Source organism: Amborella trichopoda, chromosome 11, assembly GCF_054954075.1.
Source record: "Amborella trichopoda isolate Santa Cruz 75 chromosome 11, AtrichopodaSantaCruz75HAP2 v2.0, whole genome shotgun sequence".
NCBI lineage: Eukaryota > Viridiplantae > Streptophyta > Magnoliopsida > Amborellales > Amborellaceae > Amborella > Amborella trichopoda.
This window is the reverse complement of record NC_142346.1, coordinates 6,983,894-7,119,085: the sequence shown is the minus strand read 5'-3', so window position 1 is coordinate 7,119,085 and position 135,192 is coordinate 6,983,894. Positions and strand designations below refer to the sequence as shown.

The 135,192-nt window shown below is 35.1% G+C and overlaps 4 protein-coding genes and 2 long non-coding RNA genes across 14 annotated transcripts; 3 read left to right on the top strand and 3 right to left on the bottom strand.

The window, feature by feature from the left end:
- The first annotated feature begins 16,238 nt into the window (after positions 1-16,238).
- ABCI8 (ATP binding cassette protein 1) lies at positions 16,239-26,487 on the top strand. Its single transcript, XM_006854531.4, has 2 exons — positions 16,239-17,953; positions 26,018-26,487. Exons 1-2 carry the CDS (start codon positions 16,505-16,507, stop codon positions 26,234-26,236), a joined length of 1,668 nt encoding a protein of 555 aa, XP_006854593.1. The 5' UTR covers positions 16,239-16,504; the 3' UTR covers positions 26,237-26,487.
- Positions 26,488-38,185: 11,698 nt separating this feature from the next.
- On the bottom strand, positions 38,186-43,845 carry WNK6 (WNK family serine/threonine-protein kinase 6). 4 transcript variants are annotated; one of them, XM_020673765.2, is made up of 8 exons: positions 43,292-43,845; positions 41,620-41,657; positions 41,289-41,516; positions 40,864-41,084; positions 40,594-40,751; positions 40,043-40,499; positions 39,654-39,695; positions 38,186-39,468 (listed from the first exon to the last, which is right to left on the bottom strand). In XM_020673765.2, exons 1-8 carry the CDS (start codon positions 43,391-43,393, stop codon positions 38,489-38,491), a joined length of 2,226 nt encoding a protein of 741 aa, XP_020529424.1. In that variant the 5' UTR covers positions 43,394-43,845; the 3' UTR covers positions 38,186-38,488. The 4 variants fall into 4 exon arrangements, with proteins under 4 accessions (XP_020529424.1, XP_006854592.1, XP_020529425.1 ...); XM_006854530.4 differs by lacking the exon at positions 39,654-39,695; XM_020673766.2 differs by lacking the exon at positions 41,620-41,657.
- Positions 43,846-58,084: 14,239 nt separating this feature from the next.
- On the top strand, positions 58,085-62,578 carry LOC148779713 (uncharacterized). The gene is made up of 2 exons (XR_016044081.1): positions 58,085-58,627; positions 62,362-62,578. It is a non-coding gene; the product is annotated as an uncharacterized LOC148779713 (long non-coding RNA).
- A 486-nt stretch (positions 62,579-63,064) lies between these two features.
- On the bottom strand, positions 63,065-65,149 carry LOC110008134 (uncharacterized). 2 transcript variants are annotated; one of them, XR_016044084.1, is made up of 2 exons: positions 64,669-65,149; positions 63,065-63,764 (listed from the first exon to the last, which is right to left on the bottom strand). It is a non-coding gene; the product is annotated as an uncharacterized LOC110008134 (long non-coding RNA). The 2 variants fall into 2 exon arrangements; XR_016044083.1 differs by lacking the exon at positions 63,065-63,764 and adding an exon at positions 63,786-64,351.
- Positions 65,150-73,035: 7,886 nt separating this feature from the next.
- On the top strand, positions 73,036-82,455 carry LOC18444355 (uncharacterized). Of its 5 annotated transcripts, XR_016044080.1 has the most exons (4): positions 73,036-73,789; positions 74,204-74,389; positions 76,986-77,181; positions 81,132-82,455. XR_016044080.1 is itself a non-coding variant. In XM_088851508.1 (3 exons), exons 1-3 carry the CDS (start codon positions 73,412-73,414, stop codon positions 81,201-81,203), a joined length of 636 nt encoding a protein of 211 aa, XP_088707634.1. In that variant the 5' UTR covers positions 73,036-73,411; the 3' UTR covers positions 81,204-82,455. The 5 variants fall into 5 exon arrangements, 4 of the variants coding, with proteins under 4 accessions (XP_088707634.1, XP_088707632.1, XP_020529329.1 ...); XM_088851508.1 differs by lacking the exon at positions 76,986-77,181; XM_088851506.1 differs by lacking the exons at positions 76,986-77,181; positions 81,132-82,455 and adding an exon at positions 74,921-75,637.
- A 5,579-nt stretch (positions 82,456-88,034) lies between these two features.
- On the bottom strand, positions 88,035-99,913 carry LOC18444353 (PH, RCC1 and FYVE domains-containing protein 1). The gene is made up of 9 exons (XM_006854526.4): positions 99,014-99,913; positions 97,398-97,484; positions 95,664-95,753; positions 95,466-95,552; positions 95,249-95,368; positions 91,663-93,777; positions 91,178-91,324; positions 89,427-89,959; positions 88,035-89,188 (listed from the first exon to the last, which is right to left on the bottom strand). The coding sequence occupies exons 1-9, from the start codon at positions 99,059-99,061 to the stop codon at positions 89,071-89,073; spliced, it is 3,345 nt and encodes a 1,114-aa protein (XP_006854588.1). The 5' UTR covers positions 99,062-99,913; the 3' UTR covers positions 88,035-89,070.
- Positions 99,914-135,192: the final 35,279 nt, after the last annotated feature.

The following is a 135,192-nucleotide window of genomic DNA, read 5'->3' as shown; positions in this document are numbered from 1 at the left end:
TAAACGTGTGACTATACCATAGTTTAAACTTAAAAGTATTTTAATGAATAAATTTATATAGTATATTTGTTTTTTATATAATAGGTACGTGTGATGTTTTTTAAAGTATTTAACGGGTAAATTTATGGGAAAGCTTTTTATGTTCTTTTTACAACATGGAAGTTTTATCCTCCCCCTATCATCCAGCCGTCTATTTTTTATCAAGAGAGTTATTCACCGTTTGATCTTAAATCCGACGTCCCAAATTATTTTATTTTTAATCTTTTTAATACAAATTTTTTGAATATGAAATTTGATAGGTACCATCTTCTCATTGAGGCGCACCGATAAAAAGTATTAACAATAATTTTTGTAATAAAAAGTAATGACCAAAATACCCCTTAAAATTTTCAAGGGTATTTTGGTCATTACATTTTATTGAAAATATTTTTCGTTAGTACCAGTTTAATAGAGGAATGGACGTCCATAATTTAGTGTCAAAATAGTTTATAAAAAAAATTTAAAAATAAAACAGTGTAAAGACATGACATTGTGATTGGAGCAATCTAAACCCTCCATTCAAAAATGGACGGTTGGACAAGGGGGAGGATAGAACTTCTATGTTGTAAGGGGAACATATAAAGCTTTCCCTAAATTTATATGGTACATTTTTTTTGGTATATACTAGTTAATTATGTATTTAATATTGGATGATTGAATGAGAGTCACAATGTATCTAAATTAATTGACTTAATTATATTAGTCGAGTAAAGTTTTTATAGATGAATTAGTAATTGATGGCTTTGACATAATTTTTATTTTTTAAAATTTTTAATATTATAAATTTATCCTACTTTTTTAGCCTAATCCGATATATTAGCTATATTTTTATATGAAGTATTTTTGCCGATCTATATTTTTTATCTGATTTTTTAAAATAAAAACTATTTGTTTCCGATTTTATGGTGAGCCAATTATTGATAGTCATCGATTTGCTAACTATGGGGGAGAGAGAGAGAGGAATTGTTTGGCGGTGGCAGGGAAGTGATGAGGCTAATTGGAATTTCCGACTTGAAAAGTGGATTCCCGCCAAATGTTTTGGTTTTAAACTTCTAGAAACATAGCGGTGAAAAGAAAACCACTTGCTTATGGATCCCCTTTTTCTTGGCATTTAAAAATACATCAAATCTTTTTAATTTTACTATGAATGAAGTCTCTCTTTGTTAGTTTTTTTTTTTAAGAAAATGTATATAATGAGACCATATACGTTAGTATAAGGTGGATACAATTAATCACCATTTCATGTGAAATTGGGCCGCTACATTTCTTTTATGGGAAAATATCTCTATATCCCATATTTTTAAGTTTTATTTCTTAATAAACCCAATGTTTCAAAAGATAACTTCTAACCCCCTTACCACTTTAAACCTATTTTTTAACCTAAACAAATGTGAGCAATACGTGCTCTTTCTAAACTTCTATCTTTTTCTCTCTTCCTACTTCTCTCACTCTCTCTCTCCTCCGGTGTTTCTCCAAACGCCTCTTTCTCTCCTCTCGGTAACCTCTCACCTCCATGAAGCCCTTCCCTCTCTCCAGAAGTTTGGGACGATGGCTTCTAGAAAAGGCATATCTTTAAAAATTTGTTTGGCCTAAAAACCCAGGTTTAAATTAGTACAGGGGTTAAAAGAAATCAAATCTATAATTTTTATGCCCCAATATATCTATTAAAATATTGGGTTTATTGTGAAATGAAACCTAATAATAAGGGGTATGGAGATATTTTCCTTTCTTTTATTAACCAAACTCAAAGCTCAAAATAAATTTTCTTGAACTTTGTGACACACTGAAGCTATTAGATTTCACATTGTATAGTTATAAGTAATTGTAACCTCCTTGTACTATAAGTTTATATACAATCTTTTTTTTTTAATAAAAAAAATTATATGAGATTGCATTATTAAATTTTGTTTATGAATGTTAATAGCTTATATTAGATAAATACTTAAAAAGCGTGAAGTTACAAAGAAGGTATCAAAGCACTAGAAATAGCAAAGTAGGAATATGAACTCCATGCTTACCAGGACCATATGTTGTATCATTAGTCTCATGATAGGTATGCAGAAGGAAACTCACAAACTTGGTGAAGCGCAAAGATTATGTATTTTAACCCAGCAAATGTGTAAGGTTCAAGGGATCCTCTACTCATGCTTGAGCCATTTAACAACATTCAAAGAGTCTCCTTCAATAATAATATATCCTGAGATGCCCCTATCATCAGTGATTTCCCAACCTTGTAGAAAGGAACACATTTCAGCTTGATTAGCCATGGTGGTGCCCATTGAAAAAAGTTGTTTTGATGTTGAAAAATCTTCCAATTAATCATTTCGACATCAAGATGTATGGATATGAAAAAGAAAAATATTTCGGGTCTCAAAAATAATGCATCTTGCAACACATTATCTCGACCGTCCATTTTCAAAATTTTCATGTATTTATAGATCTGCTTGATTATATCTATTTTTAGATTTTAAATTTTTTATTACATATGAAAATAGATTATTAAGCCATCCTAAGAATGTTTTACACTAAAAATTACATGTTTATGATAAACTTTGGAGATACGCCTTATTTTGTTTATTTAATGTTGCAACCTTATACAAACATTGCCAAAATTATCCCTAGTTCAACCTTAAACCATTTTATATTTGTTGTTGAGATAAACCTTTCAAGGGTCCAACTTGCTTCTTCTGGAAAATTCAAAACCCAGTTTGACCCTTCAAGAGTTGAACACTCCTTATGGCTAGCTTGAGTTCAACCAAGGAACAAACTCACTTAAGTTCGACTCTTAAAGGGTCAAACGTTTTTCAAGTTCGATCCTTGAGCTAGCCCCAAATTCATTATTTTTGGGCAAATGCATGAAGTGGAAAAAAAGGTTGGCGCGGTCTTGTCATGAGAACAAAATCCAAATTTTCAAAGGGTTTGTAAATTGTAAGTGATGCCCCATTTGCAAACCGATGTCCCTATTAGGGGTGGCAACGGGTCAGGTACAGGTCAAGTCCGGTTGGACCTGAACCTGGACCTGGACCTGGACCCGAATAGTATTTGGGTCCAAATTTTGGACACGTATACAGAATCATTGGGTCTCGAGTCTATACAGATCCATTGCCACCCTGCGATTATGAGCTTCCTTTTTTTTTGTCTTTTTTTTTACCAACGTATACCCTATGACTATGAGCTTCTTCTTTTTTTTGCCAATAATACTGTAAATGTTGCGAATACTGTGACAATATGAACACCTAAGGCGTGCTAGAAGACACATGATTGCCATCATATATTTATTACTACAGGTACAGGTTGAGTCTAGCTAACCTGAACTCAAACCCGAACAATATTTGAGTCCAAAATTGGGACTCATATCCTGACCCGAGGTCGAGTATACCTATCGGGTCCCTGGGTCTAGTCAGGTCCATTGCCACCCCTAGCCCCTACTATCACTAGACCAAATAAAAAAGCCTATGCATTAAATCGAACGAAACAAGGGTGGGTGGGCTTCTTTCGTTTCCTCAACAAACTTCGATCTCCTTTGGGGAAATGCCATGTCTTGCCACTAGATAAATGACAATAGCACAATCTCTATAAGTTCAACCCTGAAGGATTGAACTCAAGCAAAGGGAGGAAGGGGCATTGGGCTTGAGTGGTTAACAGTTGGCGTCAAACAACACTACATCTCAAGTTCGGTTCCTGCCACTGAGCTATCCAAGATTTATATACATATAAAGCAAAAGGGTCAAAATTAAGCAAGGTCTACCCTTTTCCAAACTTAAGCTGGGCCTAAGAGCTTCTTTTGAAAATTCCAAGAGGGTCAAACTAGAGCTGAATTTGAAAATTTTAAAAAATAGTGAAACTGGGAATTCAATGTAAAATTGAAAATATTAAGACCATTTTTAAATTTCCAAAAATAAAAGGATCCTCGTGACAATGCCCCCAAAGTACCATTGGGGAGCAAACATAGTGACACACTTTGGGTGTTAGAACGAAAAACTAGAATGAAGATTAAAATAAATTGAACTACAAAATGTGCTCCATACCTCCAAATAAACTTTTGATTTCTCATTAGATCTGCTTACAATCACTAAAACTTAAAGAAGACAATGTTTATACAAAGTTGTATTTCTCTTTCCAAATACCCATCTTAGAGATGGATTTAGGATCCTGTATACATCCTAGGTCACTCTAGATGTATTTCTGCTTTAGTTCAGCCCAAAATCTAGTTAGGATTAGTTTAAATAAAGAAAAAGTTTATATAAGGTTGCAACTTTGAAATGTATAATTAAAGATGCACCTCAAAAATTCATCAGAAAAAGTTGTTTTAATGCTGAAAAATCCTCTAATTGATCATCTCAACATCGAGATGTATAAATATGAAAAAAAAAAAAAGATTTTGAGTCCCATAAATAGTGCATCTTGCAACACATTATCTAGACCGTCCATTTTCAAGATTTTCGTATATTTATAAATCTACTTGATTTTAACCATTTTAGGAGTTTAAAATTTTATAATTAGATGTAAAAATAGATTTCAAATAATACTAAAGAAAAATATACCAAAATTATATATTATGATAAACTTTGGAGGTACATCTTAATTGGATTGTTTAAGGTTGCATCCTTATACAAACCACACCCTTTAAATAACTAATTGTGAATGATCAAGAATAGAGTTGTAAAATAGTCTATTTTTAAGGTTTCAAACATACTTGGTCGGGCCAGGATCTACCTTGCTCGGGCTCCATCGGGGACCAAGATTCGATTGACCCCCTCTCGAACAATCTCCTGACCTCACAAGCGCATGTGTGAATCATGTGTCATGTGCGGATAGGTATGTCCAACTATGAGAGGATTTTAAAGCGATGAAAGAATGGACTTGAGCACCTACATCATCACGGTTTGAGTTTGTGGGATAAGCCCAGGCTATTGCCTTCTTAGATCAATGAACGAAAACCCTTCGGCTGTCCAACAACGCGGTTTGAATTCGACCATCTTTCTAAACTCAACAGCTCACCTCAACTCTTACTGAAAGTTGCTAATGAAATCCAAATACAATGTACTCCTATTTAATGTGCTTTTATGTGTTAGTGGTTCTAGTTTTAGGGGTAGAGAGACAAGAGAAAAAAGCAAGTGGAAGGAGAAAGAAGAGAAAGAGAATAAGAAATTGACGATAACTTAGTTTAGAAGTGAGAAGAAGATGAAGAAGACAAAGTAAAAAGAAATGAAGGGATGATCCAAGGAAAATTGGGCAGCCTCCTGACATAACCTCTCCTAAGAGGTATTACCGAAGACAAAGAGAAGCACCAAGCTCGAAGCCTTGGTACTCGGAGGGTTTGGAAAGTGGAGTTATAAGACCGAGCCTATAATTATATCATTAAACCAAAGAGACCCCCAAAAGTGATCAAGGGTTAGAAAAAAATAAAAGAGAAAGAGAGAGATGAAAGTCTCTCACAACCCAAACACTCTGTGACTTGGTGGTTAGAGTAGTGAAATGGTTACATCTCTAAAGAAAGCTAACTCGGGATGACCTCAACCCGATTGACCGAGTGTAAGAAAATCAGTATCTCTTATGACCCGACTGCATTATACGAGTTGATGGTTAGAGTAGCAATCTGAGAGTTAGAACCCTAGGTTACTATCTCAAGACGACCTTGAATCAAGTGCTCAAGAGGTGAAAAAAGTGATGAGTAAAGAGAGAAACAAAAACAAAAGAATGATGAAGTAAAAACGAAGTGAAACAAATGAAAAGTTGAAATATAGTTTAGAGATAGAAGAGAGTATTTAAGGTGAAAGAAAATGGGATAAATGAGGTCAAAGAATGATGGACCCACCTTTGGTGCGGGTCCAAACTCTAAAGGGAGATGAGAAAGTAATAGGGCCGATGGAGGAATGAGATGGAAGTAGGGTGGATAGGGCGTTAGATGAAAGTAGGGTGGATAGGGTGTTAGATGAAAGTAGGGTGGATAGGGGAAGAGAGATGAGAGGGGTGGATAAAATGTGAGATGAGAGAGGGGCGGATAGGATGTTAAAGGAGAGAGGGGCAGATAGGTGTGATGAGATGAGAGGAGCAGGTAGATAGAGAGAAGAGAGAGGGGCGGATGGAGTAGAGGGAGATGAAGGGTGGATAGAGAGAGAGGAGAAAATGGACGAATGGATAAGAGAGAAGGAGAGAGGGGCATATGGAGCAGAGGGAGATTAGGGCGGATGTAGTAGAGGGAGATGAGGGGCGGATGGAGAGTGGAGAGAAGGGGGGGATTGAGAAGAGAGAAATAGAGAGGGGCAGATGGAGAATAGAGAAGGAGGGCAGATGGAGAGATAGAAGGAGAGAGGGGCGGATGGAGAGACTGAAAAGATGATGGGTGGATAAAGAAAAGAGAAGAGGCGGATGGAGAGAGTGGAGAGATAAGACACGGATAAAAAAGAGAGAAGGGCGGATGGAGAAGAGAGAAGGAGAGAGCGATGAATGGAGAGAGTGGAAAGAAGAGGGAGAGAGGGTAAGGGAGAGAAAAGAAAATAGGGAGGGGAGAGAGTGTCGAGCCCACCCTAGGTGCGGGTAGGGAAGTTTGTGGATGAGAGAGAGAGAGAGGAGAAGGCTCGGACCCGCCCTGGGTCCGATTAAAGGAAGGGAAAGAGAAAAGAGAGAGGCAAGGAGAGAGGGAGGAGAGCGAAATAAGAAAAGAGAAAGTAAGAGGAGAGAGAGTGAGAGGAAGGATAGAGAAATAGGAGAGAGAATGAGAAAGATAGAGAGAGGATAGAAAGGAGAGAGAGGAGAGAGAGTGGATATAGAATGAGCTTGAAACTAAGTGCACCTTCATTGGTCCCTTTGCATACACATGAGAGAGAAAAGTCTTAGTTTTAATGGGTTAAGGATAGGGTCCAAGGCTTAGGTGTATGGATTAGGGTTGGAAGCTAGGGGTCCTAAGGTGTATGGAAGCTAGGAGTTCTAGAGAGTATGGGATTGAGAATTGAGAATCCTAAGGGAGCTAGAACTTTGGAGTTATAAGGAGTGTAGGGTTCTTAAGGGTATTTTCTCTCTCTAGGAAATGTGTCTCCCACCTCTTATATTGAGTTTTGAACTTAAAAGCATAGTAAAAGAACAAGCCCCAAATGCTCAAGTGTTCAAGAGTTTTATTACCAAATGACTAAGAATCTAAGAGAGAGAATTACAAATGACTTGGGTTCCTTATATAGAGCAGCCACAAAACAATGGTGGAATGCTAAAAAACCACTAAACTTATAAAAAAAATGCACATTTTATTAATTAAAATATTAATCCCTTTTTTTGACCAAATGACCAAAATGCCCCTAGACACTTTTCAACAAATGACAAAACCATCACACCATGGTGACCTCTTGCCATTGCTGGGTCTCAGGAGCTTTTTCGAATGTTTATGGTGCTGATTTGGGTGATCAACCTTCGTGGAATCGATGCTTTAACTATTGCGCACGTTTTGATACCCTTTCATTGTCTTGAAACGAATTCATTGTCTTGAAACGAATTTTGAAGGAGGAACCCAAACTCTGGCCAAGTTCCATAAATTTGTGATTCTTTGACTAGCAATCTGGCACGATCTAATGACGTTCCAAACCTTCATTTTGATCACAAATCGAAGGGGATACTATCACGATCACTTTGTGATAAATTTCATCTATTTTGGTATCCATTTGGGCACGTTCCAATTTTAGGAAGTTGCCGAAAATGGGACTCTGGGGACCGAAAAAATATCATTTTCAACCTCAAAATTCGTGTCATCCAGCTTCCGACCCTATATAAAAATTATATCAAAATGTAGCTCTTCGAAGCACAGTCGCAAAGAATCCATACTTGCGATGATCCGACGGCGGGATCTTGAGCTTTGGCCTCTCAAAGAATTGGATGTTCTTATTTATAAAATTTGAATTTTCATGTTTCAAGCCCATATTATCTCTAGAAATTCTCTATTTTTGGGTGATGCCATAACGTGTGACATACGTCAAAATGAGCAGGTCGTCGAGATCTAGCTCGTGCCTGAATTTGAGCGTAATTGGACTTAAAATGAGAGATTTATGAGCATTTGAAAATTATGTCGAAATAAGAAACAAAGTTTCCATAAATGGAATCTGATTCACCGCGGCTGCATCGCAATAGTATAAAACTCACCATGTTATGGTTGGTCCCGGAAGATCCGATTGTCCTAAAATTTGGTACCTAGTGGTTTTTCAATGTTGTAGATCCAATGGAGGTTGGTACTATTTTGAGACCCCAGACAATAGGGATATGGTTATATGGTCTATTTTCAGCATGACAAGAACTTAATTTGAAAATCAAATTTCATCCTGATCATATCAAAACTTGTCAGAACGCGACAAAAATTTACGAGTGTCCGTAGGATATCCAAAACTACTCATTCATGCAATTTGAGGCCATTCTGTCACTTTTTCAAAGGTCGCCTAATTTTAGGCTTATTGCTACAATATTCCCTTGGTCTAGCGATATCTTGGGCACACCGGTAGAACCAGGTTACTACCAACTTTCTCCTTATTCGCCCCGAGGATACAAGTACGTCAAAAATGATGTGCAACAATACTTTTTATTTAGATTCATAATCATGGTGGTTGCGATTATCGACCTCCAATATTTAGGTCCAAAATCTCTCTGACTTTGTAGGAGATGAATAGGCACATTAGTTATTTTCATGCCACTGCCAATTCGAGGCTTAGATCTAACTGTCTGACTAGCTTTACTTATTTAGGATTCTGACATAGAAAATCCTACAGCTGTTAATGAAGTCATTGTGAATCACTTCAAACACGCCTTTTCCTCTAAATAGAGACTACAATTTGACTTTCGGAATGTTCCTTTAAAGGCTCTGTCTTAGGAATTGGTGTTGAGCTGCGAAAGTGAGTTCACTATTGAAGAAGTCAGAAAAGTTGTCTTTGGTATGCTTAGTGATAAGGCCCTTGACCCGAATGGCTTCCCTCTGGCTTTTTTCCAAGAATTCTGGGATTTGATTAAGTTCGATATTATGTGCTGGGCTAATCAGTTTTATTTTGACGGGATTGTGTGCAATGTTATTAACTTTACTTTTATTTCTCTGATTCCCAAAAAGAGTTCCATTAATTCACTCCGAGATATTTGGCTCATTAGCTTGCTTTCAGGCCTATACCAAACATTGACCAAGGTGATTGCTAATCACCTACGCTTGGTAATTAATGAGGTGATTGAAGGCCCTCAAACAACCTTCATTAAAGACCAGTTTATTATGGATGGTATTTTGTTGGCGTAAGAAACTATCCATACCGCTGATTTGCTGTGCTATAAAGGTCTATTGCTTAAGTTAGATTTTGAAAAGGCCTATGATAAGGTGGAGTGGGATTACTTCAATAAGATTATGGATCTTATGTGTTTTAGTGTGAGATGGAGGAAGTGGATTATGGATTGTCTTTCCTTTGCACATTTCTATGTGTTGATTAATGGGAAAGCGAATGGCTACTTCAGAGCCACCAGAGGTCTTAAACAAGGTGACCCCTTATCTCCTTTGCTGTTTACCTTAGTTGTTGAGGCTTTTAGCAAAATGCTACAAGGGTTGGTAGACATGAAGATGATTAAGGGCCTTCGAGCTTGGCCCAATGACATTATGATTAGTCATTTGCAGTATGTAGATGACACACCGATTCTTATAGAAGGGACATATACAAATGTGCAGAATATTTGGTTGTTTCTTAAGCTTTATGAGTTCATTTTAGGGGCTCATATCAACATGGATAAATCAAACATTATTGAGATTAGTTGTTCTTCCTCTGAGGTTGCAAACTGGGCCAGCTGGCTTGATTATGGGGTTGAATGCTTTCCCACCAAGTACTTAGGTCCGCCATTTCTTAATGGTAGAACTCCAAGGTCACTTTGGGATCCTCTCATTCAGAGGGCTCGAATGAAACTAGATGGCTGGAAGGCAAGGTTGTTGTTTTTTGGAGGTAGAACTTTTCTAATTGATGTCATTTGTCTGACCTTCTTATATATTATCTCTCTCTTTTTCAGGCACCAGCTGCAGTAATTGCAAAAATTGAAGCATTAATAGATAACTTCCTATGGAGTGGATCCCAAAATAAGAAGAAGTTTCAATTGGTAAAATGGGATTCAATATGCCTATAAAAGAGTGAAGAGGCACTAGGTATACGCACTCAGGGCAATCAATGAGTCTTTACTTACAAAGTGGTGGTGGAGACTCTCTATGCATGGAGATCAGCTCTGGACTAAGGTTGTTCTTGGTAAATATGGCCAAGATCTTGACAATCCTTTCGTGAGACGACGCCTGAGATCTATTAACATGTCTGTTGTTTGGCAAGGTATCCAAGGTATGAGGCCTCTCTTTCTCACCTACAATAGGGCGCTCATCAGTGATGAATGCATGACCATGTTTTGGCATACTAAATGGCTTGAGGAGTACCTTTTGAAACTAGTTTATCCAGATGTATATAGAAGATCGACCAGAAAACAAGAGATTGTAACCAACATGATCTCCTTTGTGGATAGTCAGCTAATGTTGAATGTCATCCTTTCCATGAGAAGGGTAGATTTCTCGGTAGCTAAGCAATAGGCTACTTTGCTCACGACTTTGTATAGTAGTTGCTTCTATCCGAGGAAACCAGAAAGACTCATTTGGAGTTTAGAACTGAATGGTTTATTCTCTACTTGCTCGTTATATGATGTGGTGAGAAGGGACAAGTACATTGAGGACAAATATCATTTGCCCAAATTATAGAATTATAAAGTGCCTCTTCGAGTTAAGTCTTTCCTTTGACTTCTCGCTTATAGGAGACTATTTACAATGGACCAGCTCCAGAGGAGGGGCATGATTAACACTAATGTTTGCCTTTTCTGCAAAGAGGATGAAGAGACGGTGGATCGTATCTTCCTCAAGTGCACATTTGCGGCAGACTTGGGGATTGGCTTGCTGGTCTGTCCAACTGGCATGGACCTTGGCCACATGATATCCATATTTTATTACAACAGATGTGGAGCCATCCTTTTGCGTCCTTGAGTATCAATCTCTAGAGAATTACTATTGCGATCTCTCTCTATAATCTTTGGAAAGAGAGAAATCTAAGAACCTTTGAAGGTCGAGCTAGAGACTTCCCCACTCTGCCTACTATTATTCAGAGAACCATGTGACTTGGGCCTATGCATATTTCATGCTGACTGCGGTACCTAGCCTACTATTCTTTTCACATTTCAAACATTTTTATTTCTAAAGAAGAGTCACTTTATGTTTTGTTGGGTTTGGACGAAGACTCCTGGGGGCTGGTTCAAACTTAACTTTGATGGTAGTATTAGGGGGCGGTGATCTGGTTATGGTGGCCTCCTTCGAGACCATTTTGGCTGTACGATATGGTCTTACTCCGATATGCTTCATCTTTGCGAGATCAATGAAGCTAAAGCTTTGGGACCTGAAGATGGGTGTGTCCAGACTCGACCAGATGCACTAGAAGGTTATTATTAATATATCCCATATCATACACTAACTTTAAGAAACCTTACCATATCTTCTCTATCACTATAACGTCCTCATTTATTTCAATATCATGTGTCTTAACCTTATTCCTTACTTAATGGAAAAAGTTTATTTAAGTGCGAGGCTCTAAAAAATCAAATTAAGGTGCACCTCAAAAATTTCACTAGAAAAAAATCCTCAAATTGACCATCTCGACCTCATAATGCATGGGCATGAGAAAAAAAATGGATTTCAAGTTTTGAAAATAATGTATTTTGTAATATATTTTTGGACCATCAATTTCAAGTTTTCATAGATTCGCTCAATCTACACTATTTTTTAAGCTTTAAATTTTATAATTAGAGATAAAAATAAATTTTAAAGCTATCACAAAGATTTCAGTATGAAAACTACATTTCTCGATACTATTTGAAGGTGCCCTTTGCTTTGATTGTTTGGAGCCTCGGCCCTATACAATCCGCACCCTAACTTATATTAGCTAATGCTTCTTACTCCCTTTATTGTGAGGTTTTGTATGAGAAAAAACACGCGATAGCTATTTCCAGATAATGGCTATTAATTATTATAGTTAAGATATCCATACTTCCACTAAACGTGTTAAGATTGGCAATTGAGAGTATTTTTGCAAGTCAAAACCATCTCATTGTCCAAAAAATATTATATACTTTTCATATTGAGGATGTTTTGGATGTCAAATTTCATTTTATGATGCCTTTACATACGATATTTAATTTGTTATTCATAACATTTATTTGCCATCCTTAATGCTTTGGCTTAGAGGTAGACATATAAGTTTGGGTCAGGGATTCAAATCCTTGAAGTTTGTCCCAATAAAATCAAATGAAGTTGGTTAATCCTTTTAGAAATCGAGTTTGGGCTCGAACGGTTAGCAACTGACGATCAATAGTATTGCATCTCAAGTTCGATTCCTATAGTTGAACTGCCCAATAATAATAACAATAAATCCATTGACAGAATCATTTATAAAGTTTATTTTGCCTTCATTCCACATTAGAATAAAGGCGCGAGTTAAATTCATTTTTCAATGACGCCCTTCCGCTACTTAATTTAACGAAGAATATGAGCATTGAATAAGTCCGCTTAAGCTTCTTTTTTTTTTTTTTTTTTTTTTGACAAGAGTACAAAATTTTATTAAGAACAAATGGAAAATGTCATCCACTAATTGTTAGATATAATGGTATCATTCACCATTGAAGTTTGTCTCAAAAACGTTAAACCGGCTAAACTAGACTTATGTAGTGAAAGGCAAAGTACTTTGGGTGAGGGAGATCAAGGATTCAAAGCCTTAAATTTATCCCACCTAAAAAGCCCAAACAATATAACTTGCATTTTTTAATAGGAGCGTTGAATGGTGAAACTAATAAAAGATAAACTTTATGTGTGCATTTTCTCCTTTCAAATCAAGATGCATGATGTATTTCCCAAAGAATTATCTTTCAAAATAAGAGGAATGCCCACCTCCAAAAACCAATTCCCTTTTTTTTTATTACAAAGAAAATTCCTCAATTGTTTTGTATTTGCAGCACCTAAATGATACACAATGTTCTTCAACCAATTCCCTTTTTTTTTATTACAAAGAAAATTCCTCAATTGTTTTGTATTTGCAGCACCTAAATGATACACAATGTTCTTCATGACGCATCGAAGATCCAAACGTTAACTTCTAGCTATGATTATGTTGTTTTGAAGGGTATTTGGGCAAATAATGAATATAAAAAAAAAAAAAAAAACCAAAATTAATTGGGGTGATGTGCTCAAAGCCTAAGCATTCACACACAAAATTATTATTACCCCGAAGCAAATGATAAAAAAAAAAAATGTAGAAGATAAACAATGGGAAAGAACAATACATAGGAAGCAAGGCCCTTGGGCCCGACACCCAGAGTTGGGGTTTGGATTAGACAGGAAGGGTGAATTGTTGATCTGGAAGTCTTCTTGGACTTTAAGAAGAGTGATGCCTAGGAATATTAGGATAGGGCTCTAAGGCTAGAAGGATGTTTTCTTCTAGCTTTGGATGAGTTTAGTTTTTCTAATGTTTTACTGGACTGTGACATAGGGTCTGGGATTAGGGTTTCGTGTGCCAAAAGGTCAATGGAATAATCCAGAAGTGGCCTATAGACAAGAAAAAATCCCCTAAATTAGGAGTTTAGTTATTGAGGCTTTTAACTGCCAACACTTTGAGGTGATGGTAAACCATTGCTGATTCACCTGACCCTTAAATTGCCCATGTTTAGAGGTGATGGTTAGCCATTGCCGATTCACTTTAGCCCACGTCTTTTACTTGAATTAAAAAGTTTAAAAAATAGTTTTAGATGGTATGGAAAAAAAAAAAAGGCTAATTAACTTTCCATTATACCCATGGTTTTTATAGCTTTCTATAGTTATAAGCTAAGGGGGGGATTTATCTGGGATGATCTAGGAAATATTTTTCTTTGGTTTTCCTATACCTCTCTCTCCACGATTCATTTTTGATTGACTTTTGTTCAAGCATTCGGAGGATTCCGAAATGGTTTGGAACTTAAAATTGACATTGAAAATTATGAAAACTTTATTTTTTAAAATTTGTGAAAAATGAGTGTTTTGATGTATTTTTTAGAAGGGTTTGGTAATGTTTTGTAAAACCACTTATGCTAAATTTGGTGGATATTTTTTTAAAAAAATTATTTTTATTTTACTTTTCTTTTTATATATTTGGGAACCTTTTTTATCTATCCAAGGCCTAATTCTAAAGTTAAATTTAGGAAAAACAATTTGCTCCTTATCTTGCCCTTTTGATTTTATTAATTGATTTTCATGAGTTGAGCAAGCAAGAGCTGGGATCTTGGGACGGGGAATCATTAAGTAATTTCTTATTTTAAGATCCCATTCATCATGTTGAAATCCAAAAGAAATGTTCCTCGGGGTTTCAAATAAACCATACATTGAAAAATATTAGAAAGTGCCTTAGTATTTGGGATGATCTTTTTAGACTTCCAATTTTGTTCATCCGCTATTAACTTTGAAGTCTACATGGTTGAGGTCTTTCGTATTTGCATACAGAAAATCCGTCTCATGACCCCTTGGGCTAAATGCCTCTTGATAGCTTTGCACTAGGCCGATTTGGAGAAGAGAGTGAGAGTATATCTTAGATGAAAGAGAGATTGTAAAGAGCAAGAAGTGCAGAGAGAGACACCTATTTTATTTTATTTTTTTTTCTTTTATTATCTTTTTATCTCTCTTTCTTTCTTTTTGGCCTAGTGTCCCTTTCGGATATTTATTGGGTGAAATTTTTAATTTTTTATTTCTCTTGTTTTCCCTGCTACACAGAGTTCATTTAGGATGTTGAGCCTAACGATTTTTTTACTTTTTTTTGCTAAGGGTGCGGTTTGTATAGAACCTAGGCTCTAAACAATCAAATTAGAGCCTACCTTCAAATGGTGTTGAGAAATGTAGTTTCAATACTGAAAATATTTGTTATACCCTTAAAATATATTTTTATGTTTATTTATAAAGTTTAAAGCTTCAAAAATAGTGTAGATCGAAAGATCTATGAAAACTTGAAAATCTTGAAAATTGACAGTCCAAAAATGCGTTACAAAATACACTATTTCTAAAACTTGGAATTTATTTTTTTCTCATGTCCATACATCGTGATGTCAAGATGATCAATTTGAAGATATTTGGGCATCAAAACAACCTCTTCTAGTAAAATTTTTTAGGTAAGCTCAAATTTGATTGTTTAGAGCCTTGGCTCTATATAAACTTTTTCCTTTTGCTAGTAGTATATGCATGTGGCATGTTGCCCTAGGATCAAGTAAAGGCTCCTTCACATTCATTTGGTAATGTGACAATCTTGCCTGCTCCCTAGGTGGTAGGGAGTCCTTAATTTAAGTTGCCTTCGGATCACCCTTGCTCTTAGGTTAGTATCCAACATCTTTTCGTAGATAATTGATGAAGGCTTGTCGGACCTACTTTATTTGTTTTGAACTTTTTACCTTCCCAACCCAAGACCATTCTCGATTTCTCAATCCTTTGGTCCCTTTTCATAGAATTGTTTTTGGACTTTGAGCTCAATTAGTGACACGTTACTATCCATCAAATTTTACATCCACCGGTTGACAATGGTTGCCTTCTTAGATAAAAATAAATAATCTCATCATATAAATTTCTCATAAAATTCATCCTTAGGGGATGGTGAACAGGTTCATGCACCACCACATATACAGTTCCCGGCTTTTTCAAGTTGTAAATTTTCAGTTTTAACTGTTAACCGACTTATTCGCCATTACATGTAGGCAAATTGTTTCATGCAAGCTAGACAACATTTCTACATATGCGGTCCAAAAAGTGTAAAGTACCTATCTTAAAGATGTATGCAAGCAGGTGTTCGATCTAAAAATAATGGAGCCTAATGGTCCAAATATTTTCTTACGAGAATTATGATTTTTAGTTTTAAAAATTTATTTATTTTTTTCATATTTATGATTAGATATTACATATCAAATTAAGTCTTAAAATCTATCTACAAAATAGATTTATTTTCTACATATAAAGGCTTCGCCTTATAGAAACCGGGTCCGTACATGTATTAGTATTACTGTAGGCTACAGTATTACCAGTAAGTTGAGGAAAATCCAAATGCCGGAATCTCGAGAACCAAATTCCCACCAAATATATTTTCATTTATTTTCTCAGCGGCTTAAATGAAAGGCCGAATATCCACAACAATTTTTTTTTTTTTAACTTTCTCTCGGCTTCCCATCTCATGCACGAAACCTTCTCCATTTCTCTCTTCAATCCACATCTAAACAGCGAAGGGATCTCAACTCTCTCTCTCCACCATATCAGAGCGGTGCACCCTCTGCAATTACTCTCTCTCTCTCTCTCTCTCTCTCTCTCTCTCTACCATATAAGAGCGGTACAGCTCTGCAATTGCTCCGTTCTCTCTTTTTCTCTCTGTAAGCAGTTCGCTTATGGTTGAAACCCATGGCTTCTGTTGTGACAGGCAATTCAGCTAATTTCTCTCTCCAAAACCACTCAGAAAGAACCAGTCTATGGCTTCATCCCAGCAATTCTCTCTCAAGGACGACGTATCTCTGCAAGTTGTTCCCTACCAGACGGTGGAAAGCCCCTCGCCTTCTCAAGCTGAGAGCTGAAGCTGCAGAGGTCTCTGAAACCACTGTTCTAGAGAGGGATGCGTCCAAAGGTAACCCTAGTTCTAAAGATGCAATTCAGAAGTTATTACAAAGGGAATACAAATGGGGCTTTAGATCTGATATCGAATCTTTTTCGATCCCAAAGGGCCTCTCTGAAGAGACAATAAGGTTAATCTCAGCCCGAAAGAACGAGCCGGATTGGATGCTTGCATTCAGACTAAATGCCTTTAATCAATGGTTAAAGATGACTGAACCCAAATGGTCAGATAACCAGTACCCTCCAATAAATTTCCAAGATATGTGCTACTATTCAGAGCCAAAACAGCAGGCAAAGAAGAAGAGTTTAGATGAGGTTGATCCCCAGCTTTTAGAAACCTTTCAAAAATTAGGGATTCCTTTAACTGAGCAAAAACGATTGGCAAATGTTGCAGTTGATGCAGTTTTTGACAGTGTATCCATCGCTACCACTCATAGAAAGACCTTAGAGGCAGCAGGGGTCATCTTTTGCTCAATTTCAGAGGCCATTAGAGAGTACCCAGATTTAGTTAGGAAATATTTAGGCAAAGTTGTCCCTCCTTCTGATAACTTTTACTCAGCTCTAAATTCAGCTGTTTTTAGTGATGGGTCTTTTTGTTACATCCCAAAAGATACCGTTTCACCCATGGATATATCAACCTATTTTCGAATTAACGCATTAGAAACTGGACAATTTGAAAGAACCCTAATTGTGGCTGATGAGAGAAGCTTTGTTGGGTACTTAGAGGGGTGCACTGCTCCTTCTTATGATAAAAATCAGTTACATGCAGCTGTTGTTGAGCTTTTTTGTGCAGAGGGTGCTGAGATTAAGTATTCAACTGTACAAAATTGGTATGCTGGTGATGAAGAAGGAAGGGGAGGGATATATAATTTTGTTACAAAGAGGGGTTTATGCGATGGCGATAATTCAAAAATTTCGTGGACTCAAGTGGAGACTGGATCAGCAATTACTTGGAAATACCCAAGTGTTGTTTTGAGGGGAAAGAATTCGGTTGGTGAGTTTTACTCGGTTGCTTTAACAAACAATTGTCAACAGGCTGATACTGGAACTAAAATGATTCATCTTGGGACAAATACAAGGAGTAGGATTGTTTCAAAAGGTATATCAGCAGGAAAGTCAAGGAATTGTTATAGGGGTTTGGTTGAGGTTCGGCCGCATGCTCAGAATGCAAGGAATTTCTCTCAGTGTGATTCTATGTTGATTGGTGATAATGCGGCAGCGAATACTTATCCTTACATGCAGGTAAGACTTCATTTGTTGTCCGTACTTTATCATGTGGTGTTTTAAGTCATTGCTTTTGCTATGCGTTGCTTTATCTTGCTCTGGTGCATATTTTCTTGGATGCTATGCTTGTTTGTGATGCTTTCATCCTGTTTATTGGTGTTGTTTAATGCATCTTGTTTTCTTAATCATATATTGTGTGAGATTATTTTGTTTTTGATGGTTGTAGTATGTGATAAAATGAAAATTCATGGCATATTGCTGGTAACTCTGAAATTTGAAAAAAATTGTGCGTAAGCATCTTTAGAAAAGGTATGGGCTGCCATAAATCAGCTAGGAGCCTACAATTTTGATGCTTTCCTTCTAACATAACAATTTTTTGTCTTGGGCACACATTCACTTGCAACTAACATATCATATTGACCAATTTTTTACTCTATGGGATATATGCTGCTTTTAGGTGCATGAGTTCTCTTACATAACTTGAGCCTTATTCTTTAATGTTTGTTGTCCATGAATTAGAATTTGAAGTTGAATATGATTGAAAGTAAGAGCTGAGCCTCAAGTTTGGCAAATTGGGAATGCTTTCATGTGATGCATTTCTCATCCTTTGTCGTATATAGGATTCAATTATGAATATTGATTGCTCTACTCAATCTCTTAGGCCCGACCTTGTCATAATTTATTGACATCACCATCTTTTGGCATTTCTCAGGTATACCTCCATGTTACAATGATCTATGAATCCAGATACCACTTCTTGTGTAAATGGAATGTCCTTTGCTTTTTGTATTTGTTCTTTCTTTTCCCCCCAAGTTTATAATAATCTCCATTCTGGTGGGATTTCCATTGAACAGTTCACAAGTCATTACTTGATGAAATGTTGATTTTTTTCTTGCTGAACTTGCCATGGGTTCATGAGCACATTAGTTACTTGTGATACAGAAATTTCTTTATCTTAGGAAAATTACATTAAAAATTAATTGACAGATATTGCTGCAAGATATTCAAAGTTTCCAAACTCAGGTTAGTACTTGTTGAGGATCCGATCAATTGTCAAGTAAAATCAGTTAATATTTTGGCGTAAATCATCTATGAATGATATATTGACCTTGAGGAGCTTGACTAAAGCAATGTGGGAGAAAACTTGCCCTAGGAAAAAAAGTTGCTTAGAAATGATTTAAGGGACAAATAGCTAGAGGGTTCTTTTTAGTAGAAATTTTGCATATCTTTGATTTGAAAAAATTGGTTTTTAGTTCTTGAAGGCCTAGATCTGCTGTCGACCAAATCAACAGCCTATGTTCAATGGAGATGGTCCACTCCTTTTCCCTCATTTTCCTGTGCGAATTGAACTTTTTTTTGATGAACTAGATGAGATCTAAATGTGTGCAAATTTTTTGTCAATATGACCTCCACTTTTCAAAGTGGCTTATGGTACAAACCGACTGGCTTACATAATCTTTTTTTAAATTAATTTACTATCTATAGGCTTTTTGTATCGTATACTGTTGTTATGCTTAGTTTATTAAAAATTTAAAATTGAGAGATGCCTTTTCTCAATGAGTAACCAACAAAAAATGTGGACTTCCTTGTTTCTATGGAATATGACCTTTTTGCCCAAAAAAAAGGCATGGTGACATATGTGTTCCAATGGCTAAAATAACTCAAAAAAATGTAACAGGAATAATTCAAGAATAATAATGATCAAAATACCCCTGCAATATTCAGGGGTATTTTGGTAGTTATATTTCTTTCAACATTTTGTTTGGAATTTTTTACATATGTGTGATGGTGAGAGGTATGTATATACCAAATTTGAGCTTAATCCAACAGATAGAGAAAGAGATAAAATTCAAATACACCATATGCTCTAGAAAAGTGGGACTCGAGTGTAAAATATGAAATAAAGGGGAGTATTTTTAAGTAATGAAAGAAAACAGAATTTTCTATAAACTTCCCAAAATAAAAGACTATTGTTGTTTGTGTTGTGAATCTGACAGCTAATGTGCCCGTGCCCTTGAGTTTCATGTATGTGAAGGGCCATTGTCTCTTTCTCTATGCAACTTCCCATTTTAACTTGATTACTTTGTCCTCTGCTTAAATGGTTCCATTTCTTGAACTCAATTATCGTTTCTTATGTTTGTATAGTGTAGACAGATGTCCTCCTTGTGGGGCCATCTACAAGATGGCAAACGCTTTTAAAACAACTGTTTAAAATTGCATCTCTTATGTCCTTTTGTCGAGTATTGTAATGCTTAGGATTTGTTTGTTGTTAGGTCTTACTCTATCCAGTAATTTGCCAAAAAGAAAACAAGAGATGAAGCACCTTATCAAAATCCAAAAAGAAAATAACACGCAAAGGTTCTTGACCACGCTACATTTTTTTTATTTTTACTTCTTGGCTTTCTAGGATCACATGTTTTCAGCGGGACTGGAGCCAATGGTTATGGAATTATTCTTTTGTGTGAATTATTCGATAGGTGGCAATTCAGCCATCACCTTTCCAATAATCTGCTCGGCATTGTCTGGCCAAACCGTTAACCTATTCTGTTCTTATGGCCAAACCGTTAACCTATTCTGTTTTTATGGCCACCGTGATTTACATGGCAGAGTTGGGTGGATTTCTAAAAAATGAGGGGTCCATATCTAGTTTCTAGGGTCACATGTGTTTCTCCAGTCCATGAGAATAAGATGATTTACCAAGCCTATGTGTATGTTACTCTTATGAGAATTGATTGGCACATGAAACCATCTTATTGGTGATGGTGGATAGAGTTCTTATGGGAAAGGAATAAGTAACAACTTGAAAAGGCCATCTTTATAGGGATCCTAATTGTGATATATTACTATATTTGGTGAGTTTTATTGGGTGTAGTTTTTTCTGTCATTGTGAGACTCTTCACAATATCCTCTTTAGAATTCTCTGGTGTTCTTAGACTTGCTGATGCATCTTTGATTATGTTTAAGGGTGGCAATTGGTTCTGGTTGACCTAGTGGGTCTAGCGTTGGCCCCAACAGGTTGGGTCCAGGTCCAAGTGGCCCGACCCGACCAAGGTCGGGCCGGATCCTGGTCCGGCTTGGACTCCATCGGGTTGGGACCGGGTCCTAGTTGAGTATAAAATATATGAAATATATATTATATAAAATATATTTTTTATATCTGGATTGGACAACCCACTGGTGGGTTAGGCCGGGTCAAAATGTCTTGGACTTGACCTGGGTCCGGGTCCATGTTATACCTAGTTGGGTCGGGTCGGGTTTGGTTTGGGGTCGACCTGGAGCCAACCCAACCTATTGCCACCCCTGGTTATGTTTTTAATTTGTGTTGTTAAAGCTTAACTCATTTTATAACCTTGAACTTGACCAAGTGAATCTCTTATGTTTTTTTCTCACTAGTGGCATCCTTTGTATTTGGGTTTGAGAAGATGTTTCCATTCATGGTAGTGATGTTTATGCTGGCTGCCAACCTATTACAACCCTCCTCCTTTCTCATCCGGGCTTGAGACCGGCCATGGCGGGGTTGAGATGAGGATGTTGAGATGGATGAGTGGCAAAACAAGAAAGTGATAGAAATCGGAATGGGTACATATGAGGAAACTTAGGGGCAGCTCCAATAGGCAATAAGATGAGGGAAAGTAGACTTAGGTGATCTGGCCATGTGCAACAACGACCTAGAACAATACTGGTTAGGAGGGATGATTTGGTTCAAGTGGAAGGGGTTCTAAAAAGGCAAAGGGAAGGCCCAAAAAGATATGGATAAAAGTTGTGAGAAGAGATATAGTCAGTTATGGTTTGACTAAGGGCATGGGCTTTGATAAAGTGGAATGACGGAACAAGATTCATTAGCTGATCCCAAATAGTTGGGATAAGGCTCAGATAATGATGATGATGGTGATAATGAAGATGTTTCTATTCGAGTCTAGGTTTGAGCCATAGCCCAATTGGAAGGGCACTTGTAGTTGCAATTTTGAGTTGTATGCTCAAATCCCCATTACCTATTAAAGAAGTAACCGCCTGTTATTTAACTATTTACATTTCCTTTCCCTGTTTTTGTTATGATTGTCAACTTTCCTCAATTGATTAGTCTCCTCTAAAGAAGTGAGTGTCTTTTATTTAACTATCATTTCCTTTCCCTATTAATTGTTATGATTATCAACTTTCCTCTCTCTCTCTCTCTCTCTCTCTCTCTCTCTCTCTCTCGACACGTGCACATGTAACAGTGATTAAACTTGACATAACTATGATCTTTTTTATGTTGCTTTGAGAGGACTTGCTATTTGTGAACTATCGGCTTAATTTGATGCCGCCTTTATCTGAAAATGATGTGGGATATGCAGGTATTGGTGTATCTCCTGTTTCATCATTTAAATGTTCTGGCATTTCTACTTTATAATCTTCATAAATCACTCAAGTTCATAAGATCAAATTGAATCTGATTTATTCTTTATTCTTCTTTTCTTACTGTAGTGTGATTGGTGGATTTGAGCTATTAAAGACTTGTACGAGGCAAATATCCTTATTGTTAGTCTTAGTTGCATGACTTTTAAAAACCAGAAATAGAAATCCATAGTTATTGAAAAATGCATTCCAAATAACCATGGAGCAATTTTACTTTCAATTTCAAGTAATATTGCCATGCTTATGGGTTTGGCTGACTGTCGGACCAGACCAGAAAAGTTGCCTGAGAAATTTGTGTGGTTTTCTTGAAGAATAATTGAACCAGCTCATCTTCTTGGATGCATTGAGAGCAGCTTCTTGTTTCTGTTGAAATTCTAAATGTTTGTTCTCTAATTCTTTTCTATTATTACTGTTCGAGAGCCTGGCAATGCACATGCACAACCAATCAAATAACAAATTAATCTCCAAAATTTTTACATTCAATATTTTTTCTAAAATAGAGTAAAAAATTAGAAATAAAATCATATTGTTCTTTAATTTTATGGAAATATAGAAAATTAAGGGAGGGAAGGTCAAAAGGACATGTATGGAAATGTAATTATGGGAACCTTGGGGATAAGGCCACATCTCACCTTAGGAACTCGATCTCTCATTTCCTCAAGGAATCTTAGAGGGGGCTGGGTTTATAGAAATAGGAATCTATCTCCCTATAAACTGTGATCTTGGTTTGCATGCTTGTAGGTTCCCTCCAAGCAGAGGAGCTATACTATTCATTGGATTGCTGCGTCTGTACTTGGTATTATAGATTTATTTCTTTAGAATATGTTAAACTGTATACTAGAAATATGGTATTAAAAGCCTATAGTTTAGTATCATAGTAAGCCAATTTCATTACCATCATCATCCAAGCCTTATCCGAATTATTTGGGGTCGGATATATGAATCTTGTTATGAGATGTGGCAAAGTTTTACACTGGCTGCATACCTAACACAACCCACCTCCTTTACCCGGGCTAGGGACAAATTAAGGGAAAGTTTAAGGTCCTCACCCTTATTAGACCATAGTTAGCCAATTGATGATATTATTAAATTGTGTTATTGTAGTAAATTGGAGTATTATAACTATAGCATTGGTAATAAGGGAAGATGTATGACAATGGATCAAGCAGGCATTGGCTCGATCCTAATTTTGTCATATACTAATAATTGATCTCGTTTTATGTGCGGTGAAGCTTAGATCCCTCCAAGTCGAAACCTCAATTCCATTGACATGGCATCTAGTTCCCAGGTATCCTAGGATTAGACTCCTTAATTTATTGATGTATGGATGTTGATCCTAACTCTAGGAGCTTCCTCCTTATGGCAGTTCGGTGTTTCCCCAACTGCTCCCGCTCTTGAACCCTCTCTCACCTCAAACAACTATGGATGGAAGTAGTGAAAGGAGATGGTGACCTATGGTCTAATTGAGGGTATAGTCCTTGATAAGGTAGAATAGCGGAATAGGATTCGTGTAAAGGCGGGTGCCTAAGCAGGTGTGGGCGCCTATTGTTGTCTCTCTTATGTGGATTCTCATTCTATATAATTCATGCATCTTTAAGTTGGAAGTTGGAATCATATCTGGGGAAATTTCATCATACAGCAATATTTTATGGTTACATTACTATAAAATAAGCTTGGCAATGGGCTGGGCTTAAATTGGCTACAATTGGCTAGGGACCGTAGAGACTTGCCCTAGGTACAGATTTTGTAATAGAATAAAAACTTTAAAGAATGGATGAGGTGGGATTTGAACCTGATAATGATGATTAGCATACATACCCACTAAACATTAAAGTCCATTAGTTGTATATTATTTACATCAATAGATGTAATCAGTGTTTTAAAGCTGTTAGCCGGCTTGAAACCGGTGGGATACCGCTCCAGTTCTAAAGACTTCCTGGACTCCTCACGTTCTCACCCCCCTTTCAATGCAAATTTGCCTTCGAGAACTGGCCCTAATGGGTGACCTGTTCTTTACTCTGGTCTTAGTTTTTAAAACACTTTGTTGTTACATATATGTATGTATTACAATCTCTGTCTCTCTCTCACTCGTTCTCTTTTACACATTAAACCCCATTTCCCTCTCTCTCTCTCCCCTGTGCCACAAGCCTAGCTCTCTTTCTTTCTCTCTCAAACCTAAAAGTTTTCTCTCTCAAACCTAAAAGTCTTGCTCTTCGCTCGTCCTCTCTGCTGACCCAGAAACCTCATCTCTCTCTCTCTCTCTCACATTGCTCAAAGCCAAGGTTGCTACTGTCTATCCCTCTCTCCCCCCCCCCACAGTCAATTCTGTTAGTCTCTCTCTCTCTCTTTTTTCTGCACAAAGCCAAACTCTCTCATTTCTACACAAAGCCAAACTCTCTCTCTCTCATTTCTACACAAAGCCAAACTCTCTCTCTCTCTCTCTCTCTCTCAATGCTCCCTATCTCTTGCCGCCTATTAATCTAGCTCTCTTCACAAAGCCAGATCTACTCGTTTTTCTCTTACTATTTCTCCCACTAAAGTCTTAATATCTCATTATCTCTCACAACCCCCTCTCATTGGATTAGTAGAATCTATGCCGATGAATCATGGAGAGAGAGGCCATGGTTTTTGCGCTTAGGTACAGGGAGATGTTATCTTATTTCTCTCCATCCAAAGCCCTACTCTCTCTTTCTACCCACACACAAATATGTGGCCATCAGACGGCCAGGCCTGTCCATACCTACCCTATTTGTGTGTGTGTGTGTTTTTTGGGGGTGGCTCGGGGGCGGTGGGGGAGGGAGAGAGTGTAGGGTTGGCTTCGTGTAAAAAAAGGAGAGCTAGGTTTGTGGTTTAGGGTGAGAGAGAGAGAGAGCTTGGTTTGTGGGTTAGAAAGAGAGCTAGTTTACGATTGGAAGAGAGACATTGTTTTTTTTTTGTGTGTGTGTGTGTGAGAGAGAGAGAGAGAGAGAGAGAGAGAGAGAGAGAGAGAGAGATTGTGTTTTATATGCAAGGAAGAGAAATCGAGTTTTGTGTTTATTATTTTTGTGATAGTTTTTGTAATATATACACACACACACACATACATACATACATACATATATATTATAAAAAAACTACCACAAAAATAATATGTATTTATATATAGAAAGCATTTGAATAGTATATCTAGTATACATTTTGCAGGTAAAATAATATACGACTAGTGGATTGGGGTTATAATATATGTTAGTCACCATTCTAAAGGTTTGAATCCCATCCACTCCGCTCTTTAAACATTTAAAATGTATGTTAAAAGTGCCTTCAGAGCAAAAAGATAAAAAGAATAAAGGGAGAACAAAGAAAAAAATAAACTTGGGCCAGGCCATTGACCCTTGGCCCTAGGTTGGCCAAGCTTGGACCAACCAGCTGGCCTGGAGTTTAGGCCCAGGCCCAGTGTGCATATCAGATTCAGGGGCCTGAATGTGGGTTTTGTCAAACCAGACCTAACTAAAAAGGGTCACTACCATCCCTTCCCCATGATGGATATTCACCAGGTACACTTAATTTCATCTCTCCATAATTGATGACAAATTGTTTATGTCACTTTGGAGTGCTATATACCTTTGTCTATTTGGTTGGGGTGTACTTTCAAATCCATATGGAATTTACTGATTTGTCAGTTCAATTTGCTTTAATGTTATATGTCAGGTTATGAATCCCACTGCTCGTGTGGAACATGAAGCTAGCACCTCCAAAATTGGGGAGGACCAACTATTTTACTTTCAGCAGAGAGGCATCGACCATGAGAAGGCCGTTGCCGCCATAATTGGGGGCTTTTGTAGGGATGTCTTCAACGAGCTTCCGCTAGAATTTTCAGCTGAAGTGAACCAACTAATGAGTTTGAAGCTTGAAGGCTCAGTTGGTTGAGGTATGATGAGTTTACAAGCTGAAATGTAAGGCTTTGTTTCTTTATCCCTTTTAGAGTGGATGGATTTTCACTTAATGTTGAGATTGTTAAGTTGTGAAGTCTCTACTTGGATATTTGTAGACATAAAAAAGCTATTGTAATTTGTATGAGTAAATATCTTGCTCTTTATGACAAACTGTCAATGTACAACTGTTTCCCTGATATCTCATTGAGGTATATGATCAATGTATATATTATGAATGTACTGCCATTGAATGTGACCTGTGCGACTTTTTATTCTATTAAGCCTTGCATGGCCATGTTTCCCCGTCTTGGTCACTGGATCAGTATGCAATGAATAGGTGCTTCAATAGGAAATTACATCATACACCAGCATAGTGCAGTGTATGGTACACCGCCATAGCTTCTCCATAATGGATGGTTGCGATTAACAGTACATTGTTTGTTATTGGGAACTACAGTTAATCCATGACGGTAGCGAATGGTGGTGCCCTCGTGGTGCAACTTATACCATACATCACTGGTGTGCGTGGTCACTGGATCAGTATGCAATGAATAGGTGTTTCGATAGGAAATATCATACATCATATAGTGCAGTGTATGGTACACTGCCATCAGTTTCTCCTTAATGGATGGTTGAGATTCACACTACATTGTTTGTCATTGGGAACTACAGTGAATCCATGACAGGGTAGCGAATGGTAGTGCCCCCATGGTGCAACTTATGCTATATATCACTGGTGTGCTTATACTTTGCGGTGAATCCATGACAGGGTAGCGAATGGTAGTGCCCCCATGGTGCAACTTATGCCATACATCACTGGTGTGCTTATACTTTGCGGTGTATGCTATATTCTCTCATTCTAATATTAGGAATACTGAAAATAGAATGATGACACCAATTGAGTTTTGGGGGTTTGTGGAAAATTGGGGTAGTCACCTAGATGCTTGAGTTGGATGACATTAGCATCTGATGCAAAATGGGTTAATATGAGTGATTTATCTGCCTTGTTAGATAATGATTCCGCCAACCTTTAAGTTGACTAGAAAATTTAGCTATCATAATCTTTACTATGATCACTTTTGCCTTTTATTATCCTAGCATTTGAGCTGATACTCATATTATGGCTGACATCGAGTATTTGATATTCAGATAGTCCATCAATATTTTACTCTAATATAAATCTATATCATAATATAGATAGTGTAAAAATGTTTATATAACGGGATTGTATCTTATGAGACCATTTATTTTTGTTACGAAGAGTTTGCAATGGTTACTAGCTGTTAGATGTCAATTGGGTGGGCTTGAGGTGTATTACCAAGTTCGAAATTTTTTTTTTATTTATTTAAAAAACCTTTTAGTCTAATCAATAACACACTCATAACCAACCATCTGATTTAAAATCTAATGGATAAAAATAATTGTGATCTCCTTGTGTTAAAAGTAAATGGTCTCTTTGTAGATTTTTCTTTATATAACTAGAGTTTTACAATTAGAAGATTGTAGATCAAGATTCGTGTCTGGACTTCCTAAATCTTTTGTTGAAAAGGTGAGATTTTATCTTCACGAAGAAAGAGCAAACATACGCGGACTTGAAATATGGAGAATATTACACAAAGAATCGATATAGAGTTAATGTTATGCAATGAAATCAAGATAGACAAATTAAAAGGAATGCATACATAAAAGAGAAATGGGTTATTTCTACTATCGATTTGGGATGGATACTAACCTACTCTAAGATAGAAATCGCAAAAAAATATAAGCATGAAAATTACTTTAAAAAATCCCATAAGAAGAAAAATAAAGAATCTAGATCTAAGAAGTCTTCATCAAAACTCGAAAATAAAAAGAAGACTCTTAGGTGCTGTAAATGTAAAAAAGGACATTATGCTAATAGATACAACCAAAGTAAAAGATAAAATAATAATATTCAAAATGATTTGACAAATGAAGAGCCAAGTAGAGGAATCCGATACCACAGAGTTGAGTTCATCAGAATATGAAAGTGAAAAGGTAGCAGGATCTCCTGTCATGTGATTCGAAGCGCCAGAATCAAGAAACCACTTAAAGAGTGAAGTATACTGTCATCGATGTTCAATGTTCTTGTATAAATGTTTTAACCACCGAACAAAGCTCTTCAAAAACTGAGGAGACTTTGAAGAAAATGAAAAATTAAAATCTTTAAAAAAATATTTTAGAAATTGAAAAAATATAGAATGAAACTATGTACTTTTGATATAAGGTGGTCACAATTAACCTTGACAATTGGATGTGATTTTGAATGGTTGAATTTATTCTATTGATCAAGCTCAAACTTCAAAATTTTTTTTTTCGAACTTTATGACACATTAAAGCTATCAAATTTCACATTAGATGATTGTAAATAATTGTGGCCACTTTGTATTAAAGGTAAATGATCTCATTGTATACAATCCTTTAAAATTTAAACCCACCAAATGAAGACAAACAATTTTATGATTTATAAGAAATCTTGAAAACAACAACTATAAAAGGAAAGAAGAAAAAGAACTTTCCCCAAGTGAATTAAAATAAGAAATAAATGGAACTAAACCAGAGATTAGAGAGATAAAGAATGGAACTCTTGAAAACAACAAATATAAAAGGAAAGAAGAAAAAGAGAAACCTTATGCTTGGAACGTAGAAGAAGACGATTTACTTAATCAATACAACAATTTAAAGTACAAAGATGGCGTTCATCAGTAATTATTAAATAGGCGATTTTATTTCTCAATCTACTGCTCTAATAGATTTTGATGCAGATTTAAGTTGTATTAGAAAAAAGTGATTAAAAACTATATAGTACAAATTTGAACAAAATAAATACTAAATACAAATGATCAAATGTCCATTTATGAAATGAATGTCTATGTATTATGTCATTTCTAACTATGATATTAGACAGTGGATGAAAAAGATAGGAGAATCTCAAGTAACCTTTTAACTTCTATGAAAAACCCAGAATATAAAAAATTAATGAACTTCAAGACATATATTCAAAAGGCTGCCCACCTAGCGCCTAGGCGACAGCCTCGGTGGGCCATGGGGGCCGGGGCGAATCACTCAAGCCTAGGTGACGCTTCTGTGAACGAGGTCATTGGGCGCCCAGTGCCTAGCCCTGGGAGGGCGCCTTTTTTTTACATTTTAGAGTGATAAAAACAAGAAAAAATGCATATTTTTTGCATTTTTGTTAGATCGATCAGGTAATTCTTTCTTTTTTTCTTTTTCCTCCGCTGATGTGTGTGGACTCTATAGAGTATGGACAATGAAATGGGATGGTAATCTTGATAATGGTATGGACTATTGAGTTTATGGGCGGAGTTATGGACTGTGTTATGTCTAGTACAGAGTTTGTATGTTGAATTATATTTTCTTATTTTTCTTAATGTGTTATTAACTAATTGTTCATATTTCATATGCTTTAGTTTGTGTTTTGTCTTTGGAGTTCGGATTGATTAAGCATAAAAGCAATATTTAAAATACCTCAATTTGTATTTTTTATACATAATTTGGACCTAAAACTACTTTTTGGACACCTCCCACCCTTGTTATTCAACCTAGGCCACCCAGAAACCTGGGCAGGCTCCCAGACGTTGGGCAACCCCCCTATGCGGCCACCTAGGCGCCATTTGGCCTTTTTTTGGTTCCAAAAAAGCTTATTCACAAGATGTATCTCTACAAATCTTCTTTAACGCACCTTATTACGAGCAGTCCTGAAAAGGCTAAAGAGAATCAATCACAAGAATTGGTTTAACTCCTTATTTAACTCCTTCGTGCACTCCTTGCCTAAACCTAATTCACAAATATCATGAACCACAGAATTGAGTGAGCGGCGCCAAATCTTTCTATGGATTGCTTCTTTCGCTCCTTTCTCCATCAAAGTGCCTATGGTACCGGTTTATATTTGGCCACCCGAAGCTCATGTAGAGGCACCTACGACTGGATCCGCCATCTTGGTAGGAATTCCTTTAAAATTCAATTAACACTAAAACAAAATTTATAAATGAATTACGAATGACAATCGACCGAAAGCGAATAAATTAGTGACTGGGGAAAGTTGATAATTTAAAGAAGATAGAAGAATTTAAAGAATTATTACTAAAAGACATGTTCAAATCTCCCAAGTGCTTTTTGGCAGAAGGTTGTTTTTGAATAAAAAATTTCTACTAAAGCCGGACCTCTACAAATGAACCAACGATATCTAGAAATTTGTCGAAAAGAAATTGAAGATTTTTCGAAGAAAAATTAATAAGGAAAATTAAATCTCCTTGGATATGTGCAATATTCTATGTGGAGAAAGCAACTGAACTTGGGCGAGGAGTACCAAGACTAGTTATAAACTATCAACCCCTAAATAAAATGGATGTAATGAAGTCCGATTGCCAGAAAAAAAGAAAAAAAGAAAAAAAAAAAGGCAATCGAATACTAGCTACTATATATATTAAAGAAAAACAGTCACAAAAATTTGAAATATAATTTATTAAACAATTACAAGGACGCCATTGTCGAAATCTCTTTTAGAAAAAATCCCCTAAGGCTTGAACCTTCAAGAAAATATATTTTAGAATAATGTTCACGCAGTAACATAACTCAAAGTCCTATAGGAGTAGGTTATGCTGTATACATATTATTAATGTTATGATGGAAGAATTCGAAAAGCAAGAATTTGAAACACAAAATAATATATTTTGAAATTTTTTTATTCAAAACCTAATAAATAAAAAATACATATTTTTTCAGCCTTTTATAAAGATGAAAAAACAAATTACTTATTTGTTAAAGAAAATTTAGAGTCATATGTATTTCTTTGACTGGTTTGAAAATAGACACTTAGAATGTTTATATTTAAAGATTAATACTGTTCATAAATATCTAAAGGAAAATTGTTTCATGTGGGCTGGACTGCATGAAACCGTAGAAATGCGGTCCAGAGGTATAAAGCATCCATCTTAAAGATGGATGCAAATAGGCGGTCTATCCAAAAACAAATGTAACTATTGGTCCAAATATTTTTTAATATAATTATTATTTCTAATTTTCAATTTTCTTTTTGTTTATTCATATTCATGATCTCCTTGTTAAGTATTATATATTCTCTAAAAATTAGAGTCAAATTCTATTTAAAATATATATTTATTATCAAGCCCGCATTTTTACAAAATGCAGGCTGGGCGCATAGAAACCGGGTCCATATCTAAAAGCTTACATGACTAATACATTCATAGAAGTGGTACATCCGACTGTAGAAACATTAGTTATAAATTAAGAAAATAATGTTCTAGCAGTACCAGTTGGAAATATTACTAAAAGATTAAGATTAAATGAAATAGCTGAACAACAAAACTATACTAATATTATTGAAGGACCCGGTTTGTATGCGGCCGAGCCCACATTTGTAGAAATGCGGGCCTCTTAATAAATCTATTTTTGAGATGGATTTTAATACTTAATTTTTAAGGACATGTAATCTTTAACATGGAGATCATGAATATGAAAAAATAAATAAATTTTAAAAACTAAAAATAATAATTTTAGTAAGAAAACATTTAGACCGTTACTTTTCATTATTTTTAGATGGAACACCTACTTGAATCCATCTTTAAGATGGATGCTTTACATTGTCTAGACCGCATATATAGACTGGACCGCATATGTAGAAATGCGGTCCAGCCCGCATGAAACAATTTTCCTTTACTGGAAGGAGAAGAGTTATTCTAAAAACTAGCTCCAAAATCTCAAATATATTTTCTTTAACCTCTAGCTACTATTACACCCTCAATACCTATACAAAGGTAGATAAAGAATCTCACAAGAAGTTGATTTTTAATAAATAAACAATCAAAATGATGACTTTAATTGTGCATATGGGGTTCATGGAAAATGGAGTTAGTTGCGGATGACATTTTTGAGTGATTGTCTTGAAGTCGCGCAACAAAAGAGGTGAAACGATTCCCTACGGGTGTACACTGTCCACTTGGTACTTTGGGTAAAACACCCTAAGCTCGAGTATTTTTAGTTGAATATTTCCGACCCAAACATTGATATCTCTTTAGCAGGTATCTCTTTCGCCTAGTAGCCAACTTCAAAATAAATAAATAAATAAGTAAATCAGAATGTGAATGCTTGAAAAAATCAAGATCAGAACATCAAATATGGGCTATTGAATTTTTCGATTGTTTGTTCTAAGTGTTTGGAAACTCAAAATCTATTTTTGTATTTTTTTGCAACTAATCATCTAGTGATTCTCAAGTAGATATCTAAATTTTAAATCAAAAAGATATTCCTAAGTACATCCTTGACCCAAGGGAATCATGAACAGTATGTTCCCTGCGGACCATGGTATGTGATATTGAGAATTCTCGTGCATTTTTGTGGAAGTGCGACGGTAGTGGCACATTTAAGAAACTGTCGAATGGTAGGTTTGAGGCCAGCTTGCCTTTCTTGCAATCCTACAATGTCATGGATCCAAGGTGATGGGTGGTTCAATGGAAATTGAAGTACTGATAAGTGGATCATTGAGCTATCCATTGATAGAGAGAGAGATCGAGATCTATAGTGAGAGTCTTGAACTCTTTACTCAAGACGTCATATTGTAGCACTCGTCACTTTCAGCAGCCGTGTGCCATGAGTCCATTCATATATCTATTCATAGGGCTCTTGCATAGATTAGCGCGTAATTCTGTAACAATCCTAAAATTAAAAAAAAAAAAAAAAAAAGGAGAAAATATGCTTATAAATAGGTGATGTTCCGTTTGAGTATGATGGTCCTTGGGGACCATCACTGTTTTTAAAAACTTTTGCTTTGAATTAACTTTTGCTTTGCCTTTACTTTTTCCTTTGCCCGCTTTTGCCTCCTGCTGCTTGCAGCTGGCAGCGTCCTTTAGCGGACGTGGTTTTCGTACGATAAAAGTCTGCTTTTAACGCGACACCTCAGGTATGAGGTAGAGCGTAAGAAAACAATATAATAATACGTTATAAGAATTTAAATAGGGGATGTGAGCACTCCCACCCTAAAACAAAATTTTGAGATCTCTCTCTCTGGTCGAAACACAGTGAACTTCTCTCTCGAATCGAAATTTTTTATTGGAAGCTCCCTCTCAAATAATTGTGGGTAAGTGACATCGTTTTCCTGAAAAATAGTCTGTTTTTAATAAATAGTGATATTTCCGTCCAGGATCTTTATTTTATAAGTTTTGTGTGTAAGTGATATCGTCTTCCTGAAAAATAGTCTATTTTTAATAAATAGTGATATTTTCGTCCAGGATCTTTATTTTATAAGTTTTGTGTGTAAGTGACATCGTCTTCCTGAAAAATAGTCTGTTTTTAATAAATAGTGATATTTCCGTCCAGGATCTTTATTTTATAAGTTTTGTGTGTAAGTGACATCGTCTTTCTGAAAAATAGTCTGTTTTTAATAAATAGTGATATTTTCGTTCAGGATATTTATTTTATAAGTTTTGTGTGTAAGTGACATCGTCTTTCTGAAAAATAGTCTGTTTTTAATAAATAGTGATATTTTCGTTCATTATATTTATTTTATAAGTTTTGTGTGTAAGTGACATCGTCTTTCTGAAAAATAGTCTGTTTTTAATAAATAGTGATATTTTCGTTCAGGATATTTATTTTATAAGTTTTGTGTGTAAGTGACATCGTCTTCCTGAAAAATAGTCTATTTTTAATAAATAGTGATATTTCCGTCTAGGATCTTTATTTTATCAGTTTTATGTATAAGTGACCTCATTGTCTCGAAAAATAATCCATTCTCTTTAAAAATGAAATGAAATAATTATTTCTGCTTATTATCATGAATTTTAGGCGCGATAAATTTTATGCGCACGTGACCTCATTATCTTGAAAAATAATCTTTTTAATAAAAATTGTGATATTTTATCTATGTTATAAATTTTGAATGCTGTAAATTAGAAAAATAAATTTATTTATTTTTCTTGTCTATTGTTAGAAATAAATGTGATATTTCTGCTTTTAGTAAAATTGTGATATTTCTTTCTACTGTTTTGAATATTTAGACATTGTAAAATTCATGTGCAAATGACTGCCGTATTATTTAAAAATTGACATTTTTGCAATTGATTATAGTATTATTGTGAAATGTTTATTTGTGAATTGATATCCCATAAATTGTGATAATTCCGTATTCTTGAATTTCTATAAGAGTTTTCCTATACATATTAGATTGGCAATTATGCTAGAATGTCTTTACGATTTGCTACCTTTCTAAATTTGAGCCCAAAATATTTGATTGATTGAAATGTTATTGAAAGTGACTGTTATTAATGGTTTAAGTGAAATTCATATTAGTGATTTCAGTGATATGTTGAGTACATGATATTTGCTGCTTTCGAATGTTTAAAGAGATTTAGAAATAATTTAAGTATGCAAGTGGACTCTCCGGTTCGCCGGTGAGGTATAAGTGGACCTACCCGGGACGCCGGTAGGGATTAAGTGGACTCATCCGGTACGCCGGTGAGGTATAAGTGGACCTACAGGGATTAAGTGGACCTATCTGGGACGCCGATAGGGATTAAGTGGACCTATCAGGACGCTGATGGGGTATATAGGTGTCCTACTTGGGACGCCAGTAGGGTATTTTGTGAAATTCTTTGAATTATGCATTGACGCGTTAAAGTGTTATGTGCATTTCAATTATTCGGATTATACTTAATTATGCATTTTTTTTAAAGTGAACCTGTTAATGTATTTCTGTTAATAGATCTCATTTTGGAAAATATTGATATCTTTCAACCATGATTATTTTTAGGATTATGATGATCACTTACTGAGTAGCCAAACTCATCAAACTATGGTAAACATTTTTCAGGATAACTGCGGTTTCATTTGTGTCCTTGTCAAGATCAACTTTGGGAAGATATTGTAGTTTTATTTAAACTTTCTTTTATTTACTTTGTAAGACCTCGCCACTGTAAATTTGTTCTATCAATAGATATATATATATGTCTTGTCTGCCACATTTCAGGAATAACAGTACTGTAAATTCTTGGGGTGTGACAAATTCCTTCTGCATAGAGCCTCCCACATGATCGTTTCCCTTGTGATAAATGTATATTTTGATGTAAAACGTCATTTTTTGAAATGATAAATTGAGACCTAACGCATCAAGGGCGCTCTACAAATACAAATAAAAGATAGTTGTTGAAGGGCATCCTAAATGCTAGCCAGAGAGAATTTACACTGATATTTTGAGTAATGGGAAAAGATTATGTTAGCCCACTAGCTGATAGCTACAATATTTTGTTCAATGATCTAGATGGAATATGGGTCGATATGACGGTCACGACCTCATTTCTTAATATAACTTTAATATTTTTAATATATATCTAAATCACATAAAATTTTAGACGTTCATTTCTCTCATCAAGGAGCACCTAATAAAAATGTTAAAAAAATAATTCAAAAACAATAAAATGATCAAAATGCCCTTGAAATTTTTGAGGTATTTTGGTCAATATAATTTTTACATATGTTTTGATATTTTTTAATAAATTTTCTTTTTTTAAAGAACACTCAAAATTTCAAGTGATTTGGATTTGTAGAAAAAAATAAAAATAAAATACGAAACGTAATTGTGACCATTAGATTGGTCCAGATTCAATCTGGGCCATTGAGCTTACACTGCAGCTATTAGCTAATAGGGTAACCTCATATTCTGAATTCACTTATTAGGGCTCATTTTGAAAATGGGGTTGAAATGAGATTATAAATTATAGGTGGTTTGTTTGTGATACAAATATCAGATGTGAAATCTGCTAGTTTATGTTTCACAAAGATCCGATGTGAAATCTGCTAGCTTGGGGTCTTTAACAAAGCTCAAAATATTTTTGGAGTTTGAACACAATCAACGACACACCTTCAACCATTCAGTTTAACATGATCCTTATTGTATATTTTTCCTATGAAAATTTGGGGTTTCCAATGGAGAATCTTCCTCTCTCTTTTTGGTAGGCAAGCTTATTTTTTTAAACATTGACCAAATATTCTATAAAAAAGAATATATAAATCTCTCTCATGCACATGCACACGCACACGAATATATATGGTCATTCATGTATGAACTAAGATCTCTTTGTGAAATGTGCATACGTTTGGTTTGGGCCGTTTATTCAGAAAACACAGAGTGATGATATCCATTAAAAAGCTGGGTTCAGTTGCATTTCTCATGCTATTTGTCGCACAAACATGTAATAGCATAAAAATCGAGTCGATCATGGTACTTGGGCCCTCACCAAGGGCGAGTCGAGCCCGAGTAACTCACTACGGTCCAACTCACTTGTTTTAAAAGAAAATGAAACTCATTTGTTTAATAAAGAAAAAAAACAGTTATATATAATTTGAAGGCCACTTTTATGAACCAAGTAATTGATTGGTGTACTGGTTAGTACCCTCATCATAAACATTGTTCTTAATACTTTTTACCATATAAAAAAGTGACGATTCTAGTGGGAGCTGCGTTTTTGCTATATAAAAAAAGTGACGGTTATTAAAAAAAGTTGTGTACACTTTTTTTAAAATTAAAAAAAAAGAAAAAAAAAAAGCGACAGACTTTAAAAAAAGAGTTATATTAAGGTTAAGTAATTTATTATCATACTCAACAAAATTTAGACATTTATATACACCTATTTTATAGATGGAGTTTTTTTAGTAAGGGTATACTTAATCATTAATTTGGACAGATATATTTGGTCATTAATTTGGACATTTAATAAAGGTATATTTGGTTATTAAGAGAGTGTGATGTCCTCCATGTGGATGATGTCACATATGACATTATAAAACAAAGATAGAGAAATGTCCAATTTAAAAGCGATACTTCTATCTTATAAAAAAAAGTGCCGGACATTTAAAAATTTTTTTACTCTAGTAGGATTCGAATATCGACGGCATCAAAACTAATGCGTTAAAGCTAAAATTTACTCTAGTAGGATTCGAATCTCGACGGCATCAAAACCAATGCGTTAAAGCTAACCGGTAAGGCATTCCAGCACGACTTAAAATTGAGTTAGTAACATGATTAAACTTTAAAAAACCCGTAAGTTGGCTACATTTTTTTTAGAACTCCAAAAAAGTTATATTCTTATCATATAAAAAAAGGTGACGGACATTAAAAATGTTGTGTACTCTAGTGGGATTCAGACATTAACTGCACCAAAAGTTATACGCTAGGGTTTAAAGGCAGTAAATACAATTAAACTCTAGAAATATATCGTACAACCTGCTCATCCAAACTCGAGTTCCCACTCATCCAAAACTCGAGTTGCTGGGACGAGTCTCATAACACTGTTTCACTTTCTGGCAGGAAATGAAATGTTAACCTCCATTTGCTATGAACTCACTAATAGCCGCATCGGGCTTAGTAATTATCTAAAAATTACTTTGAGAAAAAATATGGGCAACTGAAAATATTCCATAATAGTTGAGTATTTGAAAGCTATACTAAAAAAAACCAGTTAATTGCATTGAACAGGAAGGGAGGAGAATGCAATAGAAGATGATCCATGTCAAGAGTGATTTATAGACAACGAATTTTGATAGAGTACAATTGAGACTGGAAGAGGAGAATTCAATAGAAGATGATCCATGTCCAGAGTGATTTATAGACAATGAATTTTGATGAGTACATTTGAGACTTCTCTTCCACTAAAGTAACCCATATCTAGCCTCTTCAACTGCAGATTGAGTTAATAATCACCTATTAATTGCATTTAACAAGAAGAGAGGATAATGCAGTAGAAGATGATCCATGCTAAGAGTGATTTATAGACAATGAATTTTGATAAGAGTACATTTGAGACTTCTCTTCCAGTAAAGCAACCCATATCTGGCCTCTTCAAATGCAAATTGAGTTAATAATCACCAATTAATTGCATTTAACAGGAAGGGAGGAGAATGCAGTAGAAGATGATCCATGTTAAGAATGATTTATAGACACTGAATTTTGATGAGTACATTTGAGACTTCTCTTCCAGTAAAGTAACCCAATCTGGCCTCTTCAAATGCCAATTGAGCTAATAATCACCAATTAATTGCATTTAACAGAATGGGAGGAGAATGCAATAGAATATGATCCATGTTAAGAGTGATTTATAGACAATGAATTTTGATTAGTAATTTTGAGTCTTCTCTTCCAGTAAATAACCCATATCTGGCCTCTTCAAATGCACACTGAGTTAATAATCAAATAAGTGAATGGTTAGTGAGCTGAAATCTTCTTTTGATTCAACCTCTTCTTCGCTGCCTCTATTGCTTGATGCTTCTTACTCAAGAGCTCCTCGATAACACGATGGAACTCCAAGTTTATCATCTCCAACTCTGCTCTCAACTCCTTGTCCTCATTCAAACCAGCAGAAACCACAGAGGAAGCATTGCTCAGCATGCTAAATGATGTTGACAAATCATTGGATGTCATTGAGTTAGTGGAGGCTTCTTTTTCACCATTGGTATTCTCCCTAGATACCCCGCGAACATCGTTTCTCTTACTTGGTTCTCTCTTTTGTGTCATATCATGGTTTGATTCTCTCTTTTGTGTCATATCATGGTGACTAAATGCTTCACAACCCGAATCTAAACAGATACATGTGATGGATAACTTCTTCTCGCCCTCTTCGGTGGAAACTGCAGAAACAAATGAAACATCGGACGTCCTCTCTTCTATACCAACCATACTTTGAGATTCACATGTAGGCTTAACATCGGACGTCCTCTCTTCTATACTAACCATATTTTGAGATTCACATGTAGGCTTAATATTGGACGTCCTCTCTTCTATACTAACCATATTTTGAGATTCACATGTAGGCTTAACAGAGCCTTCTTCCAAGCTTGCGTAACAGACAGGTGGAGGGCTCAAAATGTCGACGGTTTGTATCATGTTTTGGATGGAGCAGCTGGTTTTAATTGAATCTCCAGTGAAGTGATTGGGATTTTCAAGCAATTCAGAGCTTTTGCTTGGTGGGCTTTGAGAAATTTTAATCCCATCTAAAGTGACCAATTTGTCGATTGGCATGCAAGGTTTCCAGTTGGGCACAAGATTGAATACTAACAAATCAATCAACTCAGCTATGAGGGTTACATTCTGATCAGAGAGTTCAAGTTGCTCAACCATTTCACTTGCGACTGAGAGTGCTGTATCACTGTCGAGGTAAAACAGAAAGTGGATGTTCCTTACTCGACCTGCAAGTATAGATCAAAGATTATTCAAACAACCCCGTCAATACAAATAAATTTTGTTTTATTAAGGAAAGTCTTTGCTTCTTAAGCTTCAGCTTATATTTCTTATATTAAATTGCCTAACTGAGGGTTGAGGGTTGAATTTCTATAAGAAGTGCCTATTCTTTTTAATGAAATGGGCACCGAACCTTTTCCTGCTGACTTCCCAAGCAGAAGCAGTATTTTTGGCTCTGTGTGATAAAAAAAAGGCACAAGTTCAAGGTAAAGGTCAAATGTCATCCTGACCTAGCAAAAAAAAAAAAAAGTGCAAACAAATTTTAATATTGTCCAATGGGTTATCCAATGAAAAAATTGGTGGTGATAAAGATAGAGTCGGACCCACAAATAGAAGACATGAACTCAATGGGGATCTCCCTGTCTCCATCACCTTCCACCATTACAATATACAGTCGGTATTGACATTGATGAACCCATATGGATATTGTTTTCCATAGATCATTTGACTACAGTATACGTTGCCTTTCTTTAAACTAAACTAGGGAAAAAGATGGGTCCAAGAAGGAAATCAGTCAGTTACCGCTTAGGTCAGCTATCCGCAATATCAGTGATATGGTATTCTGGTCATTTCTCTCCCCCTTTAGCCTGAAGTCATGGTCTTTCCTTGACATTTGCACCTCCAGGCTCGGAGATGGAGGGCCATCAACTATGCCATTCTCAACTATGGTGACTATGGGGAGCCCATACTCCTCATCTTCATCATCATCTATGTCCATGGTGGTGCCCACTGGATGTACATTAGTGGTATCCTCTGATAAGACACACCGGTCTCCAAATGCACCGGTTTTGGGGAATATAATATCGGGTAAGGGAAGGGAATCATGCCCAAAAGACTCTCGAAGACCATCCAATTTAAGAAAAGGATCCTTCAAAAGTTCCTTAGCTGGCAATCTTTTAGCCGCTGGAACGAGGCATTTCTCTATGAAGCACTTCATGTCGGGGTCCTTTACTTTGTTAAGAGAAGCTGGCATTATCCCCTACAGAAAGAATAAAATATTGAATCTGATCACTTCTCTATTGGCATATAATTCATGGAACGAGCTACGATAATAAATGGTCAAAATGACTTACAGATGAAACCTTCTTATAAATTTGGGCAGAATTCCAACATTCGCTGTACGGATAGTCGAATGTGACCATTTCAAGCAAGCACATGCCAAATGAATAAATATCAGCCAGCTCATTGTAATCCTCCTCATAGAGCTCAGGCGCCATAAACTCAGGAGTGCCTATAAAAATGCAGAGTGTAAGTACTTATTTTTTAGAAATTATACAGAACAAATATCAGTCACAACATATGGAAAGACATGGGACTAACACACTCCAATAAAAGATATCTACCAATAACACTATGAGCATTGGCCTGCTGCATAACTGTAGCCAACCCAAGATCCCCAATCTTCACTTCGCCATGGTTTCCATTGATAAATATGTTATCGCACTTGAGGTCCCTATGTATTATGGGCGGGTTATGGCTATGAAGATAAACTAAGCCTTGCAAAATCTGTCTCGCCCAACTCTTGACAGCCTTCATGTCTATCTTCCTATGCTTCTTCCGATATCTGAAGTGCAAACGTATTTTACAAATTCAGAGTTTGTTCTTAAAGTAATAGAAATACAGAATCAGTACTTCCAAAAAAATACAAAAAGTAGCAAATTTACAGTTTGTTATCTGTAGAGTCGACCAAAATGAAATCCAACAATAGTGGTGGTGTCTTATTTTGGGTGGCCATAATTGTTAGAATGCATGGATGAAAAGAACTTACTGGCGCAGGCTTCCTGAAGTGAACAGCTCAGTGATAATATTCACTGTCTTGTTTTGATCATCGATCCAAGAATTGTAGAATTTGATTATGTTTTCATGTTTCAATGACTTCAAAAGATGCACTTCCGAGTAAAGCCTTTCTAAGTCCTCGGGGGACTGCAACACTTCGTCAATCTTCACTTGGTTCCATGCTACTTCTATTCCATCGAATTCGTCGAATGCCTTGTAACTATAACAAGGAGAAAGGAATCATGGGAATAAGGATTTGCAAAACAGAATTCCCAAAATCATGAAATGAAAAGGTAAATAAAGGGAGAGGAGATGAAGAATACACTGTCTTGAATGCCCCTCTGCCCAATACATCTTTGAACTGTTCAAGACCCAAACCAATCAGACAATGATAACCTTTCAACATGGTCAACTACCACAGAAAAGGAGAATTAAAAAAAAAAAAAAAAAATCATGCTCTGATAATGCCCTTTTTCTCATAGTCAGAAAACTCATCATGGGTAATAGAATGTTCTTGGTAAAGAAATGCTTCCATTTTTTTGACACCCAAGAAGAACTCATCATATGTTGCACCTTAATGACAAACCAATCATCATTACATAATTGGAATATAAGCACTCTGTAGCAAACCAGAAATGTTTTTAAGCCTTGGCTTGGGCATGAGACTCGACCCTAGCCCGAGCCTAGTACCTAGACTGGGTCCAAGCGAGTGATGTACAAGGCCAAAAAAGCCCTAAATTTTTTTAAAAATAATATAAAAACTTGAAAAGTGAAACAAAACATAAGCCAACATAAGGAATCCAAAAAACTGGATTTAGCAAAATTGATTTACGGTTGGAGACATTTCAAGAAAATTCACAAAAAAGGAAAATACTAAAATGCGGCATTTGACAATAGAAACTCACAAAATCATTGTAAAACGAATCCAAAATAACACATGATTTGTATACATTGATTCACAAATTTACATAATTTTTATTCTTCTATTTTTTAAAATAGCAGACAATGTACCGGGACTCGCAACCTGGCCGAGGTGAGTCACTTGGCAGAGTGCTCTCAGTCCAGCCAAAAGCCAAATGACCCAAAAATATATAAAAAATAAAGGAAAAATAAAAAACATGTATTAAAAGTAAATTCAAACCTCAAACAACTTTAAAAGGTTAAAACAAGGCAAAAAAAAGGTCTAGAAAACATGGATTTTAAAAAAATCCAAAAAAGAAAAATATAAAAATGTGATTATGGAAAAAACCACTCATCAATCTTTGGCAAATGCATCTAAATCATGTAAGAAAAAATGTAAAGCATAATTTATTTTTTTTTACAATTTTTTTATTTTTTTTAAATGCCCCGAATCGTCACACCACTCGGGGGTATTCGACTTCGCCGAGGCCGAGTAACTCGACGGAGTCCGAGTAGACTCATCCAAGTCCCAGTACACTGATATCAGAGTTGTACTTGGGTACTTGGTTGGGCTTGGAGCCGAGTTAGCCGAGTCTGAGTAACTCTGTTGAGTGGCTATGGCCGAGTAGTTAAATACTGCAAAGCAGTATGTAGGAATCCTTTCTCATTGAAAATCATCGCGAGTTCATTGACAAGAAAGACTTCATTAGGACATCTAAGAAATTTTCACTTCTGTTGGGAAATTTACTTTAAATAGGTTAAAAAGAAATTGGAGGTCAAAGTTTAAACTGCATCAGTCCTTTTCAACTAAAAGTCATTCCCTTTTCCAACATCCAGCGAAAATTCAAGCATTTTAGAAGGCATGATAGACTTTCTACTAAACCAACATTCATAATAGGCCAATTACAATGAAAAAACAAATACACATAGCCCCTACTAAATAAAATATATTAGGACTCATCAGAACAGATTCCAATTGTTTTTAACTATAATTTGTTGTGTTTCCTGCCAATCAAACCAGGAAATTTAAAAAAAATTATGAACCCAACAACAAATTAAAAAAATGAACTGACTGAATTTATCCATAAAATTTACCCGAACATATCGGCGGGTGGGATCCAGTTCAAGAACATCAGGGTCTGGTGGCTCAGCCTGGCCAGAGCAAACCTCACCCTCCTGCCCGCATCCGCAATTCATCGTCTCCACTTTCTTTACTTCTTATTCTTCTTCTACCAAGATTTTTCAATAACCAGAGAGAAGAGTCTGATAGAGCGAAAAATCAATGGCTTTCTTCAGCTCCTCTTTTCACAAAAAGAACCAAAACAATGGATTTCTTCGAACCTTATTTTCATAAAAAGAACCAAGAAACCAGAACAATCGCTGTTGCATAAAGTTGCAGAGACATTGCGCACAGAGAAGCTCCGATGGTGAAACCCTAAAGCAGGCACCTGAAAGGAAAATCCGTCGGAATAATGGTCCATCCAAGTGGAGAGAGAGAGTAAAAGAAAGCCGCAGAGGGAATGCGAAACCCTATCCAGATAGAGGGGAGGGGAGGGGAGGGGAGGGGAGGGGCGAGGGGAAGAAGAGGAGAGCGAATGAGAGATTTGCTCAAGAAAACGAGAGAGAAATTGGAAGAAAGAGAGAGATGTAACGAGAGGAAGAAAGAGATGGGCTATAAAAAGGGCTGTGAAAAAGCGACGCTGGACACGTGGCAACGAGAGAGGGCACATTGGGTCTCACAGCAGCTATCTATGTATTTATCCTCGTTTTCGCGCGTCAACGAACCTAACGCCTCTCTCTCTCTATCTCTATCTCTCTCTTCTTACGAGGACCTCTCTCTATCTCTATCTCTCTCTCTTCTAACGCTCTCTATCTCTCTCTTCTTACGAGGACCTCTCTCTCTATCTCTATCTCTCTCTCTCTTCTAACTCTCACTATCTCTATCTCTATCTCTCTCTTCTTACGAGGACCTTTTCTATCTCTACCTCTCTCTTCTTACGAGGACCTTTTTCTATCTCTATCTCTGTCTCTATCTCTCTCTCTTCTTACGAGGACCTGTCTCTATCTCTCTCTTTCGTTACGGGGACCTCTCTCTCCCCTCGTAATGACTGAAGCGCCGACATATATTTTCTCCTTATTAAATGGAGGGTTAAGAATGCTTAAATCACATTCTCATGTCTCTATATTATTTTATTTTTAAGTTATATAAAAAATATATAAATTATTTTAACATCAATTTTATTATATATATAAATTATTTTATTTTATAATTTTTTCAACAAACTATTTTAACACCAATTTTTGTACATCCAGTCCTCTATTAAACTCAAATTAGCAAAATATGTATAAAAAAAATTTCCATTATATAAAATATCCATGAAAGTTTCAAGAGGTATTTTGATAATTCTATTTTATCGAAAAAAAATTTTTAATATTTTTTTTATAGGTGCATCCCAATGAGAAGATGACACGTACCAAATTTTCATATTTATAAAATTTGTTTAAAAAAACTTAAAAATAAAATTCTTTGAGTAGCTTTCTTGATCAAAATTGAATGGTTGGATGGTAGGGGAAACATAAATCTTCTATGATATAGGAGAAGTATAGAAACCTTTCCCTTTTATTATGCTTTTTTGGTTATATTGTGGATAGATGTTTTTTAAATTTCTAATTTACTTTCTTGATTTGCAATTTTAAATTTATAATATATTTATCATCTTATAAATCTCTCTCCCAATTATTGTGCATCTCATTACATGTTATATCTATTAATCTCTCTATATCCCTCAATTAATATCGAATTTCTAATTTGCTTTCTTGATTTTAACTTTTACTATATTTATCTTATGGAAAATATTTTCATGCGGGCTGGACTGCATTTCTACATATGCGATCCATAAAGTGTAAAGCATCTATCTTTAAGATGGATGCAAGTAGGTGTTCTGCGTAAAAAACAATGGAAACTAACTGTCCAAATGTTTTCTTACTAGAATTATTATTCCTAATGTTTAAAATTTATTTATTTATTCATATTTATGATCTCCATATTAGAAATTGCATATCCTTAAAAATTAAACCCAAAAAGCCTTTCAAAAAATATATCTATTAATAGATCCGCATTTCTACATTTGCATGGCCGCATAGAAGCCGAGTCCTTATGTTCTAATCTCTTATAAACCTGCCGCATAGAAACCGAGTCCTTATCTTCTAATGTCTTATAAATCTCCCTCCCTACATGTCATTAAATGTTATATAATCCATATCTCTATCCCTCAATTAATGTCCTAATACATTTGGCCCAAACAGATATGGTCATAAAGTTAACATTTGAAAAAAATGATAATCATACATTAAATGGTATAAATAAAATCATGTAATAAAAACATAAATAACAGGAATTAAATATGCATAAATAAAATAATAATTTATGCATAGAATAGGGAGAGATTTGTTTCTCTTATTTTATCAAATTATCGTAAGCATAAATAGAAACATCCTTTATGTCCTACTGTCATTTTAGAATTTACAGCTTATATATAATAATTTTCACGCCCAAGTAATGCCTCATAATCAAAATTTAAATATTTTACAAAAAATTTTAAATTTAAGTTTTGATCAGTAAAAAATTATTATAATTTACCAATATTTAGTGTTAATTAATTATTAGCTATTATAATTAAATACTATTTACTTTATTCTAATTATAATAGAAATTTAGACATAAATAATAGAAATTTTGTAATTTTTATAATTTATATTAATTAGTGTTGTTTATCAATAATAATTACTATTATTATAACTAATAATTTTGATTCTGTTAATTATTATTATTCATATTGAAAAAAATATAATTGTAATGGTATTAAATAATATGACTTACACAAATAATTGGAATTACATTTGAATATAATAAAAAAATTACAAACCTGTAAGTATAATTATATATTATATTAATATGAGTATAAATATGTATTCATAATAAAAATATAATTATACATTCGATATATATTCTCTTATTTTTTTTTATGTATTTTTGGTTGATATTATAAATGTGGCGAGTATGCGTATATGAACAAAAATAACTATACTGGATCATTTAACAAAAAACGGTGAGACCTCACATTTTTGTTACAAATTTATCGTAATTAAAATTAGAATAGTCATTCATTTATTATAAAAATATTAATTATATATTATGAAGCACACTCAAGGTTTAACCTAATATTATTAATTTATTCTAATGACTAATGGAAAAGTCTTCCCAACGCCAATAGGCGAAAATGATAAGTGATTTCGTCTATACTCATCACCATCCAAAGTTCATCGTACGGTCACGATTGTCTGATAATGTTTAAATTTTTATTTTTATTTTTTATAATTCGAAATAATCTGAAATTTGGAACGTGCGTACATCTTAGTGAGGAGCACCCAATAAAAATATGGAAAAAATATTTCGTAAAATATAAATTAATAAAATACCCCCGTAAATTTTCAGGGGTAATTTGATCAATTTAAATTTTTTCGAATTATTTTTTTTATATTTTTATTAGATTATTCAATTTTTGTTGAACATGCGCTCCAAATTTCAAATCATTCCGATTTATATAAAAACAATGAAAAATAAAATACTACCAGACAACTATGACCGTATGGTGAATTTTGGACGATAATGAACATAGACGAAATCACGGTTCATTTTCGCATAAGCCTTAAGTAGTGTTTTCCTATTTTCGCATAGGCATTACGTAGTGTTTTCCTATACTGATGGTTATATCCATATGTACATGTGCAAATAATTATTCCATATTTTATAACGCTATTAAATATTCTTGATTATCTATCTACTCTATTTTATGCGAGAAGGTGACTTTTGCAATATTTTTATGACACAAGTGTTAATCTCTCTATTTTTTCTCTTTCTAAAACAGAGTTCTCATTAAATATTCTTGATTATTTATCTCCTCTATTTTAAGGGAGAAGGAGACTTGTACTATTTTTATGACATGTGATATTCTCCTTATTTTTTCTCTTTCTAAAAAACATTTCACCAAAGATTCCCACCTCCTTAAATCTCTCTAACAATCTGTCATTAAATTAAACACCAACGATAATTTATTGGGAAAATTGGATAAGCCCCCTAAAATGGACTTTCTACGCACTTTACCTCCACCCAACTTTTCCTAACAACTTCTTAAAAAAAAAAAAATCTTTTCTAACGAATACCCCTTATAAAAAAAAATATTTTTTTACGAAAATACCCTTCCTACATATAATAAATCATTTTCGGATCTCAATAAAAGGAAATGCTGGACCGCTATTTAAAAATACCACACTGCCCCTTCAAAATACCGACCGCCATATCAAAACGCCGGACTGCCCTATACCTACTGCCATATCAAATTTAGATGCTATCAAATTTGGAACACCCTACTAAATATTTTAAGTAATAAAGTGAGTTTCTTTGATTTATTATAGCTTGGTACTATATTTATTTGTGTAATTTTCTATTAAATATCATTATATTTTATTTATTAAATATATAAATTTAATTTATTGTGTGAATCATAAATAAAGAAAAATATCATTTGGCTTAAGTAATTGTGGTTGAGTAATTTGAATAATGATACTAATATTTTATAGGAGAAATATCTTCGTACCTCATATTTTTGGTTTACATATCTGAATAGACTCAAGGATTTAAAATATATCTTCTAACCCCCTGACTAATTTTACTCACTTTTAATTATTTTTTTAGCCCTAACAAATATAAAAAAAGACATGCTTATTTTAAACCCTTTATCTTGTTACGTGATATATTCCTCCCAAATTTCTCTCTTTCTCTCTCTTCCTTGAGATTCGCCCAAACCCCTTCTCTCTCTGTATTTTTGTGACTTTCTCTCTCTAGATCTCTCGCTCTCTCTCTACTCCGTGTTTCCCAAAACCCCTCTCTCTCATTTTGGGTTCCAAAAGCAGGCACAATCTACATACAGTTAATTATCCATGTGAATAATATCCAACCAATCAATAGAAATCAAGCAAATATATAAAGAAAAACAAACCATGGAGAGAGAAACTGGGAAAATAGGGAGAGAGAGAGGGTTTGGGAAAAGTCATGGAGAGAGAAATTTAAGGAAAAATCATGTAAAGAGAGAGAAACGATGGTGTTTAGAAATGATATGTCTTTATTATATTTGTTTAGGGCAAAAAAATTAGTTTAAAGGGGATAAAATTAGTTTAGGTGGTTAGAATATACAAGACTTAGAATTTCTATGACTCAAGATATGTTTTGAAACCTTGGGTCTAATGAGATATAAAACTTAAAAATTGGAGGTATGGAGATATTTTCCTTATTTTCTAATTGTTGTAGTTTTATACGAGTTAATCATAGATCTCTAGACGCTGTTAAATTTTAAATACCCTTTTAACATGCTAAATAACAAATTGAGTTTCATTTATTTATTGTAGTTTAATATTTGAATTTATGAAAGAAAGACTAATGCGATCTTGCCAGGGAATATGCATTTTTCTTTTCTTTTTTTCTCTCATTTTCTTTTTTTTCCTTTTTCTTTTTCTTTTGACAAAAATCACAACAAATAGTCTTACTACAATAATTCTTGCTTCACATAAAATAAAACTAACAAATCCAAGGTCCTAAAAACCTTGATGCCATTTCTTATGCTTGAGAAAATAAAGATTAAATTGTAAAAAATAAAATGAAGAATGCCGGAGGTTACCTCAATCGGATTTATTACACCTCACATCAAGTTACCACCATCCCATTGCTTGGGATCGACGATCTAGTTTCAATCTTAACCAAGAAAACAAATTTAGTCCAAACTAATTCTATAAAACTTTTTTAGAATTTAACAGACCCAAATCTTAACCTCAAGACTTATTTTGGCATATCCCATATGACCCAACCCTTACGCTATTCAAGATGAGAGAGAGAGACTTAGGAGGTGACCTAGAGTTGGGGCGTGCCCCTCTAGAGATAGGCTACGAGCGAGAGGTCTAGGGAGAGCGACTTCAGAGGGAGGAGAGAGAAAGTCTTGAGAGGGAGGATAGAGAGTGCGGCATGCCTCTTAGAGACAAGATAGAGAGAAGAGAGATGTGTAGAGAATAGGGGGAACACCTCTATTTATAGTGTAAACTTGGGTTTAGGGTTTTCCATAGTTTGCGTCTTAATTGAGATTGAATGTGGACCGTCGATCAATGATGATTTGTGGGGTGAAAGATCTGAGCCATCCATTCTGTATATGAACCATCAACATTATGGAAGGTGCATGAACCATCATCCCCATTTCTTAAACTCTTTTCCCATAAATAGAAATTAAATCAAATTAAATCCAATCAAAATATTATGCATACCATAAAATAGCATAATCCTTTTCATACTTTCACAAAATCTTTCAAATGTATATCAAATCAATATTTAGTCAATATATTTCCAAGTCACGTTTGGCCACATGTCGCAATTGACTATTACCATAACATATGGTCACATGGACCACAAAACAAAATCTTTGCATAAAAGAGAAAGTGGCAAGAGGTGGGGTATGCTACCTTAAGGACGGCATGTATGGGCCCCACCTTCTAGAACATGACGGGCCCATGTGCACAATAGGCCCCCATGAAATTTTATTTTATATAAAAATAATTTTAGAATATTTATTTGAATATTTAAACCATTGTAAATTCAATATCTTTAATTTTACAAATCCAAATTTCTTAAATAAATATCCAAACATTCATAAAAATTTAAATAATAATTCTAAAATAATTTGTACCATAAAACAAATATAATTAAATTAATTTGATGGGAAATTGATCTATACGGCTTAGGAATTAAATCAACAATCATGGGGCACTCCACGTTCAACAGTGGGCTAGATACCACACTTGCTTTATCGAACCGACCCACTGTTTCCCATGACCTACAGTCCAAGCAGGGGCCATTAGCGGGTCACCAAAGTTTGGCCGATGAGCCAAGGTGTCGCAATCCTAGTTTGGATTTCAGGTCCTCCCCTAGAGACAAGTCAAGGTCACCTAGACTTGATGCGACCACAGCTCATATGGTGCATAGAGGTATCTCTCGCACATGCATACGCTTCACCTTGAAAGGTGGATTGCCTTATCGAAATTGTCTATCAATATGCATGTCGTGTGATGGTACATGGATGAGGCTTTCGCCCCCGTTTTGTAGGCTACTATTACACACAAGGATCACGTAGTCCCTCGACTCACTCATCCGAGCATTCTCCGACCTAATCAAGGGGTGACCCATTAGAACTCTTATCGGTTGATATTCTATGCCCAGGTAACATGGGTTTTTCCCTACCGACTGGGCTAGACTGTCAAGCACAGTTCGGTATCAGTAAACATTGTTTGCTTAGTATGGTCCATGAGGGACCACACTCTCAATGAGTTCATGTTCTACTATATCATTTCAATTTACAAGCACTCATAAGGCATTTAAAAGGCCACATAAGCCCAATAATTTATTTGTGATGTTTGCTATTTAACCTAATTATATTTTATTTATTAAATTTAGAAATCTAATTTATTGTGTGGATCAGAAATAAAGAAGAATACCATTTCACTTGATTAATTGTGGCTAAGTAATTTGATTAATGATATAATTGTTGTGTTTATTTTCATAATTATATTGTTGCATACGATTATAAAAATTATGTATTTGAATTAATTGAATAACAAAATATCATTTGGCTTGAGTAATTGTAGTTAAGTACTTTGAATAATGATAATAGTATTTTCTAATTGTTGTGTTTATTTTCATAACTATAGTGTTGCATACAATAATCACAATTATATATTTTACTTAATTTATTAGCATAATATTAATTTGACAATAATAATTAATTACAATAATATAATAACACTTACATAAATAATGTATTATCATCGTTTATTAGTAATAACAATAAATAAATAAATAAATAAATAAATAAATATATATATATATATATATATATATTAAAAAAATGCTTTATAATTAATATAAGGTATTAATGAACATAATATATTATAATAAAAACTTATATTCGTAATAATTATCTTGATTTTAGATATTGATATGCATAAATTTAACGTTATTGAGACTTTATAATATTTTTTTTATTCAAAAATTTATTATTAAATAATTATTTACTATAATTCCATTAGTGGAATTAATGAAATTATAATTTTATTTAAAAAATTTACAATTTCTATACACTTTATATCAATTAATAATAATTGTCAAGTGTAATTAACATGGTGATAATTAATTAATTTGATTGTATTAATTAGAAGTCATAACTATTATAATAAATGTGATTAGTATGTGATAATAATAATTATAATTAATTAAAAAATACTATAATTTATTTAGTATAATGAAATTAAATACAATTTGATTAATCCTCATATTAATCTATTTTAATTTTTTTTTTCTAGAAGTAAGCAATTTTCATTAAAAAAATTTTCGTTAAAAAAACATATATATAAAAGATATAGAGGGTAGCTTACATTACAATTGAGTAGTGGAAAACAAAATTCCTGATATTATCGCCTACGGCATGGCCAGTAGCGTTGAGGACTGAAGTCATGACAAAAAATCCAAACTCACTCCCATGATCAATCTAAATGGCAAATTTATAACCCTGATACTTCATCCCATAATCTATTACTTAAATCTGTATCTCGGTCTTCCAGCTGCATCCCATAAGATATGATATTCAACATAATTTGGGTACATATCCCACTCTTGATATGAAGTCATATGGCAACTAATGTTCGCCATTTTGTCTGCTGCGGTGTTTGCTTCCCTATACACGTGTGAGATTTTCTATGAGATTTTGTTCAGGGAAGCAATTACATTTTTCTATCTGGTTTGAATACACTAAGGTACCAAACTGGATATTAATCTATTTTTTAATAATAGATGAATATTATATAATATAAATTTATTTTTATAAGTAATAAATATTGCTATAATTGAATTAATAATCATAATAATATCCTTTCTATGTTATTTAATTTGATATATTAAAATTTTAATTTATTCATTTCTCTATATTTATGTCTATTCAATTAAATAGTATTTCAATCATTTTTTTTTTTCATGACAAGTATTTCATCTTTGTTTCACTATGAAAAATATTTTGTCTCTTTCACCTTCTCACTACATGTGTAAGAAATTATTACTTTGATTTTATTGTGGAATTTAGTTTAATTTTTGTTTTATTCTATGATTTTATTTTAGATTTAGTAAATTTGTTTTTCTTATGAAATATTATTAAAAAAATATTACATGATAACATTGTAATAACACCTACAACGCAGGTGCATGCTATTAGTTTACAAATGAGTTATATTTTTAATTGAATTATAACAATAATAATATCATCTCTAAGTTACTTAATTTGTTACGGTAATTTTTATATGTTATTTTAAATATCTCATAAATAATTTGCTCAATTTGCTCAATTTGCTAAGCTTATGTTTAATATTCAATTACAATATAAAGAGAGAGAAACAATCATATTTTTTTAATTTATTATATTATCTCACAATATTTATATCGATTAACATATATTCAGGAAACATTTTGATGAGACCTGTGAAACATGTGCATCTTACTAGTATAAGATAAGGGGTTTGCCATTCCTATGATGTAAGGTCACTATATTTGTAATTCAAAATATTAAATTAGTTTTATATTGAAGTAGAAAGCTTGCCAAATTACTCACAAGAGATAAATAAATAAACACTTTATCTATATATTTTGGTTTAATTTTAAAATACTAAGAAAAAACACATGACCTTGAGTTGGAATAGCCGTCATTGTGTAGAGTGTTAAATAATTAATCTCTTGCAGTTATTTTGATAAATTTTTTTATTTTATTTTGATGGGATTTCTATGAGCCAATCGACTAATTTGTACACGTGCTCCCACCCTTTAAAGTACATCTTAAAGATGGATTTTAGTCTTGAGATTTTAGATATCCATGATCTAGGCCATGGTGATCATGAATATAAAAAATAAAATAAAATTTTAAATTTCAAAATATATATCTATATAATATTTTTTTTTACACCATATATTTGATTTTTTTTAGTCATGTGCACTTTTAATAATGTTGATCTTACAGATGGATAGAAAACCTTTCGTTCTGTTTTCTTATAAAATCCAATTAATACTATTTTGAATTACAAATAGAGAGATTTATCAAAATACATCTCACTTTTCAAATATTTAACATTTTAACAATTTTCCAACTATTCAACTTCAAAATCATGTATATTTTGATGGGCATTTTGAAATTAAATCAATACAAATGAGTAAAATATTAAATAATTGGTGTATTAGCTGCATTTTGATAAATTTTTCACTGAAATAATATAACATGACATCTGCTAACACTGTAGCTTTTGCATCATCTATATTTATCTATCGTTATCTTCTCATGCCTTAAGAGCAGTAAAATAGAAGGTACTCATATGGATTTAAGTAAAGAAAAAATTTAGGGCTGGCAATGGGTTCGTTTTCTTAGCCCGGCCTAAAACAATTAGGGTTTGAGCCACAAAAAGTGGCTCGAGGGCTAGGGTAGGGCCCAGCCACCATAGCTCAAAGACTGGGCTAAGACCAAGGCCACAAACCTTGCCCGAACCTCTTTTTTCTTTTTTTTCCTTTTTATTTTTTTATTTATTTTCGGCCCATCGCAGCCTTGACAGGACTAGGGCTGGGCCTGAACCGATTTTATGGGGCCAAAGGCCAAGCTAGGGACGTGGCAAGCTTGATATGTTGATAGGCCTAAAGTTTACACCGCACCTTGAATTTTGGCTAAGAAAATTCCTAATAACTCATAATATGTTCTAGGGCCGCATTGGTATACCCAATGCATCATAACCACAGTCCATAATACCTAGGAAATCTTGAGGATACATGCATTAAACTTAAGGGAAAATATCTTCATATCTTATATTTTTAGGTTTCATATCTTGAGAAACCCAAAGTTTCAAAAGATATATTCTAACTCCTTGATCACTTTAAACCTATCTTTTAACCTAAATAAATATGAGAAAGACATGCTATTTTTAAACTCAATCCTTTCTCTCTCTTCATTTATATACCCCAAACTTGTCTCTTTCTCTCTCTCTTCCTGTGTCTCTCTCACTCTTTCTGTCTTCCTGTTTTTCTCCAAGCACCTCTCTCTCTCATCCCGGAAACCTCTTACCTCCGTGAAGCCTTTCTCTCTTTCTAGAAGTTTGGGAGGATGGTTTTTGGAAAAGACATGTCTTTTTAGATTTGTTTGGCTTAAAAAACAAGTTTAATTAACTCAAGGAGCTACAAGAAATAAAATCTATACTTTTTATGCTTTAAGATATCTTTTAAAACATTAGGTCTATTGTGAAATTAAATCTAAAAATAAAAAGTACGGAGATATTTTCCCTAAATTTAATTTAAAAAACATAATATCAAAATAGAGACATTTCAATTCAAGTAGGGGGATCACTGAAGGGAACCCCTAAAACATGTGCAGATATGATTGGGTGACCACAAAATGGAAGCCATGGATTTTTGCATGGTCCGGAGCTACAAAGGGCTCAGTGACACGGACCGTGTCGCTAAAGGCACTAAGATAAGTGACGCACGCCATCGACTTTCCGGCAGTTTCAAAAAATCTACGATAGTTTCTAGAAACCTTTAACCTATAAATAACTCGGATGCAATTTTAAGGGGGCATTCTAACGGAAACCTAAGGAAACTTAGGAATCTTACAATCCTTGAATCTATTAATCCCTGATCCCCTGGCCTTAAAAATCCTAGAAAGCCTAGGCCATTGAACTCTAATTTCCTGTAACTACACCGGCCGTTAAACCTTTTGTTTATATGTGAAATTTCGATAGAGAATTTGCCTTGTTTTATCATGGACAGATTAAGAGCTCCGTCAAATTACGGGCCACAAAAGAAAAACAACCTTAAGGCACCTTCTTTGGTAGCCGCCGGCCACACCGGCTAAGAATCACTTAAAACTAAAAAGAGAAAATTTTAGAAAAATTAGGAAAACTAGGCTTGTTTTTAGGAAATGTTTTGGTGTTGGGGTGATTTTGAGTTGAAATGTGTGAAGAACACATAACAAACTTGAAAGAACTTCAACAATCACTCTGCCAGGCTATATCCATGACCAGAGCTTTATTTTATTTCTAGGGAACAAGCAGTGCCAAGGTATCCAAAGACACCTTGTTAATTATATTGATTATTTCATACAATGGAGATGTGAAATACCTCTATTTATTCATTCACAAATGAATCCATAAAAAAAGAGAAATATAGAAGGAAGGACTAGCAAGTAAATCTTACTGTTGTACTTTTATACAAATACCGTATAAAACATATATAAAAATTTTAATTTGCCTACTATCTGTTTGTGACCGTGATTCTTAGTCTATCTCTCTTCTTTTGCTTGTCTTGATCTATGTCTTTAATGGGGCTATTTATAGCTGTCAAACACTTTGATTACTAGCTCTCGATCGTATGCGGTAGTTGCGATGTAGTGTGTATAGTGGTTCTCGTGTTTTGCTTTGATGATGACACGTAATCTTGCACGATTGTTTATGGATTTTGGAGTGTTCATCTTATCTTGAACGTATTCCATGTCATCTTTATGAGGCACATCATTCTAGAAGGATGTAGTATACTTCTTCAGGATAATGGAAGGTTTTATTCTTTCGACAAGTTTAGTGTATATAGTCTTTTGGAATGTGTTCACAAATCTTCGGACCTCTCGGCTTTAGAAGATGCGAGTAATAATTAGGGGTATTTTGTAAATAATAATATTTGAGGGTAGATGGTTACGTATTTGAATGTTTGAAAAGGAGTAGTAGGAGTTATTTATGATATCACTCGAGCATTGGTGGTATAAGCACTAGATTCAACGAAGAGTCTCATAATGGGCAAATTCACTGGATAGTCTCGTATTAGGAAAATCAAGGTTAATGCATATTTTAGAACTATATTCAGACTAGGGGTCATAGATGCCATCCCCTGTACTTCATGAGTTTACAGAAATATCAACTCAAATTTATGGGAGTCTAATAATTTAGTATGGATGTAGTATTTATCGTGTGTAACCTAGTAAGTTAATAAGAGTCATCATCATCAATATCATCATATCTTTTTTCCAATTAATTGGGGTTGGATGCATGAATCCTGAGTCGTTATTCTGCTCTATTAAAGACATACCCTCAGTGAGGAAAGCCCCTTTTTCTTTTCGGACAAGTAAGGAAATACGAGTATGTTAAAGAATATAGTTTTATCAAAGATGTAGGGTAGGTCAAAATTTAGGGTAGGTCATAATTAATACCCAAACACTTGAAAATATAAAAGCAAAGTAAATTGAATAAAATAAATAAATAAGAAAATAGAGAAAAAAGAGGGTGTAGGCCTACTTGAAGTGAAGCAGGTCCCACAAGTCCGACACACGGAGTTGGCAGCTTGAATCAAAGTTGTTTGTGTGAGAGGACCGTTCCCATGTGCTTTCGGAGAGTTGAGTTAGAGACATGTGAAATTCACTGAGTTTGATTAGAGATTGGTGAGCCTTCGAGGTGAGTGTGAATGTACCGTCTGTGCTGGTATTTGAAGCGGTTTTAGCACTTTTGATGTCTTTATAAAAGTTGGATAGGTCTGAGTTCTCTATGGTTATTAGGGGATCTGAGGGGCCTAGGGATAGGTTTAGGTCGAAACTAGGGTTTCTAAAGTATATGGATAAATTGGTATTTTTGGTAGAATTAGGACTCGGAGTCAAATAGAAGCCTTTCATACTCTCAAATGGTTTGAAATTGAGGTATATATATATAGGAAAACACCATGATAATAGTTGGCAGCTCAATTTGAGTCATCAATCTCACGTGAAAAAACCTAACTCATATGTGACAAAAGGTATTTCGGAGAACGTGGGGTATGTACTTAGTAAAAATGGGCATTTTTGGAACGTTTTGGGCGAGTTTGGAGTAGTGAGAAAAAGTTACTCGCATGCGAAAAAGGCTAGGTCGCACACAGTGCTACTTATTGGAAAATTTCGTCAAAAATAAGCTTTTTGAGTGAACTTTTTTTGCTTGTGCAGTGAAATAGAATTTATGCAAACAAACTTGTTCGAGTTATAATATCCAAACTGGATTTCAACGATTTTTGGACTATTGGAAAGCTTATGACCTTCTATACAATTTAAAATATATTTTGGACCAATGTAATCGAGTTTTCAGGGATCCATAAGGCTTGGAATTTAGTGTTAGTTTTCAGGGTTCTTGGTCTCAGAATTGCTTATAGGTTAGTTTCCAATTTTTTATTAGGCTTATGGTTGTTTAGGACAACTAATTTAAGGCATTTAGGTGAATCTACAGTCTTATTTTTAAGTTTGAGAAAGTGAGTGGTTAAGATCCGTATAGTTTCATGGTTTTTGGTTTCTTGGAATTCCCTCAACTGGGAAAGGGGTATCTACACATCTAAAACCCTAGAATTTATTTAAAAAACAAAAATAAAACCTTCAAGATATAACCATCAGCAAAGCCTAGGTCACAATCTACATTCAATATTTAATTTTAAAAAGTTATTTGGTTCAAGATAAATGTAAAAGGTCGAAGAGAAAGAAGCCTTTGCCGCATAAGTCTGATCTAAGCCCTAACTCTAGGCACTAGGTTTGTGGGGCTGACTAAAATATTTTAAAAGCTTTATTTTGGTTTTTTTACAGGGAAAACTTTTTATGTTCTCCCTACATCATAGAAGTTCTATGTTCCCTTACTTTTTTAGCCATTGATTTAAAATGGAGGGCTGACATTCATTCACTCAAGCTGTCACAAAAGGGGGGCACGGGGTCAACCGGTAACGCATTTTGAAATAAGTCCGTACTAAAGAGAGAAACCCATTTTTAGGGAGAGAGAGAGAATGCTAGAGAAGAAGGGAACAAAGGGTTTCTTGGAGGAGAGAGAGAGCATGCAGATCAGAGGAAGAGAGGGTTTCTTGGAGAAGAGAGAGAGCACACAGATCAGAGGGACTAAAACCCACCTCCAAAACGTCGTTATCTCCATTACCAGCACCCCAGGACCTCATTTTCTCTCTCTTGATAAGATGCTTGAAAACACCCAACCGAAGGTTTTTTTGGAGGAGAGAGAGAGCACACAGATTTGAGGAAGAGAGGGCTTCTTGGAGAGGAGAGAGAGCACGCACCATTAAAAGAGGGAGAAAGAGGTTCTTGGAGAGAGATTTTGTTTGTCAGAGGATTAGGGCAGGAAGATCCTAGAGAGATATAGTCCAAAGGCGGGCAAGAGGCAACACGGTCATCTCGAAAACAGGGTATGCTCTTCATTGTGCCCAGGCCTCTAGGTCAGCATCCAAGGCTCTCATTTTCGCCGTTAATTTGCAAATCTCAGGTTTAATATTTTCTAATTTTCTTTTTTATTTAATTTTAGATGTGTGTTTGCCTGTGTGTATGTGTTACAGTAATCTCTGTAGCATCATTTGTGAAATTTATAGCTTTTTGCTCTCTCTCTTTAGCATTATTTGTAAAATTTGGAGTTGTTTATTATCACTCTCTCTATCTTTGTTTCTTGAATGATACTAATTTTGTGAATTTTGTGAAATAGGGTTTGAATTCTAAGGTCTTTGTTGGAATTGCGCTCATCGATTTGTACTCAAATTGTAGCGAGATTGGAAATGCTCGTAAGGTGTTTGATGAAATGGAGGGGGAACATAGAGAGCTTTCCCCTCATAAAGGGAAAGCTTTTTATGTTTCCCATACATCATAGAACTTCTATGTTCCCCCACTTTATTATCACTCTTTCTATCTTTGTTTTTTGAATGATACTAATTTTGTGAAATTTAGAGCTATGAAGGTTTGATAGCTGTTTTTTTATGTGAAATTTGTAAAAAGTGGTGTCTTTTTTATTTTTAAGATGTCTTGGAGTTTAGTAGTTCATGCCATTTTATGGAAATTTGGAGTTGAGTATTGTTTTCTATGTTACTTTTTTTAATCCATTTTTGGAGGGCTTGTTGCTTTTTGGTGAAATCTTTGGATTACTATTTTTTTTGTGATATTTGGAGATTAGTAGTGTTTCTATGCAATTTTTAGAATCCATTAGGCATAGGATTGCTTCCATTTTTTCTTGAATATGAAAGTTGAGGTAATGGTTTCATGATTGTTTTTCGGACCCATTGAGGGGAAAATTCATTTTACGAATTTTGAACTGGTTATCTTTGCCATTTTTTGTGAATATCAGGGCCAAGCAATATTTTTTAGTTAATTTGTGGATCATTGGAAACTTTTTTTTGGTTGAAGCTTTGAACTAATAGTATTTCTTTTGTCATTTTAAGGATCCATGTTGATAGGAGATTCTTTTGTCATTTTCAATTGGTTATTGAGCTAATGTATATCCTAAATTTTTAATGACTATATTAGTTTGAATGACAATACAAGAAGTCAAAGCAGATGCCATAACTTTAAGAACAAGACCTTTGAACTAATATTATTTATTTTTTCATTTTAAGGATCCATGTTGATCGGGGATTCTTTTGTCATTTCAATTGGTTTCCATTTTCAATTGGTTACCGAGCGAATGTATATCTTAAATCTTCGATGACTATATCAGTTTGGATGACAATGCAAGAAGTCAATGCAGAGGCCATAACTTTACAAACAAGACTGGAGTTTTTTGTACAAGCGCAATGGTCAACCCTCAAGCTCATCATCTCATAAATTTTTTGCAAGCCCGATGCTTAATAATTACGCTCATTATCTTAGAAATTTTTTGCAAGCCCAATGCTCAACAATCAAGCTCATCATCTTAGAAAGTTTTTGCAACCCCAATGCTAGTGGGGGAGACTTTATCTTGGAATAGAGCTTCGAAATGGAATTTTTGTATAGCTTCCATATATTGCAAATCCATATTGCAAGTAAAATTTTGCATAGTTTCAAAGTGCATGTTGAATATCTTCAAATGGAATTTTTGTATAGCTTAATTCGTCACACTTCTTAGACCATGGCATCCTATCCACCCATTCAAGAAATTTGATCTGGGTGATATTTTTTAGGCTTGACGTCTTTTGCTGTTTTTTAAATTGAAATTAATGAAGACATTGTGAAATTGATTAATGAAATCAATATTTTTTTTCTATGCTTTCCAATACTCAGATTATAGTTTTGGTGGGAACTTTGTGGTGGAATGGTTGATGGGAAAGGATACTTTTGATAGCCAATTGAACCAAAGCTTTCTTCTCTCTAATCTCTCGTCTCTCTATGAACTAGCAGGGAAGTCCCAGTAATCTTTCCTAACCCAACTCCCTTATTGCAACTTGAGGCCAATTCATAGGCCTGTCCTCCATAACCATGATAATATGATTTCTAAAAGCCTTTAACCATGCTGATACTATGATCCAAGTACTGGGTGACCATGTTCATCATTGCCCCTATCAGGGACACCCTCTTTGCCAAATACAAACTAAAGTTCACAGTAGGATTGATGTGCCCACCTATTTAGAGAGTGTGAGACAATCCTAAACTTAAAAAAAAAAAAACAAAAAAAAAAAAAGAAAACGTTTTACCTTTGATGGTCCATACAAATAATTTGGTCCTTAAGACCATCATTTTTTTTTACTCTTTTTACCTTGACCTTTTGTTTCTTGTGCCACGTCCTATAGGGTCCTCTAGGGACGTGGGCTTCAAGTGTTAATGTAACACCTATTAAACACCTCATGTACTCATGTATGATGTGGGTTAATAATATATTATATAATATTTTTTTTATGTTTTAAAAGAGGAGAACGAGTTGGATTCTCTCTCTACAAAAATACTCTCTCTTACGCCCCTCTCTCTCAGTAACGTTGAGCCCTCTTTGTGAATTAAATAACGCAGTGAACTCCTTCTCTCTAGCCGAATTTTACCGAAAGTTTCCTCTCAAATATTATAGGTAAATGATCTCATTATCTTGAAAAAATAGTATGTTCACCATTTTTATACTGTAATTTTATGCCCATATGGTATCATTTTATTTCTGTTAAAATTATTATTATTAGAAATTTAGACATTGTAAATTATTAAACATAAAATTTCTGCCTATTATTATGACTTTTAGACAATGTAAAATTTATGTGTAAGTGATGTCATTTATGGTAAAATCATTATGTGAAAAATCGATATTTCAACAATTAATTATAATACTGCCAATACTGTGAGATTTACGTAATTTTGTATTTAATTGTATTTTTGTTTGTCTATGAATTTTAGATATCATAAGTTTTACCTATTCCTGTAAAATAATTAAGTACGAAATTACATTCCATAAAATTGTGATATTTATGTGTTCAACCTTGGATTTCTATAATTGATAATCGATTGCCTATTGGATTTCATTTCAAATATACATGTTGATCTGCTACCTTTCTGCAATTTTTATCCAAATTGTTTAATTTGTTATTTACAAATATTTCAATGAAAGTAATTGTTTAAATTGCTTCAAGTGAATTCTTGTTAATGATTTCATTGATACTTTGAATATACGATGTTGATGCTTTCTGATGTTAAAAAGTTTCTGAGATAATTTAAGTATGTGTGGACCTATCCGGGACGCCGATAGGGACTATTTGGACTCATCAGGTACGCCGGTGAGATACGTTCAGCTCTGCAGGGATTGTTTGGACCTATCCGGTTATGCCGCTAGGGACTATCTGGACTCATCGGGATGCCGGTGAGGTATGTTTGGACATGCAGGAATTGTTTGGACCTATCTGGTTACTTCGGTAGGGATTATTTGGACTCATCTGGGACACCAGTGAGGTATGTTTGGACCTGCAAGGATTGTTTGGACCCATCCAAGATGCTGGTGGGGTATATAGGTGACATATTTGGGACGCTAGTAGAGTATTTTGTGAAATCCTTTGAGTTATGCATTGCTGTTAAAATATTTATATGCATTTCAATCATTTGGATTATATTTAATTGTGCAATTCTGAAAGTGAAATTGTTATCCATAAATGCTTTTTGCTCCCATTGTTTCTAATAGACCTTCCTTTTTGAAAATGCTTACATCTCCCGACTATGATTATTTTTTAGGACTATAATGATAATTTACTGAGTAGCCAAACTCATCAAACTATGGTAAAAAATTTTCAGGGTAATTGCAGCTTCCCTAGTTGAAGGCACAACATGGCCAACTTTGGGAGAAGTCATCGTTATGATGAAATTTTCTCTTTGTGACTTTTGTTCAAATTCACTATTGTAAATTTTGTCCTATCAATAGATGTATATCTAAACTTTCATGTTAATACTAGTTATGAGTAGACTTTGTACAAACTCTTAGAAATGGAAAAATCTGTTTTAGTGCAATAAATAGTGAAGTAGAAAAATTTCGTTTTGTTAAAGATAGACTGTTATATCTCAGGGATTCCAGTATTATAAATCTTGGGTTGTGACAGAGCGAAAATGCAGAAATTTAGAAAGAGAGATGATTACACCCAATAGGTCATTCAAAAGAGAGAGAGAGAGAGAGAGAGTGCAATTTATTTAGACATGAAGGTCAGAAAAAATGGATTTCCCAACTACATCTCGTGAAGAAGTCATGTGATGAGAGAGCAAACTAGACGGTAAAAAATTTAGATAGAGAAAAATACAATTATGCAAGAGACAGATGGAGACATAGAGAGATTTTCTGAAATTTGAATAAGGAATGCTGAGATTTTCAACCACTGCCATGGTAGAGAGAAACAGAATAAAGGTGCTACAGGTCAAAAAGTCAATCTGTAGTGTCTCTTCCAGCTGGTTTTAGAGATACAAAGAGCAATTTTAGAGAGAAAAAAGAAAAATGAGTCTGCAACAATTGACTATTAATTTCCTCGATTACAAAAGAGGAAGCTACTCCACAGGTCTCTTCTTTCCTTAAATTACAAAGAAGAGGCATTATTGACACACTACAAGTCCCTTCCCCAAATTAAAAAAAAAAAAAAATGTGTTCCCCAAATCAAAACAGACTGATCACTCTTCAAAATAAAATTATGAAGACTCCCATCTTAATCATATAAAGTACAACAATGAAAAGCGTCTTCAAAACAAATTTCCCTCCACCCTCAAAACAGAGCCCCTGGTTCAAGAAGAAAATACAATGGGCGAGACCCAAGGGTCATCAAGGCCCTTCAAAGCGGCAATTTGATTGTTGATCTTTTGGTATGAATGTCACAAGGCAATGTACATGAGCCACTTAGCCTCTCACAAGAGGCACTGCTACCACCAGCATCACCAAAGCTTCCGTTTATGTAGGGAAGAGAGTATAGAGAGAGAAGAAAAAATAAACAAGAAGGAAGAGAAAAGAAATATTTTAATTATTTCTAATCGTTGTTTGAGGAGGGGCATTTTTGTGTTAAATTCCAATTCTTAAGTGACTTGGAGGTTGATGAAATCGAAAGCAGCCCTAGGATGCGTTCCAGATGCATCGTCACCATGTACAAATTTATAGAGCAATGAGTCAGGATGTAAGGGATCGTCTGATGCAAAGTAGAATACTACCCTATGGTGCTTCCACCCTGATGTTTCAAGAGATTAAAAGTAAGAAAACTATTATTGTTGTATTACGATCACAAGAAAGTAAAAAAAAACTAACATTGTAGACAATGAGATACAATGCTTAGGCCTGAGAATGTTTTGCATACATATCTATCAAAGATGATCCTCTAAAGACATCAAGATTGAAACCATTTAGGCTAACATATTTATGTATCTCGCTCCCTAAATCAAAGCTCTCTAGGTGTGCTCAAGCTGAGATCACTGTAGCTATGGTTACTGCATTAGGGTTCACAACTTTGACCCCCATCTCTTTGAACACATATGCCTCTTTAAACCTTCCCTTTTTGAAAATCTAGAGGTCATGGTGGTCCAAAAAACCAAATCCTTATGACTCATTTCATCAAAGAGTGAAGCTGCTTTTTCTATATCACCACCCTTTGAGTAGCCACCAATCAAAGCTTCATGGTTTATCTCAGGCATGGCATCAAAGAGTTCTTGAGCAAAACTCAATTCACCAATCCTGCAATGACTTGAAATCATTGCGGTAAAAGTGATTGCATCCCTAGCCTCCATTTCATTAAACACCTTATGAGCATTTCCAATCTCGCTACAATTTGAGTACAAATCGTTCAGCACAGTTTTAACAAAGGCCTTAGAATTCAAACACCATTTCACAAAATTCACAAAATTAGTAGCATTCAAGAAACAAAGATAGAGAGAGTTATAATAAACAGCTCTAAATTTTACAAATAATGCTAGAGAAAGAGAGTAAAGAGCTATAAATTTCACAAATGATGCTACAGAGATTACTTTAAAACATATACACAAGCAAACACACATCTAAAATTAAATTAAAAAAAATTGAAAAATATCAAAACTGGGATATGCAAATTAACGACGAAGATGAGAGCCTTGGGTGCTGACCTAGAGGCCTGGGCACGACGAAGAGTAGATCCTGTTTTCGGGATGACCATGTTGCCTCTTGCCCGCCTTTGGACTCTCTCTTTCTAGGATCTTCCTGCCCTAATTCTCTGAAAAACAAAATCTCTCTCCAACAACCTCTCTCTCCCTCTTTTAATGGTGCATGCTCTCTCTCTCCTCTCCAATAAGTCCTCTCTCCCTCTAATCTGCGTGCTCTCTCTTTCTTCCAGAAAACCCTTCGGTTGGGATGTTTTCATGCATTTCTTCAAGAGAGAGAAAATGAGGTCACGGGGTGTTGGTAATGGAGAACGGATAATGGAGATAACAGATTTTTGAAAGTGGGTTTTAGTCCCTCTGATCTGCATGCTCTCTCTCCTACAAGAAACCCTCTCTCCTTCTGATCTGCATGCTCTTTCTCTCCTCCAAGAAACCCTATTTCCCCTTCTTCTCTGGTGCGCTCTCTCTCCCTAAAAATGGGTTTCTCTCTCTCGCCCTAGTATGGACTTATTTCAAAATGGGTTACCGGTTGACTTGTGACCCCATCTTGTGACAACTCGAGGGAATGAATGTCAGCCCTCCATTTTAAATCAACACCTAAACGGGTGAGAGAACATAGAACTTCTATGATGTAGGGGGAACATGGAAAGCTTTCCTTTCTACACAACCCTTTCTTATTCACTTTTATGTGATTTTAAGCCAACATGGCCGACAATGTGTAGGAAGGAGGCCACAAATTTAGATCGGTTTGTTTTTTAAGCATTGTACAAAGGAATCCACATCTCAATCAAATTTTGGTTGATTAAATTCAAAGCATAAATAAAAGATTTCATCAAAAGACTCGCGTTTGACTATAAACAACAATGCATCAACCTTAAACCATAAAGTAATATGCAAGTCAAAAATCCGTTTGTAAATGTTGCTATGATATCAAAAAATCCTATAATTAATCATATCGACTTTAAGATGTATGAGTATTTTAAAAGAAAAAAAATGATTTTATGACCTAAAATTAGTGCATCTTGTAACATATTATCTAAACCATCTATTTAAAAAAAATTTAGTGTTTATAGATCTACTTGATCTACATCATTTTGCCTTAAATTTCATATTTAGAGGTAAAACTAGGCTTTTAGGAATCATAAGATTTTCGAGCTCCAGAACTACATGTTTTCGTTTAAGTTTGATAGCTTATAGAAATTGCACCCTTTTAAAAATAGATTTGAATGTAGATAACATCATTTACATGTCCATTTTGGTAGCTTAATGTCTTTTCATACAAATCAATATGGGGAAAAGATTTGTCGCTCCTGCACGAGTGTATTGTGCATTTATTCCCTTGGGGTAAAACTCATGTTAGGAAAAAATTTTGAACCCTAAGTTTTTGGGACGTAGACTATATAACCTAATAACCAACCTCAAAGAAATATAAAATTGAATAAGACTATTTGTGTGACTCAAAAAATTAAGTTCTCAAGATTGAACAAGAACCTACAATTTTCGAAGGGCGGATCTAGGTGTTTAGGAACGGTAGATGTAATTTTTCCTTGAAAATAATCATCTGATGATAGGTATGTTTATAGCCAAATCCTAATAAGATTTATGCATGAAATTCTTTATGATTTATGCTTTGAATTAGTTAATTTAATAAATGTAGAGACGGTTTAATTACAATTCGGAAACGAGTTAGTCTTGAGAGACCAATTTCTCTTCAGATCATCGATAGTGCCATCTCATATTTTGAGGCAAAACATATATTTCTAAGATAATTAAAAGAAATAAAAAAAAGTAAAATATTCTTACTAGAGCCGGGCCTATTCACCCTATAAACCTGAAACACATAGTTGGGAGCTTTTTGTAGACCGAGGTTTAGGTTTATACCCTTGTCTTCTCATTCTTGAAAGAATTTGTTGAAATTATTGTCGGAGTGAAATTGATAAGGTGAATTAATCTTCCGGGGCTTAGGTGCCAAGACCTAGGGTTTAAGCTTACTCAAGGTTTTAGGGTTTGATTCTCCTAAGGCTAGGGTTTCTCTTCGATCTAATTTCTCCAAGATTTTGTGAACTCTCTTGAATTCCTATGAATTGTCCTGAATTTCTGAACTTTCTGATATGAACTTATAACCCAAAAAAAGGCCCTTTTATATGTTGATTTAAACAGTTTCAAACGTATTTGGATCATTCGTGAACGTAATTACTTTAGACCGTTGGATATATCATGACATGATTTGCGTCACAGTCTTCATGGCACCAAGCATCTCTAACTCTTCACGCCTTGTTTTTGGGGCTACTTCGATCTTATATTGATTTGAGCCTATTTGGAAGATATCTAACATGATTAGAACTCGAGACAGTTTTAATATCATTTGAATTCTAATTTTACTATCGTAAATTGATTTTGTATAATTTTAGGAAAAAAAAAGAAAAAAGTAAACGCCTATTTCTAATATTATAATTCCAAATAACCTCCCTCACTCTCTAGCAGCTTTCCCTAAATACTTATCCCTCTCTCATCTCGTGAACCTCAAAGTAAGTTAAAGGGGCATCATAAACTCGATATTTATGAGGAGGTTATTAGAAAATAAAAAGTAAATTTTGTAATTTGGACGATACAAAAGATAAAGAGGGGGTTAAACGTTTTTTTTGTTTAACTTTCGGGGTTTCATATGATATTTATAGGACTAGGAGGTTCTTTGAAATTATAATTTTATAGAGGGGGTTTATGCGATTATTTCATAATTTTAATATATTTAAGAGTCCTAATAGATTTCATTTCAGGGTTTTATAAGGAATATGTGCCATGGTTAGGGCATATAGACTGCAGGTACAGGTACAGGTACACTAAGGCTTAGTATGCCCAATAGCTTATTAGATTATTTTGGTCTATTTTTTTTACGGTTTTAGGAAATTATTGGTTTACACTCAAGATTTAAGGTTTTACTATATTTTAGGTTTTCAAGCTAAGGAACTTAGAAATACAACCAATTCAAAATGGGTGTATAGAGAGATGGATCCCAAAACTCTAGTTCAAAAAAATTCTGCCTTGCACTTTTTGCCTGAGTGAGTTGTTGCATATGCTCCCGCAGGAGCATCTTATACGTGTGCATTAATGTATTGCACAAATGTAAGAAGAGATTAAAGATTAAATAAATATTCAATTAATTATCTAGAATATATTTTACGTATAGTCACTATTCCAAGGTAGTCGAAAGTTATGTCGAAGTAACAAAGTCTGTAAACATTGAAAAGGATAACATAATAGGTATAAGTTTGAAAACATTGGAATGAGATAACAAAAGGGACATAACTTGTTAAAAATATTAAAATTTTTATAATTAATTCAAGTAAATTTCATCATCTTATATAAATAATTCTTTAATATATGGTTTTGTGCTCCCTATTCTCTTAAAAAAAGAAAAAAAGAGAGTAAAATGTTCAAGTATTTAAAAATTCTCATCCTATATAAATAATTCTTCACTATATGGTTTTGTACTCCCTATTCTCTTAAAAAAAAAGAGAGTAAAATGTTCAAGTATTTAAAAATTCAATAAAAAAATATTAAACTTACTTGTAAATTTTCTTTAAAAGATGAATTAAATGGAATGACATCACGAAATTTTAAAAACTTTTAAAAATTCTTAAATATAGAGAAATTAGCCATAAATGCTATTAAAATATTAAAAATAGAATTAAATGTATAAAAGGTTTTAAACGGGTATTCCTTATATAAATGCAACTTTTTTTATTTTAGTTATGCAATAAATCATATTACAAAATTCTAGAACATTGTTAGAAAAGTAGGCATAATTTATGAGAAGTGTTTCGAAATGCAAAATGAAATTTTTTGAAATTATTTACAAACTATCACATTTTTATGGAAAATAGCATTAATTTTTATATTTTAATTTTTTTTAAGATAGATGATGAGTCAATTAAGAAAGTGTTTTGAAAATAGTTATCCGTGTTTTGAAAATAGTTATCCCTAAATAATTATTGGAAAGGGGCTATCATTTAGGTTGATTTAAGAAAAAAGCTTTTGCTAAAAATCTAATTCCAATAAAATCTTATTGGCAACAATAGTCCCCTATTTATTTAATTTAACAACAGTCATTTATGACATGAGATTTCAACCCAAGTGAATTAGGTCTTAAGAGGACGTTCATTTAGTGTCACTTTTATTAAATAGTTTTTATATTTTCTCATTATTTATGAAGTAGGAAAAGAATGTCATAAGGTTTCATTCCATAGTGGATCAAGACAAAGAAAAGTCTAATTTTATGAATTCATTAATAAAATTCATTAACAAGGTTCATATTGACCCAACCCTTTCTTTGTCTTGGGCGCATCATCATCGTCTTCATCATAGCTTTTTTTCAACTATTTAGGGTCGGCTATGCGAATCTTGGCCCACCATTCTACTCTATCAAGTGTTATACCCTCTGTGAGGTCATAAGTCTCCATATCTTCTATAACTAATTCAAACAATGTCCTTTTGGGCATGCTCCTTGCCTTTTTAGAGCCTTCCACCTGAACTAACTCGTAGATGTTGGGCCCCCACATGCCAGAGCCCTGGGTGGAGCAAATAAATATATTAACTAACTTGGTCAAGACCACTAAGAAAACTATGAAAAATGCAATGTCTAAATGGATTTTCCATAGTGGTATCCCCTTCCACGAAGCATTGTTAATGAGTTGGGACCGTACAGGCCCGATCCTAGTTTGGCCCAACAAATTTGTTTCAAGCATGGCTTGGAGCCTCGCCTGAATATATAGTAGCAAGGCCCAAACCCAGCTCGGGCTTGAAAATCAGGCTGGGCCGGGGGGAAACCTTATATAAATACAAAAATAATAAATATTAGCACATGCACACATGTGTGTATATGTGTATAGACACACATAGACATGCATATATGTGTGTGTGTGTGTTTGTACTTCGAAAAGTTTAAACTGGGCTTGGGCCATGCCAGTGCAGGCTAGCCAGAAAGTATATTGGGCCTCCCATAGCGCGGTCAAGAACATGAGGCTTGAAACCCACCCAAGTAAGGTCCAGCGTGAATGCATGCGGGCTGGCCCGATCTGCTAACAACCCTATTTCCACGTAGTCGATAGCCGCAATTACGCATCAATGGTCGATGTGATTGCAAAAGCAGGGCCTGGAGTCAAACCCCATTAAGACAAAAAGCTTAAAGAAAATAGCAATTAAGATGCTACGTTAAACTTACTTTGCTAACGTGTGAGAGAAGCTTCAATACATTCCAATGGTTGCATACCTTTAAGAGAAGTGGGCTGAATTCCTTCTTGCTTCAGAAGCTAGTGAACATCCATTATAATTTGAATATTAGAAAGTAGTAGTTGGAGAGGGTAATTGAGGACTATAATCTGATTAATCTAGATTACATATTGATTTGGACTCCAACTGAAGAGTGGTTAGTAGAAGTCGAGCAAGTAGTGCTCAATAAGAGGGCTTTTCTTGAAACAATGGGTGAGGAGGATGATGAAGATGAACCATGGGACTAGCCACACGAGAAACCATAATTTTAGTAATTGGAAGGAGATGTATGTCGGGAATATGTAAAGGATCTCATGGCATGGGAACGGTCATGATGATGATTATGAAGTCATCCAATTCCAACTTATAATGTACATACTAACATATGGGGTCATGAGCCCGAGCCCAGTCAACAAGAAGGTGGGAGCGAGCATGAGGTGAGAGGACCAACCTTAGGGACTTTAGTACGTAGCTGAATATATTTGGCCTGATCCCTAAAGTCCCCAAACCCCTTGTTCCTCGATGAGCTACATGATGTTCGGGTTCATGACCGTCAAGATTTTGATTACCCACCATGTTATTCTGATTAGTTTTTAGATTGTATGTTTTGACTTATTTGAATAAATTGTTGATATTTAATTAAGGGTCGTGTTAGGGTACTCCTACATATGGACTATTTCTTTATATTTTCGATATTTATTACTCTCATTTTGTAATACATTTTATTTAACACGAGCATTTTTTATCATTATGAGAGGTAGGATAAATATTTTTATAAGAAGCTAGTGGTAATTAATATTACATGTAGGTGATATCATACCTCATGTGGATGATATCATTCTCCACTATAATTAATAAATATTTTTTATTTAGAATTTTTATTTTATCCTTGATTAATTACCTAAAAATACCTATAAACAAAAAAGTTACTACAGTGTAGAGTAAGAGTATCAAGTGTCCAAAAATATTGAGTATATTAAACAAATACTCTATATGTAAGAGTGCCCTAACATAACTCTTTAATTAACTTATGAATGTCATTATTGAAATTTAAACTCTGAAATTACCATGTCACATTTAAAGGAGAAATATACATCTATTATTCATACATCTTTCCTAATTTCATTTAAACGCATAACCCTATTAAGCAATATTTTTTTTACAAATAAACTCATTTTGATTTTTAATCCGCATTTTCAATTTTAACATGTTCAATATTTTTCGATTATTTTTGTCAGCACAGTGTGGCTGATCAAGTCAAACCAAATCCTAATATGCCAATTCATTGAGTGGGAACCACATGATGGCTCATTTAGGCACCTCGCCCACCTTATAAAGGTTTTTTAAATACTGAGAGCCAAAATAATATATATTTTTTTATATTAACTAATAATCTTATTAAATAAATGAGAATACTACATATGCTCCCCTAGCACATACCCTGTCTTAATAGGTCACATGAAAAGTGCAAAGAGCGCCTAACTTTTCAAAGAAAATAAACACATCATCTTCATCATTACATTACATGCACAAAGCGTGCCCAAACATTCTCCCAAAAAATGGAAGTTCACAAAAATCGATGAAAAAATAAAATAAAATAAAAGTGTCCATATTTTCCTATCCCATTATTAAATGCGTAACAGCCAACGCGCTGGACATCAACGGCCCAGATGCTCCATATTTTTAACTGTCCATTGGGCGTGTCGAATCCCAGCCGTTCAATCACATCCTCGAACAATTCAAACTTTAAAAAGCCTTTTATTTCCAGCTCTTCCGCCAAGATACTGGGCACCAGGCACCCAAAAAACATCCGTTTTTATTTTCACTTTCGCAACGATCGTTGTAACGGAAATTAGATAGTAGAGAATAATAAACAAAGGAAAATTATTTCATGCTGGCTGGACGGTAATTCATATTCATAATTTTCATGTTAGAGATTATATATAATTGGAAATTAAGTCTTAAAATCCATCTCAAAAATAGATTTACTAAGAGGCCAGCATTTCTACATATGCGGGTTTGGCCACATAGATAGAAACCGGTCTATAAACAGATAACCAACTTGCCAAAACTTTTCCATTTATTAATTAGTGGTTTATGTACGGATCTTAAAATTTTTGGTAAAGTACAAGATGCTTCGCTTATAAGTGGAAATTATAAAGAAGGTTGGTCAACCTAGTTTCTTTTTAATTTTTTCAAGATTGCCCATTATTCAACTTGAATTTTGATTTTTTTTAATAGTTTTTTTGTTAGTAGGGCAGTGCCACAAGTTTTAAGGCACTGCCCTACTAACAAAAAAACATAAAAAATAAAAACTAAACAAAATCAACATTTGGGTTGATCGCAGGACAATTTTGAAAAAAATAAAAAAAAGTGGATTTCCGGATCTTCTTTGTAGTTTCTACATACAAGTGAACCTGAAATTTTAGGGTCTTTACATACAGGATTAGGTATCTATAGAGCCGAGGCTGTAAACAATCAAATTAGAGCCTATTTTTAAATAGGGTCAAGAAATGTGGTTTCAATACTGGGAATCTTTGTGATAGCCTTAAAATATATTTCCATCTTTAATTATAAAATTTAAGTATTAAAAAATAGTGTAGATCGATGAGATCTATAAAAACTTGAAAAACTTGAAAATTGACGATCAAAAAATGCCTTACAGGATGTACTATTTTCAAAAGTTGAAATCTGTTTTTTTTTCATGTCCATGCATTTTGATATTGAGATGATCAATTTGAAGATATTTGAGCATCAAAACAACCTCTTCTATTGAAAATTTTGAGGTAGGCTCCAATTTGATTATTGAATTTTTTGAGGTAGGCTCCAATTTGATTATTGAAATTTTTAAGGTAGGCTCCAATTTGATTATTGAAATTTTTGAGGTAGGCTCCAATTTGATTGTTTAGAACCTTGGTTCTATATAAACTTTTTCCTGTACATAAATCACTCTTTATTACTTGCTAGTTTGCGGCATTGAGCAACCAGCTTTTTAAGCAGTAATCCAAAATTTCTCCACTTTCTTAGTGGAGACCTATTGGCTTGCTTGTTTATTTAATGAAAATAATACTTAAAACGTAATCCAGCAGAAATGTCAAAATTTATAAGTCAATTAATTTTCAGCTTTATTACCGACCATTTGGGTGTCAGAAACTCATAATACGAAACTTAGGGTGGAATACGAGATGCTTTATAACGGTTATCACGTCTGTACTGTATGATAACCGTTATCACGGTAGCTGACAAACTATTATAACGGAGTAATCCCTTTTCAGAAAACCCGCCCAAAATTAGCAAACACGCTTAACACACCATTAAAAACCAGCCCCTCTTTCCTTAAAACCGCCTGCATCTCTGTCTCCCCCACGAAAACCACCCACCCCACCTTCAGAATCACCTCTCTATTTCTCTGCACCGAAACCACCACGCCATCTCCAAAACCACCTCTCTCTCTCTCTCTCTCTAGACGTAGGTTGTAGCCATGCACGCGAAGTCGGACTCGGAGGTGACGAGCCTGGCACCGAGCTCACCTCGTCGGCCGCTTTACTACGTTCAGAGCCCATCGCGCCACGATGGTTCCATCGAGTCGACCCCCATGGCTTCCCCCCACCACTCTCGTGAGCCCTCCGCTGCAACCACCACCGCCCGATTCTCCGGCATCCTCCACCACCATCGCCTTCCTGGCGCACCCTGGAAATCCTACCACGCTATCGAAGACGAGGACGAGGAGGAGAGAGAGCCCTTGCCATTTGCTTGCTATGTTATTCTATTTATCCTGTCTTTCTCTCTGCTCTTCTCTCTCTTCTCCCTCATCTTGTGGGGTTCTAGCCTGCCCTACTCTCCTGATATTAAAATGCAGGTTGATTTAACATCTCTCTCTAAATCCCTTCATGGCCCTTGATGTAATGCATGGTTTTGCTTTATCTGTCTTGGATTCCTTGTTGTTTTTTTCTCCTGGTGTTTCTTTTGCTTTTTCCTCTCGTTGTTTGGGTGGTTTTCTCTCTCTAAATCTTAGGTGTTTTCCCCTTTTCTCTCATGGCGGTTTTATACCCTTCTCCGGGTGTTTAGGTGTTTTTCCCTTTCTCTCTCTTGACTGTATTCTTCTCATTATCTCCCGCGAGTGGTACGGCGTTTTCTTGGTTTCGTTCTTTTTCTCACAGGTCATTTTAGGCTTTTTCCTCCTCGCTCATGGCGCTTTCTTCTCTTCCATGTTTATAGTGTTATTTTTCTTTTTCTCTCACACTCTGTTTTTCGTTTCGTTCTTTTTCTGTAGAGCGTGAGGTTCAGGAGTTTCAATGTCCATGCTGGTTCAGACCCGTCAGGGGTGCCAACCAAGATCCTCTCCATTAACGGTACCGTGAAGCTCTCTTTCAGGAACCCTGCAACTTTCTTCGGTGTTCATGTCACCTCCACTCCTATCATCCTACACTATGACAGCCTCAAGATCGCTTCTGGTGATGTAAGCAAAACTTCTTTCTCAAAATCATCTTTCTCATTTCCATTCATTCTTTCTGTTCCGTTTGTCAAACTTCTAATCTATTGTTCTTTGAATTCAGTTTATTTCCCCTGATTTTTTTTCCATAATTTGATTTGGTATATTTGTAGATGAATAAGTTGCCCCATTTCTCAGAGCTCATTTTCTCTCAATTTTCAGTGATTTCTCCCCTTCACCTTGGTGTTAACCCTCTAAACCATCTTTCTTTGAACTTTGTTTTATTTCCCCTATCTCCACCATTATTAAAGCTGCAATCTTTCTTTCTCTGAATTGGGTGTTTGGGGTCTATTTCCCTCCTTTCCATCAATTTCAAAGATCCAATTTTTCTTTCTTTTGATTTGGGTTTTTGGATGTATTCCCCTTTCTCTACCATTTTTGCAGCTCCAATCTTTATTTCTTTGAATTGGCTTTTATGGCTTTATTTCCCCCTTTTCCACCATTGTTAATGTTGTAAGATACCTTTCTTTGAATTGGTTTGTTTTTTAGATGATAAAGTTTTATCAGTCAAGGAAGAGCCAGAGGCTTGTTCAAACAGTGGTTCAAGGAGATGAGATTCCTCTTTATGGAGGGGGCTCAAACTTGAGCAGCTCAGACCAAGACAATATGAAAGTGAAACTTAACCTAAGCTTTGTGATCAGATCAAGGGCTTATGTTTTGGGGAAACTGGTGAAACCCAAGTTCTATAAAAGGATTCAATGCTCTGTGGTATTGGACAAGAGGAAGCTTGAAAAACCCATCTCTCTCAAGAATTCCTGCACTTACAGGTAGAGAGAGAAACATTAGGCCGTTTGATTTTGGACTTGGGGGAAATCGAATACCCTTCTTTCTCTCAACGATTTAGGCCAGACTCCCCTCACGATTTTGTAGAAAGATAAACATGGTGCTAGTTGATAATGGATTCAGGGGAGTCTTCTTTCTCTCTCTAGACTGTCCTGTTCATAGATTATCCTTTCTCTCTCTAGACTATACTGTTCATAGTTTATCCTATCTCTCTCTAGACTATCATGTTTATAATTCATAAACTAGAGAGAGACAAGATGTCTGGTAATTTTAAAATTCGGACTTTTGAGTGCCCTCCATTTGTGTACCCTGCGTCGCTTGATGGAGAAAGAAACGACATGCTGATCGTGTGCGTCCTCTATCAGTGGACGGTGCAGATATGGGATGAGATGTCGTTACGTCATGATATAAAATCTTGATCGTTTAATCTCACAATGATGGTTTTGCACTTTTTTTTGTTGTTTTCTTTTTTGAATTTTTGTCTTTTTCTTGTTCCCTTGTTTGAAAATTTTGCCGGTTACATTGATGGGGGAATTAAAATGGGGCGGCCCCCGTGCATTTCTAACGTGGTCTCGTTTCATCTTCCCATGAAGAATCAAAGTAAACGCTCTTCACTTCACTTCACTTTTTTAAATGCTTCATGTCATCTTTTTATATGACTTTTTTTTTTTTTATATGGAAAAGTTTTATATGGGGGCGCATCCCTACATTTTGTGGCCTCGAGGCATAAATCATCAATTAGAGATGGATGTAATTATGTAAAGGGTGTGGTTTCCATGCGGTTGCAACTGTAAACGATCCCACTACGGAGCACCTTCCAATTTTATCATAATATATAATTTTGATGTAAAATGTTCTTGAGATTATCTCAAAATCTATTTTTATATCTAATTATAAAATTTTAAATTTAAAAAATAGTTAAAATCATGTCAATCTTAAACATATGAAAATCTTGAAAATAGACGGTGTAGATAATATGTTGTAAGATGCACTATTTTTGAAACTCAAAATCTTTTAAATTTTCATAGTCATACTTCTCGATGTGGAGATGATCAATCACAGGGTTTTTCAACATTAAAATAACTTTTTCCCATGGATTTTTGAGGTACATCTGTAGTTTTACATTATAAGATTGCAACCTTATATAAACTTTTTCAATATGAAAATGATGGTGCCACAAAAAAAATAAAAAATAAAATAAAAGATTGAATATATCCTCCAAAAAAATTATTTTTAGTTTTGAAAATATATATGACGAGACTATTTATTTTTTGATACAAAAAGGTTAGAATCATCATTAACCTTTAATTTATAGGATATAATTCTTATAAGGCCTAAGCCTTATGAAAAAAGTAAAGCCTCCATTTAAAACTTGGTCCGGATAACACTTGGGGCATGAGAAACCTTTAGACGGATCTCAAATCCATTTCTAACCCTTAGAAATGAAATTTGTAGCTCATAGAGTAATGCTGATCTCATGGATATGTAAATTCTTGAAAATGGGTGGCAAATAATGTTTTACAATATCTATTTATTTTAGGGCCTGAAATTATATATATATATAGTCAGATGATCGATTTAAAAGGATTCGAAAGTTTTTTGATATTAGTACTATTTTTTATGAGATTTAAGACGTGGCTTTGTTTTTTTTTTAAGGCCTAAGCCTTTTGTAGATCTTTCGGTGTGAGGCCTGGCGTGGCATATTAATTTATAGATGGATGGATGGATGGCTGAGAGGTATTGGTGCATGTGTATTGAATTTTGTTTGTTTTTGTTATAGGATTGTATACAGCGGGATCATTTACCTTTGATAGAAGGTCGTCACAATTCCTTACAATCATTTGAAGTGAAATTTGATAGCTTGGATGTGTTACAAAGTTGAAAAAATTTCTTTTGAAGTTTGATCTTGGTCAATAGAATAATTGCAACCACTCAATTGCACAGCCAATGTTCATGATTAATGTGAGATATCAAAGGTATATGGTCTTATTCTATATTCTCCTTTTGTTATAAAAAAAAGTTTACATACGGTTGCAACCTTAAATGTAGAATTACATATGCACTAAAAAATCCATTGGAAAAGGTTGTTTTAATGTTGAAAAACCCTCTAATCAATCATCTCAACAATGATGGGTATGAATATATGAAAAAAAGTTTTTGAATCCCAAAAATAGTACATCTTGTAACACATCATTTAGACCTTCCATTTTCAAGATTTTCACATGTTTATAGATCTTCTTGATTTTAAGTATTTTTGGAGTTTAAAATTTTATAATTAAATATAAAAATAGATTTTGAGATAATCCTAAATAATTTTGTACATCAAAATTACATGTTGTGACAAAATTTGGAGGTACGCTTTAATTGGATTGTTTAAGGTTGCAACCTTATAGAAACCACACCCTTTGTTATATAGTATAATATAATGGTGATCTTTGAATTTAATATTCCAGTAAAAAAATATTTGTAGTTATGAAACAAAAGAGGAATTTAATAAGGAGAGATATTGAAACGTCGGACATCTCAATATTCCGGTCTAAATTTGGCTTCAAGAACCCCGGACATCTCAATATTCCGCTTTAAATTTGGCTTGAATGAAGGGAACGTTACAAATAACCTAGAGACTTTCTATGCAAATTACCCCTAATCAAAAAAAAATTTACACTTTTTTCTTTAAAATACATTTTCTAACAAATACCTCTCAAGTTAAATAGTTTATTTTTCTAGACAAAAATGCCTTTCCCGTACACCAGAAATCATTTTGGCCAGATTTGACGTGGACTATCACACCCGAGTAGCAATTGTCAGATTGCACCATTGAATTGCTAGACCCCTACATTTTTGCCGGACCGAACTTTGAATTGCCGGACCCCTTACTCCAGAAAAATGAGTAGCGGACCACGCTTTTCAACCGTTGGACCCCTTGTTGCAAATGCCGGAATGCCTCTCTGATCATCGGACCCCTTCTTGTTCCATTAACTTGTACTGTAGGACCGCCAATGTTATTTACCAAACCAATATTACACTTTTGGACAGCCTTAAGAATTAACTAGACCGCTTTTTCATGGAAAAGAGGAGAGAGAAGCATGGTAAATATAAGAGAGGGTAGTTTAGATTTTTATTTTTTATTTTTTTTGGTTGCTAGATAAATGTATTTTGTAAAAAAATGTGCGAAAAAAATTTGGTTGGGGATAACTTGCATAGAAAGTCTAGTCTTGAGAGTTATTTGTAATTTCCCTTAATAAATTGGTACAGGAATGGTATATGAATGTGTTGTACGGCATACAAATTAGGCTTTATTTTATGGTGTAGATTACCTTGTTTTTGGCTTCTAATTTTCCGAAGGCCTACCCGTACATGAAGCTGGCAATGGCCCGGGCTACCCTGGTCCTAGCCCTATCCTTGACCGCCTAACGGATCGTCCTTATCATGGCCTTGGCTCAGGCCCGGCCCATCTATACCCTTGGGCTATGATGGCCTGGTTCTTAGGCCACATTTGATAGTTCAAGCCCTAAATTTTTAGGAGGGGGCCAACGAAACTGGGTTGTACCACCCGGTTCATTGCTACCCCCTAGTACATGGAACCAAGAAAACATTCAACCTTCCCCGTACAAGAAAGTTGCCATTTGACTGAGGTAAAAATTTATATGCCTCTTGGAGATTAGTAGAGATATAGAAAAGCATACAATAAAACAATTTACCTTTGGTGTAAGGTGGTCACAATTAATCTTACCTATTGGATAATAAATTGGATGGTTTCATTTATTCTATTGACCAAGCTCAAACTTCAAAAGAAATTTTTTTGAACTTTGTGATACACTCAAGCTATGAGATTTCACATCGAATGGTTTTAAATAATTGTGACATCCTTGTATCAATAATAAATAGTATTATTGGATACAATACCATTATATATTCACTCACACATATAAACTTTATTTAGGAGTATTTTTGGACCTGAGTTTCGGCATAGAACCTTCTCAGCCTAGTGACTAAGTTTTATAAAGAAAAAAAGTCTTATGCATTCTTGAAATAGTAATAGCTTAAGCTCGACTAATTTTTGGATGTTCAAGTCTAATTATTTGAGGAATTCAAAATTCAATTTTTTTCTAAAATTCTTTTCTAGTGATTTTAGAAAAAGGAAGTTTACGCTAATTAAATATCTATCTCCCTTATGTTGTAAGTTATGCTCACGTCCCCATTTTTCGAATTTTTTTCCAAAATGCCATCAATCGAGACTTTCAAAATTGATGTGAAAATATTAAAAATCGATTCACATATTGAACTTTTGAATCAATTTTTTGTGAACTCGGGTTTGGATTTTGAAATTCTTAAGGTCCATCTATTTGATTGAGTTATTTAGTTAAACTAATGATTCGTTATTGGAACAGATAGTACCAATTAAATGCTTGTGTGAATAATTCCTCGAATTGGTTTCCATCTCCATAAAGAATATAATTGACAACTCATAGTCAACCAATCTTTCCAACCCTGCCTTACCTTGTCCACAATATTCGGTTAATCCAATGATTCGTTATTGGAGCAGATAACATTAATTGAAACCTTGTTTGAAAAATTCCTTGAATTGGTTTGCCATCACCATAAAAAAATATAATTGACAACTCGTAGTTGCAAATTCTTCTTTTCACTGCAACTAATCTTTCCAACCCCGCCTTGCCCCGTCCACCCGAGAACCAACCTTTTTCAAAGTTCGATGTGGTTCGAAAGAATTGGATGCATTAAATAAGGGTTTTGTTAGGCTACACCACTTGGTGGTGTATACCCTTGAATTCCTTAATATTTTTGGATAATTAGGTACTCTTATCTTATAGTGTAGTAATTTTTTGTCTAAGGGTATTTTAAGTAATTAATTAAGGATAAAATATAAATTTCTAATAGAAATAAAAATATTTATTAATAATAGTGGACAATGACATCATTGACATGGTGTATGACATCATTCACAAGATGCATTAATTATTTTAAACTACTATTAAAATGATATTATTTTATTTTAAAAATATCCATTCTACCTTTCTAAATAACAAAAAATTCTCCCACTTGAATATATTCTACACTGTAGGATAAAGGGTATCTAAGTGTCTAAAAATATCGAGCACTTTAAGGGGCTGTTGGGTATCTAAATGTCTAAAAACATCGAGGATTTTAAGGGGCCGTTGGGTATTTAAGTGTCTAAAAATATGGAGGATTAAGTGTCTAAAAATATGAAGGACTTTAAGGGGCTATTTGGATATTTGTATTTCTATTAGGGGGAAATAGATTACAAGGAAATATACTATTTCTAGTGTTTGGGTACGCACATAATGGGCAGGAAATGAAATACATTACCTAAAATTTTCTCAAAAACCATTAAATCTATTCCTATCCCAATAGCTAAAAAATGTATTACGAAAAAAATCTGGTAATATGAATCCAACGGACCAGCTGGAAAATATTAAGTATGCTTTATATATATTTGAGATCCGCTTTATCGCTAACTTCCACCCCTCTCTCTCTCTCTCTCTCAATCAAAAGACTTCCTTGTGCCTGCGATAATATGTTATCGAACAGGGCAGATCGGCCCTACATCCCTCAAGTTGGCACTTTGGTGGTTGCCCATTTCGGCCTGAAACCCTAGTTTTTTTATCCGAACTACTCAGGTTTTCATTTTTCAGTGGTTTTTTAGCCGGATTGCAGAACACACATCTTCAAATTAGATCATCTTTGCGAGCTTTAACCCATTCATGGTCTCGTGAGTTTTTCTGTGTCTCTAAAGCTATATCTCTCTCTCCAAGATCCCTCAAATGATTTAATATTTTACTGGCTCTCTCTTCCCCTTGAGTTCCTATTAACAGAAATATTGACGGGACAAGGGATAATCTCTTCTGTCATAACTGATTGGCAATGATCGTAACTCTGTGTGCAGAGCGTGAGGAAGAAGATCCAATGCTCAAGAAACTTTAGAATGGTGAAGGTACAGCCATCAGTATTTCTATAGAAAGATCGTTCTCTTAGTTCTTAACATCGAGAAGAGCTTACTCCCCAAAGGAACAATACTGTAATATTGAGTTTCTTATTGGACAGATTCCAAGCCAGGTTTATGAGAATATAGAGTGGTAGTGATTAAGTGATCATTAAATAGCCATTTCAAAGACTGACAAAGGAGATTATTGATGGGGCAGTCGTTCCTTTGGCAGTGGTTCTTGATAATTCCGGTTCGGTGGACTTCTTTGGCCATGTGTTGTTGGATGTTGATGATTCAAGACAGATCTCTTCGAAACCTGTGATTGTGCCTGTTGATATTACCTCCTCTTCTGCGTCAAATTTGGGGGCTTCTTATACCCCCAATGGGGTGGTGAAACCAGCTGGTGCTTAGCCTTCTTCTCAGTCCATCTTCCCCTTTCACCCTGCTGCCTATTTGAATATGCTGGAAGTTCTGGGTGCGGCCTTTCAATCACCAACTCCTGAGCTTATTGTGGCTTTGGATACAGTTATTAATGCTGCTCGTGATCTGAATAAGATGACATCTGCTGTGAGGCAAGAAGTAGAGGCTGATTTAGCCAATATCCCTGTTACATCCTCCTTTGCGATTCTGGTTCTAACACTCTCTACTGCTGACTCCCTGGCATGCCCAAGACGGAGCTTAAGCCCTCCCTCCCAACGTTCTCACTCCTGGGACAGGCTTGTAGCTCGAGGCTCTACTCCTAGAGAAGGTAGTGCCATCCGCATCAATTCGGGTTTTGCCTCCAAGCCGAGCTCTATCAGCAGCGACTCTTCCTCCACAGTATCCCTTTACGAATATGGTGGATTCCTTGAGGGACCAGGAGAACCTTCTTCTCCCAAATGAAGATTATAAGCTGGAACATGCGAGGTCTGGAGATGATCATCGCAGAAGGGAGGTCAATTGCTTAGTCTTTAAATATAAACCTTTTTATTTTTATTTTGCAAGAAACCAAACAGTCCATCTCCCTCTCTTTTGGATTTTAAAAAACTTTGGGGGTAATGGGTCTGTTTGTTTTGAGGGTCCGGTGAATTCTGGGTCCTTCGGGGATCCAACGGTCCATTTTTGCTCTCGGGGTTTTTAAATCCGATAGGTTTATGGCTATTACTTTTGAGGGACGTATCAGAGATTTTCGTTGGGTTATTTTAAATGTTTATGGACCTACTCTTAAGGGTGGTCTGAGCATAAGGAAGGTCAAACTTATGAATTGGGTTTTATTGTCTAAATGATGATGGAGGGTTTTCCTGAACTCATCCCACCTCTGGAAGGATGTTCGAATTACTAAATATGGATTCGATCTTTTCTCTCATTCGATCAAAAAGAAAAGGGCAGGGACGTAGACTTACTTCTCAAATTTTGAAAGATATCTTCATTTGCAAAAATATTGTCTTAAGCAATGTTAGTTGGGTCTCTTTTTTATGTTATCCACAAATCTCAATCACCTCTCTACTCTCGGAATGCCAAAGAAGGGTGTGACCCTAAGGCAAATCTTCATAAGTGTTACGTTATGGCATATCTGGTTGGAGCGTAACAAAAGGACCTTTGATAGGGTTTCTTCTAATTTCGAGGAGGTGAAAGTTCATAATTTACAGTCCTTATAGAATTGGTTTTCTTGTACTTCGGATGGTCGGGGTGTTCTTCTGTCTGACATTTTGTTAACCTAAAAAATCTGGCCTTTTCCTTCTCCTATATTGGCACCATCCTTCGTGATAGTGCTGGACATGTTCTCTTTTCTTACTCTGGCCCATGTGGCAATACCACGGCTAACTAGCACAATTGTATATCTCTTCTATAGGGCCGAAAAATTATTATTGAGAAGGGGTTTTCAGACGTGACTCATTGTATGTTGTTAAATGGTGCAGTCAGTGTTTGAAAGCTCGTCGAGTCGAGCCGGACTTGTCCGGTTCAACTCGGGAATCATTTGGTACCGAGCCGGTTCCACGAAAAAACCGGGAATTGCCCGTATCCAGAGAGAATCTGGCGATTCTCAATAGTGAATCGCCCGTATCCAGAGAGAACCGGGCGATTCCCAATAGTTAATCGCGAGTCTCATCGAAAAAAATATTTTTTTTACATGTGCCCGCCTCACGAGAAAGACACGTTGCCACAAGTGGCCGCCTCACGCAACACGTGGTAACTGACCTCACATGTCTTCCCAATCGCTTTTCTACACGCACAATGGATTGAATATATATTATTATATATTATTGACAACTTGCGGTGGACGTCTAGGGTTCGAACCCCTTAGTGCACAACCAAAATTTTTTTGAGTTCGAACCCTTTAGCGCACAACAATATTTTTTTTTGAGTTCGAACCCCTTAGCCTTAGCACACAACCAAAAAAAAATTTTAGTTCGAACCCCCTAGTGCACAGCAAAAAAAATTTTGTTGTAAAAAAAATAAACAAAGGCACAAAATACCGTTGTAAAAAATTAGAAAAAATATAAAATAAAAGACTTTTCAAGATAGAGATAAAAAAAATAATCCAACTTTTTTTTATTTTTCTTATAAAAAAATACAATTTGTTGTCAAAAAAATAAACAAAGGCAGAAAATACTGTTGTAAAAAAATAAAAAAATAACAAATAAAAGGTTTTTTAAGCTAAAGATAAAAAAAATAATACAACATTTTTTTATTTTTCTTGTAAAAAAAATACAAGGTGATATAACAAGTATTTCTTGCAAAAAAATAAAACGCATAAAAAAATAAAATGTACTTTGGCATAAAAAAATAAAAATGTACTTTGGCAACATCATTTTTTTATTTTACTTGTAAAAAAAAATAAAAATTAATACAACAAACAAAAAAAAATGTAATGCAACATCTTCTTCTTTTGTCAAAAAAAAGAAAGATAATCAACAAGTATCATATTTTTCTTGTAAAAAAAATTAAAAGATAGTACAATAAGTATTTCTTGTTAAAAAAAATAAAAAATATTTCTTAATACAATTTAAGAATAAATGGTCTAATTATATTTTTTATTTTTATAACATGATGGTCTTTAATATAAATTTAGTAATATTAATTAAAGATAGGATTCATATAATAAGGCCATTTGAAATTTCTCTCTTTCTACTAACAATCTCTTCCACTAATTTATTCTAGAAACCTAAAAAATTAAAGAAAATTAGTATGCATTCTAATAATTTCTACATTGATAACCAAATCTTTTATTTTATTATTAATTTTTGTATTATAAATCATATAGTGTGCTATTTTTCTTACAGTTGTTAATAATACATTTTAAATTAGATGATATTATAAAATATTTTGGATTTGTTATTATTTATATAATAAAATAATTATAAAATATTGTTGGTATATAATATTATAGTTAGTTAGGTTGTAATAATTTGAGTTTTTTTAGCGGATTAGGGTTTTCTGCCAATTCGATATTTTAGTGGCCAAGTTTTCATCGATTTAGTCAACTCTTTATTGTAGTCCATATATGATTATATACTTAATCCATGATAATTCTATGATTTCTTTTGTGTGCTGCAAATTTAATGGTCAACATAAGTTCATACATGGAAAGAACATCTCAATATTCATAAATTGATGAAAACAATGAAAGTTAATAATGTAGTACCCTCATTTCTTATTGGATTCTTAAAAAAAACATTTCCAATGAATTTTAATATTATTTTTTGAATTTTTTTAAGGCTTAATTCGAGCCATTCGGCACGATTTCCGATTCGGATCTCCAATTCATCGATCAAAATTGGTTTTTGGGATGCCCGATTCTGGTCACCGATCCGTTTTTAAACCGCTGGATGCAGACAAGAGCAACATATTTTATTGTTCTTGTATTCTCTTTAAGTTAGCATTTATGAAATGTGAAGCTAATGGTGTGGCAGATGGGCGTGGTAAGTTCGGTGTTTCTTTGTTGTCTTTACTTGTTTCGTCTGCTTTAACTCAGAGACTATAATCCCATGTCGTTTCAGCATTTTATCGATAATAGCTCATAACATCTGTCAAAACAATAAAAAGGCTAGAAAATACATTTGTTTTTATTTTTTATTGGATGTTTATGTTTATCTAAAATTTAGTAAATGGGTGTTTTTTTCTACAGGGGTGCGGTTTGTATAGAGCCGAGGCTCTAAACAATCAAAGTAAAGCGCACCTTCAAATGGTATCGAGAAATGTAGTTTTAATATTGGAAATCTTTGTGACAGCTTTAAAATATATTTTCATCTTTAATTATAAAATTTAAAGCTTAAAAAATAGTGTAAATCAAGTAGATATCTGAAAACATAAAAATCTTGAAAATTGACAGTCCAAAAATGTATGATAAGATGCACTATTTTTAAAACTTAAAATCCATTTCTTTTTCTCATGTCCATGCATCTTGATGTCAACATAATCAATTTGAGGATATTTGGGAATTCAAACAACCTCTTTTAATGAAAATTTTGAGGTGGGTTCTAATTTAATCATTTAGATCTTGGGCTCTATATAAACTTTTTCTTTTTTTTATATGGTTCACAAAATAAAAATAATAAAACTATTTTTAAAAACGTGACTGGAATACCCCTGAAAGATTATGGGTATTCTTTTAAATAGTTTTATTAATTTAATTATGTTCGCCATATAAATTGTACATCTACTCAACGAATTTCAAATAGGTATGATTTTTAATTAAAAAAAGAAGAAGAGATTAGATGATGCTATGTTAATTTGTACCATTAAATAGTGCATTTGCACACATCAAGCATCAAATAACATCCCTTTTAAATTATGTGGAAAGGTACGTTGGTCTAATTTAATGAAAAAATCCGTTACCAGAAATAAGATTGGGCAAAGTCACCTGGCATTCCGATAGAGTGCCTTAAGGCTGGACATAGCAGGTAGGAGTGGCCATGGGTCGGGTCTGGTCCAGGACTTAACAGGATTGGATCCAAAGTTATCGGACTCGATTGGACCCCATCCAAAATAAATAATATATATATATATATATATATATATATTTCAAATATTATATTAGATATATCCAATGTATTATTTAAATATTATAGCTAAAATATATAATTATATTTATTTAAATATTAATTAAATACTACATTAAAGTTTATATATGGGTCGGGTCCGGGTTGGGTCCACATGGACCCGGACTTGAATAGTGTTTGGGTCTAATATTTCGACCCGACCCGCTGGGTCCAAATTTTAGACCCATACCAGGACCCGACCATTGCCACCCCTAATTGCAGGGCAGTGATTGTGATTCTACTATTCTAGAATTAGTTATTCAAAATTTGGACAGGCCACGACCCAGGGCATTTCTGAGGTCCTGAGTCCAGCATTTACTTTGTTATCCATTGAGAAATAGACCCTTGTTTTAATTCATGATTCTGTTGTGCACGTAAATATAAAAAAGAAAGAAAGAAGAGTTTTTAAAGAAAAATAAGTTAAATAAGCAGTCTTATCATAGAAAACTTAAAAATATTTGCAGTTTCCTTGGGTAGAGAATTTGAGACCACACGTTGTCATTAGGTTATTGCCACTCTCATGAATATCTCTCTTGTGATCAAATGCCCTTTATTTTCATGTTACTGCATATTTTGTCCCTCATTGCAATTATTTCATAAAAACTTTGGCAAATTTTTGGCTCATACATTTCTAAACCTCATAGCGCTAATCTGCTGGAAAAGTAATTTCACACCTGGATCTTTGTCAAGGGGTCTAAATTCGTTAAAACGATACAAATACCTTGCAATTGTTTCATTCTTATCAACACTCTGTTGAACGCATTTTGTATTACACGGCAATATATTACTCTTCAGGCTGTTTCTTTCAGTTTTTATTGATCCAATTGCAGCTTCATTAGCACCAAATAAACTATCCTGTCAATTAAATAGAGCATCACGTCATTTATAAAGCGTTATAAAACGTTCTATCTAGATGGCATAAGCAGATTATCGGGAACACTGCTACATGCAATGTTTTTGAGTTTTCTAACACGTAGATTTCACCTTAAAAAATTCGGATGCTCTCTATTAAATCTTCAGAAATTAATTTTTTCAAGTTCATAGATTTGGAAAACAATTTCTTTTGAGATTAATCTAGGGGTTGATGAGATTACATTTCCAAAATTTGGGGGCCTAAAATTGCTCCTATACTAGGTTTTTTCTGACGGAGTAAATGAAAAGTTACGCATCTGCAAGAGCATGACATATTAATACGATGACACCATTTACCTTTTATACAAGATGGTCATAATTACTTATAACCATCCTATGTAAAATCTGATAGCTTGGATAAGTCACAAAGTTTGAAAAAATTGCTTTTAAATTTTAAGCTTGGTCAATACAATAAATGTAGCCTCTAAATTTTACATCCAACGGTCAAGTTTAATTGTAACCACATTATACCTAAGATAAATGGTCTCATTGTATACGTTTCCTTTTTCTTTTCTTTAATCGGATTTCTCCGAGTCTCTTCGGGAGGAGCATGAAATCTTTTGGCTGTAATTTATAATATGTCTAATCGCCAATACTTTTGAATGTCATCCTTTTTCTTGGCAACATATACTCTATTTTTTGGACAGGGCAATGCCCGTTATCATCATGACAGTGACTACAATATTGAAAGACATTCTTTTCCCCGAACATTGGGTTTACAATTCAAAATATACGATAGAATTTGGTTTTCTCCTTGATCCTGCTCGCAAGATCGAGGATATACCTTTTTGTGTTTTTTTCTTTTTGAAAGAAAGACTGTTTTGTATTTATGAATGAAAACTTACAAAGAAAGAAGTTAGAAAAAGAAGCATAGGTCACCCACAGGCTGGGTAATCCTTACAGCTCTCAAACAATGGGATCCAGGATACACTTTTTCAACAGAAAAATGTAAGAAATTGCATAAATAAGTGAACATGAGAATGGTTTTCCAAAAATTCAAGAACAAAATCTCCAACAAACTGAACCAGACAGCACAGAATAAATTTCTCAAAATTCGTCAAAACGGGCACCCATGCTTCCAAATTATGTTCACAATTCAAAGGTAGTACCACCAGATCCACGCCCCTTCGCAAAACATTTAAGGTTGAAGGGGAAATGTGTGACATCAGGGAGTAAATGGAAAGTAAAGACGTGTTAGGTATAACACCAGAAAGGAAACACACTCGCTCCTGTTGATGTGTGTATAAACCATCATTGATGCAGCAAATCATACAAGAATAAACGAACTCCACAGACTATCTATTACATAAGATTCCAACTTCTACCTCAGTTTTCTTGATGTGGAAGATCAGCTTGATATACCTATTATATAAGACGCCAACTTCTACCTCGGTCTTTTTGATGAGGAAGGTCAGCTTGATATTGATACTGAAACAGACGATCCACAGTCTATGCACATCACAGCAACAAAATTTTCAGGCCGAGAGTAGACAAAAAACAAGGTTTTCCTTCTTGAGGGAAGAAGATATGGGGTAGGAGGGGGAGCTGAGATAGCAAGACCACAATTTGGGAGCACCAAAATATAATATAAGTAAGAACAAATCAAAGAAGGGCGCAATGCAATGACTTCCTCCAATCCTAAGGCCACAACCTCTCCCATGTGCAAACTTTAACAAAAGAGGGTGAACAGTTAGTCGCTCCTAAACATCTGAAATCTTTTCTCTACCCAAAGCCCCAAACTATCTCGCAATTTGAGGGTTATGTACATTACAATACAAGGACAGCAGAGAGAGAGATAGAGAGAGAGAGAAAGGAACCCCTGCCTCCTTTTTATCCTCTGATTCTACTGAGATGGCGATTCTTCTTGACCCTTGACATTAAGGAATTTTCATTTTACATGGCCTTCGATGAGAGGGGGCTCAGAAGCTTAACTTGAAAGATGGCTTTAAGTCTCAGCTTCCTGTTTGCTAGCGGACATTGTCGGCAGGGCCTTGCCCACATCCCTTTACTCTGTATCTCTCAAACACTTTCTCCCGGTTCTCTGACCACCATGTTGCCGCCTGTGCTTCACCAAACCTTCTCCGACTGTAAATAATTCAACCCATTTCATTCTTCAGAAAATGATTAAAAGAAAGTGATGAAAGATAAGCACTAAGGTAGCAAACATGGGTATGACTTCAAGAACCCAATTGCATGAATGACTCGGAAGATCATAACAATATGAAATGAAATTGTCTCGAGGTATGGATCCAGCCCAGCAAGCTATATGTGTGTGTATAGCAAGAGAGAGAGAGAGAGAGAGAGGGTCGATTCATCAGTTTACCTGAACCTCACTCGCTTGAGATCTCTGGTTCCATCCCGAAGCAACACAAGGGTTATATACACACCGGGTTCATATTGCTCAATCCTTTCTTCCTCCACTTGATCACTTCCCATAGATGAAGGGTTTCTGAGCTTCGAACCATATTCACCTTTCTCATGGGGATCCTGTTCTTTTGCATCAGCATCAGTTGATCTACTACTAGTCGAGATCTTCGCATCATTGCCATTTTGTGACCTCAAGTCTAAATTTTGATGCTGCAATCTGTGATTTACAATATGATAAGTGGTTTCACTTGCCCCATGAGCATCACTAAATGGATGATTTTGGCTAGAAAAGCCATTTGTGGTGCCAGAGTCTACTCCAGTTGGAAAAGGCAAGGTCGAAGCTAAGCTTCCATGACTAGCTAGTAAACTTTCTTCATGCAATTCTGAATGTTTTGAGGCATCTGGTTCAATGCCATTAGGTAGATATACTGGCCTATTATTGTAGGTATCATAGACCCCAGGTGGAAGCCTTTCGGCCATATCCTTCAGCTGGATAGCATAAAAAGGTAGTCGGAAAATGAACAATTAACATAGAAAATAGTTGAAAAAACATTACCAAAACTTTTTCTTTCTAAATGATAAATTGTAAATCAGAAACCGTTCTACAGAATTGAGACAGTACATCAGCAGTGAGGAAGTAATCAGCTATTTGAAAGCTGTGACACATGGATTAGCAAACAACTGCAGAAAACAATAAGATGATCCCTATCAACAAATAGTGATGACATGGAAATCAGAAAAGAGTAAACTCAATCTCACAATATTTATCTTGTGTTTTTAAACACTAACTTAAATATTAAAGGACTAACAATTATTACTGGGAGAGCATAACCCATTAGATTCTTCTATTACATCCTCTCACTGGGCCATGGGCGGCATTTCAATTGGTTCAAGACTCGCATTTCAATTGGTTCAAGACTCTCAACAATGCAAACCTTCAAGAACTCTCCCCTACTTTAGGGCATATCTTGCAAACAATGACCACGACCACCACTATTAGGGAGAAAAGCAATTTCTCTTTAGCTCTCAGGAACCAATGGCCCACTGTTAGCCTCTACATCCTTCCCTACTTGCCCAGTGAACCATAACTTCATTGAGCAATCCACTACTCAAAACTTAAGAATTAAAAAATGGCCAGAGAAGGAGATTATTGGGTACAAATGGAAGTGTCCAACCCATAGATATGTCCATACAAAACAATTCTGACTGGTACCACTTCGAAGTTCAAACCCTAAACCTTAAATCATCAAAAAAGAAGAAGAAAAGGAAATCAAAAAACAAATCTCAGGGTGCCACTAGTATCCGTTTCTCAATTTTGTCTTTAAGTATAGATAGAAATGCATAATTAGAAAGTTAATGGTATAAATCAAGGAGAAACCCAATAGGTTCATGCGCAACTGGAAACAGTTTCTTTCTACAAAGCATTTGCCAGCAATATTAGATCAGTTTAGTAAAAGTATTCAGGCACTAGAAGTTAACCAAAAGATTTGCAGAATGCCATTTAACGAGATGATGTCCTATTTGTAACTTTCTACTGAAAAGTTAAACCAACTTTAAACAGATGAAAAACAACTGACCATCATGTAGAATGAAAGACCTAAAGACAAACTTCATTCATACAGCCAAATGTATTAAATAGTTGGCAGTACACTTGCTTTAAAATTGTAAATTTTGAGAGAGGACAGTTTAAGATATCCAGCAGACTACCTGTGCTGTAAGGGACTTTATAACTTCCTTCGCAGCTTTACACTTTGCAGCTTCCTCAGCAGCTAGTGCAGCAGCTTCCTGAGCTTTCTTTGCCGATTGTTGCAATTCCATTTCTTGGAGTTCACAGCGTCGTCTCAGATTCTCAACCTAGAGAGAAAATTGCTTGTCAATTAGGAGCCAAATGATGCTTTCATCCACAAGAGATGTTCATTAAGAAAATGGAAAACATGAAAACAGTGCCATATACCCACAAAGTTAATGTAGCTTCTTCAATTTCTTGAAACCTAAAATGATCCAGGACTTTTGTAAATGACCATTTTGCTACTGGTTCGCTAAAACAGCCATTTAAAAAAAGTTGATCACTTTTGTGATAAACACTCCAGAAGATGTTTTGAGATTCCAAGTTTTTGAAGCACCAGAATGATTTATGCAAGTGTTTCAGGCAATGTTTTTGGTATCCTCCCTAAACAAAATCCCCAACATACCTGAGATTGCAACTTCTGCACTTCTTGATTTAAAAGCTCATTTGTTTTTTTAAGGCTATCGGCGATACTTTTAGAGAAAGAAAGGCCCCCCGTTGTGGGCATAGGCGTTGCTGAACGAGGAGGGCTAGGCCTTCGTGAAAATGGTGAAGCAGCCCTAGAATTTACACTAGTATGAACAGCTGATGTAATCACTGGTCTTCGAACTGCTTGACGCTGATCGATTGCAATAGGGAAAGAAATATCTTTGAAAAGATTGGGAATTTGGGAAGTTTGTATTATAGATAAGGAGTCTGACTTCTTTCCCTGCTTGGTCAGTTTGGTATCAAGAATTTTAATCAAATCCCCATTAATAGGCAATGGGATCTTTGCAGACTTCAATTCTGACTTGTCTAACTTATCTTTATTTTCACTTGATCGCCGAGGTATTATGTTCTTTTTGTTACTACTTGAGAAAGCAGAGGCTTCTGAAACTTTGTTCAGTTTTGCATAACAAGAATCACATACACGATATGGTTTTCCAGGATTGGGAGACAACGCTGCCCTCAAAGCTTTCCTTGAACTACAGGAATGGCAATGCACCAATCCACAATTATAACAATTGTGTCTTTTACGAGTAAACCCAAAGGTCTGTCTACATGCTGAGCATTGTGATTGGTCTGAACCAGAAACCCATTTATGAATACAAATAACTGCTGTGAAATTTGAGCCACAAGAAACCATTTTAACATGCCTATCCTTCAAAGCTTCAACAAGTGTAGGGGTTTTTCTATCTTCAACATCACCATGTCCCAATCTCCCATTTGCACCTTTTCCCCATGTGTATACTTCACTCCTAGATGTGAGGACGGCCACATGGTAAGAACCACAGTCGATCTCTTCAACAGTTTCACCCGCGAGTTTATCTTCAACTAAGCAAGGTAATTTTCCATCAGATTGTGGATTACCAAGCTGACCATAAACTGTACTTCCCATTGAGAAGACATGGCCTGATGTGGTCAAGCCAACTGTGAGACTGTGCCCACAAGCCAGCTTGTGAAAATTGTACTCAATAATCGATGGCACACAAGTTGGAACCAATCGGGTTTCCTTATCTCCATGACCAAGTCGATTTTTGTCCCCATCTCCCCAAGTGAACAGTTTCCCAGATGACAAACTCGCACTAGACTGTGCCACTATAACCTCCACTATGGCAGCAGTGTGCCATACTCCACAAGCAACAGCAATTGTTCTTAAACCCTTCAAAGATTCAACCTCTCTTGGATAAGCCACGCTCTCCCTATTGCCATGACCCAAGATACCAAAGGTTCCATCACCAAATGTGAACAATCTTCCAGTTGAGGTCACCAATGCTGTATGCCAAGGGCCACAAGAAACAGATGCAACCTGTACTCCCTCAAGAGGACCTGCAACTCTCTTAGGTATCCAGTGACTGACATCAGTGCCATGCCCTAGAAGCCCCAAATTATGAGTTCCATCTCCCCATGTGTAAAGGTCACCTGTCATGGTTACCGCACAAGTGTGGTATTCACCACAAGCCACGAAATCCACGTTGCATGTTGCTAAAGATTCAACAAGTCGAGGTTGAGAGACATCGGTTCCAACTCCATGACCAAGTCGTCCCCCCGATTCCTCACCCCAAGTGAAAACCTCACCTTGCCTTGTAACTATAGCAGCATGCCTAAACCCACAACTGACATGATGGACATCTAAGACTGCATTTGATTCCAAGGGCTTAGGGAGGAGCACATCTGTTCTAGAACACAATGGATAGAAAGCTCCATCAGATGAAGGTTTTACAGGAGTATCACTAAGAACATCTCCCCAGATATAAACATCTCCCAAGGCATCACAATCATCATGGGCAGAACCCTGGCTAGAAGAGCTAGGGGCACTTGAAACACTAACTCGGAAAGTATCTAAAGTGGCTCCTTTTACTTGCATGTTTGGATTTTCTGATCCTACAACCGATCTTTCATGGTGGAGTAAACTTTCGAGAGAACAGATTCTGGTTAGAGTTTTAGTGTTGAGGCTGATAGATGCTTCTGGAGAACTTATTTCTAGGGCGGCACCAAAGGAACTGTCACTAGGGCTGCTGGGTGTGAAGTCTACACCATCCTGAAGATCCAATTACAAACCATGTCAGTCTAAGAAAGTGATGCAAGCACTAAAAAAACCTTAAATTGCAGCAGTCACAATTACAATATAGCCTTCCACAAGTAAAATATAATATGCTAGTCATGCATTTCCTATTTTCCACGAAGAACATATCTGAACCAGGTGGCGATGCCATTCCGGGAGATATCAGTTAAATTTCAATACTGTCATGATTTGATTATTTTCAGCTTGGGTCCTACTTCAGCTATATTGATGATAGTTCAATATGTCACTTGATTTTAAAGTATGAATCTAGAAATAAGTTTCCCAATCCAGAGAATTGATGAACCCCATTCGCAAGTAACCATGTGAGGTAAGGACACTCACAAACTCACATGCCTTTCAAAAATCTTGCACAACATTCAAAATGGCCCCATCAACCAAGGTCTCTTCCATGCTCTCTTTACAAACAACCACAAGCAAAGGTCTTTTGACAGCATGAGTACCTCACACAAAATTCACCAATTAGACACAACTCATACATGCCTCACAAAATATCTAGTCATTCTAAAACTAACACATGTTTCACAAACTCAATTACTCAACAAAATAGCCATTTGAGCTACGGCATTCACAATAACCATTAAAGCACCCAAACAATACTGATCCTATGGATCATATCATAGGTCAGCCAATTGAATTGGCCTGATGTTTGAGTTGTTTCTGTGTATCCCACCTTCTCTTTAACAATTCACATAGAGCGATGTACTCTGAAGATTCCAAGCTGCTGAATACGCATGTTGACTTTGCAAGAAAATTTAACATAAAGAAATTACACCTAATTCTGATGCAGTGCACACACACTTGCACAAAAACAACCTAAAAAGTAGCAGCAACATCCTGGGAGTTGAACTTGAGCAACCCACATACACGGCACATTTGCAGAAACTGAATACAAGGAAAATCTACTTCTACTTTGCTACGAGTAACCAAACTGGGTTGCTTCCTTCTTGTGCCATTCATTGGTAAGTAATTAATTTGAATAAACCAGAGAGTCCCAATATATAGAGTGAAGATCATGGTTTAATTTTTAAACTAGTGTCATGTATCATCGGTAATTGGCTATTTGCTTATATATTTGGGACGATGTCATTTTATTTCTTATCATGATAACTGCATGATTCCTTGAGTTTTGCACAATTTTTTATCTATTACAATTTCCTTCTCCCAAAAGCCTGTCCATAACCTTTTTTATGCAAATTCAAGACAGATAAACAAGTCAAAGTAAAGATAGGGCATGCAGAGTCCAACCAAGTAAGCAGATACTCTGTTTAGAGCAGTTGAGAACAATCAACATTCAGGAAATAAAAAAGTGACTGAAAAGAATGTGCAGGTACAGATTAAAAGCACAGCTTACGGAAAGAGCTATTGGAGAGAGAGTTAAAAAATACAAAAAATAAAAGAGCTTTAGATAAAGAGACAAAGACTATACACTGAAATAAAGTCCCCCTTCACTTCGTCCATCAATTTTTGAGCGTGAGTGTTGACCACCAGAAATCAATGCTTTAAGGCCCCCAAACCACACCTCTGCCTCAACTTTGTCCTTGCAGATCTATAATACAGTCACACAGTTTGATATTTCAAAAGAAAATTATAGGAAAGGTGTAGAACACCAATTACGTTTCGGTCTTTGATCTACTCATGCTTACCAAATCAAGAGAACGTTCACCATTGTTGTATAAAAGAGAAAAGGACAGGTAGTCCTTTTCAGGACATAAATATCTCTTGAAAATAACCTGAAAATGTTTAGAAATTGGAATAAGATAAATAAGATTATGTCCAAAGTATTTGACCCAGCAGTAAATCACAAGCAAAATAGCATTTCATAACAAAACAGCTGATCTCACAGTTCTTTGTCCAGGGATAATCTTCGTAACAGAAGCTAACTTCAACTTTCTTTCTTCACCTCTAGAATACCATATCAGAGTTGATTCGTCCTGAAAATAACACATGCACACTGGTCAACAAAACAGGGAAAAGAAAAATAAGGGAAAAAAAGAAAAGAGAGATAGAGTGAGAAGAGCTTACTAGCCAGACACCAAGAAAAGATAAATTAATAATGACATGGTACTGAATGTCTTTAGGCCAGATAACGAGCTTCTATATTCCCAGAAAATGGTGAAATATTTAATTAAACATAAGATTGTGGATAATATAAAAAAACATATTCCTTCCATGTATTGCCATTTATACACACCAAAGTTGCAATGGAAACTTTCCAGTGTGACAATTGATGCCATAGCTAAGATCATTAGAACATGGTAAACCGCCAAACTTAAGAGCAGTGAATAAAAAAACTTGTTTTCAATCAGAACTACTCTCACAACTCAACTCGAAAAATCCAGTATGCAATTTTTATAAATGAATTCTCAGAAAATGTCCAAGTTTTCATTGTTTCTTTGTCAATTTGACTCATAGATGGTGGTATTCTTAGGTCCTTAGCTGCATAAATTCCCTCTGCATGTGTCTTTCTAAAAAAAAAAAGTAAAAATAAAATAAAAAGAGTTCCTCATACGAGATTTGACACAATGTGAGTTTGCAATTTGACTCAGTGAGTCGACTCAGTTTAGGTAGTGTGACATAGACAGCTAGTTCAAAGATTTGAACAGTGCTTAAGAATATCAAGGAATAGGCAGTGTGACATAGACAGCTAGTTCAAAGATTTTAACATTGCTTAAGAATATCAAGGAAATCTAATCCTATGTTGAGGTAAATGAGGTATCTTTATTGTTAATGATAGAAATGTGCACAATTATTGTTGGTTTCCCGGTTTCTTGTGCAAGTAACTAGTTCAAAATTACTGATGTTCGCCACAGCATTACAGATTAGTCTGAAGTCCTCAAGTTTCAGGTACAGCACATTCACACTTCTTGATTTGTTTCTCATGCAAATGCAAATACTTCATACTTCATGATCTCCGTACTCCATTTTTCTATTGAGCTCAAAGAGTACATGAAATACTTCTATAATGTTTATCTGACACTGTAAATGCTTTTGTCCTTCTCATTTCATCATTCAAATGCAAGATGAAATGTAAGACTGAATATGCCATATAGCATTTACTGCACACTTGCAAGTGATGCCCTGTTTGTTGCCAGTTTTAAAGACATCCCTGAGAACTAAAGAAATGGATGAATTGTTTAGGCCACTGTTAGATTGGAGGAGGTTTATATTCCGACTAGGTTTTGATAAGAGGATGTCGGAAAGGAAGAGCTCTACGATGTTTTCAGTCATATTGAGTGTGGCACATTGTATCCCAATTGAGAGATTTTTCTTCTTCCTATTTCCTTAATTGACACTAGTATAAAAACCATTTGGCCTCATCAAATAACAAAAAATTGATTTCACTCATGAATTCTAATTTGGACATGCATCTGTGTCATGCGCAAGCATGCTAATTAAGCTAAACACAGCTACATTTCTAGAGGACACGAAGTAGGAGGTTTCTCAGTCATAAAGAGTTGAATCAATTGGGAAAGCAAAGCATAGTTCTACAGCTGTATAAAATATATGCAAATGAAATCATTGCTTGTTTTGATTGGTGGATATTGAATAAGAAACCAAGTAGATAGAGAACATACATTAGATATTCTGAAGGGGCAGAACTTGGGTTTCCCTTTGCGACCATATTTCAGCAATTGTGCTCCTTTCTTCAAAGCAACAATGGCCTTCACAGAAAACAAATATCAGTTGAGAGAAAAGACAAAGTGTGTATATGAATGAATAAGCAACATTAGGATTAGCTTGACCAACATACCAAGTAACTCAGAAGTCCACATACGCCTACGTGTATTCCTTCAGCCTCATATCAAATTCAATTTCTTATCACAATTTTGACAGGGTAATAGAATTTTTTTTTAACAAAGCTATGATAATAGAATTAAAATTTTCAGTTTAGGTTTGGATTTTCATGGCTGCTGTTTAGATATGAACTCCCCATGTCTGTATCGGTCGGATTAAACTTTACTCTATAGACTAAATAAACTATATATGTCAAAGAAGCTCAGAGACCTTGGTTTAGAAGTTAGGGACTGTTGTGCATCAAGAGGCAATGAGTAACTAACCAAGAGGTTAGGGACTGTTGTGCATCAAGAGGCAAACAGTAACTGACCAATACTACAAATATACTTCAGCTCTCTCTTTCTCTCTCTCTCTCTCTCTCTCTCTCTCTCTCTCTCCATTGATTAAATACTTCAGTTCTCTTCATAACAAATGATTGGCAAGAGGCATGTCTAAAGCCCAAATACATCCAGTGGGTCTCCATGCATACATTGCTCAATTTCATTCCATAGTTTGATTGGATTAAACATGGGGATTTTTCTAAACATGAGCACAGGGCAAGCTGAAGTAGCCAAAAGCAAAATCGCTATTATGACTAGATAATTTGCCATTAAAACCATTCAAGTGTTTTATCAAGAATAATAAGACTCAAAATACAAAACAAATAATAATAAGACTCAAAATACAAAACAAATAATAATAAAACTCAAAATACAAAAATAAAAAATATAAACCAAAGGGTATTGATGCTTACTTTTACAAAATATTCATCCAAGTCTCCAAACACCTAGATTCTGAAATTTGAAATTATAACATGTAAACTACTTCCTCCAGGATAAAAAAGAAGTCCATTGATAAAGATGGATGCTTCAAATGCTGAAAAGAACGTCTAGAGGTATTTTCATTCAGAGTGAGCACTTTGAGTCAAGGCCAAAACTCAAAGAAACAGATGCTATGAAACAAACTCAAATAGAAAGCAGAAGAATAAGAAGAGGGAGAGTCAAATATTGAAATTTGCAAAGCTTTCAGACTGGAAGGCCACTGGTGATTAATGCACTTGGATTTTGATGGACCCATCAAAATGCATCATGACCAGATTTCAGCTCAATTGAATAGGCACTCCCAAACCAGAACAAGCATTTCCAAATTTAATCTTCTCCATAATATATAGCATTCAGCACAATGACCAGATATATTGAAACAATCGAGACTTCCACGCCACTTAAATTCATAAACTGTCGCAAGCCAGAAAAAAAAAAAAAAAATCTGCATTCTTTTTGTAGATACGGCAACAATAATAAGAATTCCAACCATTTTTGAGAAAATGCAAACAACAAACTGCATGTGAAGCTATTACCAGTTTATACCAATTCATCTAAAGAGATAAAAGGAAACAATTTAGAGAGAAAGAACCAACCTGCTCGATGTTTCGCTCAGCACCCCCATAACCAGCAGGATCTGCCATTCCATGAGAAATCCTTTCTCTCTCTAGTCCACCAACCAAGACCCAGACTTAGTCCAAGAAGCAGCAGCATCATAGATGAAACCTTCTTCTTCGGCTTACCATCAATCAATCCTCAAACCTAAACCAAATCCCCCTTCTCCAAAACTTACAGAGAAAATGAGAGAGAATAGAATATACCCAAAAATGTGGAGAGAACACACTGGAATTTGATCTACACAAAAGACTGTACCTAAAGCACCAAACCGAACAAGAAGAATCTGACTAAAAGAAGAAAACAGCTCAAAGACTTGAGACCATCCAAATCTTTCTTTATCAGGATCTACACATCCATGCCAAAACCATCCTCAAGTTTCCAGAAAGGGAAACCCTAACTCATGCTACAAAAAATGAGCTACTCGAGTTGATACCAAGCTATTCATGAACTGAAAACAGGGCTAAAAAAACCCTAGAAAATGGTTACAGTAAAGAGATATGAATTCGACGCTTACAAAGCAAAACCCGCCATTGCAACACGGGTTTTCTCTCCTGCAAATGCTCGGGATTTTACATGTCAAATAATATGAGAAAAAAAAGAGAAAAATCAGAAGGCTTAATTCTTTTCTCAAAATGCTTTGAATTCTTAATAGTTTTCATGAGAGAGAGAGAGAGAGAGAGAGAGAGAGGAGGAAGGGCAGAAGATGGGTATGAACTGGATTTGAGTTCGGCCTGGCGTCCGAATAAAAGGTCAAGTAAAAAAAAAAAAAAAAAGAGAAAAAATAAAGAACAAAAGTAGAGAGATAGAGGCTGTAGAGCGAGAAAGAACAAAAGTAGTGAGAGAAAGAGAACGATTTTAGAGAGAGAAAGAGGGGGGTTGGGGGGGACGTTGGAGTTAGGAAGTACGCTCTGCTGAAAGCCGTCATAGAAGGGTGGTGCATGAGATTACGAAATTACCCTTACAATCCACTTTAAAAGGCGATAATGCCCTTTACCATTTTTTAGTCGGTGGTTTATTAAAATTTGTTGAAAATGACGAAAGTGCCCAAGATTCCCTCGCCTTCCTTGGCTTGTTTCGTAAACGTTGAGGGCTTCTATGATCATTTTGTAAATCTGGGTGGATTTTTAACGGTTTTGGGAGGGCATTTCTTGGAATGTAAAATTATTTTAAAGGTGGGGTCATTATAGTAATTTGTACTTGCCTGGGGACCTGGGAGAAGCAGTAAAGGGAAAGGCCAGCTTTGGGAAGACGGAGCCAATGATGCGGGTCCCCACCCGGATTGACATGGCACGAGTTTTGTGGGTCCACTTTACGTCAAATGACTAAAATATCCCTTGATTTTCGGCTTATTACATGAGAGTCAGGAATATAGGAATGTTCAAAGTCCAAAGCCTCAATTTTCATAATTCCATGGTGAGATAGAAGTGAACACACGGTCAAAGTCCAAAGTCTAACATTTACGTAATTCTAGGGAGAGAGAGAGAATCGAACATCGCCCAAGTAGTCAAGAGTTCCTTAGAAATGATAGAAAATACTAAGCCCTCAGTCCAAATTATATTTTTTTTTTTTAAAGTTTTTTTTGTTACTAGGACGGTACCTCAAGTTTTAGGGAAGTGCCCCACTAACAAAAAAAAAATTTGAAAAAATATTAAAATTCAATATGAGGATATTTTTGGATCGAGAGGTACTTTTGAAAAAAAATTTTAAAAAAACAAGTTGACTTACTTTTTTTTGTAATTTTTACTTATAAATAGAGCATTTTGAATTTAAATTTTTTTTTTAAGGTCCGTACGTAAATCGCTCAAAAAAAAAAGAAATTGCCCTAAACATTAGCTTTAGGTCGAGCTCTAGCTCATAAACTCCCACTCATAATCGATGGGTGAGCGGTTCGGGTCTAAAGGTCCTCTGGACTTGTTTTCCACGTCGAAAACTCCAAGTAATTTGCAATTGGCTCAAAACCAGCTCAGTCGGCTCAATTTAGTTGGTAACTGGTTAGTGCCACTAGTGCAGTTCTTAAAATATTGTTTCATACTATTTGTATGTAATTTTTTGATGGTCCAACATACTTTTCCATAAAAGTTATGATCGGTCTTACGACCGCCTTATAGAATTTTCTCTTCAATTCTATTGGTATGTGGCTGTCATATAAACTCTAGATGCTCATTTCCATTTTGCCCACCAATTCCATTCCAGATGTGATATCTTCTTTGCTCTTTTATATATATATCAGTATAATGAAATGTTATATATTTCAAAATTATATATATATCAGTTTAATGAAATGTTATATATTTCAAAATTATATATATATCAGTTTAATGAAATGTTATATATTTCAAAATTGTATGAATGGTTTGAAGTGCCTCGATATTGATCTAACCATTCATTTCCAAATTGGGAGCCACATGTCTAGGAAAATATGCGTGGCTAGCTAGAAACTGTACAATCACTACGACTAGGTCTGGCATACCCAGCAAATCTCCAATTAAAATATATATTTTTTTCAAATCTTCAATTAAAATATGATTTTTTTTTCAAAAATCTCTATTTTTTTAATATATTAAGAACTTTGAGTTCTTCAAATGATATCTTAAAAATGATATCTTAAAAATCGTATTTTTATTGGAGTTTATACGAATCCATAATTTATTTTATTTTTTAAAAAATTAATTATTAAAAAAATTATTTTCTGTAACTTTATTGACCCTTTCATTCTCTTCATTGATTTTGCCGATATATTGTTATTCTCTTGACTATAAACACGACCGACTTAAAAGCCTATTTGTTGTGTTTACAAAGAGGCGAGCCTAAAAAAAGGACGTAGGTGCGAAATAGGTTCCCTAACTTGTGTTACAAAAGTAGAGTTCAACGCACAGAGGCCACACCAAACGCGGCCATATAAATCCCAGAACTTGCCAAGAGCTCTTCATTTCAGTGCTGGAATGAACAGCTTGGGCCAAGTATTCGGCCCATACCCGAGCCGAGTACTCAGCCTGAGTCTAAGTAACATGTGACGAGTTTGGCCGAGTTTTGGCAATGCCAAAAAATGTTAAAAAAATTTTAAAATCCAAAAAGATATCAAAAATATATTCAAAATAAAAGTAAATAAATTGCATCTAAATGCGATTAAAAAAGTAATGAAAAATAAATTCTGAAAATAAATTTATGATTGGGGATAATTTAAAGACAATCCAAAAAGAAAGGAAAATATAAAAATAAGTATTTGATGGCCCAAACACTTCCCAATATTTGTTAAAATAATAGAGAATATATATATATATATATATATATATATATATATATATATATATATAGAAAACAAATAATTTCTTTAATTTTTATATTTTTTTATATAATTTTTTATTTATTTAATGATCCATGAGTTGGACACCTAACTTGAAGATACTCGGACCCGTTAGAGTGGCGAGGCGAGTTAATCGGACGAGTCCGTATAGGCTGGCTTGAATAATCGAACACTTGGTCATTTATACTGCAATTGCAGTAGGTCATAAAAAGCGATGTATAACAAATTTTTAAAGAGCCGTTCAAAAAAAAAAAACAAATTTGAAAAGAAGGTCTACATCGTTTCCAAATTTAATGTAAAAAAAGCCTGCAAAATGGCATCTTTCCGTTCTATATAAACTTTGAGACAATCGTTGTGACGCCCACATCTTACCAATTAAAACCAAACCAATGATCATGTAATGTCTTTATTCATATGGAAATTATAGTAAGTGTCCCTATCTTTTGCAGAATTTAAAGCGTCTCTAATATTTTATACTTCATTCTCACGTCCCACTCTTTGAGAGAATGTCTTTTTTATTTTTATTTTTAAAATGGTGTATGTCCTGTATTTTTAATTTTATTTTATTTCCTACATAAGAGCAAACTCAAACAGTGAGAATCCATATTTTTTAATGCCGTAAAGTTAATTTGAAATAAATAAAATTACTAAAATAACCAAAAGAACCCCAAAACTTTAGAGATATCATTAAAACTTTGTTTTTATTGAAATATCTTTTTTATAGTTTTTACATGTGTGTGATGATGAGAGAAACACCCAGAAATTGAACTTAATTGTATGTATAAAAAAAATTGGAATACAAGACATGCTATTGAAAGTTGCAACATACGTATAAAATATAAAATATTGAAAATATTTTTTTACATTCTACAATAAATTTCTACTTTACATATTGATTAGGGGTGGCAATTGGGACCTGTGAACCCGAGAACGTACCCGACCCCAGGTCCGGGTATGGGCCAAGGTGTTGGACTGGATGGGTCGGGTCCCGTCCAATACCTTCCAGGTCCGGGTCTTGGTTCAAATCCAGGTAGTCCCTCTCCTTGTTTTTTAAGTTAAATATACATTTTTTAAAAAATGTAAAACTCGATTTTCAGGTTGGGTGTGGGTCCCACATTATCAATTGATGTTCGGGTAAAGGGACTTTGGATCTGGGTCTGGGTCCCCTAATATATTTTCGGCTGGACCTAAGCCCGGCCCGACCCGACCAAATTGCGACCTCTAATAACGATGAGATACTTGATATTTGGAATTATTTGGAGAGAGCAGGTGGTGAGTGAGAAATGGATGGAGGGTAGGTGAAGTAAATTGTCAAAATGGTAGGAGGATTTGGTTGATTTACTTTTGCTTTGCTTTGCTTTGCTTTGTTTTGCGTTGATTTGATGAGAGAGGGAAGGAAGTGCGCTTTGATTTTGACCGCCGACAAGAAATAGTCGCCGTCACCAAAATAAGAACAAAAGGAAGGAGAAACGAAACGGGGGAAAATAACAAATGTGGGCTTCGTCCTTGCGTGGGCGAAGGGGTTCACCAAAAGATCTTTTGTCTCCCCCTCTAAACCTATTAACAAGAGGATGAGACATGGCCCCCCACCACTTGATTTAGATACTTTGCCCCCATTTGTTTTTTCTCTCTCCAAATTCTCTCTCTCTCTTTAAAAATAAGATTGAACATTTTGTCTCCATGCGAGCCACATATGCTGAGCGTAGTTATGGTCATGAGGCCCCAACCACTCTGTCTCTCTTATGTTCCTCTCAATGTTAACAAGTTCGTTTCGCTTCCGTCGAAGCCTTCGGATTTGAGGTATAAATCGAAGCAACGTCTGGTGCTGCTATTTCGGTCAAATTCATGCTGCTTCGATCAGATTCGGATATGCTTCACGTCGGCTTCGGCCAGTAAAAAAATAGCTATATAAAAGTTTTTTTTTATTTTAAAATTTTTTCCATCAAATTCATGCTGCTTCGATCAGATTCGGATATGCTTCACGTCGGCTTCGGCCAGTAAAAAAATAGCTATATAAAAGTTTTTTTTTATTTTAAAATTTTTTCCATTATTTGTATATATATTTTATATAAATATCTAATTTATTTCTATTACTTTTTTTAAAACAATCCGAAGTCTTCTCCTGAATCGGCCTAAGCATCGAATTGCTTCATTTTTCTCACCAAACCGAAAGAGACTCCGAAGCGAACCTGACAACGTTGGTTCTTCTAAAGGTGGCAAGAGGCCGGTCAAGGCCCTTGGCCCAGGCCTTACCTCTTAGTAAGGACGGGCCAAGCCAAGCGGGGCTAAAAAAAAAAAAAAAAAAAAAAAAAAAAAAAAAAAAAAAAGAAAAAGAAAAAGACAAAAGAAAGAGTCAGGCCAGCCTGAACCAAGCTGCCAGTGGCCCTAGCCTGGCTATCACTGTTTGTAGCCCAAGCCCTATTTTTTATGACTGGGTTAACCGAGTCAAGCCTCCCCGCCTTAGTTCTTGCCTGCGGAATATCTCCACACATTCTTGTGAACCACATAGCTCTCGACTTTATTATGTTCCCCTCCGTCATTTATTTGGATTCTCTCTGTCAAGTCTCAACACACGAGTTCATACACACATTTTTATCCCCTTTAATAATCAAATCTAAAGGGCACTAGCACGCGCATGCACGTTGCACATTTGATTGTAAAGAACGTAATTCATGTTGGTTTTTGAGAGTGTTGCAAACCAACTTTAAAATCAATTTTGAGAGCTAACTTTGATAGTCAAGTGCTAACCACCGCCTTTTCGGTAACCATAACTATGGAAGAAAGTCTTTGGCTATGGTGGGGAATTGTGCACCCAATCCAATGCTGAGTTAATTAAAGATAAATTATCACAAAATTTTCATTTATTATTCAAATTTAAAAAATAGTTAGATAGATTTGGGCAAGCTTTCTATACTTCTACAACATAGAAGTTCTATCCTCCCTTTTATCCAACCCTCCATTCTGAATTGAGGACTAAGATTGCCCCAATCACAATGTCACGTCTCTACACTATTTTATTTTTAATTTTTTTCTATAAACTATTTTGATACTAAATTTTGGATGTTCATTTCTCTATTAAACTCGTACTAGCGAAAAATATACAAAAAATATTTTCAATAAAATAAAATGACTAAAATACCCCTGAAATTTTCAAAAGGTATTTTGGTCATTATATTTTATCAAAAATTATTTTTAATATTTTTTTGTAGGTGTGCCCAATGAGAAGATGACACGTACCAAACTTCATATTCGTACAATTTGTATAAAATAAACTAAAAATAAAATACTTTGAAACGTCGGATCTAAGATCAAACGGTGAGTGACTCTCTTGATTAAAATTGAACGGCTGGATAGTAAGGGGAGGATAAAACTTCTATGTTGTAGGAGAAGCATAGAAACCTTTCCTGATAGATTTTATATTTTACACTTAAGACTACTTTTTTATTTATAGGCCGTTCCTTTTGGTGAGATGTTTGGATCTAGGTCTTAGAAGGACTTTTTTTCATTTCCAATTTTTTTGGATGGCTTTATTATCACTAGATGAACAATGTTCAAAAAGAAAAAAATGATTTTGAGTTTATAAAGAAGATCTTGAAATTCACAAAGTGAATAGTCTACATTCATTTTTGCAGGGGACTCATTTTGACTATATCTAGGGTTCAAAATGACCTTTTTTTTTTTGGGGGGGATTGATTATTGAGATGAAGATGAAGAAAGTGTGTGTGCAAAATTTGGGGTCATACAAATACCACAAACATGGTTTTCAATAAGTGTCCCTGCATTATACTATGATACAACAGTTGTATTGGATCATTACTATATATATATATATATATATATATATATATATATATATATATATATATATATATATATATATATATATATATGGCAATCATTTCATGCAACCGTTGTATAGTAATATGATGCAACAACCTTTAAAAACCATCATATGGCCATTTGTTTGATCCAAATTTTGAAATATACACTCTTTTCATTCTAATAAACAATCACAAACGAGAAAAAAAATTGAAAACACGACCTAAAAAGTATTTTTTAGCCTAATTAACATAGACCGTTCATTTTGGTGAGATGTTTAGATCTAGGCCTTAGAAGGATTTTTTTCATTTCCAATAATTTTGAATGGCTTTATTATCATTAGATGAACAATGTTAAAAAAGAAAAAAGTGATTTGAGTTTATAAAGGCTAAGATCTTGAAATTCACAAAATGAATGGTCTAGATTCATTTTTGGAGGGGGCTCATTTTAACTATATCTAGGGTTCAAATTGAACTTCTTTTTTTGGGAGGGATGATTTTTGATATTGAGATGAAGAGAGTGTATGTGCAAAATCTGGGGAATACCACAAATATGGTTTTCTAGAAGTGTCGTTGCATTATACTAGGATACAGCTGTTGCATTGGATCATTGCTTATATATATATATATATATATATATATATATATATATATATATATATATATAAATCTATTAATTCTAAAAAACAATTAATACGATTTACATCTAAAGCCTGGAATCCAACCCAAAAATATTATTCTACTGTCAAAAAAGAATTACTTGTCATTATTCACTTTGTTTGTAAATTCCAGACTGATATTTTGAATCAACACTTTCTTATCCGCACCTATTGTAAAGCTGCTAAAGGCATTCTGCAAAAAGATGTTCAAAACCTTGTCTCCAAACAAATATTCGCCCGATGGCAGGCTATTTTATCTGCTTTTGATTTTTCTATTGAGCATCTTCACGGTTCTACTAATTCTTTACCTGACTTTTTAACCCGTGAATTTTTGCAGGGGGGACAGCATATTTATCCATCAGATTCTTAATAAATTTTTCCATTATTAGGTTGCGGTTGAGTGTTATCTGGACAGTCCTCCTTGACTACCTCTTACGTCTTCTAGACCTCAGCGGCTCTCCTGACCTAAACGGTCAATTGACTGGGTGTCTGAGCGTCTCTAACCTCAATGCTCGGACCAACTTTCTTTAATGGATTAATTTAGTAAGTTTCTTAAGATAGAAGAACTAGTGTTAACTTTTAGATATCTAAAACAGGGTTGGCTCTGATACCATTTTCGCCGCAAGATCTACCCTAAAGCTGTTACCAATACTTATCTTAAATATGAAAAGATTACAGAGTTATAAGCAATTAATTGTTGTAGAATGTAACATAATATAGAAACATAAATATGATAATTAAAACAGCAAGCCAGGATATATCAAATATAATCCACGAAGTATGAGTATACTCACGGATTTTGAATGTAAAAACAAATTTAAATTGCATAACTTACTGATTACATATACAAAGACTGGCAAACTTTTTCCACTCAGAAGGATAGTAGGAGGGTAAAGAAGATAGATTACAATCACACATTCTAAAATAAAAAGGTCATATGGAAGTTACCGACTTTGATGATATACAAATGATTGAATGTAGATGACTAACCTACTGTCTACAGAAAGAGAGAAGAAGAGGAAACTACAGAAAGAGAGAAGATGAGGGACTATGAGAATATGAGAGCTTGAGAATTTCTGCTGCTGCTTTGTTGCGTCCTTTATGTAGTCTGCCCTCTTCAACTGAGCAGGTGGCTATTTATAGATGAACGTCGAAGGAGAACATGTGGCTGAGAGAGGATAACATAGCGACGAAGGAATCCTTGTGGCTGCGAGGGGCTTGTGTAAAGACGAAGGAATTCCAGCTATGATGAAAAGATAAGGTGTCCGCTGGAGAGGGATACGTGGCAGGCGCAGAAGATAGCAGGATGTCGGTGACAATGATGGAGAATCTTTGGTGCATTCGTGGGAGCGGTACGTGCGAGCAACGAAGAACGAGAAGAAGACACGTAAGTCTATGATTTGACCCGAAATTAGTCACATCAATTTGCATAGGATCAAATGGCATCTTTACTATTGGGGATGTCTAGTCACTTATAAAGAAGGGAATCTTCTTGTCGAGGCATCTGCTTTTTGCTGGTGAGGTCGTGTCGAACTATAGAGGCATCTTTATGAAAATGGTATCAGAGCCAACCCTGTTTTAGAGATCTAAAAGTTAACACTAGTTCTTTTATTTTAAGAAACTTACTAAATTAATCCATTAAAGAAAGTTGGTCCGAGCATTGAGGTTAGAGACGCTCAGACACCCAGTCAGTTGACCGTTTAGGCCAGGAGAGCTGCTGAGGTCTAGAAGACGTAAGAGGTAGTCAAGGAGGACTGTCCAGATAACACTCAACCGCAACCTAATAATGGAAAAATTTATTAAGAATCTGAGGGATAAAACAACTAGTACAACTAATAGAACTCTAAGGATAAAAAACAAAGAAGAAATTGTTATTAATGATATTGAAAACCAAATACAAAATTGGAACATACCTAAAGTTCCAATATTAGATGTCTATAAGAAAGGCACATTCGATCTAAAAATCGGATATGCTATTAAAACAGTAGAAGAAACTTTATCTGTTACAAATAATCAAGAAGACTTTTCAATTACTATCTCAAAAGATATTACAAGTCCATAAAGCAAAAAACTATAAATATTTACATATAGGATTAATTCAAATAGCTGTAAAACCCTTGACTCGTTTAGGACTAAATAATTCTATCTTAGGCTGCTTACGTGATACTAGGCATAATAGATTTTATGATTCACTACTAGGAATGGTTGAATCCAGTTTATGTAGTGGACCAATATATTTCAACTGTTTTCCAAATTATTCTGCATCTCTTACAGATCCAAATATTCTAAATGTTTTATCTTTAAATCTTAAAACTCAAGGATTTAATATGATGACAGGTTTTCAAAATATAGCCATTGTTTATCGAATTTATTACAAAGTAATGACTACATTATGTCCAAATGTACTCCAAATAGATACGAGAGGACAAATAATATTTTTTCAAACCAATATGGAAAAATCAAATACAATTGTACCAAAAACAATATCATGGTCAGATATTGTTCTACCCCAAACATGGTCTATCCATAATGAAAACCAACCATCACAAAAATCCACTCAAAATATTCTAGACAAAATTATTGAATATACAGACGGAAATATTGAAATACAGTTCACCACAAATGATATAATTATGGATAATGCATCCATCTCAGGTACTTCAAGTACTCATTCTTTCCGAGAACTAGAACCTCCAAGAAAATCCATTACTACTTATAATAGAATTCCTCCTATCATAAATATTCCATCAACACCAAAACCACAAATTGATGGACTCCTACGAACGTTTGATAATATCATTATTCCCCAATACAGAGAAGCTCAAGAAGAACCTGCTGAAGCAGAGTTCATTCAAATATTACTACTTGAAGAAACATTTGATAAATAATACATCATAAAAGATTTTTTATCTCCAAAAAATAAAAACATTAGAGAATGGTATGTAGCAGAATTTGAACCTAGATTAGTAGAATTATTTCACATAAGATTTAATAAATGGAGAAAAAAGGGAAATAAAGGAACATGTTTTTTCGATTGGCTAAAAGACATTTTAACCCAAAAAGGTATTCCTATTCCTAATTTTGAAATAAATACACTAGAAACTCAATATACAGTATTTAATACTACTGAAGGAAATACAATTAAAGCCATACATCCTCCTGAACAAAGCTTGAAAATATAAGGAGTTGCTACTATGGTATCAACTACTAAAACCCCTGCTACTCCAGAACAAAATATAGGATCCTCATCCTCATCCTCAACCCAAATGGTTGTGTATGAAATAGTAGCTACACCATATAAACTCAATAATGCAAATATAGCTCGTATAGAATTACTTCCACACAGAATTGAACAAAATAATTATACAAATCTCTGCCTTCATACACTTGGACAACAAACTAATAGAATAGAAAACTTATTACATCCTCCCATTTATAAAGAGAAAAAACAATTGTTATTTTTTAAACCTCCTCTTGACCTGAATAAAGAAAAATTTCATATAGGTGATGATAATAAAACACTTATGGATCAATTAATCTCCAAATTATCCAAATTAGAAAAAAAAAGATCCCAAACAAACAATTGTTCTACTAGACAATGATAAAGGAAAAGCAAAAATCCCTGAACATGATAATATGACTCTACAAGAAGAAATACTTTTCCAAACCAATGAAACCATAGAACCACCAATTGCCAACACAATAAAAAATATGCAAACAGTGTTTTCTGAAATTCAAATCACTCCAGATACTATAAATCGAATCAATTACAGTAAAAATTGGCAACCAATAAATGCCCGACCATATTATAAAAGACCAACCCCAGTTGATATCCAATTAGAAGAAGACCTGACAAGTCATACTTTTACATATACGGGTCGAACTATTATAGATTGGAATATTGATGGAATTTCTGATCACCGAATTTTAGATACAATGAAACACATGACTATGTATGCTTCGGCATGTAAAATGGCTGGTAGCCATGACCAAGAAATAGCAAAAGCCATAGTCTCAGGATTCACCGGATGGTTAAGAGGATGGTGGGATTCCTATCTCAATGAACAAACAAAACAACAAATATTAACTAATACTCGACAATAGACAGCAAAAAATGAACACAACCAGGATATGGTATATTCTAAAAGTGATGCTGTCAATTCTTTAATATATACCATTGCTCTTCATTTTATAGGAAATACTTCAATAATTGCATCTCAAACTGCTGATCTCTTATCTAATTTACGTTGCCCTACCATATCTCATTATAAATGGTATAAAGACGTCTTTTTCTCTCGATTACTCATACGTGAAGATAGTCATATTGATCATTGGAAAGAAAAATTCGTAGCAGGATTACCATATCTATTTGCTGAAAAAGTAAAAGAACGTCTAAAAAATAAAAATAGTGGTATAATCAATTACTCTCAATATACGTTAGGAGAATTATCTTCAGAAATCTGTGCTGAAGGCTTAGCCCTATGTACAGATTTGAAACTTAAAAAGCAACTTGATAAACAAAACCTAAGTGGTAAAAAAGAGTTAGGAGATTTCTGCCAACAATTTGGCTATCATATGGATCAAACTCATATAGATAAAACCAAACCACATAAAATACATAAAATATATAAAAAGAAAAAACATCGGAGTAAACCCAAAAAAACACATAAGTCTTTTCCAACCAAACAAAAAAATTATAGAAAACTTACTAAACGTTTTGCTTCCAAATCATCCCAACAAAATAAAAAGAAATTACCCGTTTGTTATAAATGTGGCAAAGTAGGCCATTATAAAAGCCAATGCAAGGTCAAACAAAAACTAGACTCCATTACATTAGATGAGTCTATCAGAAATAAAATCTATGATATTATTCAAATATATGATTCGTCTGATAGTTCCGATACAGATACTACTTCCTCAAGTAGTGATACTTCTTTTATAGGAACAATACATAATGATGATTTTTATTGGTCAGATATTTGCTCTAATACAGAAGAAGAAATATGTCAATGTCCTATTACAACTTATGGTATTCATACTTTAACAAAAGAAGACAATCTTATTTTAGATTTAATAGAAAAAATATCGGATCCTGATGAAAAAAAGAGAAATAATTACTCAGTTTATCAATTTAACTAAAACAAAAAAAAAACATATGCCATTAGTTAAACCTCCTGATAATTATAATTTTTCTGATATCATGAAACGTATCAGTCAGCATGAAGCCACCCAAAAAGAACCTTCCATTGCTGAACTCAAAGCCGAAGCCAATATAGTTAAGGTAGAATTAACCCAATTAAAAAATAGAATTCAAATCCTTGAACTCCATGACAATACCTCCGAAATAGATACTGATACAGATGTCATAGAATTTAACCATTTACTCAAATCATATCATCCCAATGATTATCTAACTAAATGCGAATCATCCACCAGACAATCTGTAAATGTTCTAAACCGAGTAATCACACAAAAATGGTTTGTGCTAATAACCATTGTCATAAATGATGAATATGAATTCCAATCTCTAGCCTTGGTAGATTCAGGTGCTGATCTGAATTGCCTCAATGAAGGATTAGTCCCTACTAAATACTTTGATAAAACTACCCAAATCCTTAATACTGCAGATGGAAGTAGACTATTCATAAAATACAAGTTATCTAATGCCAAAATTTGTACTGAAGGACATTGTTTTCCTACTCCATTTATTATGGTCAAAGGACTCAGCCAAGCTGTAATCCTTGGCGTACCTTTCCTCACTCTATTATATCCAGTTACTATTTCCCATACAGGTATTGAAACAAATACTCATGGTACCCCTATAAAATTTGAATTTCTTGATAAACCCAAAATTAAAGAAATCAATACTGTCAAACAAAATATCAAACAAAAAGAAAATTTTATAAGATCATTACAACTTGAAATCAAACATAAAATTATCAGTGAAAAACTTCAAACTAATGATATGATACAAAATATACAACAACTCAAAAGTTTTATTGAAAGCGAAATATATAATGATTTACCAAACGCCTTTTGGCATAGAAAACAACATATTGTTGGACTACCACATGAACCAAATTTCAGTGAAACAAAACTACCAACAAAAGATAGACCTATCCAAATGAACACAGAATTATTACAAACGTGTCATCATGAAATAAAAGATTTACTCCATAAGAAACTTATACGTCCTAGTTCATCTCCCTGGAGCTGCTCTGCTTTCTATGTCAATAAAAATGCTGAGCAAGAACGAGGAGTTCCACGATTAGTCATTAATTATAAACCCCGCAATAAAGTCTTACAATGGATTAGATATCCCATTCCAAACAAAAAAGATTTACTCGATAGACTCTTACATGATGTAATCTTCTCTAAATTCGATTTAAAATCTGATTTTTGGCAAATACAGATAAAAGAAGAAGATAAATATAAAACAACATTTAATGTCCGTTTTGGACAATATGAATGGAATGTTATGCCTTTTGGTCTTAAAAATGCTCCATCTGAATTCCAAAAAATAATGAATGATATCTTTAATCCCTTTTATAAATTCATGCTAGTTTATATTGATGACGTCCTCGTATTTTCTGAATCTCTTGAACAACATTTTAAACATCTTCATACTTTCATCCATACAATTAAAAATGATGGATTAGTAGTTTCTGCTAAAAAGTTAAATCTTTTTCAAACAAAAATTAGATTTTTAGGACATAATATAAATCAAGGGACCATTCTCCCAATTGATAGATCTATTCTATTTGCTGATAAATTTCCTGACAAAATTTTAGACAAAACTGAATTACAACGATTTTTAGGATGTCTAAATTATATAAGTGATTTTTACCAAAATTTAGCTCTTGATGCTAAACCTTTATATGACCGATTAAAGAAGAATCCTCCACCTTGGACTGATGTTCATACCTTGGCCGTACAGCGACGTAAACTTAAGGCCAAAGAACTTCCATGTTTAACTTTGTCTGATCCAACAGCTTCTAAAATCATCGAATGTGATGCTTCTGAATTAGGACTAGGTGGTATATTAAAACAATCTATTAATTCTAAAGAACAATTAATACGATTTACTTCCAAAGCCTGGAATCCAACCCAAAAAAATTATTCTACTGTCAAAAAAGAATTTACTTGCCATTATTCACTGTGTTTGTAAATTCCAGATTGATATTTTGAATCAACACTTTCTTATCCGCACCGATTGTAAAGCCGCTAAAGACATTCTGTAAAAAGATGTTCAAAACCTTGTCTCCAAACAAATATTCGCCCGATGGCAGGCTCTTTTATCTGCTTTTGATTTTTCTATTGAGCATCTTCACGGTTCTACTAATTCTTTACCTGACTTTTTAACCCGTGAAATTTTGCAGGGGGGACCGTATATACCCATCTCATCCTAAAGACGATACAATTTCATCCTACGGCTTTCCATCCTACGGTTTGCAACTCTTTATTACCAATAAGAATAACAATATGAATAATCCTCAGTCTTCAAAAGGAAAAACTCATATGGACTTAGTACCAAGCAACAGGTTTGGGCCTCTTATGCCCATCCACTCCTCTTTGAATCTGACACCTATGTCACCTCTCAGATCCTCAAATGTACCTGAATACTTGATTCAAACTCCTCCTCAAAGTCTAATACAAACTCCAAGTCCGGCGTTTTCCCCGGCAACATACCCAAATAAGCAAACTTCTACCTCTGTCAAATCAGTCTATATAGACGCAGCCTTCTTATCAGATATACCTATTTCTGATACCCATGCACAACTTGACCCAAAAAAATAGCTCCCTTTTATCTTGTAAACCACTTAAATCCATCATACGGAGTCAAAACCCGTGAATGGTATGAAGCTATTCTTATGGAAACTGGTTCGGTTTCAATTGTCCATTTTTATCAAGGTACAACTAAAGTATATGCTTACTCCAAATTTCAAATTAAAAAATTACTTTTTTATGATGATTGGGGATGCAATCCTTTTCAAGGGAAAAAATTATTGAATCCAGAATTCCAATATAAATATTATAAATATGCTGAGTACATTGACGTATGGCACAAAGTATTCTCCTACCAGAATCCAAATAATACTCATTCCTGGTATTTACAATTCAAACTCCCTATTTTTGAAAGATTCCCAAGTTGGTTCCGCCATTGGTTCTTATTATGGGGATCACAGACCCAAATTTTACCTGATGCTTTCCAAGCCTTACAGACAAATTTTGCACAACATAATACTTGTACTGACCTAGACGATTTCCATCTCTACTTCATGGCTATCTACCAAATACCCTGGATCCTAAAATGGGATTACTCTATTTCTGAAAATAATACTAATAATTATGGGTATATTCCCAAACTTGGCAAAACCCTTAAAATCAAATGGTGGGATATTTTCAGTACTAATCCTGCCTCCTTACCCCTTAAACGAATACCTCCTCAAACCAATGTCTTCAACCCACCAATATATAATACAGTCAGTTTACCCACATTTTCGGCCTATCTGAAGAAAATGAAACAAGCACATCCTAATGCTACCTTAGAAGAACTAGAGCAAAATCTTCTCCAAATATTTGCTCCCGATACTACAGCACCAACAACATCAGAAAAAACTGTCCAATCAGGCAATCCCTTATTTGACGACTTCAGCCAAAGACCCGATGCTTAACCTGACCCGACAGCCTGGCCCGATATGATCCAATATGATCTCTAGACAGATACCTTCATAGTTCGATGATATGACCTCACCATCATAAAAGTAGATGCCTCTACAGTTCGATGATATGACCTCACCATCATAAAAGAAGATGCCTCTACAGTTCGACACGACCTCACCAGCATAAAGCAAATGCCTCGACAAGAAGATTCCCTTCTTTATAAGTGACAAGACATCCCCAATAGTAAAGATGCCATTTGTTCCTATACAAATTGATGTGACTAATTTCGGGTCAAATCACAGACTTACGTGTCTTCTTCTCCTTCTTCGTTGCTCGCACGTACCGCTCTCCCACGAACGCACCAAAGATTCTCCATCATTGTCACCGACATCCTGCTATCTCCTGCATCTGCTACGTATCCCTCTCCAGCGGATACCTTATCTTTTCATCATAGCTGGAATTCCTTCGTCTTTACGCAAGCCCCTCGCAACCACAAGGATTCCTTCGTTGCTACGTTATGCTCTCTCACACATGTTCTCCTTCGACGTTCATCTATAAATAGCCACCTGCTCAGTTGAAGAAGGCAGCCTGCAAAAAGGACGCAACAAAGCAGCAGCAGAAATTCTCAAGCTCTCATATTCTTATATTTCCTCTTCTTCTCTCTTTCTGTAGTTTCCTCTTCTTCTCTCTTTCTGTAGACAGTAGGTTAGTCTTCTACATCCAGTCATTTGTATATCATCAAAGTCGGTAACTTCCATATGCCCTTTTTATTTTAGAATGTGTGATTGTAATCTATCTTCTTTACCCTCCTACTATCCTTCTGAGTGGAAAAAGTTTGACAGTCTCTGTATATGTAATCAGTAAGTTATGCAATTTAAATTTGTTTTTACATTCAAAATCCGTGAGTATACTCATACTTCGTGGGTCATATTTGATATATCCTGGCTTGCTGTTTTAATTATCATATTTATGTTTCTATATTATGTTACTATTCTACAACAATTAATTGCTTATAACTCTATAATCTTTTCATATTTAAGATAAGTATTGGTAACAGCTTTAGGGTAGATCTTTCTCCCTATAAATGGGAGGATGTAATAAGTTTTCTATTCTATTAGTTTGTTGTCCAAGTGTATGGAGGCAGAGATTTGTATAATTATTTTGTTCAATTATGTGTGGAAGTAATTCTATACGAGCTATATTTGCATTATTGAGTTTATATGGTGTAGCTACTGTTTCATACACAACCATTTGGGTTGAGGATGAGGATGAGGATCTTATATTTTGTTCTGGAGTAGCAGGGGTTTTAGTAGCTGATACCATAGTAGCAACTCTTTGTATTTTCAAGCTTTGTTTAGGAGGATGTATGAGTTTAATTGTATTTCCTTCAGTAGTATTAAATACTGTATATTGAGTTTCTAGTGTATTTATTTCAAAATTAGGAATAGGAATACCCATTTGGGTTAAAATGTCTTTTAGCCAATCGAAAAAACATGTTCCTTTATTTCCCTTTTTTCTCCATTTATTAAATCTTATGTGAAATAATTCCACTAATCTAGGTTCAAATTCTGCTACATACCATTCTCTAATTTTTTTATTTTCTGGAGATAAAAAATCTTTTATAATATATTCTTTATCAAATGTTTCTTCAAGTTGTAATACTTGAATGAACTCTGCTTCAGCAGGTTCTTCTTGAGCTTCTCTGTATTGGGGAATAATGATATTATCAGACGTTCGTAGGAGTCCATCAATTCCAAACCAATGAAACCATAGAACCACCAATTGCCAACACAATAAAAAATATGCAAACAGTGTTTTCTGAAATTCAAATCACTCCAGATATTATAAATTGAATCAATTACAGTAAAAATTGGCAACCAATAAATGCCCGACCATATTATAAAAGACCAACCCCAGTTGATATCCAATTAGAAGAAGACCTGACAAGTCATACTTCTACATGTACGGGTCGAAATATTATAGATTGGAATATTGATGGAATTTCTGATCACCGAATCTTAGATACAATGAAACACATGACTATGTATGCTTCGGCTTGTAAAATGGCTGGTAGCCATGGCTAAGAAATAGCAAAAGCCATAGTCTCAGGATTCACCGGATGGTTAAGAGGATGGTGGGATTCCTATCTCAATGAACAAACAAAACAACAAATATTAACTAATACTCGATAATGGACAGCAAAAAATGAACACAACCAGAATATGATATATTCTGAAAGTGATGCTGTCAATTCTTTAATATATACCATTGCTCTTCATTTTATAGGAAATACTTCAATACTTGTAGCTCGAACTGCTGATCTCTTATCTAATTTACGTTGCCCTACCCTATCTCATTATAAATGGTATAAAGACGTCCTTTTCTCTCGATTACTCATACGTGAAGATAGTCATCTTGATCACTGGAAAGAAAAATTCGTAGCAGGATTACCATATCTATTTGCTGAAGAACGTCTAAAAAATAAAAATAGTGGCATAATCAATTACTCTCAATATACGTTAGGAGAATTATCTTCAGAAATATGTACTGAAGGCTTAGCCCTATGTACAGATTTGAAACTTAAGAAGCAACTTGATAAACAAAACCTAAGTGGTAAAAAAGAGTTAGGAGATTTCTGCCAACAATTTGGCTATCATATGGATCAAACTCATATAGATAAAACCAAACCACATAAAATATATAAAATATATAAAAAGAAAAAACATCGGAGTAAACCCGAAAAAACACATAAGTCTTTTCCAACCAAACAAAAAAATTATAAAAAATTTACTAAACGTTTTGCTTCCAAATCATCCCAACAAAATAAAAAGAAATTACCCGTTTGTTATAAATGTGGCAAAGTAGGCCATTATAAAAGCCAATGCATTTTCGCCGCAAGATCTACCCTAAAGCTGTTACCAATACTTATCTTAAAGATGAAAAGTTTACAGAGTTATATGCAATTAATTGTTGTAGGATAGTAACATAATATAGAAACATAAATATGATAATTAAAACAGCAAGCCAGGATATATCAAATATGATCCACGAAGTATGAGTATACTCACGGATTTTGAATGTAAAAACAAATTTAAATTGCATAACTTACTGATTACATATACAGAGACTGGCAAACTTTTTCCACTCAAAAGGATAGTAGGAGGGTAAAGAAGATAGATTACAATCAGACATTCTAAAATAAAAAGGGCATATGGAAGTTACCGACTTTGATGATATACAAATGCCAGAATGTAGATGACTAACCTACTGTCTACAGAAAGAGAGAAGAAGAGGAAACTACAGAAAGAGAGAAGAAGAAGAAATATGAGAATATGAGAGCTTGAGAATTTCTGCTGCGGCTTTGTTGCGTCCTTTATGCAGTCTGCCCTCTTCAACTGAGCAGATGGCTATTTATAGATGAACGTCGAAGGAGAGCATGTGGTTGAGAGAGGATAACGTAGCGACGAAGGAATCCTTGTGGCTGCGAGGGGCTTGCGTAAAGACGAAGGAATTTCAGCTATGATGAAAAGATAAGGCGTCCGCTGGAGAGGGATACGTGGCAGGTGCAGGAGATAGCAGGATGTCGGTGACAATGATGGAGAATCTTTGGTGCGTTCGTGGGAGCGGTACGTGCGAGCAACGAAGAAGGAGAAGAAGACACGTAAGTCTGTGATTTGACCCGAAATTAGTCACATCAATTTGCATAGGAACAAATGGCATCTTTACTATTGGGGATGTCTTGTCACTTATAAAGAAGGGAATCTTCTTGTCGAGGCATCTGCTTTATGCTGGTGAAGTCGTGTCGAACTGTAGAGGCTTCTTCTTTTATGATGGTGAGGTCATATCATCTAACTGTAGAGGCATCTGCTTTTATGATGGTGAGGTTATATCATCGAACTATGGAGGTATCTGTCTGGAGATCATATTGGATCATATCGGGCCAGGCTGTCGGGCCGGGTTAAGCATCGGGTCTTTGGCTGAAGTCGTCAAATAAGGGATTGCCTGATTGGACAGTTTCTTTTGATGTTGTTGGTGCAGTAGTATCGGAAGCAAATATTTGGAGAAGATTTTGCTCTAGTTCTTCTAAGGTAGCATTAGGATGTGCTTGTTTCATTTTCTTCAGATAGGCCGAAAATGTGGGTAAACTGACTGTATTATATACAGGTGGGTTAAAGACATTGGTTTGAGGAGGTATTCGTTTAAGGGGTAAGGAGGCAGAATTAATACTGAAAATATCCCACCATTTGATTTTAAGGGTTTTGCCAAGTTTGGGAATATACTCATAATTATTAGTATTATTTTCAGAAATAGAGTAATCCCATTTTAGGATCCAGGGTATTTGGTAGATAGCCATGAAGTAGAGATGGAAATCATCAAGGTCAGTACAAGTATTATGTTGTGCAAATTTTGTCTGTAAGGCTTGGAAAGCATCAGGTAAAATTTGGGTCTGTGATCCCCATAATAAGAACCAATTGCAGAACCAACTTGGGAATCTTTCAAAAATAGGGAGTTTGAATTGCAAATACCAGGAATGAGTATTATTTGGATTCTGGTAGGAGAATACTTTGTGCCATGCGTCAATGTACTCAGCATATTTATAATATTTATTTTGGAATTCTGGATTCAATAATTTTTTCCCTTGAAGAGGATTGCATCCTCAATCATCATAAGAAAGTAATTTTTTAATTTGAAATTTGGAGTAAGCATATACTTTAGTTGTACCTTGATAAAAATGGACAATTGAAACCAAACCAGTTTCAATAAGACTAGCTTCATACCATTCATGGGTTTGACTCCGTATGATGGATTTAAGTGGTTTACAGGATAAATGGGAGCTATTTTATTTGGGTCAAGTTGTGCATGGGTTTCAGAAATAAGTATATCTGATAAGAAGGCTGTGTCTATATAGACTGATTTGGCAGAGGTAGAAGTTTGCTTATATGGGTATGTTGCCGGGGAAAACGCCGGACTTGGAGTTTGTATTGGACTTTGAGGAGGAGTTTGAATCAAGTATTCAGGTACATTTGAGGATCTGAGAGGTGACATAGGTGTCAGATTCAAAGAGGAGTGGATGGGCATAAGAGGCCCAAACCTGTTGCTTGGTACTAAGTCCATAGGAGTTTTTCCTTTTGAAGACTGAGGATTGTTCATATTGTTATTCTTATTGGTAATAAAGAGTTGCAAACCGTAGGATGAAATTGTATCGTTTTTAGGATGAGATGGGTATATGCGGTCCCCCCTGCAAAAATTCACGGGGTTAAAAAGTCAGGTTAAGAATTAGTAGAACCGTGAAGATGCTCAATAGAAAAATCAAAAGCAGATAAAAGAGCCTGCCATCGGGCGAATATTTGTTTGGAGACAAAGTTTTGAACATCTTTTTGCAGAATGTCTTTAGCGGCTTTACAATCGGTGACTGATTGGCTTCATGCTGACTGATACGTTTCATGATATTAGAAAAAATTATAATTATCAGGAGATTTAACTAATGGCATATGTTTTGTTTTTGTTTTAGTTAAATTGATAAACTGAGTAATTATTTCTCTTTTTTTATCAGGATCCGATATTTTTCCTATTAAATCTAAAATAAGATTGTCTTCTTTTGTTAAAGTATGAATACCAAAAGTTGTAATAGGACATCGACATATTTTTTCTTCTGTATTAGAGCTAATATCTGACCAATAAAAATCATCATTATGTATTGTTCCTATAAAAGAAGTATCACTACTTGAGGAAGTAGTGTCTGTATCGGAACTATCAGACGAATCATATATTTGAATAATATCATAGATTTTATTTCTGACAGACTCATCTAATGTAATGGAGTCTGGTTTTTGTTTGACCTTGCATTGGCTTTTATAATGGCCTACTTTGCCACATGTATAACAAACGGGTAATTTCTTTTTATTTTGTTGGGATGATTTGGAAGCAAAACGTTTAGTAAATTTTCTATAATTTTTTTGTTTGGTTGGAAAAGACTTATGTGTTTTTTCGGGTTTACTCTGATGTTTTTTCTTTTTATATATTTTATGTATTTTATGTGGTTTGGTTTTAACTATATGAGTTTGATCCATATGATAGCCAAATTGTTGGCAGAAATCTCCTAACTCTTTTTTACCACTTAGGTTTTGTTTATCAAGTTGCTTTTTAAGTTTCAAATCTGTACATAGGGCTAAGCCTTCAGCACAGATTTCTGAAGATAATTCTCCTAACGTATATTGAGAGTAATTGATTATACCACTATTTTTATTTTTTAGACGTTCTTTTACTTTTTCAGCAAATAGATATGATAATCCTGCTACGAATTTTTCTTTCTAGTGATCAAGATGACTATTTTCTTGGTCATGGCTACCAGCCATTTTACATGCCGAAGCATACATAGTCATGTGTTTCATTGTATCTAAGATTCGGTGATCAGAAATTCCATCAATATTCCAATCTATAATAGTTCGACCCGTATATGTAGAAGTATGACTTGTCAGGTCTTCTTCTAATTGGATATCGACTGGGGTTGGTCTTTTATAATATGGTCGGGCATTTATTGGTTGTCAATTTTTACTGTAATTGATTCGATTTATAGTATCTGGAGTGATTTGAATTTCAGAAAACGCTGTTTGCATATTTTTTATTGTGTTGGCAATTGGTGGTTCTATGGTTTTATTGGTTTGGAAAAGTATTTCTTCTTGTAGAGTCATATTATCATGTTCAGAGATTTTTGCTTTTCCTTTATCATTGTCTGGTAGAACAATTATTTGTGTGGGATCTTTTATTTCTAATTTGGATAATTTGGAGATTAATTGATCCATAAGTGTTTTATTATCATCACCTATATGAAATTTTTCTTTATTCAGGTCAGGAGGAGGTTTAAAAAATAATAATTGTTTTTTCTCCTTATAAATGGGAGGATGTAATAAGTTTTCTATTCTATTAGTTTTTTGTCCAAGTGTATGGAGGCAGAGATTTGTATAATTATTTTTTCAATTATGTGTGGAAGTAATTCTATACGAGCTATATTTGCATTATTGAGTTTATATGGTGTAGCTACTGTTTCTTACACAACCATTTGGGTTGAGGATGAGGATGAGGATCCTATATTTTGTTCTGGAGTAGCAAGGGTTTTAGTAGCTGATACCATAGTAGCAACTCCTTGTATTTTCAAGCTTTGTTCAGGAGGATGTATGGCTTTAATTGTATTTCCTTCAGTAGTATTAAATACTGTATATTGAGTTTCTAGTGTATTTATTTCAAAATTAGGAATAGGAATACCTTTTTGGGTTAAAATGTCTTTTAGCCAATCGAAAAAACATGTTCCTTTATTTCCCTTTTTTCTCCATTTATTAAATCTTATGTGAAATAATTCCACTAATCTAGGTTCAAATTCTGCTACATAATATTCTTTAATGTTTTTATTTTCTGGAGATAAAAAATCTTTTATGATGTATTCTTTATCAAATGTTTCTTCAAGTTGTAATACTTGAATGAACTCTGCTTCAGCAGGTTCTTCTTGAGCTTCTCTGTATTGGGGAATAATGATATTATCAGACGTTCGTAGGAGTCCATCAATTTGTGGTTTTGGTGTGGATGGAATATTTATGATAGGAGGAATTCTATTATAAGTAGTAATGGATTTTCTTGGAGGTTCTGGTTCTCGGAAAGAATGAGTACTTGAAGTACCTGAGATGGATGCATTATCCATATTCTATCTTTTGTGGTGAACTGTGTTTCAATATTTCCGTCTTTATATTCAATAATTTTGTCTGGAATATTTTGAGTGGATTTTTGTGATGGTTGGTTTTCATTATGGATAGACCATGTTTGGGGTAGAACAATATCTGACCATGATATTGTTTTTTGGAACAATTGTATTTGATTTTTCCATATTGGTTTGAAAAAATATTGTTTGTCCTCTCGTATTTATTTGGAGTACATTTGGACATAATGTAGTCATTACTTTGTAATAAATTCGATAAACAATGGCTATATTTTGAGAACCTGTCATCATATTAAATCCTTGAGTTTTAAGATTTAAAGATAAAACATTTAGAATATTTGGATCTGTAAGAGATACAGAATAATTTGGAAAACAGTTGAAATATATTGGTCCACTACATAAACTGGATTCAACCATTCCTAACAGTGAATCAGAAAATCTATTATGCCTAGTATCACGAATCTATTATGCCTAGTATCACATAAGCAGACTAGGATAGAATTATTTAGTCCTAAACGAGTCAAGGGCCTATATGTAAATATTTATAGTTTTTTGCTTTATAGACTTGTAATATCTTTTGAGATAGTAATTGAAAGTCTTCTTGATTATTTGTAACAGATAAAGTTTCTTCTACTGTTTGAATAGCATATCCAATTTTTAGATCGAATGTGCCTTTCTTATAGACATCTGATATTGGAACTTTAGGTATGTTCCAACTTTGTATTTGGTTTTCAATATCATTAATAACAATTTCTTCTTTGTTTTTGATCCTTAGAGTTCTATTAGTTGTACTAGTTGTTTTATCCATCAGATTCTTAATATATTTTTCCATTATTAGGTTGCGGTTGAGTGTTATCGGGACTGTCCTCCTTGACTACCTCTTACGTCTTCTAGACCTCAGCGGCTCTCCTGGCCTAAACGGTCAACTGACTGGGTGTCTGAGCGTCACTAACCTCAATGCTCGAACCAACTTTCTTTAATGGATTAATTTAGTAAGTTTCTTAAGATAGAAGAACTAGTGTTAACTTTTAGATCTCTAAAACAGGGTTGGCTCCGATACCATTTTCGCCGCAAGATCTACCCTAAAGCTGTTACCAATACTTATATTAAATATGAAAAGATTACAGAGTTATAAGCAATTAATTGTTGTAGAATAGTAACATAATATAGAAACATAAATATGATAATTAAAACAGCAAGCCAGGATATATCAAATATGATCCACGAAGTATGAGTATACTCACGGATTTTGAATGTAAAAACAAATTTAAATTGCATAACTTACTGATTACATATACAGAGACTGTCAAACTTTTTCCACTCAGAAGGATAGTAGGAGGGTAAAGAAGATAGATTACAATCACACATTCTAAAATAAAAAGGGCATATGGAAGTTACCGACTTTGATGATAAACAAATGACTGAATGTAGATGACTAACCTACTGTCTACAGAAAGAGAGAAGAAGAGGAAACTACAGAAAGAGAGAAGAAGAGGAAATATGAGAATATGAGAGCTTGAGAATTTCTGCTGCTGCTTTGTTGCGTTTTTTATGCAATCTGCCCTCTTCAACTGAGCAGGTGGCTATTTATAGATGAACGTCGAAGGAGAACATGTGGCTGAAAGCGGTTAACGTAGCGACGAAGGAATCCTTGTGGCTGCGAGGGGCTTGCGTAAAGACGAAGGAATTCCAGCTATGATGAAAAGATTAGGTGTCCGCTGGAGAGGGATACGTGGCAGGTGCAGGAGATAGCAGGATGTCGGTGACAATGATGGAGAATCTTTGGTGCGTTCGTGGGAGCGGTACGTGCGAGCAACGAAGAAGGAGAAGAAGACACGTAAGTCTGTGATTTGACTCGAAAGTAGTCACATCAATTTGCATAGGAACAATTGGCATCTTTACTATTGGGGATGTCTTGTCACTTATAAAGAAAGGAATCTTCTTGTCGAGGCATCTGTTTTATGCTGGTGAGGTCATGTCGAACTGTAGAGGCTTCTTCTTTTATGATGGTGAGGTCATATCATCGAACTGCAGAGGCATCTGCTTTTATGATGGTGAGGTCATATCATCGAACTATGGAGGTATCTGTCTGGAGATCATATTGGATCATATCGGGCCAGGCTGTCGGGCCGGGTTAAGCATCGGGTCTTTGGCTGAAGTCGTCAAATAAGGGATTGCCTGATTGGACAGTTTTTTCTGATGTTGTTGGTGCAGTAGTATCGGGAGCAAATATATGGAGAAGATTTTGCTCTAGTTCTTCTAAGGTAGCATTAGGATGTGCTTGTTTCATTTTCTTCAGATAGGCCGAAAATGTGGGTAAACTGACTGTATTATATACTGGTGGGTTAAAGACATTGGTTTGAGGAGGTATTCGTTTAAGGGGTAAGGAGGCAGGATTAGTACTGAAAATATCCCACCATTTGATTTTAAGGGTTTTGCCAAGTTTGGGAATATACTCATAATTATTAGTATTATTTTCAGAAATAGAGTAATCCCATTTTAGGATCCAGGGTATTTGGTAGATAGCCATGAAGTAGAGATAGAAATCATCAAGGTCAGTACAAGTATTATGTTGTGCAAATTTTGTCTGTAAGGCTTGGAAAGCATTAGGTGAAATTTGGGTCCGTGATCCCCATAATAAGAACCAATGGCGGAACCAACTTGGGAATCTTTCAAGAATAGGGAGTATGAATTGCAAATACCAGGAATGAGTATTATTTAGATTCTGGTAGGAGAATACTTTGTGCCATGCGTCAATGTTCTCAGCGTATTTATAATATTTATATTGGAATTCTGGATTCAATAATTTTTTCCCTTGAAGAGGATTTGCATCCCCAATCATCATAAGAAAGTAATTTTTTAATTTGAAATTTGGAGTAAGCATATACTTTAGTTGTACCTTGATTAAAATGGACAATTGAAACCGAACCAGTTTCCATAAGAATAGCTTCATACCATTCACGGGTTTTGACTTCGTATGATGGATTTTAGTGGTTTACAAGATAAAAGGGAGCTATTTTATTTGGGTCAAGTTGTGCATGGGTATCAGAAATAGGTATATCTGATAAGAAGGCTGTGTCTATATAGACTGATTTGGCAGAGGTAGAAGTTTGCTTATTTGGGTATGTTGCCAGGGAAAACGCCGGACTTGGAGTTTGTATTGGACTTTGAGGAGGAGTTTGAATCAAGTATTCAGGTACATTTGAGGATTTGAAAGGTGACATAGGTGTCAGATTCAAAGAGGAGTGGATGGGCATAAGAGGCCCAAACCTGTTGCTTGGTACTAAGTCCATATGAGTTTTTCCTTTTGAAGACTGAGGATTTGAAGACTGAGGATTATTCATATTGTTATTCTTATTGGTAATAAAGAGTTGCAAACCGTAGGATGGAAAGCCGTAGGATGAAATGTTATGCCTTTTGGTCTTAAAAATGCTCCATCTGAATTCCAAAAAATAATGAATGATATCTTTAATCCCTTTTATAAATTCATGCTAGTTTATATTGATGACGTCCTCGTATTTTCTAAATCTCTTGAACAACATTTTAAACATCTTCATACTTTCATCCATACAGTTAAAAATGCTGGATTAGTAGTTTCTGTTAAAAAGTTAAATTTTTTTTTAACAAAAATTAGATTTTTAGGACATAATATAAATCAAGGGACCATTATCCCAATTGATAGATCTATTCTCTTTGCTGATAAATTTTCTGACAAAATTGTAGACAAACTTGAATTACAACGATTTTTAGGATGTCTAAATTATATAAATATATATATATATATATATGGAAAGGATCTTGTTAGCCCATGGGCTGACAGCTAAAGAGTCAGCCAACGGCTCAGATTCAATCTGGGCCGATCAGACGGTTACAATCTAATTTCGTATTTGAATTTTTTTTTTTTCACAAATCAAAATTACTTGAAATTTTAGGCGTTCATTCTTCTCATCAATGCACACCTAATAAAAGTATAAAAAAACATAATTCACAAAATATAGTTGACCAAAATACCCCCAAAAGTTTTGGGGGTATTTTGGTCAATTTATATTTTTAAATTATTATTTTCAGTATATTTATTTTAGATTCTCATATTTTTTAAAAATTGACGCTGAAAATTTTAATTGATTTGGATTTGTATAAAAAACATGAAAATTCAAATACGAAATGAGGTCGTGGCCATTGGATTGGGCCCATCAATTTGGGCCGTTGGCTCACACCCGACAGGATATATATATATATATATATATATATATATGGAAAAAGCTAACAATAGCTTGGTAACTATAATGAATAGTAATATAGGTGGAATCCCAGCCGTCAGATCTTCATCATGTGGTTTAGAATACATATCGCTATATGAATTTTCATTTTTTTATAGAAATAGGATCATAATAAAATTTTAGACGTGTGTACTAATACATAGGGCGTACAATTAAAAAATACATAAAAAATATTTTCCAAAATATAAAATGATCAAAATACCCCTGAAAAATGACAAAGGTAATTTAGTCATTTTAAATTATTGAAAATAATTTTTTTATATGGTGCGCAATAGTGTTAGGTATATACACCCAAAATTTTATCTTAATCATATTTATAAAAAAAAATTTAAAATTCATATGATGAAGATTTGACGGCTGTGATCCTACCTATATTACTATTCATTGTAGCTGCCCAATTATTGTAAGGTTTACACACACACACTCTCTCTCTCTCTCGATATATATATATATATATATATATATATATATATATTACAACAGCTGGCCAGTTATAATGAATAGTATATAGGTGGAATGAGAGCCGTTAGATCTTCATCATGCGGTTCAAAATGCACATTACTATTGTAATTTTAATTTTTTTATATAAATCTGATTAATATGAAATTTTGTGTATATAACACTATTGCGCTTCATATAAAAGAATTTTTAAAAAATATTTTCAATAATTTAAAATGACCAAAATACCCCCATCATTTTTTAGGGGTATTTCAGTCATTTTATATTTTAGATAATATTTTTTATATATATTTTATTTGTACGCCCTATGTTTTAGTACACATGTCTAAAATTTAATTATGATTCGATTTATAAAAAAATAATTAAAATTAAAACAGTGATATGTATTATGAACCGCATGATGAAGATCTGACGGCTCCCATTCCACCTATATTACTATTTGTTATAGCTAGCCAGCTATTGTGAGCTTTTATATATATATATATATCTAAGTTCAATATCCATACTTCTCACCGTAACACATTTGTAAAAAATATCAAAAAATAATTAAATTAAATAAAAAACCAAAAAAACTCCTATACATTTCATAATTAAATGGGTATTTTGGTTATTTTATTATTTTAAAATATATATTTTGAGTTTTTTTTGCTTTTTCAGATTTGAGATGGTGAGAAGTATCAACAATCCAAATTTGAGATTAATCTGATGTATAGAACGTAAATAGTAAATTAATATACAATGCACACTCTCGAAACATAGGTGTTGAGGGTAAAATATATAATATAAATAAATATTTTTTAAATTTGATAATAAATTATAATTTTTTTATTAAATCTCCCTTAATTATTACTCGAAAAAATATTGGCTATCTTAAAAAAAGTTGCTAACAATTCTTGATGCATTTTTCTTTCCATACATAAAATGATTATTTGGAGCTAGTTTGGATGTATCATTTACTGTTCTTTTCATAAATACGGGGTTCGTTTAAAGAGGACCCAACAACATTTCATAAAGGGGTTGGATCATTTTCATTGACCATGGAAATGGTTAAACTCAACCCTAATCAACACATATAAATAAGTTGTTTGGCTGCATTTATAAGTATTCTAGAAAGAAAAAAATAATACCTCTTGGAAGGAGAGAAAATACAAGAAAGAGAACTTTCTAGGAAGAGGAACACTTCAGAGAGAGAGAGAGACTTGGGATACAACAGAGATTGGGAGAGCCTCTTGAAATAGGAAACCCAAGAGAGAAATTGCCTCGTAGAAGGAGTTTTGTATCATCAAAATCTTGTAATCCTATTGTTTTAGTTGATTGTTTATCTCTTTCTCATGGATGTAGGCTGAAAGGATGAAACACATTAAACCTTTTGGATGTTCACCTTATTAAGCTTGTCGTTTTTGTCTCCCACTCCTTCGCACAAACAAAAAGTGTTTGATTTTTGGATTGGAGTGAAGCTTCATTGTGCATCTATTTTGTTGTGAGAGAACAATGTGAGCCCAACAAAGTGGTATAAGAGTGAGCTTTCCGATGTTTTCCATACATTTTAGGTCATCTAAGCACTGCTGCGAGCAAGTAAACCAAAATCCCGCGACAACCATCCCAAAAACTGCATGTAAACCAAAATCTCGGGACAGCCATCCCAAAAACCTAAATCCTTCCCAAACACCTAGAAAAACCATATCTCGTCACCCAGACTGCGAGCAGCAGAGCACAAAATTCAGTAAGGTAGCCTCAAGAAACCTCCAAAGAAAAGAAAAGGAGCCCAAAATTGACAAACCTGGACCTAAGACAAGTTACCATAGATAAGAAGAGCCAACGTGGGTTCCAATCTCGTTCTAAGGCGATTCCAGGCACAACACGGGTCCCACCATTGATAGAACAGGTTTTACCATCATCAAACCACATCGGAATTCTATTGGCTAGGAAAGGGGGTTTAACCGCCTGACATTGGAATGAGGAAAAGACAATCATTGCCTAAAATGTGGAAGCAAGAAATGTTGGCGAAGGTGGCAACTTCGCTGCTTTCTGATTGGCCGAGCCAACTGGCCTTCACCAAGCATTGAAATGTGGTCACTGACACATAATGATTACCCATAATTAGTATAAATGATGATGGCAACTCCATTGGTTAATACGACAATTATTGATTGGGCGAAATCGCCGCCCAAGAAAGAGTTCTGAGGCAGCCAGCTGAGCTTGCCATGACCTACCGAAGGTAGGACGTTCGCCATGAGTATCAACAATCTTATTTTAAGAACAAAATAGAGCAAAATGACAAAAACAGAGTTTTGAGTGAACCCGACGATGCTGGCAACTCTGTTGTATGCATAACATGGCACCACCCAAAATCATTAGGCCGTAACGTTAGAATATCATTGATATGACCTAAAATCATTACATTTGATGCGGTTAGCAGGGACGTTAGCAAATATAGAAGCTACATTAGCCAAATGAATGACCCAGATTCAAGTTATAAGCTTTGGACGATGATCAGACATGACATTTGTCTATAAATAAAAATTCGAACCTTATTTTAAGATTGGCCAGTAAGTTGATCTGGGGTGGAGGCTATGCCATTTTTAGAACCCGACATGACCTTTATACCCGAAACCTACCTCCTCGCATCTTAACACAAAACCAACCCAGGAAAAATTCAAAACCCTCATCCATATTCCTCAATACCCAGACCTAATTGATGCACCACTCTCAATCGAAAAATCTCTGACATCTCAGAAAAAGTCACGCTTGAACTGACCTCAGATCTTTTTACATTAATTATTTATTGTTTTATATCTTTCAATTCTATTTCAAATCTTTTCAAAATCTCTCTCCCTTTTTCCCAAATTTTCGAAGATCTCTACTGAGTGAGGGGAGGCTTTCTGGCCCGACTCTTGGCCCAACTGTAATTCGATGGTACCCATTGTTTATCATTTCCCCTTTTGACGATTTAGGTCAAAAAATCAGGCAAAGTTACTATTATTTTTCCAAAATTTTCAAGTATAAATAGTCTGGTGCCCACCATAGGGCTCGTCAAGCTTTTTGAATTGCCAAGACGTTGAAGCATCCCCCATATCCGCTCTCAAAGGGTTGCCATCAATCATAACTAGTTCCGACCATCTTTAGGGTTGTATTGTTCGTTCTTGGGTCTGAGAAACCCAACGGAGGTAGATCTTGTGTCCAAATAACATCTACACTTGTCTGACTAGTCCCAATCCTCTGTTTCCTTCCTGCTTCCTTTTTTTGAGGTAGCTAGGATCTCAGAGGCTTCTATTGCACGACGGTGGCAACTACTTTTGCGTAGCTCTCATCCCTGTAACACTCCTAAAACCCCGACTGTCCTGTTGTTCTCTTTGAGAGTCTCCCGTTTCCCATGCAGGAAGTCTTGAGGGTATCAGTGCAAGCGTCACAAATTTCTCCTTCGGCACCGATGACAGTTGCGCCACATGTAGACCCCTAATCTACTCCCAGGGGACTAATCATGACGATGCTACCACTAGTGCTAACCACACTTTAACCCATGTTAACACCGTTAATTCATCCTTGCCTTGCTGCTCACTACCTTTATGCCCATATGGCAGAAGGTACCAGGAGATATCCTAGCGCGTTGGGCACTGACGTTGACATGTTGGCAATGTTGTTGAGGTTAGGACCTTCTTTGTTTCACTCAGGGTCTTGACTTCGTTATTCATGTCAACTTCCCTAGCGCCCCTACCACCTACATTGGCCACTTACACCCTTCGACAACTGGGATTGGCTTCCTTGCTTTCTCTACTCGCTTCTTTTCTGCCTCTCCGAGCGTGCCTATGCCCCCGTCAGAATCGCTTCTTGGAAAAGGGTCAATCCCTGATCTTAAACGCGCTCCGTCCATGTCAACTACCAGGCGCACACTTGATCACTTTCAAACTTGTTGGTGCTCCTCGCCTCCCACTAGAATTGCATCTTTAATCATAATCTTGACCTAAGGCGCACATCGTTGGGCACCAATTGGCCCCACATTCATTGGTTAAACTTGCCAGGGCATCTAACCCATCACGTTTTCACTGTGCTACAATCGGTTTTTCCGACTCAAAGTGCACCTCGCTAGGCACGACTTATGCCATGTGCTCATTTGATTGATCTGAGTACTAGTTCCTGCTTGTCCCACTCTTACACACGCACTTGTGCTGTCTTACACACTACTCGCACACTCAGCGCACACGATTGAAAACTTTTCCAAATATCTTTCGAAAACCCTGCATCTAGCCTTAAGGTTCTCGGAGTAGGCACCTAGTTCCTAGAGGAAAGGTAGTTGGGAGTGCCAGCCCACAACGAGAATACGCTCTCTATATATACCATGCCTCTAGGAGCCCCCCATAATACTAGCTTCTTATAGAAGTGGTTCAGACCAAAGGTGGGTGTACCCTGATACCCTACCTCATTTCGAAAATCTCACCCTTGAGGTACCCAAATATTTCACTTGGTATCTGTTTGCCTAGATCTAGGAAGATGATTTTCGACTAGGAGGCCCGAGTACGGGACCTGGATCTCGAGTCCACTGCCTCGTCTCTGGAATGGTTGGAGACGTCGACTCGCTGTCTCGGGCCGAAACATGCAGCAATCCCCTGGGATTATGGGACTCAGGTTAATCCAATAAGATTGGATCCGGTCGAGCCAATGATTAGGATCCCCAGTTATCTATTTAGTGACCAACTCGGTTACCAGCTGGATTCTAAGGGCCATCGTTTTATAATGCACGAAGCACCTTGATTAGTCTGGGCGTTAGGCCAGGGGCAGTCCTCCAAGAGGTTGGGATGCTGCAACCCTCCTGACGTCGGACCCAGGACATGTTTGATACCCAAGCCTTCAGTAGAGGGCAAGCTGGTGATGTCTTTAGGGATGACCTCGAGAATCAAGCACCTTGTGCTCAGGACAATAGGGATATCCATTAGATGGAGTAAGTTCGGGTAAGCTAGTAGTGGTAATAATTCACAGGACCGACCGCCCCTTAGAGTTAGTTCTCTTACCATAGGGAGAATTCCAGACCTGATTATGGCCCAGTTTCCCATGGGCCTAGTCCACCCCTTGTAGATAGCATACCAGACCAAACTCTAGTCCAAGCCGTAGCTTAGGCCAGGAGAAACCAGAACTTAGGACAGATAGCCAACCTCTCAGCCCAACCCAATGTAGGGCTACCTCAGCATAGTCAAGTTCAGCTCGGCCCTAGAGTAATGCCTAGTCAACACACCTTTGATCTTCCCTGGGCTTACCAAGCACAACCCTCATACCATCCTCAACCCACAGGTTTATCGCCCATTCCACCTCCCCCTCTAGGACTAGCTTATCCCCAAGCCCATCATGTCCATTGACCCACACCTATGTACCCTATAGCCCCAGCACCCACCTACGAGAGTAACCCATTAGGAAAACCCTTGCAGCAGAATATAGGTGCCAAATACTAGACAGGACAGTCAAACACCTCCAGGATGCTTTCAAGCAAACATGAATCCATGATCCTGTCCCTATGGAATCTTACGATGAATCTTACCTAGACGACATGGCTGATTTGCCACCAGGTTTTGTATTGCCATATGTTTACAACTGATTCAATGGGAAAGACGACCGACAACTGCATGTACAACAACTTTATGAGAGACTACCCAGATGCCTCTTGCCAAGAAACTTTCAAGGCATTACCATGCCCCACAAGGCCACACCCTATCTCCCTTGGTGAATTTGCGGCCCTTAAATAAAGCTTGATGAACCCTTCATGGATTTTGTCAACAGATTCAATGTTGCAGCTACCAGGGTCGCAGAATGCCCATTAGTGGACCATGTTAAGATTGGTCCCATCTTAGGAAATGCAAATCTCAAATATGAGAAATTCTTCTGTCATGGCGGTGTCCCTCCGACCTTCCATGTAATGTCGTAAAGGGTCGCGATGTACGATGGGACCAAATACCTCATGGCTGGTACTAAGCCAGTCAAAAATCAAAAGACTACTGAACCTCCAAAAATTACGAACAAAGCAAAACCCCAACAAACTGGTAAGGTGAATCAAATCATCCTCAATCAAGCCAACACTAAGGTCCAAAACCCCAATTCGGGCAAAACAAAAAAATAAACTACCAAGCCAAGGTTGACAATAGGAACAAACTATATAATCAACCTATAAAGTCAAGGAATTTTGCTCCTTTGAAGAAACCCATGGTATATGTCCTCAGATTCCTTCTTGATCAAGGAAAATTAAATCTTCCTCCCCAAAGACCATCTCTGTTTGAACCTAAAGACAAAACAAGGTGTGGTGCGAGTGGCATCGGTACCATGGTCATAACACCCAAGAGTGCATCTCTCTGAAGTATCAAGTTCAAAATCTGATAAAACTAGGGCAATCGATATAGCCAAACTTGAAGAGCCCATTAAGGAGGCCAATAAAAAAATGGTAATCTATATTGACCTAGTACCCCCGCAACACCGACACTCCCATTGCAAACTGATGAACCAAGGGGATAGGCCGCCATCTCAACAATACATGGGAGAGAGTCTGGTGATCTTCCCAAGCAATGTCCGAGTCATCGTAGAACCTAGGGTCACAGAGGGAATCCATTCTTGAGCATCCTTAAGACAACCTCAGAACCAGGAATCAACCCCCAAAGAAAGCCAGACAAAGAAGCCAAAACCCTTACCTTTAAAATAAAGGTGATCACCCTCCAGCAAGGACCTCCTCAGAAGGTGATTCGGTTGGAAGGGGCCTACAGAGTAGTCAGCTTACCAGAAGATGACCCCTTCACCATTGATGCTAAAGAAGTTGATTGTCTTACAAGAAGATGACAACATTTCAAACTAGCATGGCTCAAAGCCAAAACCCTACCAAAAAGGTTAGGGGTCTTCATACCGACACCTCAATCACCTAAGCTGCCACCATGAGTAGCAGCACCGACCCCTCAACCAGCCGTCGATCTCTCCGGACCATATATCCAACTAGCTCAAGGGGAGGAAAGCACTAATACTCCCACCACTTATGATCTTCCAACACATCTGGATAGAATACATGCTTACATATCCATCTTAGATTTGCTTAGAAACTCTCCTACTCATTCGTGGCAGGTGGAGGAGGCACTCAGAAAAATGCATGTTTCTCTCGAAACGAGGCATGAGGAATTGGGTGAAATGATCTCACAATTGATGGCCTCGATGCCCATTACCTTTATGCCTTGTTTGGGACCTTGTACACAAAAATACTGGGTTTATCGCAATACATGATTTTGTTGATTCTGGTATATATA

What these genes read in the sequence shown, in the direction of transcription:
- ABCI8 (XM_006854531.4), top strand. Translation starts at nt 16,505, where the DNA reads ATGGCTTCTGTTGTGACAGGCAATTCAGCTAATTTCTCTCTCCAAAAC. An exon ending in ATACTTATCCTTACATGCAG is followed by an intron (nt 17,954 to 26,017) that starts GTAAGACTTCAT and finishes GTTATATGTCAG; the next exon opens with GTTATGAATCCCACTGCTCG.
- WNK6 (XM_020673765.2), bottom strand. Translation starts at nt 43,393, where the DNA reads ATGAATTGCGGATGCGGGCAGGAGGGTGAGGTTTGCTCTGGCCAGGCT. An exon ending in ACTTCAGGAAGCCTGCGCCA is followed by an intron (nt 41,085 to 41,288) that starts GTAAGTTCTTTT and finishes TTTGCACTTCAG; the next exon opens with ATATCGGAAGAAGCATAGGA. An exon ending in CAATGCTCATAGTGTTATTG is followed by an intron (nt 40,752 to 40,863) that starts GTAGATATCTTT and finishes GCATTTTTATAG; the next exon opens with GCACTCCTGAGTTTATGGCG.
- LOC18444355 (XM_020673670.2), top strand. Translation starts at nt 73,412, where the DNA reads ATGCACGCGAAGTCGGACTCGGAGGTGACGAGCCTGGCACCGAGCTCA. An exon ending in CTCCTGATATTAAAATGCAG is followed by an intron (nt 73,790 to 74,203) that starts GTTGATTTAACA and finishes CTTTTTCTGTAG; the next exon opens with AGCGTGAGGTTCAGGAGTTT. An exon ending in TCAAGATCGCTTCTGGTGAT is followed by an intron (nt 74,390 to 74,911) that starts GTAAGCAAAACT and finishes TTTGTTTTTTAG; the next exon opens with ATGATAAAGTTTTATCAGTC.
- LOC18444353 (XM_006854526.4), bottom strand. Translation starts at nt 99,061, where the DNA reads ATGGCAGATCCTGCTGGTTATGGGGGTGCTGAGCGAAACATCGAGCAG. An exon ending in GCCCCTTCAGAATATCTAAT is followed by an intron (nt 95,754 to 97,397) that starts GTATGTTCTCTA and finishes TGTTATTTTCAG; the next exon opens with GACGAATCAACTCTGATATG. An exon ending in AAGGGGGACTTTATTTCAGT is followed by an intron (nt 93,778 to 95,248) that starts GTATAGTCTTTG and finishes TTGGATCTTCAG; the next exon opens with GATGGTGTAGACTTCACACC.